Here is a 144,179-nt window from a genome sequence, read left to right as displayed (position 1 = left end):
AAATATAATTTAGTAAAAAAAAATGGAAATCCTAAAATTTAGTCTTACAATAGTGCCCCTAGAGACAACCTTTCACGGAGACGTCAAAAATAATAACATGTCAACATACAGAATAGTCTCTGTCGGGGCCAAGATAAAACAAGATATATAGTTAAAATGACTTGATAGGTCACCAGGTCATTAATATCAAATGTTTAAAAACAGAACTGTGAACACCTTTTGATGAATAAAAGCATATTCGGTAATTTGCATTTTTCATTTATTGTTTAATTTATATTTCGCCGAAAAGTTGTGTTCTGTGTATCATTACATATTATCAAAGGTGGTTTAGTTTGTACGTCAATTGTAAAAAACAAGTTCTACGTCTTGTATCAGAAAACTCATTAAACTCCTAAACCTCATTCCAAATTGCATTTTTCGCCACGGGGGGTAATGAGGGGCTAGGTGTCAGAAAAATACTTGCCCGAATACTACATAGCAGAAGTATCAATTACTCTCAGGAAATGTATTCGCAAAAAATGGCACACAAAAAAAAATCATTTGATTTTAAACTTGTGTACCTATCATAACCTACATTAGCACATTATAGAGCATAGTCGTCATGGGTGATGGGGTTACGTTCAAGCGAGAAAAATCGCACTTTATTATTAATGTAAAGAAAATACACTAGACAAGGGGCGGAGGTTTGGTTACAAAGCATATTACAACAACCTTAAAATATAACAAAGAATTTTAAATAATGTATAAACAAAGGAATGTTTATGAAAATATTTGCATTATTGCAAGTTAACTGAAGTATTCGCAGATTATTTTGAAGTGTTTTATACAAAGAAAAAACCACTTCCTGAAGCAACTGCACTAGTCCTAAATGCTGAACGTAGTATTGAGCATGTATTGCATTTACCATGCAATCTTACCATTATCAAATCTTCTGCTATAATCCAGTTTCGTCTTACAAAATGAAAATAAATGTTTTCTGCATGAGATGAAAGTAACAAGGAATCAAGTGATATATATTTCCCTTCAACTGGATTTTAGTTTTTTTAGGTTATATGATTATGCTTCATATACGCCATGTTTAAGTTGGAGAGGTCTTTACCACAGAATTTCCAGCTTTGGGAATACAAAGATTGTCCTTTATGTCATATACTTTGACTGTTCGTGGTTATATCATAGAAGTTTTAAAAAATTTGTTTACACGCAGTCATTGTTCCGTTTTTTACATACTTCGTTAAAAATTTTGAGCACGAAACCTAAAAAGGGCTGTTTAAACCAAGCTGTGTGAGTAGTAAAATTAGTGTACACATGAAATATTATATTAAGTAAATATTAACATCTGCAAATATGGCGTCTCCCGTAGAAAACACCCCCTTCTTCTCCTTGACAATTTAGTGTAAATATTTGAAGTTATGGGGGAGGAAGTTTGGTTACAAAGCATTTTAATAATCTTAAAATAATCAAAATGTGATGACAAAATAATGAAAACACATGTATATTATAAAATATGTTGCATTGTTGCAAAAATTAATGGAAGTATTCCTAGATTGATTATTTTGAAATGTTTTAGACTAAAAAAACACATATTCCCAGTAGCAACTGCACTAAAATCCTCAATGCTGAAGTAGTATTGAAGCATGAATTGTATTTACTATGAAATCCTAAAAAATTTTATCAAATATTCTACATTTCAATTAAAAATCTAAACGACTTTAGTGCAATAAATTGTTACTGAAGATAGCTTGGCACAGAACAATAATAATACTATAAAAGAACAACTCAAGACAGTGGTATGATTACCTTATTTTTAATAATAACAAAGTATTATGGCAATTAATATCTAATTTCGTTTAGATTAAAGTTTGGCAGAAATTGGTCACTGCTTCACATAAATGTCAATATACAAATACATATGATATAAAGTATATAGTTAAAAATGCAGATGTCGAGGCCCTGGGAACACAGTCCTAATACAGTATGTTGAAACAAACAGAATTCTTCTTACAAAAAGTTAAGATATACTGGTGGAGGCTGACCTAACCGCCGCACCTGGGATCAGAATTCAACGGTGATCAGGAACATAAGAAAACAGACATACGTAAAAAGTAACAAATTTCAACGTTCATATATTTTACCATTTCACAGTTCAGGAAATCAAGCACTGTCCATTAATAAACATGTGAAAACTCTCAATATTTCTCCATATACTGTCAATATTGCATGTGAAGCTGCAACGTCTGAAGGCAAGAAAGTGGGTAGGCCGAACTTGAACACATAAGATGTATCTGAAACTATAAAGCAAAAGGAAAACACGGAGAGCATCTAACAAGCAAAATAAAGGGTTTGAGAGTGGGATATTAAACATCAGCAAGTATAAACAATCGAGGATTCCTTCGATTAGAAATAAAGAACAACTCTTGACATTTATTTGGAAACGACCTTCTTCCGCATGCAGAACTAAAAGGAACCAAAATTAGTTTAAATTACAACAAGTATATTACTATACCAACAAGACATTAGCTAAAGACATTCCACAACAGGTTCGGAGCTCCTTCAGTAACTGATTTTGAATGGTTAACATTAAAAACACATTACTGAAGACAGCTTGGCAAAGACCAATAATAATACTATAAAAGAACAACTCAAGACAGTGGTATGATTACATTATTTTTACTATTAACAAATTACTATGGCAATGTATATCTAATTTCGTTCAGATTAAAGTTTGGCAGAAATTGGTCACGTCGAGGCCCTGGAAACAGAGGCCTAATACAATATACTTGAATCAAACAAAATTATTATTACACAAAGTTAAGATATGCTGGTGGAGGCTGACCTAACCGCTACATGTCGAGAATTTGTAACAACGTGGAAAATTCTTGACAACCGTCACCCGTCTCCACAAAGGATCGGGGTTCCTCCAGTAACCGGTTTTGAATGGTTAACATTAAAAACAGATTTCATCTAAAAACAAAAAAAAAATAATGTGCACACCCTTTCAAAATTATTTGTTTAGTCAAGAAACAAATTAGTGAATCTATGTTAAAATAATCCATATATTAGGTGACCTCTCTAAGCAATGAGATTATTAAAGCAAAGAGAATTAATTATCCTTAAATTTGCATTTTACTGGGGTGAACTATATTGATTTGCATCATGCATGCAGTAAATAGTCGAAATTAATGTTCAATAAAGATTTTAATCTCCCCGCTTGTGGCAGTGTTGTTACATTTATTGGTTCTTTGGGATCATGAAGTCCATCCAATACATCAGATAAGGGATATGAGAGGTGTTACACATTAAATATCTCTCACGAACAGGTTTACCACAGCGTAAGAGTATCAACATTAATTTCGAAAGGTTTTCTATGCAGGGCAATTACTCTGTTATTTTAATACAGAAATGTCAATACAAGTCCGTATCCTCTGATTACAATTCGTGACGACTGATTACTTTTTCGAAATTGACAACTGGTTGGCTTAAATCTGAATATACTTTTACACTGTACGACTTTGATTTTATATATGCCATCTACATTTATTTAAAATGTTTTTGTCCTTAAACGAAAATGCTATGTATACTTTATGCGCAGAAATAGTTGTGGGATTCTAATTTCACTCTATTCGCAGACATTGGGTGGCATTTCATTATTCCACATTTATTTGTACCATGACTGAGTTTAGTTTTATGTCTGTATGTAAGCGTCAATCCACTCATCTGTTTTATGATACAACATAATGGTAAAGTACATGTACATAAGACTATTATAATAAATTAGTAATACGTGAATTTGCGTACAACGTACAATTCCATACAAATTATCTTGATGTAATAAAACCTTTATATCATGCGTTAAGTTTGTTGTCTGTGGTAGATATTTTGAAAGATTTACCCCAGATACATGTGGAGTGCTACAATGCAAAGAATGTGAAACAACTTCGAACACATAGGCAGTCACCCTGTACTGTTTACCTTGTAAATTGGTAATACAGCACTTACTATATATCGTAATATATGTTTGCAATTTAGAGAAATATTTATTATAAATAGTTATCGTATATGCCAAAATAATTTAAATTTCTAGCTAACAATATGTTTTGAACTTTTATCAGTTAGTGATCATTTCCATTTGCAGTGACAGCCTCCTCCCTCTGTTTCAGCTCATAAGTGAATAATGCGTTTTCCAAGAAACCTAAGTGTACAAAAGTACGTCACAAATAAGCATAATATGTTCGCATTTTCGATAGAAGTTTCCTGTTCAAAGGAAGTACTATTCCGCGTCTTGGAAAGAGAAAATATAATTTCCTTACAATCTTGTAGCTAATTCATGTCATCTTAAGGACATTGCGGCACCTTAATAACAATCCACTCTCGCCCACAGACCGAATGGTTTCCCCTTCACTATGAGGAAAAGTCAAAGCAATGTTCAAATGTCTTGAGAGTGTTTAAAATGCTATTGATATGTCACTAGGTTAATTTGAAGGCACATCAAAAACCCACGACTTAAATGTATATGATGATATAAAGACAGGTCAAAAGGACTGTATGTCTTCTCAATTATTGAAAAGTTTGTTTGATACGTTTGTAGATTTACTGCATTAATATATTTTCCCATTTATTTGTATATAATTTACAATTGAATATATTTGTCTTTCGACTGTCATTAGTAGTTGGTTGCCGATATCTATTTCTAAATTTATTGCCATGGATGCCCTATTTTTTTTATTTTTTCATACCAGTCCACATCTATCACATACCCATCGATTTCTTTATTGCAATAATGTTAAACATTTATCTGCATTAGGGAACGTAATAAAGAACATGAATTTTAATAATATGAGAAAATTCTCACGTGTGTAGGAGATGCTGGAGGAAAGAACACTGTAATTATTATACACTTTATACCATATAGATATACTTCCAACTTCATTTGTCACAATCTAAATGGAATGTATGACCCGAGTTTATACTTCAGTAATGCCAGTGATAAACATTTTTATACGATTCTTAACAACTCCATTACGTATTAATTGCAATATTACTTGCTTAGGAACAAAAGAAATGTAATTAAATTAACCTTCAAAACAAACTTTTTCGTCGCGATCATTATGGAACAGACAGCAATAAGATGACGAAAATGACAATAGGTCCTTGTTTCTGGACACAAATTATTCTTGTGAGTTCACATTTACTTTGTTAAAATCATGTCATATACAGTGGTAACATTCTTGTCTAGTAATTCGAAAATATTTTGCAGTCAAAACAATTTAAAAAATGTAAAATTCCTCTTGCATTTATTGACAATATGAGGATTAATTTTTGCGTTTTCCGGGTTTTATACAAATTAAAAATGTGCACTTGATTTTGCAAATGTTATACATATATTACATTCAGGACAAGGAAGCAGAAGTCATTCCTATAATAAATTATTTACACACAGGGACCGGCATTCGATAATATTAGCCTCAAATTAGTAAATGCATGTAAGATTTCCGAAAAGAAAAAAAAAAAAACTTTAAGGTGGAATTGTTATTTGGGGCCCGATTACGAATGTAGACTTTTTTGTCCAAAAACAAATAATTTTTTAAGCAAAGGAGATTCAAAAATTCCAAATTTTTTAAGTAACTGCAAGAAAACAAGACAAAAAAAAAGAAAAAACAATGAAAAGGGCGCTTTGGAAAAAAAATGGCAACCCACCCATAAAAAAAAAATAATCCGTTTGGTTACATTGTTTTTTATTTCCCCTTTCCAACGGAGCTTAAATGGTTTTCTAATCCACCCCTAAGGCAGGAGACGGGTTTTTTTTTTCGCAACCGCAAGCCTTTCCGCCGGAACGTCTTTCCTTCTTTGATAATTTGAAAACAAACTTTTTTGACAGTTGTGACTTCAAAACGAAATACCCCCTGCGAAAAAAAGGTTAATAACGGGGGTGTACGGGATCCCGTATATTACCCATACCGGGAAGAAATACGGGAAGACTAAAAATCGGACGTGTACGGGGCTTGTATATTTAATAGTCATCATACTAATAAAATTACGGATTTTCGTATACTATGAACATACGGAATTCTTAGTATACGATACCCCCGTATATTATGAAATTCGGGAAATTCTACAAACGGGTTATTCTGAATCGTCTTACAACACCGTTATATTCCCGTATTGTTGGTGTACGGGAATACATAAATTCCGTATATTACGAAAATACCGGGACGTATATTTCCCGTATATGTTATATACAAAACCCGTATATTTCACGTATATTCTGGATATACGGGACTATGTATAGTCTGTAGATTTTCGAAAAATACAGGGATTAAAATTTCCCGTATATTCTTCGTATACTACAACTCCGTATATTTCCCGTATATGCCGGAAATACGGGAATTTAAATTAATTTGCATATTTCGGAAAATCGGCACGTATATGTCCCGTCTATGCTTGGTGTTTCAACTCCGTATATTTCCGTCTATGCAGAAAATACGGGATTAAATAATTTGTTTATTTTTAAAATACGGGACTTTATTTCAGTATATTCTTTGTATACAACTCCGTATAGTTACGTATATTATGGATATACGGGCGGTATGTATAGTTTTGTATATTTTGAAATACAGGGATTAAATTTCCCGTATATGCTTGGGTATACAATCCGTATATTTACCGTTTATGCCGGAAATTACGGGGTTTTAAATAACTTATATATTTCAAAAATACGGGATGCAATCAATATGTGTAGTGAAAATGATATCTCCGGCCATTTCAAAGGTCAAACGTTTTGGATGTTTTCGACTTGTACGTGTATGTAGAATTGAATGCCAATATTGAAAGAAAGGAAATGTTTTAATACTAATATGACCATGACTGAAAAAAGCCCCTTGCCGGCCCCAAACAGGAATTAAATTTAAATCAAACATGAATGAATCCATCATTTCATCTAGCGCGTTCCCGATTTATTTTTAACATTTAATCTAAATAGCCGATTGAGGAACAGAAGGGATTAATCAAATCATCCCTATTTATTTGTATCTAGTGATCAATACATCCGTTGTCATCGCATTGTAAAAATCTAATGCAAGCATAAATTAACTGTTTTTTATGCCACATTTTCCAACGCCTTGTGCCATACAATGCAAAATATTTATAGAAAAAAAGAGGAACTAATCCATTTATATTTTTGTACTTGGAAAAGTATATAAGACATGTATTGATACTTTACTTATGAAATCAATTCTAATATTTTTACAGACTAAAAATAAACGATATAATTGTGGTCTGCGTCCAAAGATTTATCTGATGTAATGCTGCTAGTGACCATGATGATGATGATGATGATGATGATGATGATGGAAAAATGAAGATGATGATGAGGTACAGATAGAGAAAGATGATTATGATGTTGATGATGATGGTATTGATGACGATGATGGTGCTGATGATGATGATGGTATTGAAGATTATGGTGTTGTTGATGATGATGGTGTTGATGATGATTGTGGTCTTGATGAAGAAGAGGAGAAGGATTGATGACGATGATGGTGCTGATGATGATGATGGTATTGAAGATGATTATGGTGTTGTTGATGATGATGGTGTTGATGATGATTGTGGTCTTGATGAAGAAGAGGAGGAGAAGGAAGAGGAGGATACCAATTCTGCACATGAAGTCAGCAGTGGAAACGACAATAATGAAAAAGACAATAATATTGTAAAATAGATACACTGAGAAATGTTTTAGCTTGAGAAATATGTGAACTTAAAGAATAGTTATGAATCAAAAGCTGACCTCATAATGCTATAATTATGGTTTATTTATTTTATGCTAACTAATGAAATACTGTATTCTATCAGTTAAATATATTCATATTTCATCACTCACACTGTGAAAATATGAAATCTATATTTTCACACTGTGAGAGATATAGCTCCGCCCCCTCATTACATTGCGTATGAATTTTAAATTATTTGCTTAAAACAGGATGAAAATTGTAGCCGCACTTTGTTCTTTATAGTATATTTCTCGATTCAAATTATTTTACTTAAAGAGAATTTCATACCATTATGCAGCAGAAAATAAAACAAAATGGAACTTTATGTTGCATGCGTCTTTATAACGTCACAGCACGTCTGACGTCATGTCTGTTTACGTGCGTCTGTTTCCCGCGCTGAGATTAAAATAGTTGCGAAATGCACATCTCAATGTAATTGGGCATAAAATAAAAAGAAAATTTGTTTGTTTTTCGTGAATATAGAATATATCTCACCTCGAAGTGAGAAAATTTTCACATTTTCACTCGCGCTACACGCTCGTGAAAATATTTGAAATTTTCTCACTTCTCAGTGAGATATATTCCATATTCACTCAAAACAAACAAATATCCCCTATCTATTAATGACAATGCAGTTTCAAACTGACCATAGCACAATGAATTATGACATAAGCACTTGTTGATTAATCAGCTTTATCAGATAAAATATTTCATAACATGATAAAATGAATGCATTCATAGTAATCATTGCTTTTTTAACAAATTTTCGGGTTAATCAGTGGACTGTCAACATGTTAAAACAAATAGTGATCAACCAGATAATATTGTTTCACAAATCCAGATTTTTAAAGGAGATAATGTTAAAGACTCATTGTTCAGGCCATGGTGTGACAAGTTTTGTATGGCTGAAAACACCTTAACATGTGAACAGCAATATTATTATATTTGTGAACTCTATTTTTTCATAGCAGAAATTTTATTTTCATGTGCTTTTATTGTGTTTATCACAATGTTTGACATCATAGGAGTGAAATAAAGCCATTACATAAATTTTTTGACGTCGTTTTATTTACATTAAAGAGACGTTGAGCAAATTTTAACTTTGTCTATAAAAGGTAAAGAAAGAAGAAATTTTGACTTTTCAACAGGAAAAGCTTACATGTGATAAAAAGAATATTATATTTGTATCTTTCCACACTCCTTGAATAAAACTGATAAAATGCTATTCAACTTGTTTAATATTTAAAATTAAATTCTACTCATGTAATATCCTATTTAAGGACTTTTTTATATTTAATAGGTTGATCCTTTGTTGAAGCTGCATCCATTTTTCTAGACACAATTAGGAGACAATTTTCTTTTGAGATTTCAACTTAATCGAAAAACGAGAGAAATTTTGATAATTATCAATTAAAACCTCAGTACATAAATAGATATTAAAGGCTTTTGTCAATTACGAAATTCATCAATCAATGAGTATCTTCACAAATTTGGATAAATCTATACTGACAGACTTAAATTCAGTCAATTAATGCAGTTCCCTGTAGATTTATATGCTTTTATCTAAAAACAGTGTTCCATAAAAATCTGAATATATAACAATTCTTAGTGTATTTTTCTATTCTATGTAGGGAATTAGTTCAGTCATGCGTGGGTAGCCGGGTCAAACCAATAACCTTCTGCAAGCAAGTATAGCGGCTTTCTCACATGAAAAATTCTGAGCAAAACTTGAACCCGAACTGGTAAAGGGTAACAACACAGTCAACAACCATTTCAATTCAACCAATGAGTGTCAAAATTTTCCTCTCTGTTTTTATTGGTGGTTACAGGGTAGGGGGTAGGGGGTCATTTAATTTGCCAATATACAGCCTTATTAGGCTTATACTGTAAAATTTTATTGAAGCATGTTTAAACAGCCGTCTTTAATCTGATAACCTAACATAAACAGTCAACTAATCCTATTTGTAAAAATACACAACTGGTCTTTATAATTCTTCATAAGTCGCTAAATTATTTGACTTAATCATAAAATCCCCCCAAAAATTATGTAAAAGAAACATTGATTATAAATAATATTTAAAAAATAATAATAATCATAAAAATGTAATAGTTTAATAATATAATAATAAACAGAGAATAAGAGTATTATAAATGTATATTTTCATCCCTTGTGTAAAATTAATAGAATTAAGACCTCAAGAGCTCCGACAGCTTAATCTTCCCTGAAAAATCAACTAATGCATTTATAGTTTAATTGAATTTTGGGAGTTGTTACAAAATTAAGTGGGTGCACTGGTCCAAAAAAAAAAAGAATAGAAGAAAGTTATGGTCTGAAAGTCATCGATCATTAAGTTTTAAACAACAGATCATATTTCAATAACTTGGTTTTATCTTTAAAAATAGGGCCAGCCTTTTGTCAATCAATATCAACATTATAATATTATGAATATAAATATATATCAAAATTATTTACAGCTTTACTTTCAATTTTCTTTTTAATGACCATGTGATGTCAAGGATAATAATTTTATATCATTTTCTCTTTGATCATTTCTATAATTTATGGAGAGATAGTCCACATTTGTAATACACTGATTTAAAAATGATTTAGAAAATAATGAATAGGATACTTATACTTTATGTCACTGCACTTTGTGAATTTAATTTTATACTTTGATTTAAAGCTTTTAACTCTGATCTATCATTAAAAGATAGAGCTGAATAGGGGTCAAGGGGATTGGGGAGAAAAGGGGTAAAAGGAAGGGTACAAGCGGGTTATATGGGATACTAAGAAACAATAGTGATAACAAAAAAAATTTTTTTTATCGCCCTGGACCGACCTTTGTGATCCCTAAACCAAAAGCTGTCTATATACCTCCATATCAGGTCTAATATTGGCAGTGTTTAAGAAGGTACAGTGAAACTGAGGAACATAACAGTCAAATGTTTGATATAAATTGGGGCAGATCTATGTAAATAGATACAGCTAACTAGTGAGAATTGTTCCAAAGAACTTTAACCTGAAAGTAACAGCACTGTCACACAAAGCAAGTACAACAGGCTAGCCCTCCTTATTCTCGGAATAACCAAGACAACAAAACAAGAATCAGTGACTGGCGGTACAAGTATTGCAAAAACATCATAAAAATTCACTCTCAAATTAGAAACTAACATTGTGTTAAATTAGAAATTTAATGTAAAACTACCAAAGGAAGACACTCTAACATTATTCAGTGCCTTTGTGAACCATGTAATATGCTTGATATCTTCTCGCTTAATTTCCAGTCACTGCATCCGTCCCTGATTACTTTAGCAGAATTTTGCACTATAGGACATGTCATTCTATGCTGGTGTTTTAACATGGAGAAATGGAAAAATGGAAGAAAAAAAATGAAATTCCTGCCAAACAATTATCGTAAGAATATCAATGACACAAACTCTGCTGGCTTAGAATAATTTGTAATGTTAGCACAGGTAAATTACCAAAGCAATTACCCCCAAGGCTTGCAATACATTTAATCAGTTTCACAGAATTTTTTTCCCCATAACAGATTATTTTCATAATCTAATCAGAATTTTTCTTTATCTTTATCTAATTGTTGTTTCAGCATGATGGATTTCTCTCAGATTCAGAAACTGTAGTAATATCAAATACCCTTATAATTTATATACATTAACTTTTTACTTCTAAATTATTTGATCAAAAATGCATGCTTTGATTCGACCTGTATTAATTTCAGATATTGACTATTAAAATCAGATTCTGTGAATTTTTATAATGGAAGAAACTGTCTTAAGTTTTAGAAATAGTGTGAACAAGGTAACTACATTTTGTAGTTCAAATACACGATTTAAAATGCAACTGAAGCAGTCAGTGACACACTCTTCACACAATTTCAATGGTCTTAAAATGTTTGATATACATGTAATAAGTTTCAGCAACTTTTTGACATGGTTCTATTATATGTATCTTTTTTTACTACATTTGTATTGCCATAAACTCGCCATAACTTTATTTCACTCTGAAAAGATATAGTGAATTTTGCCAAAAAATAAACTGTTCAATTATGTCTTGAAAGACAATGATTAAGAAGTAATCTGACTGGGCATACTTGCTGGCAGGTAAATTATGCTGTTAATTTAAATACAAAGTGCTACAAGATTACAGGAGATTCCACTGAACTGAATGGAATGGGTTTTTTTTATCTTTTCTATCCTGAGACATCCATTTATTGATCTAAATCATAATTCCCAAGATCATTTGGTCTTTTCTGTTTTTACCTATACAGTTTCATGAAACAAATTACTAAAATGTTAAAAGTTTGAGCAAATTTCAGTTTTTGGTTTATGGGGGAATTTAATTTGGAAGAATATTAAGCTATAGGTTATAATTACTGGAAAGTTGTATGCAATGAAATACTGTATTGATCAGGGACAAGATTAATTTCTTGAAAGTTTCTGGACTTTTCAATGCTGATTTTTTGCTAAAATAACATATTTAAAAGTACAACTTAATTTTAACACAGATTTTTCATCAGCATTTCATATATTACCATGATATAATATCTGAAAGGTTTCTTAAGAGGTAGTGGAGGGGAGGGCTACATAAAGATACTGATGTGCTGTTTTACATTCAAGAAAACTATTGATACTTAACTTAAACATGTTTTCATATTTTATAATCAAAATTTCGATTAAGCCTGTACATAGTGAAAGCCTAAGTAAAAAAAGAACTAGCCTTGAAAAATTTTATCTACAATTTCTTTCCATCATTAATATAATATTAATATCTATACATATATGATAATGAACTTGGTAATTTCTCCTCAAACCCACAACTGTAGTTCTGTAGAAACTAGGCACCATCGATGGAAAAAAGTGTCTCAGTAAAAAAAAGGGAAATGTATCAAAATCGAACATGTAATAACTCACCTATTGTTTTCCCTAGTCCAATTAAAGTACGTGACAGGTATACTACTAGCCTTGCCCATACCCGGGGTGACCATGGAGGCCCCCAGACACATAAGCATCAGCTTGTAAACATAATCCAACCATGTACACCTGGACATCGCAAAAATACTCATCCACTATTACACTATATAAACTGAAACTAAAAATGCACGGAAATTTTGTTCTTCTATCAATTTTATATCCAGAACACAATTAACTCTCCGTGGAAGTTATATTATCATGTAATCATGCTTTAATTCCTCATGTTTCTGTCGTTATTTCCACCGATTCTCATTCTTTTTTTAATTATTTTAGAACTTCTGCTCTTTGCCGCGACATTTTGACAACTGACTGCTTGATTGGTAAATATAGGCAGACATGTACATTGGTCACGTGAATATTGTTACCTGTATAATAATTCAAGGGAGACAAATCTTACAAACTTTATACAGGCATTATTTAGGTTCTTGAGTTTTCTCCAGTATTTATCAATCTTTTAAGTATTGATACAGTTAAATGGGAACTTTGTTTTTTATTTCTTTTCATACAGTTTAATCTGTCATCCCTTCCTTCTTCCTTTTCAGATTTTTCTGTCTTCCCACTTTAATCTTTCCCCCATAAAACAGAAGATTATGGTAGAAGTAATGAAACCACTATAACTCTTGTTTTTACATAATTCTTCCTTTCTTCCTTTACTCTTATTCCTCCTTTCATGTACATTAACTCTGTCAGTGTTAAATAACTATACCTTATATGGGTATGTTAAGACAAGAATGGAATCTAGGGTCAGCCTAGGCATAAGCTGAACTAGGACAGAGCCCTGGTAGGGGGTCAAGGAGGATAAATCTGGACCCTTAATCCCTTAAAAAAATGATTTTAGGAAATCAGAATACGAATTTTAAGCTGGTACAAGTCTACCAAAAACAACACCAAAAACTTAATGAATTCTTAAGATTTTAAGATGCATATAAATCTTTTTAATTAATAAAAAAAAAATATGTATCTCTGGAAATTAATGTGGATTCACCAGTCCTGTGAACTTGCATAAAATTATACTTGTATCTTCTGGACCAGGCAATAAGTCGGCACTTCCTGTTTTGGAAACATTTCATAATAATCCTTCATGTTAATTTTATAAAAAAACTTTAAATGCTCAGCTTCCAGAGATACATTTTTGAATAAATGAGAAAGACTGGCAGAATATTTGTCATAATTTACCGGCAGTCTTTACATCGTTTCCAGAATAAGTAAGGAGGGGAAGTTATGTATGCCGCACTGAGTTTCAATACAAACATACTCTGCAATCCAATTACCGATAATGTAGCTTTTCAACTGCCGGCGATCCATAACAAATTAAGCTGAAACCGACTGAATGACGACCGTGTTCCACGGCTGTATAGGACATGGACTTTCTTTTATCATTTAAGTGATGAAAATGATTTGTACCCGTATCGATTAAGTGTCATATTTTCAATGTTTTTAACGTCAATCAGTTGAAATTAATCATATTAATATATTCATCAGTAGCATTAAGTGGTCGTCATTTTTTGCATAATGAATGTCATATTGAAAATGTAAATAGCACCAAAACGCATGGTAATTGTCAGTGATTTTATGTACTCGATCTATATGTTCCATTGTCTACTTTATTGCATTATTATGTTCCTTTTGATTCAGTCTCTAAGCCTGTAAGATTTGTAATTCATGATAGGTAGGTCAATGTTTGAATTTTCACATTTCATTTTATTTGTAACCAGTTTACATATTTTTTATGAGCATATTTTAATATTTTTTAAAGTTGATGAGTTTGTTAACTTTCATATATAGTATATGCATAAAAGTACTAGCATCTCACAACCATAGTGCAGTGATTTTCAATAGGTAGCGGGTACAAATCTTTATAGTGAAAACTGACAGAAGACAATACAACAAAGATCACTAATTCTCCACCTCTTATTCATGTAAGGAAATTGTCATTTACTTAAGGATAAGAGGAAAATACTGGTAAGGGATCTTTGGTCAGGTTAACTGACACTGTATATCTCTGAAATACTGATGAAACAAAAGCTGTATGTAAAACACAGTGCCCCCATGTTGATCTGTTGGAGGCCTGTGCTCTTGACCTTCTAGGTACAGACCCCTCCCCCACCCCACAAAAAACAACGAAAAAAACAAGAGGGCCTTCAGGGCCCTGTATTGCTCACCTGAAGGAAGTAGGTCAGTTCGTCACATTCATGGTCACTGAAGTCAGTTTTAAGATCAGTGTGCAAAACTGTACATGTCATCCAAATTTCAAGACTGTATCTTAAAAAACAAAAAAGTAAGTCAGTAGGTCACATTCAACATGACCCAAAATCAAACTGACCTAAAGATCACCAAGGTTAACATTCTGACCAATTTTCATGAAGATACAGTCATACATGTGACCTCTAGAGTGTTAAAAAGCTTTTCCTTTGATTTTACCTGGTGACCTACTTTTTGACCCACCTGACCCAGATTTGAACTTGACCTAAAGATCATCAAGATTAACATTCTGACCAAGTTTCATTAAGGTATGGTCCTAAATGTGGCCACTAGAGTGTTAACAAGCTTTTCCTTTGATTTGACCAGGTGACCTAGTTTCTGATTCCACTTGACCTAGATTTTATCTTGACCTAAAGATCATCAAGATAAACATTCTGACCATGTTTCATAGAGATATTGTTATAAATGTGGCCTCTAGAGTGTTAACAAGCTTTACATTTGATTTGACCTGGTGACCTAGTTTTTGAACCCACCTGATCCAGATTTAAACTTGACATAAAGATCATCAAGATTAACATTCTGACCAAGTTTCATGAAGATACAATCATAAATGTGGCCTCAAAAGTGTTAACAAGCTTTACATTTGATTTTACCTGGTGACCTAGTTTTTGAACCCACCTGATCCAGATTTAAACTTGACATAAAAATCATCAAGATTAACATTCTGACCAAGTTTCATGAAGATACAATCATAAATGTGGCCTCAAGAGGGTTAAGTAGTTTTTCCTTTGATTTGACCTGGTGACCTAGTTTCTGACTCCACTTGACCTAGATTTGAAGCTGACCTAAAGATCATCAAGATTAACATTCTGACCAAGTTTCATAGAGATATTATCATAAATGTGGCCTCTAGAGTTTTAATAAGCTTTACATTTGATTTGACCTAGTGACCTAGTTTTTGACCCCTCCTGACCCAGATTTAAACTTGACCTAAAGATCATCAAGAATAACATTCTGACCAAGCTTCATTATGGTATGTTCATAAATGTGGCCTCTAGAGTGTTAACAAGCCTTACCTTTGATTTAACCTGGTGACCTAGTTTCTGATTCCAGTTGATCTAGATTTTAACTTGACCTAAAGATCATCAAGATTAACATTCTGACCAAGTCTCATGAAGATACAGTCATAAATGTGGCCTCTAGAGTGTTAACAAGCTTTTCCTTTTAACTTGACCTGGTGACCTAGCTTTTGAACCCACCTAACCCAGAATCAAACTTGACCTAAAGATCATCAAGATTAACATTCTGACAAAGTTTCATGAAGATACAGTCATAAATGTGGCCTCTAGAGTGTTAACAACTTTTCCTTTGATTTGACCTGGTGACCTAGTTTTTGACCTCAGATAACCCAATATCAAACTCGTCCAAGAATTTATTGAGAGTAACATTCTGACCAAGTTTCATTAAGATTGGGTCAAAATTGTGACCTCTAGAGTGTTAACAGTCAAATTGTTGACGACGGACGAATGACAGACGGACGACGGACACAGGGCGATTACAAAAGTTCACTTTTGAGCACTTTGTGCTCAGGTGAGCTAAAAAAAAATAGGGGTCAGATCCTGACCACAAGGTCAAAAGTGCTCAAGATATTGACTTGAAAGAGTTTCAGTTTCAAGGTCACTGTGACCTTGACCTATTGACCCTAGAAACATTAGGGGTCATCTTTTGACCTCTGGCAATAATTCTATAAAGTTAAAAAAAAGCAGGACACACAAGCATTCTTTAGTTATTAAGCAGAACCTGTTTTTAGTCTTGAGGTCAACATGACCTTGATCTTTTACCACAGACAATCATCTTGTGAAGTTTGAAGGTAGTATATGAAAGGTTTCTTTATATATTAAGTGGAAACCTGTTTCTGTCTCAAGGTCACTGTGTCCTGGACCTTTGACCTACTGACTCTCGAATTAATAGGGGTCATCATCTACTGACCACAGATAAACATCCTGTGGAGTTTGACAATTGTATGCCATATAATTCTTTAGTTTTTGAGGAGACATAATTTTCAATTTCAAGGTCACTCTGACCTTGACCTTTGGGACACTGACCCCTAAAACTTTTGGGGTCATTTGCTGACTATATGCAATTATCCTATGATGTTTGACTAAGCATTCTATAGTTATTGATTGAAAACCTTATGGTGTTCCAAGAGAGACAGACAGACACATAAAACCCACTCTTTTTCAAAGTGTGCATAATTATATTTTCTGGATAAAACAAAAATACTGTTGTGGTCCTCACAAGCTTTCATACTTTTGCCTGAAATTGCTGTAACACCACAAAATGTAGAAAAGTTGTGCAGCTGTAGACACAGGCAAAAAATGCATGTAATTACATTAGTTGTCTTTCAAAAGGGTCCATTTTTAAATTCTATGTACTCCCACACTGATGAAGTCAATAAGTGAGAAATACAGACATATTCTCTGTCTCTCTATGTATTGTGATATATACTGCATAAAAAGTGCTTCAAACAAAACAATTTATTTTCAAAATGATGCATTATTTAATTATCAACAAAACTAGAGCCAGAGGTTTGTTTACCAACTTTTATTAATTTGAGTAATTGTAATGAACAATGATGACAACTGCTACAAGGAGTATAAATTTGGCAAGGAATTAGAATAATTATATTTTGTAAAGCTCAGAGACTTAAAGTGTCTTTAATGATATACAACTTTATGATCAGACTGAAAGGTAAAGTGCTTGAATTTCATAGTATTTAAAAATAGAACTTTTTTTTTTTTAAGTTACTCAGTAATTCAAGTGTCAGAAAAAAATCTATAGATTTATACTCTATGTTTTAATTTTCTCTAATGGCCAAAAATGTACCACTGGCACCAATCTAAAAACATGGTCAACCATCAAAAACTGTGGTGACCATGGTCAACCACGGTCATCATTTCACCTGGGCACTGGCACCAATCTAATAATAGATCAACCAGCACCAAACTGGCACCAATCTAATAATAGATCAACCGGAACCAGGAGTATCCAATCTAGCCAATCAAAAGCCAAGAACTAGCTTCAAACTGGCTCTGGCACCGGCACCAGTACTAACCAGCACCAGAGAGTATATATAAGCAATATGCAGGAATATGCACATATACAAACCAAACTTGCCCTATCTCTACGGTCAAGTCCCCTGAAGAGTTCTCAACTGCTGAACAAAACCTGTCAGGAAAGGTGTCATTTCGAGAACAGAGCACATCCTCCACGGCTCACACCCAGCCAAATCACACTAGTGTGAGAAAAAAGTCATGAAAAAGACTCTTGGTGTAGCTATGGGGACTGGGTGGGGCAGGTACAAATTATGGGACAAATTAACTAGTTGATGTACTTGCATGATATACTGTCTTTCACTTAATAAATCAAGAAAATTCTAAATACACCCGTTTCTTTGTTGAATTACATTTTTTTTCAAAATTCATGGAAGGAATGTTAAAAAAAACATATGTCTTGTAGCTTTTTGGAAAATCATTTCTTTATGGTAGATAGCATCTTAATTAAGTTTGCTATTATATTGCACAAAACACATTTTACCAGTTGAAAAGGAGATCCTTAGCTTACATCAATAGATGGGTGTTTATATACTTTTTTTTCAAGAGACTCAAATAAAAGCAATGAGTCTTTCATAGGAAGCTTTGTAAATAAGTCTTTTCATGTGGTTGTGCAGTTTGTTAAATAACGCACTTGATGTTATGACCTTATTTGAAACGTTTGTCAATATGTGATCGCAGTAATATAATCCCTTCTTTAGCAACTTGAAAAACTAATTTTATGCCAGTTTAAATATTATGAATATTAAACAGATGTGATAAATGAAACATTTATTTCATAGACAAAGGTAAAGGTAAAGTACTTTAAATATTTAAATAGTTTTATATTCACATATTCCTGATCTGACCAAAAAAAAAATCAGCTGGCATTCTTCATATGTAATCATTCTAACATAAAACTGCTGTTATTGTCATTTTTTTTAGAGTTGTTTTAAGGTAGTTCTACACATTTGATAAAGTGCACGTTATGGTGTAACATCATTTTTACATATCCGGAAAATGTAGAATAAAGCTTGACTCGGAACACAGAAATGAAAATCGTTTTTAAGAATAAATGGCAATCTGTGAGTAAATTTATTAACATTCCAATTTTACTATCTTTCTACAGATAAAATATGATATTCAAATGTTTGGTATGTTAAAAGTAAGAAATAATGTCTTAAAATCAGCGTTGAATGTGAGGATCACTTTAATCATTGGCAAATATCTCAAAAACAAGCATACTGGCCTATACATTTTTTTCACCACATTATAGACCAAATCTTTACTTACAACTGTGAAATGTTTTATTAAAATTAAGCTTGTCAAAATATTTCTATTAATGAAAATGTCGTCAAAATCTGTGATTTTTCAGTAGATACCTGTCATGAAAACTCAGGCAAGGCCCAATTTTTTCAAACTAGTCTAGCAAAAAAAATCAAACACATGAACCTATCTTTTTTATTTGCCAAATTTTCTAGGTATATTCTGAAGTTTAAAAAAATCAGAGTTTAATGACATTATACATTGTAGAAAAAAAATTGATCGGAACATGCACTACTACCTTAAAATGAGATTAAATGTGTGTTAACATCGAAATTACATGCTGTTAACACACTCTTTATATATGTGTAATCTATAGCAAATTGCACACATATTTTGGCCTATAATACATAATTACAACAAGTTTGAGATGAAATAAACACTTATCCACAAAACACTTATTTGATTAGCATTTGATCGCATTCTGTTAGAGTCATTGTGCTATCAATGTCACATAAAGTACATTGTGATGCTACAATAGTACAGTGGCATGATGGTGATGAGATGACAGTACTATATCATGATGTTTATAACATGACAATAAGATAACATAATGGTTATGACTTGACAATAAGATAACATGATGGTTATGTTATAACAATGAAATAACATGGTGGTTATGTCATGACAATAAGATAACATGATGGTTATGTTATAACAATAAGATAACATGGTGGTTATGTCATGACAATAAGATAACATGATGGTTATGATGTGACAATAAGATAACATGATGGTTACGGCATGGCAATAAGATAACATAATGGTTATGACATGGCAATAAGATAACATGATGGTTATGACATGGCAATAAGATAACATGATGGTCATAACATGGCAATTTAATACACGAGTGTGATGGAGTGCAGATTTGCTGACAAAGAAACAATACCAGGATGGCACGGATGGTAATTTAATGATGCTAAGACAGCACAATTGAAGACAGGGTATTACTTCCTGTCTACATCATTCTTTTGCTCGATAAAAATCCTACAATTACTTAGACCCGGCTGTACATATTCCAGAGCGACTGTGGTTAAACTGTGGACAAATGCAAAACTTCCATGGAAAGTAGGTACTTTCCATGGAATAGTATGGAAAAGTCACCTGTTATATAACATGTCAAGAGTGATTGCAAATATTTTCCACAGGACATCTCTGGAAATTACTCTGGACATCTTTCAAAATGTTCATGGAATGTTCACGGACACTGCGGAAATGTAGTACTTAGAAAAAATTCTGGTGGAAAATAACTCTGTCATTTTCTAAGGGATTTTAAACACATCAGAAAACAATTAGCATCAGACTGGGAATACCATGTGATCAAGTTCAGCCAATTAGATCAACTGATCTTACAGAGGAATTTTCAAAATGTATAACTGGAAGTCTGATGTTAACAAGTTGTGTAGAAATTAGTGAAACTTTATTATGTGAGGTAATTCAGTTCAAAGTTAATACTGAGGATTCTAGAAATTGCAGAAGTAAGTTTGTTACATAATTGACCAATGAAACAATACTTACATTTGTAATTATGCTAATTAACACATGCATGTATCTTTGTATATCAGTCATTGCATAGAATAAAGCAATGAATGCTAAAGGAACCAAAGGCTTCACAAAGATTTTATAAATAATACGCATATTGAAAACAGATGACTTTAGGTACTTTCTTTGAATGATTTCATCATTATTTAAGTGTAACTAATCTTTGTTCACAAGTATGTATATGCTTAAAAGATATTCTAAGCAGTCACTTTTAACTGGCAAAGATTAATTTTCCTTGTTCATATAATTTATATCATATAGTGTTTGATCACATACAATAAAATCATATTGCTTGTACTGAAGTGTTATTGCTCACTATACATGTACTACAAAAAAGTCTAATAAATCACATTTATTGCTATTGAATAATATTGGACGTCTGCTGAATAAATCCGGAAAATTGTTCATGGACGTCCGTGGAATCACTCCGGAAAATTGTCCATGGAAAGTACTCTGGAAATCCCTGGACATTTTTCCACAGTTTTCCACAGTATTCCATATCCAGCTCCGGAAAGTTTGTCTGAATACTCTGGAGTCCGGACTTCCATGGAAATTCACAGACCATGTGACCCCCAGGGTGGGGCCATACTTGATCCTAGTGACATAATTTGAACAATCTTGGTAGTGGCCCACTGGATGATGCCTCATACCAAATATGAAAGCCATAGGCCATGTGGTTTTGGACAAGAAGATTTTCAAAGTTTTTCCCTATATAAGTCTATATACATCATGTGACCCCCAAGGACGGGGCCATATTTGATCCTAGGGAGATAATTTGAACAATCTTGGTAGAGGACCATTAGTTGATGCTACAAACTAGATATCAAAGCCCTAGGACCAGTGGTTTTGAGACCAAAATTTTTAATGAAACTGTTTCATTTTTGGTTGCCATGGGAACCAGCGTTCTGTACGGAATTCAATTCTTTGAACAATTTTTAAAGAAGTTCACACAAGAAACATCCCTGTGAAGTTTCATAAAAATTGGCCTGGTGGTTTATAGGAGGAGATGTTGTTGAAGGAAAATGTTGACGGACAACACACGATGGACAATGGACAATCACTAACCACAATAGCTCACCCTTGAGCAAGTGAGCTAAATACAACCCAAAACAATTTCAGTAATTTATAAGGAATTGAAATGAAGTAATTCAGCCAGACGCCCACCACTTTTTTTTCTGATAAATATTTGATTTTTGTTACCTATGCCCATAAAAGGTAGAGTAGGTAGTATATCAAAACAGATCAGACAAGGCCATGATGAAACATTTTCTATTGGATGTTTTTTATCTGGCAACCAGACACTTTATTATGAATTTTAATTGAAATTTCACAAAAGATAAAATCTACAGCACTAAACTTTTTTGTAATAAAATACAGTTAACTTCCTATTTAATCTTTAGGGAAGACTAAATGATCATAAATTATTCTTCTCTCTTTGAAGGAAAAAAAAATCCACTTTTGAATTGTCAGACAAGTTTTTGTAGATTAAGAGTAACATTTTGTGATAGTTTACATTAAATATATTCTATTAAGTATCTCAATGAGTGATAGCCCTCATAAATCTTTCATAATCACTAAAAAGACTAATCTTTCAAATTAGATAAGGTAAAAGAAATTTCAGAAATGTAAAAAGAACCATAATAAATTTCACAATCTTTGGAAAAAGTTGTATTTGTAGCCTGATTCTGTCAAGTTAGCTGCAGGAACCTTATAATAAATATTTAATATGTAACAGAAGTCGATAAGCTAATTGAATCAACCTCAGAATTATTATTTGATTAACTTCATTCCCAACAGAATTTTCTGAGATTTCTGTTTAATTTTTGATAACCTTATCAGACTCATTTATCAGTATTTTAAATTGAAAAATTTTAAAGATTTTTCTTGCAAATGAAGTTTTAAGCTTCATTATAAAAAACAACAACAGCTATTACAAGAGACTTCATACAGGATGGGGTGGGGGGAGTAAAAAGAGGACATAGCATATGAAAAATTAAGAAAATTCAGTTTTCTGTCTATAATCTTAAGTAATATAAAGCAGGAAAGTATTAAAAACCTATGGCCTTTCAATTTAATGTGTAAAATGGTGTGTCTGTGTGGGCATGTGGGGTGTGGGGAGCGGGTTGTGGAGGGTTTACACTTGTGCAGTCCTGGTGCCAGAATTATGGAAATTGTCATATATGTGAGTAGTGATGAGAAACAATAACTTCATTTTTTTTATCAAATTTAAATGATATCCATCAAATAATAACAGTTATGATATTTTTTTGGTTGGGTTTATTATTTAACAACAATTATAGATCATAGAGCATAAGGTCACTTTCCAGCTATTGGTGGTAGAGAAAAACTCCAGATGCCCCTCGAGGCATTACTGTAAGCATGTTTGGGCACCTGGGCAGAACCACCAACCTTCCATAAGCCTTCTCCATGAAAGAATTCAACACCTCAAAAAAGGTTACACAGTGAGGGGTAAGTTATTCAGTCAGTGACCTTTACCTCTTAGCCTTTAGGATAAAACTGTGCAGAAACAGTAACTTTTATGTTAAAAAGGGAGCATAATTCATGTGATATTGGTTTCAAAGTTATGGACCTTGTAATACAATGAGGGTAGTAAATTCTGTAGTATTAAATAAAAGCATATAAAATTACTTGTAATTGTAAGTAAAAAGGGGGCAATATTCATGAAATAATGGTGCTAGAGTTATTAACCTAAGCTACTGTTTGAAGCAAATATATTTGAGCCGTGCCATGAGAAAACCAACATAGTGGGTTTGCGACCAGCATGGATCCAGACCAGCCTGCGCATCTGCGCAGTCTGGTCAGGATCCATGCTGGTCGCTTTTAAAGCCTATTGAAATTGGAGAAACTGTTAGCGAACAGCATGGATCCTGACCAGACTGCGCAGATGCGCAGGCTGGTCTGGATCCATGCTGGTCGCAAAGCCACTATGTTGGTTTTCTCATGGTGTGGCTCATTTAGTAATTACAGAGATAGAGTAGAAATAATCAGACATCTAGATATATAGGCAGACACTGGTGTGAGAAGAAGATAATTTTTTCATATACTTTGTATAGTCAATATGTAAAGGTTGCTGATTTAAAGCTGCTGTCAAAGTTATCTCACATGCCACTTTTAAAAATGCAGTGAGAAAAAAAAATGTTTTTGACAACTCAATGTACCATAAAAATGCAAGCAAGATACTAAATTAGATGCATCATATTCATAATTCATACTTCTTTTAAATGGGCAGAGGCATAGCGCTTCCTAAAGTTATGTGATTGCACAATTCAATTTTGCTGTAATTTTCACATACTATTAACGATAGACTTTTTCAACCCTTCAAAATTCATAAAGAATTCAATGTGTAATTTAAAATATATTGCCAAAAAACTGAGTGTTGCACTTGAAGATTTGTTAAGTGTATATCGTCTTTCAAAACAGAGAAAAAGATGCAAAACCTAAAGAAATCATTCTTTTTTAGTAGCGCTTTCTTGAGGGGGTTGTAGATAGGAGAGAGGGAGGGGTGGGGATGGGGAATACTTAATAGGGAATTTAAATATTCTTATATTTTATTCTATCAAAAGGATATTCACGTATATTTGAATTCAAGTGCTGAGAATCAGCAGAACTTTTTGTATTAACTAATCAGTATAAAAAATGCCTGAGTATTGAGTTTACATGAAGGTGTGGAAGTTGCAGTCAAAATAAGCTGAAACAGGCAATAATGTAATATTATATTCCTGTTATTTTGAATAGAATGTCCAATTTCTGTCACTCAGTTCTGCCAACTGTAGCAGTCTTAAGAAATACATCTATGCTTTTCATATACATGTAGTGTATTTTTGAAGATGATTTCTGGTTATTCTAATGCATATTCTTTCAGCATGTAATATTTGCACTCTGAATTTATCAGGTATTTTCTTCTCCAACCGCTTAATAAACAACATAAAAGCTTGTTGTAAATCCTTTCAGGTGACAGGATACATTCTCTTCTTTTCTTGAATAATGGAGGAGATATATTGTTTAAAAATTATGAATTAGTGTAACATGATTGTTCCTGTCCATATATTGTAAATTTTATGTTACCAAATTCTTCAGAAATGTTTTTTTTTTTCTATAAAAAGTTGAAATTATTTTATTTATGTACAGTTTCTACACAAGTGTGCAAGAATTTGAAATGTCAACAAATGACATAAATTTGTTTGTGTTTTTCCTTCATCAATGGAATGCTCTGTTTGAAAAGTTTGATACATGATATGAATTAGTTGTTTTCCAGACCTACAGCAGTATCAACCTTTTAAAGTGGTATTGTCTTCTTTATGCCAAAATTTTTCAAAAATTTCTCGATAATTGGAATTTCTAAGAGATTCAATGTTTCTTAGACATTACTATATGTTCTATAATATTTGTGTGGGACTAATTTTCATGGTCAAACATCTAAATTAAATCACTTTACAAAATCACAATTCCCATTCATTTTATCTTTAAAAAGTAAAGCATCCATGAATTTATAACTAAAACATTTATGAATTAACATCCACATGAAAAATTATTGTTCCAACCAAAACCAAGAAATTTCATGCCTACAAAATGAGCTATTTTCACATTAGTCATTAAAAAATAGTAGACTGTAAAAATTGAAGATTAGGTACTGGTAAACTACTGTGTTAATCACAATGTAAAAATTGATTGTAAATTTGAAGAACTTCATCTGTAGTAGACATCTACCACATGAAATACCAATCTAAATAAGACAGAGAAACACTTCAGCATCAATGACTTGAGCATCAGGACTGATTCAAGCAATCCATGTAGTCCCCAGCCATTGTCCTTATACAGTCGAACTATGTTTTGCTCAAAATCGGATAATTTGAACACCGTTCTTTGCGAAAACTCATCATCAGGTCCCGGCAAATTCCCATTATAAAGTATATTGATGGCTCAAACTACTGATTACTCAAACAAATTTTGCCGGTCCTATCTAGTTTGAGCGAATGAAGTTTGGCTGTATTTTCTGTCAAAAATCTGGATACTTGCTAAATATCCCCTTGCATCTTTGAGCTATTGCTGTTTTACAGTATACCGGTATATTATAAATATTGATATTTTATTTTGTTATGTAATTCATGTTGCTATATATACCCATTTTAAAAATGCTTAACATTGTGATGTGCCATACACCTGGGGCATGTCTGTTTAACATAATATTTTTATTTTATTTTACGTTATTAATGTTGCTATATAAACCCATTTTAAAAATGCTTAACATTGCAATGTGCCATACACCTGTGGCATGCCCCTTTAATTTGTGTATATCAAATAATTAAAAATATACAGATACTGTTGAGTGTTATAATTATCTTTATTTCATATAATGTCATTAACAATATTCTTTAGATATCACAGACTTGAAAAATTTGACCGAACTATTTCTGTAAATAAACTCAAGCATTCATAGAAAAAAAATGAAAATAAAAAAACCCCTAAACTTAACAGATATTCTTAAACAAAAGTTAAAATACACAAGACATGTAAAATCAATTAAACAAGAGGCAGTACTTTTAAAAGGCTGTCAGAATGAATCTTCATTATAACAACATACAAAGTTTCTCTTGTACTCAAACATAAAACACAAACAATTTCAAAAATAATTCTCCTGTAGATTTTATAGACTTAAAATTTGAATATAAACCTAAACAGTCTTGAAAATGTAAAGTGTTTCTGTTTTTAAGGATGAAACAATCTTTCAGCATTTAATGTATCGCAATAATGTTTTACCGTACATATAAAAATGGACAGAGACATTTTGAACAACAACAATTAATGTGTTACAATTTACCACTGTTAACAAAACTTTTATCAGGCAAAAAGCTCAGTTTAAACTTCTCACACATTTTAACAGCTGGTAAAAAAATCTTGTTCATTCCTTGAAAAGTGTCATCTGGTTTTATAAACTGAAGTAATTGATATAGGGCTTTTCACAAGTGAACGAAAATTAAAATTTTGCAACTTTCATTTAACATACTCATGAGGAATTATGTTATAACTGGATAAAAAACTTTCTCCACAGTCTGAATATCATAAAAAGTTCAATTTTATGTCCATGATTATGAGGTGTGTACAAATGAATGAAGAAAAATGTTGTGAGATATGCCGGCGGTTTATGGTTTCCATTCGATGACTCTCACCGCGATCTCTGCAGCACGTGCAACAGCTGGAATCTCATCTTTGCAGCGGTTCTTGATCTGAAAATAGTAATGCATGTTTATTTACTATGACAGATAAAATAATACATGTATACTTATATAAATAATACCTATAGTTATGAATAACTATGGTACACCTATTTAAATTCATTCATATCAATGTTTTTTTGTGTTTACATGTAAAACATAAAAAGCTATTAAAGTTTACCTGCACCATCTTGCAGACATAAACAAAGCTGAATTTGACGTATGGTCAAAGGTTTAATATTCTTTCATGCATATGCTAGTTTTCTTTTGTCTTAGGAGTTTTTTTGTTTTTTTTTTGATAATTTATTGTGAAAATCTTTATTTCAGAAAACATAAATTCTGTTCCCTCTGAAATTTGTAAATGTTTTCATAAAAATGTTTGTTATTAAAAGTACAAAGAGACTTTTTATAGTTTAAAGTAAGATTCAACTTTTTTCCATTTAAAATGGAGAAAAGTTGAATCTAATCAGACTTTAGATATATTAACTAATAAGAAAAAAATCCAGGTTTAAGAAATTCTTTTATTTAAATATAACAGGTCATTGTCCTGACAATCTTGCCTCATCTAACCTAACATATTTCTTCTAAAAGGGAAATAAGTTATAAATGGTGCAGTATTTTACAAATTGTGAAAACTGGTATCATATTAGATATGTACAATGACCAGAAGCAGCCCTAATACTCTTAAGGTAGTTCTGCACGTTTGGATCAAAATTATTTCTACAATGTAGAATTTGATTAAACACTGAGTTTTCAAAACTTCAGAATATACCTAGAAAATTAAGGAAATAAAAAAGATAGGGTCGTGTGCTTGATTTTTTGCTAGACTGATTTGAAAAATAGGGTCCTCACGCAATATTTCATAATGGGAGTCTATCGGAAAATCATAACTTTCATAACATTTTCGCGAATAAAAATTTTTCTACACTGTAGATTTTGATGAAACTTCTCACAGTTGTAAATAAAGACATGGCCTATAATTTGATGAAATAAAATATATAGGTCCGTGTTCTAATTTTTGAGATATTTGACCATGATTAAAGTAAACCGGACATTTCACGCTAATTTTAAGACGTTATTTTGAATTATTTAACGAGTGATATGTTTTAATATCATATTTTGACTTTACAATATAGCAACAGTGCCATTGTAATAAATTTACTCACATGTTGCAATTAATTCATAAAATGATTTTCTGTTCCGTACGCCGAATCCAGTCTTTATTCTACGTTTTCCTGAAAAATGGCGTTACGCCATCACTTCCGGTTTATCAAACGTGCAGAACTACCTTAAATCTATTTTCTATTTAATAATGATTTCAGAAATTTCTCATTCAATTTTGCCTCCTAACATCTTTAAACAATCAGGGAAACCTAGTTTTGGATAATTAAACAGGTGAGCTAATTCCTTGTTGGTGACAAAATATTGACTGATCCCATAAATTAACTGGCTATGGAAATTAAAGAAACTGTGAAAGTTAATTGAAAACTAATGATGTTGACATTTACAATAATATTTTGTATTGACAGTTTCAGTATAACTCATATATTTTAATTAATTCAAACTGATAAATGAAAATCTATGACATTTCCTTGTGACTGAAAGCATTTGTGTATGTCATGCTGACTACAAATAAATCTTATCTTCACTTAAGACATTTTTACAATCCAGTTTAAAGGTCTGTCTTACATGTTGAGAACATGTCAATAAGGATGACAGAAACTCAAAAATGTTTCCATTGACTGAAAAGTTTCATGACCTATGGGAAAAAAAACATACAGTACAGCAAGTGAGGTAGACTGGCATCAGTCGTTAGAGTCATTAAATGTAAAAGACTTTGTAAGTCTACAAGTGAAGCGTAACACTGTGAACACATGATTGTGGCACTTTCCTACAACAACCTAGCACGGCCACAGTTGCACTGTCAGTTTTAACTATGCATGCTATGAGTATCACCTCTGTATGCTACAAGGCCCATTCTCTCTTCTGAGATGTCCACACAATATGTTACCAGTGGGTAACACATTTGAATATATTATCTAAAAGTCCTTTCTTGTCAACCCATTCTAGTGGGTAACACACTGTGTACATTTACTATTTTACCTAAGCCTTACTTTGTCAATGTTCCTGTGGGTAACATGCTATTGTATAATGCCTTACCTTGTCAATCTGTTCTAGTAGTATATCTTTCCAGCAGGTAACACTCTTTTGTATATTTTCTAACTTATGTCTTTTCTAGTGGGTATCACACTTGTGTATATTATCTAACCTATGTCTTACCTTGTCAGTGTTCTAGTACAATTTCTAACCTTGTCAACATGCAGGTAACACACTTATACAGCAGGTAACACACTTATACAGATTATCTAACCTATGTCTTACCTTGTCAACATGCTCCAGAAGGTAACACACTTACACAGATTATCTAACCTATGTCTTACCTTGTCAACATGCTCCAGAAGGTAACACACTTATACAGATTATCTAACCTATATCTTACCTTGTCAACATGCTCCAGAAGGTAACACACTTATACAGATTATCTAACCTATGTCTTACCTTGTCAACATGCTCCAGAAGGTAACACACTTATACAGATTATCTAACCTATGTCTTACCTTGTCAACAGGCTCCAGCAGGTAACACACTTATACAGATTATCTAACCTATGTCTTACCTTGTCAACATGCTCCAGCAGGTAACACACTTATACAGATTATCTAACCTATGTCTTACCTTGTCAACAGGCTCCAGCAGGTAACACACTTATACAGATTATCTAACCTATGTCTTACCTTGTCAACAGGCTCCAGCAGGTAACACACTTATACAGATTATCTAACCTATGTCTTACCTTGTCAACAGGCTCCAGCAGGTAACACACTTATACAGATTATCTAACCTATGTCTTACCTTGTCAACAGGCTCCAGCAGGTAACACACTTATACAGATTATCTAACCTATGTCTTACCTTGTCAACAGGCTCCAGAAGGTAACACACTTATACAGATTATCTAACCTATGTCTTACCTTGTCAACAGGCTCCAGCAGGTAACACACTTATACAGATTATCTAACCTATGTCTTACCTTGTCAACATGCTCCAGCAGGTAACACACTTATACAGATTATCTAACCTATGTCTTACCTTGTCAACATGCTCCAGAAGGTAACACACTTATACAGTTTATCTAACCAAAAACTTACCTTGCAACTGCTACGAAGGGTAACCACTTATACAGATTACAAACCATTTTTACCTTTCAACATGCTCCAAAAGGGTAACACACTTAAAAATTTACTAACCATGTCTTACCTTGTAAACAGGCTCCCAGGTAACACTTTTAACAGATTATCTAACCTATATCTTACCTTGTCAACATGCTCCAGCAATGTTCTTCTGCCTTCTGGAGCCTCTGACAAGCATGTCAAAGCCTGAAAATAAAAATTATTGAATGAAAATAATCCTTCTTAAAACAACAAACAAAAATGGGAAACTTCTAAAAAAAACAAATTAACTTAAATGTCACTATAAAGTGCACCAAAATTTTTACAACCACTAAGTATTCATCAAGTACCAACAGAAACAAGCCACAAATACTTTTGAGCCATCAAACTTCAATCCGGGTTTCCTGCAAAAACTTTCTAAAGTGGTTTTAAAAAATAAATTGAAATTGTGAACATTATATATTTAGAAAAGGACTGTTATTGATATGTCGCACAAATAAAAAGTAAATGCTAGTCCCAACAGTCATTTTCAGTACATGCGTATTTTTATTTTCCAAGTGGAATAAGAATTTACAAAAAAAAAAAGGGGGTAAACACCCAAAAATAATTTCTGAACACACTGAAGGGAGATAACATATCATTTTGTGTTTCAATTGAAAATAAAGGGAAAAATATAACGCTACAGAAAGGCTAAAGGAAAAAAACCCCCTTTTTACAGAAGCAAGCCTCTGTGGCGTACATCCCTTTTTTTTCTGTGATAGCCGCAAACACAGTATACCCCAAGGAGTACTTTTCATACACCGCACCCCACGACAGCGCATTTTTTCGAGGGTAACAGCATGTAGAGGGGGTCCTAACACTTAAATACGCAGCACAGACTCAAAATTTAAGGATACCTGCATTCCAGGGGGACTTGTACAAAAAAAATATACACTGCATGTACACCGCAAACTTTGAAATTTATAAAATTATATTTATTGCATTAAAGTCTTTCCCCCCCTTTCATTACGCCATTTTCTTCCAGATTTTACCAAATTACTGCACAAAAATTGATTTATTTCATTGAAAATGGAGAAGAAAATCAACAATTTTTTTTTGATAAAAACAATTTCATTATTTTGGAAAGGGGTAAATACTATTGATGCATGTCCTTATCTTTTTTTTTTTTTTTTTTTCTGCCCAAAATGACAGCCATTTGCATAAGAAATTTTGGTGGGAAAGGGAAATTTTAAACATTTCACGCAGTTTCGCCACAAGAGTACACACATGTATGCAGCGGGATACACAGCTGTCGGGGGCAGGACTCGGGCCAGGAGTACACGAATGTCGCCGAGGGTACACGCATTACCCCAGGGGTAGTACCCGAGGCTCTTTGCATGTGAAAAGTTAGGGCCGCTACATTGCGTCTATTTCCCCGCATACTAAATTCCCCACTACATCCGTGTACTTTTAGCCCACAGCATGTCGCAGCAAGTAAACGCGGCAGAGCTCACTTGCATGTCAAAAGTGTACACAAACGACATCGGTGAGTGCGGTGTATACCTGCGTACTATTTAAAGGCCCTTGATGTCAGTACACATCATGAACCCCCATATACGCGTATTACAACACAAGATACGCACAGGCTTTTTCTTCTGTAAGGACCATAAAGAAAACAACATTCAGTTAGTCGAATGGCAGGTTAAAATGTGGCAGGAAAAGTATCGCTGATGCAGGTCTTAAGACAACAACTTTCAGTCACATTTTGAAAATCAAAAAGGTTCCTTGATACGGCTCATTACATCACAGCTCAATGGCACATTTCATCAAAACTACAGAAATATTACACAGACAGTTCTTAGTTTTCAACAGGAATGTGTAGAAAAATTGATTTGATTACACGAAACACTGAATCACTGGTAATTGTGAATGGTTTTAATTAATTTTGTTTGATGGGACAGCAACATTATGACACTTGGCCACTTTACTGGTAGTGGTGTTGCTTTAGAAACAATAAATTATTAACAAATTAACAACCATGTTCTAAAATTTGAAATTTATGTCCTTATTATATTTAACCCTTAGCCTGCTAAATTTCTAAAATGGACTGGTCCATCATTCAATGGGCAATACCATTATTATTCAAAGGGGGTGGTTCACTGAAAAAATTTACTGACTGAAATGCAACAGTGCAGACCATGATCAGACTGCACGGATGTGCAGGCTGATCTTGGTCTGCACTGGTCGCAAAGGCAGATACAATTGCCGCCAGCAGGCTAAAGGTTAAGAATGTCAGGAAAATGGAACTAGAATAAAGATTATAGAGCACTTTTCTGGGTACTATTTTGATATTCCTTGTAGTTTTTATCCCACTCACAAAATGAAGGTGTTCAAAGTAAATTAAATACTCAATGTCATTTGAGTGAAAAGAAGTTCACAGACAACTGATGTGGATAAATGTCTTGCAACTGCTTTAAAATACTACACATTCTAGCAATGTTTGTTTGCATAGATACCAACTCAGTTGCATATTACAGACAGCTTCTAAGAATTCCTATCAATAAAATTAATGTTCATATTCAAAATAAATAGGAAAATCTATGACATATATGTTTTGCAGCCAAACTACACTCTTGACATGAACGTACTCATAAATGTATACTTTATGACACACCAAATGACTATCTATATCTTTAGCTTTATTCATGGGCAATAAAACTTCGATATAAAATTGAAATTTGACATTTCGTTTGTAGCTGTGTCTAGGTTATAAAAGTTGAATAATAATAAAACTTTATATTAAGTAAGTAAGTAGAGAAGGATGTTATGCTACGGTTATTTCATGCATGAACTTTACCTGATATAGGCAAAACTTTATTAATAAAGTGATAAAAATTTGTTGTCAGTGATGTAGAAAGTTTATAAAAAGAAGCTGGATGCAGTTTTAAGATTATGTTAGATTTGAGAACTAGACTAAAATAGATTTCATATTTATTTATCAAATAATTAAGGCCTTCCAGTGGTTTGTCCCCTGATTTATCACTGTTCAGATGTGCAGGAATTGAACCAGGATGGGTGTTATTAAACAATAAATCACAAGAAGACCTTGATTGTTTTCATTCTTACATGCTCATTGAAATATTTTGATAAAAATTATGCTGGTCTTCATTTATGCGGGTAGTAGTGAACCGGTCGTCATGCGACAATTTGACGTCATAATGCTCTCTTACTGGTCGTCGTGTCAACTATAGTTTGTTGCAGAATATACAGATCTTGACCTTCTTCTTTGTTTGACTGGCAATCAATTCCAGCTATGTTAGAATGCTATTTTATATTATGTTACAGTCATCATTATGGACACTGGTCTGAACAATAGGAAACAACTACCAGGTAATAAAACCATACATGGCCGAACTTAGATGGATCATTTAAGAATGTACTTCACTTTTAACACTGTGCATGTAACACTAATGGTTAAATGATGTAAAAAGAATGCACAAATAGTTCTCCCACTTAATTCATACTGAAAGGCTAAATTTTGGGCTAAAAGCATTTATCTGTATTAGTAAATTCTCAGTTAAAAGAAAGATAATTGACATAGAACAGTGTAGAAATATACAATAAGAAGTACACACAATAGATTAAAGTTCTATAAAGTATTACCTTTAGTGCATTTGCTCGAACTTCACTGGTAGCATCATCAACAAGGGAGACAAGTGGTGGTATTGCTTTCGCTTCTAATGCTGTGTACTTTCCCTTTGTTGTAATTGTGATTCTACAATATACAAAAAATTATTTCTTTTCCTGCAGGATAGTGGGTTAGGCAAGCATGTACCTCATAAAAGCTTAAAATGAAAAAACTTAGATCAAAGCATTACAAAAAGCCCCAAACCTCTGTACAAAGTCGACTCCACAAAAAAAAGAACCTTAACAAAATTATCAACGAGACAATAGGTTCCAGAAGAGTGTAAGCAGACATTCCCTTTGATTTTTTTCACAATAATGCAGTAAAACACAGCTTGTTCAAGTGCACCAGGGCTGACTGGAGCAATACATGTGATCCCTTGCTGTTTTTCCTATATTTTCTATGTTATTGCTTTAAACCTTAGATAACTAGAGGTTTTTGCTCATCCCCTTGCCACTTTGAGAGATCTGTGTTTACCAATAACTTACATCATGAGAGCACCTGCTGCATTAGCTTTAACATCAGGTGACTGGTCTTCCAGTAGTCCAACCAGTGCCGGCACTGCATTCACTTCTACAGCTTTGTTCTTGCCATCTAATGGTGCACTAAGAATTAGAGGAAAGGACTTCAATGGTAGATGTGGAATAAAAAGAAATGTGTACAACAGAAACCAATCTTTTTGACATAGAAACAATGACACACATACATGATGATTTTAACGAGTTTGTCTTGTGTCCAATACTCATTTCTTGCATAAAACTTTGATGTGATAACTATGAAGCACATGTACAAGGGAGTCAGAACTTGTTTAAAATATTACCGTACATCTTACTTTTTAAAGTGTATGCTGGTGGCATGTCCAATCCAATCTAGTGAATCCTTGTTGAAAAATAACAAATACAATACTAACAAAGAAGATGTCATATCACAGAACAGTCATGTCACATAAACCAAACCTGGTGGCCAAAACCTTGAAGAAACAAATGATATGATTTTACAATATGATTAGTTAGCACTCGAATCCTGACCTACATGATTCAACAAAAAACTGCAAAATGAATTATTTACCTGAGGTCCATGATATCTCGTGCAGCTCTTGCTCTGATGACAGGATCTTTGTGTGAGAGAAGTGAGGTAAATACTTGCATTGCATCAGCTTTCAGGGCCTTCTCTGTGTCCACACGCATACAAAAATGTAATGTATCCAATATAAGTGTCTGAAAATACAAATAAAGTTAATATCGTTAACACAAAACAATGACTGGAATGGAATGAGCAAAGGCAGTGCATTTCCAGTGTACAGACTGGTCTGGTTTGTACAACATTATTTCACCCATGTTTCATTAAATGCTAATGTTATTTTTCCTCTTATGCCACCAGTATTTTTTCCAATAACAAGAAACTAAAGCTGTTTATCTGTCAGAAAAAAGATCTGCTTTTCCAGAGGCTTTGACAGAATCCTACAAAATTATCAAATTATATAAAAATTCTTTTCTCAGAGACAACAGGATATTAATCTTCATTAGTTAAAACTTAATTATTTGACAATGATTGTAGAACAAAGTTCTACCAATTTATGTTAAGTGGCCTCCATGGCCAAGTGGTTAAGATTGCTGACTTCGAATCACTTGACATTCTGAAACCTTGTTCGGTGTGTCCAATTCTTGCATGTGTGGAAGCCATCCAGCTGGCTCACAGAAGTTCAGTGTTTCTACCCAGGAGCTCACCCATGCCTGAAATAATGCCTGTGGGACACCTTGGATCTTCCTCCACTATCAAAAGCTGGAAAGTCGCCATATGATCTACAATTGTGTCATTGTGATGATAATCCCAATAAACTCAACTTATGTTTACCATGCCAAATGGGGTGCTTCCACACTTCTAACAACAAGGGACTGGACTGACTCGTCCAGTACTTAGACTTCACCCCTCAGGCCAATAACGTAAGCTTATAGTATGTTACTGCAGAAAAAATCTTTCTTTTAAGCGATAAAATATACCCTTTAATTTCATCCACTTCACTTTTCAATTTCAATGACTAAAGTTCTATCAGATCTGCTGTCACAATACCTCAGCACCTGAAGAAATCAAAAAATGACATTTATAAATTTTAAATTTTTTCAATTCTGCTAAATTCCAAATTTTCAGTGTGGCAAAAACTATTACAGACAAATAAAGTAAAATGTTGTCAGTAAACACTCTGTTACGTATATTCCACTGCAATTTCAAACCACGAAATGACCAGACATGTAGAAAAGACTTTTGTCTTAATATGAACTCAATGTGGAGGTGTATGCCTAAAAACTTGTATTTATATCAAGTCCAAATATAAAGAAAATTTGAATTTTTTTGTACAAAACGACTTTTAAATACAGGTTATATTTTTTTATCATTTAAAGGACACATTTTCAAACTTCACTTCAAAGTTTCAGACAGAATACTAAGAAAAATCACTAGACTTAAAATATAACTGATCTGTGCATTAATTTTACAAAATACTCTAAATTACAAACTTATACTGCAAAATTTCTTAACTTCTTTGTCATAAAATTTCCTGGTTTCAGTAAAATACCCACTAGTATTCTACAAGGAATTCAATTATTTAAAATAGAACATAATGGAAAATTAAAAAAACATTGAAGAAATAAAAAAATACGTTCAGGGAATATTTAAATCTCATTATAACATGGTTTGAATTGTTTGTAAGTTTTAAAAAGAAAAGGAGATCAAATGGTTGTATATTTTATGAGAAATGATGGCTTTGATGAGGAACAGATGAAAAAAATTATGATGTCAATTTTGATGTCAAACTGTCACATGACGAATCTTCATTATATCTTGGTGGGAAAATAGTTCAGTACAATTTTTATGAGCATGTTAAAATGAATATTCAAGGCTGATGGTCTGATACATTGCCATGCAACATTCAGATGCTTGGATATATAACCACTCAGACTTTTCTCCCCCATGGGTTTAAAATTTCCCGGGCACCTGAACTCTGACCTGTGGTAAATCGGATGATAAACCACACAAAGGCATTTATTATTTAATAAATATACTTACCTAATGGTGTTTCTGAGATCATTTCTATTGCTTTATGAGCATTTTTTCCTTTTCAATGTCAACTTTATCATCAAACAGTTTAGACACTGGTGGAAGATATTTTGTTCAAGAAATGCATCTCGTCCAATAGCAGACCTGAAATGCATTGATCAGTTACATTTATTTGAAAGTGTAGTTTAAAATCAAATAAAGTAACAAATAAAGCAAATTCAGCTTTTGTGCCACTGGACCTTATTTAAAAAACCGTGGCAATATGAATGATCCTGGCCCCTTAAGTCTGAACCCACAACCTGCTGGTTGAGTTACGACACCTTATTCTCTAGACATATAAGAGCTTGAAGCGTGAGTTACATCCATGAATATTAGCATTGGTTCAAGTTTGCCTGGGATGCATGCTGTCGAAGAACTTTATTCATAACATCTTTTTGAATTGTGTCTCCAATTCACACTTACTTCTACAAGTTTTTATCAGTTAAAAACCTACTTTTTATTATTCAAATACAATTAACACTTGAAACTTTTCTGAATTTTTTTTTTTGATCTAGCAGGAGCAGAAATCATTATTAGTTGCTTAAATAGTGTTACTTTAACATACAGCATTAAAATGGGGGCTGCCTACCGTAACAAGAGCACAACTTGTGGTTGCTAGTGCTTTACAAAAGGGAGTAAAATAAGAAAAAGAGTTATTGTTTCTTGGCTCTCATGTCTTACACATCTACCTATAGTTCTTATAGCATTCCAAAAAAGTGTGCCTAAATGAATAAAAAAACCAAGAAATACCAATTTTTTTATGTTGAAATAGATCTAAAGCTTATAATATTAAGGAGAGAGTTATGGCTCTTGACTCTTCCATCTTATGATATACAAGGTGTACAAATTCCAAAAACGCCTAACTAATAAAAAACCCCAAGAAAAAAACTAAAAGGGCCAGAGTTGAATTTGAAAGTGTTTCAGACTGAAATGCAGTAAATGTTTTCTTAAAACCTTTAGTCTGCGGGCAATTTGCAACCAAGTTTGCCTGCACATCCGTGCAGGCTAACATGTCTCACTTCCGCATTCAGCAGTAAATTTTCAGTGAACACCCCTTCAAATATAAAAGGGACTGCCTAAACTGAATGATGGACCATCCATTTTAGGAATTTAGCAGGCTAAAGGGTTTAAAAAAGATAGGGTGTCTAAGTAAGGGGAACACTGTCTACTTGTACTTACATCCTATAACAAAAAAAGCACTCTGTAGATTTTTTGTCTGACTGTTGTATCAGCATCTGATAGCAATTTCTTCAAACTCTCTGCTATACCTATAAAACATATTTAGAAACCAAATTTAATTTCCTAATCCTACTTAGCTCTTAAAGAGACATGTACTCTCATATTTTTACGTTTTTTTTTTTAAAATTTTTTCTGTCTGAAATGTAGGAAGTGCCTTCAAGTAATAAAGTAGATAAAAACCAGAAATAAGTATTCAGAGAGTTCTGGGCAGTATGATTTTTGTAGTCTTTTAAAATTTTGTTACTGTAGAACAACTCTTGATGTTAAGTCCACAAAAGAAATATAATTAAAGTAAAAGAAATTTTGCTGTTCTTACATTTAAATATATAAACTATTTTAGATACATTGCTATTTGTGTGACAGCCTGACAGGGGGAGAAAAAGTGTTAAGTCAGTCCCACACTGCACCCCTTGCTTACAAGACGTGTACCTACCGACTGAGCTAACCAGCTGCACACTGTACCCCTTGCTTACATGACGTGTGCTCTACCCACTGGCTGGGCCAGCTGCACACTGTACCCCTTGCTTACAGGACGTGTCTCTATCGACTGAGCTAGCCCGCTGCACACTGTACCCCTTGCTTACAGGACGTTGCTCTACCGACTGAGCTAGCCAGCTGCACACTGTAACCCCTTGCTTACAGGACGTGTGCTCTACCCACTGAGCTAGTCAGCTGCACACTGTACCCCTTGCTTACAGGACGTGTGCTCTACCGACTGAGCTAACAAACTGCACACTGTACCTTGCTTACAGGACAGTGCTCTACCGACGAGCTACCAGCTGCACACTGTACCCCTTGCTTACAGGAGGGGTGCTCTACCGACTGAGCTAACCAGCTGCACACTGTACCCCTTGCTTACGTCCTCTACCGACGAGCTTGCCACTGCACACTGTACCCCTTGCTTACGTCTCTACCGACTGAGCAGCCAGCTGCACACTGTACCCCTTGCTTACAGGACTGTGCTCTACCGACGAGCTAGCCAGCCTGCAACTGTAACCCCTGCTTACAGGACGTGTGCTCTACCGACTGAGCTACCAGCTGCACACTGTACCCCTTGCTTACAGGGCGTGTGCCTACCGACCCGAGCCAACCAGCTGCACACTGTACCCCTTGCTTACAGGACGTGTGCTCTACCGACCGAGCCAACCAGCTGCACACTGTACCCCTTGCTTACAGGACGTGTGCTCTACCGACCGAGCCAACCAGCTGCACACTGTACCCCTTGCTTACAGGACGTGTGCTCTACCGACCGAGCCAACCAGCTGCACACTGTACCCCTTGCTTACAGTACGCAGGGGTGGCTCTGGATATTTCTAAGCTGTCGCCAACACTTTCGCCATTTGGCAAAAGTTGGAGCCAAAGAGGAGCCACAGGAGCCAACATTGGTGCCAGTGCCAAGAGATTTTACCTGAATTATAAACTACAAGAACGAAAACAAATACTAAAATTCAACTTCATTTATTTCAGTTCAATTTCAAAACTACAAAAGTAACAAAACAAATAGAATAAAAAGCAAAGTTTAAAGAACATTTTAGTAAAACGAGTGTCTTACAAATTTTTTTAATCATTTCTAAATAAAGTACAAACTGCGCTATAAAAAAAAGTCCCCTTTAAATTTTCATCCGAAATTTTCGCGTCCGAAACTCGTAAATTGATCAGGTGTACGATCGAACGCCGTGGAAGTTTTCGTGCATGTTTCGATTCTTTTGCTTTAAAAATAACCGATTCTTGCATCAACTTGTTCAGATTTATAGTTTGACTCGATTTATTTATTAATTTTTCGAAAACAAAAACAAAACCAAATTTCTCGATATTTTTACAAATTACATGTATTTATACGGCTGTTAGACGTCCGCGGAATTGGTTCCCGGCCAATTCATTTATAGAAATTGGCCGTGATTGAAATAAATTTGGAGGCAATTTTATAATAAAATAAAGAAATAACGTAAGACTGATACATTAAGATCATGCTGAAGAAGGTTTTAGTCTGCACTCGATAAAATTATCGGCTTTTCACGCCGATTGAAAATTTTGAAAATGGCGGCGGCTTGCAATATTGATAAATAACGCTACGATTGGTTGAAGTTTGACAGGCAAGTAGGCGGAGTTAACCAGGGATTTATCGATAATTGACATCGGTTTTACAACATTAATAGATTACAAACAGATTACAACTCGGCGATTCGGATACGCCCGCAGGCGATAATTAACTTCACAGCGACTAGGTAGGATGATCCTTGGTGTCATTAAAAAAATGTCTCGGCCCGATCTTTGCTTTGTTGTCGCCAGAAACTTTCGCCAACTGATCCAAATTAGCGCCAGAATTTGTAAATCGGCGCATTTGGCGCCATTGGCGACCGACAGCGCGACCCCTGCGTGTGCTCTACCGACTGAGCTAGCCAGCTGCCTACACATATTCTTCCCTTTTTAGTAATGAAGTCCTATGATTCCTATATTGTGACATTTCTTTTAAGAAATATTGTATGTTTATATAGAGGCAACTCTGAAAGCATCATCAAAGATCACACAAACACAACAGTTTCTGATATGTGAAGATTTGTAATAACAAAAAAAAAGTTGTGTTCTGTTACAAAACAGAAGTTGAACAAATAAAATGAGACTACATAATATATCTTAAAGCCTTCTGCCTGGACCCTGTATAGCCCCTTATGATTTACAGGTTTGCAGTTTATCATACAAACATAACTCTTATACAGAAAAAAATATAGTCAAATAAAACAATAGGCAAATATAAAAATTTAATGATATTTGGATATGATTATACTTTGCAGTCCATTTTTCTTAGAGGTCCAGTCCAAAATAAATATATCATAAAACTTGATCTGTAAGAACTGTAATGAACTACTATGCACGGAAGTATACATTAAGTGAAATAACTCTTTTAGCTAGAGAAAATATAAACTTGTTCAAGAAACTTCTTACCAACTTTCAATGCTTCTGCAATATGTTCTGGGTCATGTAAGTGATCACAAAGGGACATAACAGCCCTCTGACGTGTCATCAGATTTTCATCATTCAGTTCTCTATTCTGAAAGGAGGCAACATTACAAATTGGAAATTAATTTGATTTTAAGCCTTATAAAGCTTAACAGCTAACATGTATATATATATATAACATTTTGATCAGAAGCCTATGCAGCCTGACATCAATTGTATTTTAATCTGTAGTTCCTTGCAGATCAGAGCCCACTCTTTCACTACATGTTTTCACCTTCTATACCATGTTACTTTGATGATAAACAAGGGTTTTTGTTATTTTTCTATCTATGATTGATTATATGTCAAAAGTAAATCTATACATATACAGTAAACCTCACTTATAAGGAACTCGGATATAAGGAACACTCGGTTATAAGGAACAGTTTTCAATTCTCCGATCTAATTCCTTCTTTATTCAATGTAAAAATCCTCGGTTATAGGGAACTCGGTTATAAGGAACACTCGGTTATAAGGAACACTTTTTCTAGTCCCAAAGTACGAAATTCAATGGAAAACCCCTCGGTTATAGCGAACAGACATAAAGAATAAAAATTATTGAAAACTGGAAATAAACAAGAGAATCGCTGATGACGTCAGAGTAACGTCGGCACTTTCATGCGCTTTTATGCATATGAATAAACACATATTATTTCATTTCTCTGATCTTTAATTTGTTATTTCACGGATATGATAAAAAGAAAATAAATAATATCATCATTTACTTATAGTTACTCGAGATTATGTTTGAGAGCTACATGTATTAGGTATTTCATGTTAACAATACCCTTACAGAAGCAAGCCTCTGTGGCGTACATGCTGTGTATTTGCTGTGTATATGCCGCGAACACAGTAGTACGCTAGAGGAGTACATTTTACATACACCGCATGCCGCGTACATGCCGTGTACTATTTCGACAAGTACACAGCATGTACGCAGGAGGTCACTAGTACACTTCAAGTACGCCGCACAGACTCTGAAAATTTAAGGAGTACACTGCATGTACGCAGGAGGGACTTGTACGAGAAAATAGTACACTGCATGTACACAGCAGATACTTTGAAATTTGTGCAGTACACTTCATATACGCGGGAAAGACTTGTACAATTTCTTTTGGCATTTATACTTAGTTTTTTTTTTATAAGTTAAAGTCTGAAGTAAACTTCATATACGCGGGAGGGACTTCATGCAGGAAAGATTTGTACATTTTTTTTTTTTTGGAAGCAAGAACTTGATTTCCGAGTAACTTTTATCTTAATAGCATAGAATAGCTCAGATTACCGGTATTCTGAACAATAAAAATTCGCCAAACTATTTGCAATGTTCATTTGTGAAGCTTACATCTTATTGATTTCTGAGCTGCACCTTGCATGCAGTGTAAAAATATATTCTTTTTCATTTTGAATTAATCCTGGAGCTTTCTAACTTGGATAATTGAAAAGCCTTATTTGAACTTCGTTGCATTACATTTTGTAATACATGAAATAATTACCAAGATAATGCCTCAACAGCGCCTGAATGAGAAGAATTAATAGCTCTCACTGTTATTTGAATACTCTTAAGCAAAACACCACTCTATCATGTTTTATAAAGGCTTTAATGCTCATTATGTTAACTCATTAAGGCCTCACCAAATTAAAAAGTTGTTCATCGGATTTGCCGCTCGTATATTTTCAGAACGTTTTTGGCTAATTGCGCTTGCCCCATTGGAAAAAATCAATCCAAAATTTTTTGGTGCGCTACTTTTTACAGACGTAAAAGTGTATAAATGCTTATATAATTCCAGTCTTAGATTGTTCTCAGATGGATTTTAATCAAAATAAATACATACTACGCACACATCGTCTATAATAAATCATAACACTTATATTTAGTTGCATTAAAGTTGTTTCCCCTTGATGCAGTTACGCCATTTTCTTCAAATGTTTACCAAATTACATGCTACAAAAATTGATTTATTTCATTGAAAAGTGGATGGAGAAAAGCATACTAATTTATTTGATAACATCAATCTACATTATATTGGTAAGGGTAAATACTTATTGATGCATGTCACTTATCTTTTTTCTGTTTTTTTCTGTCCAAATGATCAGCATTTGCATACGAAAGTTGGTGGGGTAAGGAATTTACATTATCACAGCAGTTTCGCCACAAGAGTACACAGCATGTATGCAGCAGGAGTACACAGCATGTACGCCGCAGGACTCGGGCCAGGAGTACACAGCATGTACGCCGCAGGAGTACACAGCATGTACGCCGCAGGAGTACACAGCATGTACGCCGCAGGGGTAGTACACCGCAGGCTCATTTGCATGTGAAAAGTGTATGTGCCGCGTACATGCTGCGTACTATTCCTCGCATACTAAATTCCTCCAGCGTACATCCCGTGTACTATGTAGTCCACAGCATGTACGCAGCAAGTAGTACGCGGCAGAGCTCATTTGCATGTCAAAAGTGTACTACAAACGTACTATCGGTGTATGTGCGGTGTATATCCTGCGTACTATTGATTTCAGTACACATCATGTACGCATCATATACGCTGTATGTACACAGCAAGAGTACGCAGCAGGCCTTTTTCTTCTGTAAGGGATAGTGAACGAAAATCAGTCGCGGACAGGCTCATGTCATACTATCCTAAATAAATGTGTTAATTACGCGTGATTAACAATGGCAAACAGTCCAGTTTACCAAATTTTTAATTGTAAAAATTATAGCAGGTGCTAAAATGGACACTAGCAAAACTATAGGTATAATTTACACTTTAGTCCGTATGTATGGCGCCGTTGTCTAGTCGTAATGCACTGTATGTCATAAACATCCTACTTTTAAATTTTAATTGGTAGTCTAATTTAACATTTTTGTATTAATTATTTGAACATTTATTTTATATTAGTAACGATGCCTATTCACATAACATGCTGTCGAGCAAGGTAAGGGCTGCAACATATCTTATAATCATAGTGTAGTGCTCTCTAAAAAGAAGATAGAAATAGCCGACAAAAATAAACACAAATCACGTCATTCTTACCGACGTACATTTTGGCTTAGTTTAGGTTTAAACGCCGTGTTTCAACATTATTTCAGTCATATACACGCATTCAGTTTACCTTACCATCTCTCTAGGAAAGGACCGGTACTAGACTCACAACTTTCTCACATTAAGATTCATGGTCGACCCAGAGCCCTTTTCAAACGTCAGTCAAATCGTTATACAAACCTCGGTTACAAGGAATTAGTTTGCTATACGGATATAAGGAACCTCGGTTATAAGGAACAATTTTTAGAGGTCCCAAGCTGTTCCTTATAAGCGAGGTTTACTGTATACCATTGACTTGTGGTTTTTCTTTACTTTAAGCACCATTTTGTTAATGTTTAATGCTTTTTATTTCCAGTATCTTTGCAGTGAAAAGCAAGACAATTTATCAAATGGACATTTTTTATTTTATCTCATTAAAATCCTATAATGCAGGTTTCCAGTTAATCAAAAAAAAAAAAAAAAAAAAAAAAAAAGGAAAAAAACTTTATTACAAAGGAGCATTTAAGAAAGGCAATGGAAAAACTGATCAACATGAGGAAGACAAAACAAGAGTTACTGATACCATGCTCATTGAAAATACTGGAAAGGATCCTCTTATGAAAATAGTATTGATACAGCCATGCCATTCATTCACAGAAAGAACTTGAAAATAATAATTCTACCAGTGCAAATCTTCCATTTCAAATTAAATTGCAACAATAATCTTTTAAATAAACATTAAAAAGGCAGGAGCCTAGGGATGGTTGCCACTGTAAGAATGAAGACTGAGTATTGATTGAAATTGTGAACAGGTAAAGAGCACTTGCTCTAGAAATGAAAGGATCATTTCCGCAAAAAAAAAAAAGGAAACTGACCCCACATGATTGGGGTTTCCCACTGGATCTAGGCAGTCCCTATTCTAATATAGCCCGCCTGCTTAGCTCAATAGGCAGAGAGCAGATCTACAGATTGCGGGTCATGAGTTTGATCCTCGGGCGAGGCATATATGTTCTCCATGACGATTTGATAAAAGAAATTTTGTCTGAAATCATTTGTCTCCCACCTCTGATTCATGTGGGTAGTTGGCAGCTACTCGCGGAGAACAGGTTTGTACTGGTACAGAATCCAGGAACACTGGTTAGATTAACTGCCTGCGGTTACATAACTGAAATACTGTTGAAAAATGGTGTTAAACCCGAAACAAACAAATATTCTTATACTGTTGGCAATACAATAGGTTTTTCTGTCTTTAGTTAATGTACAACTGTATAGGACAAAGTATACAATATACCATTCAACATGCGAATATATTTCTACCTAAGCACTGTTTATAGTTTTTCAACCCATACTCCTCTTCTCTCAACACTGCTATTTTGCTGTAAATAATTTTCAGGATGACACTGGATAAATCTTCCCCTAACAAAATCCTACAAGACTGATTTCCTATTAAATGAAATGGTCATGTTCTCTTTAAAATAAATTTTGAATGAAAATTGCAGTCTGCCAATATCAGTGAACATCATGCGACATCGTGATGATGAACTGATATCATGAAGTTGCTTTAAAATTATGAGGGTGAAATGAGAGTTTTTTGTTCATTTGTTAAACCATTGAAAAGACATGAAATAAAAGGAAACTGTTATTCGTCACCGCAACGCAAGAAATGGATAACTGCATTGACTTAAAGGACTTATCCACTTTTTGCACTAAGGTGACGTATTGTTTTACACACAATATCAAAATAATCTTTTATTCCTGAATTTGCATCATTAATTTGGTGTCACTGAGTGAAAGATATTATTAATCAGTAATGCTTGAACAGTTAAAAATAATGTTTATGTTTAAATTCATTTAATTCAGATACATTTTTGAAAGTCTTAAATCTATTTAAATACAATGCTTAGTATTAGACCAAGCCAACGACAATAAAGTCACAAGTACTGAAAATATCAAAAAGAACCATTTATTTATCCCTTTTCAAAAGAAACAATCAAAATAAGATTAAGGTTTAGGAGTATATCACCAAAACACAGAAATATTTTATAAACGAATAACATCGTTACCAATATTTTACTTAACCATTACATGTTCTGCCATACTGTCCCGTACTGAAAATATTCTGAAAAAGTTGTCCCCCTTTGAAAATGAATGCCATTTGTAAAGAAATAAAAATAAACAATTGCTGAAAACTGTGTTCCACTTAATTATGTGAAATTTCAACACTCGCATGCGATTGCAAATGAATCAAAACTAACATGTGTAACAGTTCTTTGAAAATGGTGACTTTTTGAAGGCGTTTGACTGTCCGAAAGTGGGTCCCATTTAGGCAGTCTTTTTTTCGGAATTCAATGTTTATATTAGTATACTGACACTTGTTTTGTTGTTTTTGTAATGATAGCGTGTATATTACTTATATTACTCTACAAAACAAGTGTCAGTATACTGATATAAGCATTGAATTCCGAAAAAAGAACTGTTTAAACAGGCCCCACTTCCAGACAGTCAAGCGCTTTTAAAATCTCACCATTTTCAAGGAACTGTTTTGATGCATTTGTAATAGCATGCGAGTGTTGAAATTTCACATAACTAGGCGGAACACAGTTTTCAGCGATTGTTTATTTTTATTTCTTTACAAATGGCATTCATTTTCAAAGGGGGACAACTTTTTCAGAATATTTTCAGTACGGGACAGTACGGCAGAACATGTAATGGTCATGTAAAATATTGGTAACGATGTTGTTCGTTTATAAAATATTTCTGTGTTTTGGTGATATACTCCTAAACCTTAATAATAAGTTTCAAGTTTTAAGATGGCAACTATGTGACTACGCCAAAAGACAGATAACATCTGTCGGGCAGAATGCACTTTAGCAGTCCCCAGAAGTTTACAATGCGCCAACATTTGTGCCAAGTAAGGTTAATCATAGAACAGGCTGTAGAAGCGACCATACAGTATCAACGCTCTTTGCATGCAGCAGGATAAGGTGTGAATAATACTGACATCCTTTATAGTTACATTGTAAATAAGTAAGAAGATGAAATTTAGGGAATACCCGGTATGCTTAGCTGATTCTGGGTATTGCATACGGTGCTCTAGGGTGTAGCAGATTTTAGGGTATAGAGGATAGGCTGATTTTTTTGCACTTAGATACAGATTATTGTATAAATTTCCATCTCATTCTTTTACTGACTTGCAGACAGGAAAACTGACATACATTTCAAATGTTAACAGCACATTTAACAACTTGCAACATGTCCAGAACACAACAGCTCGTGTTATCACTAAGACACCCTGTCTCAATAATATAACACCGGTTCTGCAGGAGCTCTGTTGGTTGCCAGTGAAATACAGGGTACAGTACAAGGTTCTGACCCACACCTTCAATGCTCTGCACAATCAGTCCCCTGCCTATATTAAGGGATATGATAGAAGTGTATAAACCGGTCAGAAACTGAAGATCACAAGACAAGCTGTCACTGGTTAAGCCAAACACTAAAACCGTGATGTATGGCAATCCCAGCTTTTCGTTCACTGCTCTCAAGCTTTGGAACTCCCTTCCCAGCTCACTAGCTGGCTGCTTTCAAAAACCTGCTAAAAACCCCCTTTTTGTACAACATTTCGTTAACTGACTAATACATTTTGATCTTTTCATTACACAGCTTAAACAGTATTTTATCCTAGGGTCACTTAAATACTTTTAAATATGTATCTGACATGCATTTTTTGTTTTTGTTGAATGTGTAATTGACTAATTGTGTGTATTGGTTGCAATTCATTCTGTAAAGCACTTTTGAACGTATACATGTGCATGAAATGACTGCTATATAAATGTGGTATATAATATATATAATAAATGTTTGCTTGTCGTGTTATTTTTCACAGGTCATCATACGAAAATCTAAGCTATCCGTTAGATACAAGAAACAAATTTTATTTAAAATCGGTGTTACATATAATTATAGACAACATTTAATAGCTATGTTTAGCTATTGACCGACATAAGTAACAAAAGTATATTTCATAACATAATAAAAGTGTACCTATTAAAAACAGATTAACAACATTAGCACATCACAGTCAATGAGTTATACATTTATAATTTATACATACAAATTTGGTTAAACCTGAAATACATCTGTTAATCTTGGCCTATGCCTAAAAACTAGTTAAAGCATTTTATAGAGGTTAAAACACTGACTTGAAAAAGAACACAATTAAATGCATTTTTAGAAAATGGTTTAAGACATCTACCACATCAAATCAGATTTGTTATGGACTGATTAACAGCTGCATTTCAGAAGTCAATAAAGAACTACTTAAAAGCAAACAAATCATACTAAAAGGTACTTGTTACAAACTATAAAACAAATCAATGAGCAACTAAAACATGCATCTACTGAGTAATATGATTGTTCGAAGAAGTGAAAATGGCTGCACTGACTGCATACCCAGGGGTCGTCAATAGAAATAGCTATAAAACCAATAATAATTGTTCAATATATTTCAATATCAAATATAAAACAGTAACTGTTATTATTATTAATATAATTATTATTATTATACCTGATTTATATAGCGCCCTTTTCATGATAAACACGTTCAAAGGCGCTTTACATATAGCAACTGCAGCTACATGGCGCGAAATTCTTCCTCTACTAATACAGACACAGAGCCATCTGACCAGAGGGACAGAGTGAGATAAAGCCCCCAGAACAGATTTGAGAGAAATCCTTTTTAGATACAGGCTTGTCTGGCTAACTTAGCCTAGTTCTTTGCGAATAGACAGTCTGGTACTTTAACGTGCCCGGTGTATAGCACAAATACATGTGAAGCTGTCTTTCCAGAGAGAATCAGTACAAGCCTCTTAGTTAGGTGGGAGACACTCAAGAGCATCTCGGAAATTTCAAGTGCTTGGACTGGGATTAAAATTTCCCATCCAAATGGTTTATGACACAAAAGACAATCACACAGAATGGTAGTCTTACTCATTTGGCTTATCGGGATGACTTATTTTATGATCTGATATTTTATAGTTGTTATCCTTCTATTAAAGCCTTACCCGTAACTGCATTTTACTGTTGGGAAAACAAAGATTTTTAAAAATGAAAAAAGTCATAAAATACTGTCAAAACTTACTTACTCTAATAAATTAAACATTAAAATTCATGTAGAAACTTTAAATGGGATGAATTTAACTCACAATTTTTAATAAAAGTCTTAAATCTTCGCAAATATGGTGTGAACAGGTACGAGGAGATATCTACCATGACACTGGTTTCAATACACAGCAGACCGCCGTTCACACTAAATTACAGAAACAAAACACAAAATATACATTCAAAAAATGTCAGAGAGGCAATTTTATGCTTTAATGTCAACACCCTTACAGAAGCAAGCCTCTGTGGCGTACATGCTGCGTACTTGCTGTGTATATGCCGCAAACACAGTAATACGCCAGAGGAGTACATTTTACATACACCGCATGCCGCGTACATGCCGCGTACTATTTCGAAGAGTACACAGCATGTACGCAGGAGGTCACTAGTACACTTCAAGTACGCAGCACAGACTCTGAAAATTTTAGGAGTACACTGCATGTACGCAGGAGGGACTTGTACAAGAAGATAGTACACTGCATGTACACCGCAGATACTTTGAAATTTGTGCAGTACACTTCATATACACGGGAAAGACTTGTACAATTTCTTTTGGCATTTATACTTAGTTTTTTTTATAAGTTAAAGTCTGAAGTAAACTTCATATACGCGGGAGGGACTTGTTCATTTTCTTTTGGTGTTTATACTTTGAATTTTTTTAGGTAAAAGTCTGAAGTACACTTCATGTAGGAAGGATTTGTACATTTTTTTTTTTTGGAAGCAAGAACTTGATTTCCGAGTAACTTTTATCTTAATAGCATAGAATAGTTCAGATTATTCTGAACAATGAAAATTTGCCAAACTATTGTATGGTGTAAGGTTATGCATTGTTGTTTATTACATATTTTCTAACAGCATTTTCAAAAGCATGCATTATTTGATTACAGTGTACTGTAGGACAATGCTATTACTTTTTTCACGAGTTCGCTATATATTTCTTCGCTCTTTGCTCTCTCCTGATTTTCTCAAAAACCTAAAAAAAATATTTAAATTATTTTTTCGCTCGCCGCCTCAATTTTTTCAGAAAAAAATCTGATGAACAACTTATCAATTTGGTGTGGCCTAATGTTAACATTTGTACATATAATCACACATTCTATTGTTTCTATAAAAACAAACAAACAACAAGAAATGTCACAGTAGATGACAAATGCCCTCGAATAAGTTATTGAGTGGAACAGGAATTTTTGTCAAATTCTGAATTTTGTTTGATTTAGAAAAGGCTGCACATGCACAGTAAAACCTGTACACAGCAGTTTCGCGACAAGAGTACACAGCATGTACGCCGCAGGAGTACACAGCATGTACGCTGCAGGAGTACACAGCATGTACGCCGCAGGAGTACACAGCATGTACGCCGCAGGGGTAGTACACCGCAGGCTCATTTGCATGTGAAAAGTGTATGTGCCACGTACATGCTGCGTACTATTTCTCTGCCTACTAGATTCCTCCAGCGTACATCCTGTGTACTATGTAGTCCACAGCATGTACGCAGCAAGTAGTACACGGCAGAGCTCATTTGCATGTCAAAAGTGTACTACAAACGTACTATCTGTGTATGTGCGGTGTATATCCTGCATACTATTTAAAGCCCTTGATTTCAGTACACATCATGTACGCGTCAAATACGCTGTATGTACACAGCAAGAGTACGCGGCAGGCCATTTTCTTCTGTAAGGGCATAAATGTGATCATTACAAATACATTGTACATGTACCTGAAAATGTTCCCAATAAATTTCATTGGGGATTTCCTAGTAGAAATATGTAGAATAAGTTTGGACTTGACGGGACAGCCAAAAGTTTGTCAAAATAATGGGACGTTTCGGAACAGCATGATAACTTTTGACTGTCGCTGTCTCCATCACATCCAAACTTATTCCGCATATTTCTGTTAGGAAATTCCCAATGAAATCCGTTGGCAACGTTTTCTGGTACATGTACAATGTATTTGTAATGATCACATCTCTGACAATGAATTTATGTTGACATTAAAGCATAAAATTACCCCGCTGACAATATTTGAATGTATATTTTGTGTTTTGTTTTTGCAATCTAGTGACATCGGCAGTCTGCTGTTTATTGAAACCGGTGTCAGGGTAGATATCTCCTCGCACCTGTCACATCATATTTCCTAAGATTTAAGTCTCTTATTAAAAATTATGAATAAATTAAACCCATTTCAAGTTTCTACATGAATATTAATGTTTAATTTAATAAAGCAAGTATGTTTGACCAGTACATTATGACTTTTTTGGATTTTTTAATGTCTTCATTTTCCTAACAGTAAAATTCAGATAAGGGTAAGGCTTAGAGGGATGACAACTATAAAATATCAGATCATAAAATAAATCATCCAGATAAGCCAAATGAGTAAGGCTAGTCAAAAGTTATCATGCTTACAGTCCCAAAAGGTTTCAATACACAAAAGCGAATTTCTGTGATAAGTCATTATAAAATTTGTCTTATGCAATGCATGCTTCAATGATTTATTGTAAATTCTAACATGGCTCGATTTCATTTCAAGTTAAACAAAGAAGGAAATCAAGCTCTGTATATTCTGCGATAAACAATGGTTGACATGCGGACTGGTAAGAGAGCATTATGACATCAAATTGCTGCATGACGTCTGATACTTTACTCCTCGGGTAAATGAAATCCAGCATAATATTTATTAAAATATGCCAATGAGCATGTTAGAACGAAAACAATCAATGCCTTTTTGTGATTTGTCGTCTAATATACCACCCGAGTGCTGAAGCATCTGAAAGATGTACCATGGTAAATTAGACAATAAACCACTCGAAGGTCTTGATTATTTGTTAAATATTGCTGAATTTATTAAAAATGTGACTGCAAAGATCTTGTTTTCTGTTATTGTCTTTCATCTTATAAACCCTTGGGATGTGATTATGACCATTTTGCTGTAGCGGTTCTCATATCGGGTGGCCTCGGTAGCTCAATTGGTAGAGCGTTGGCACGGTAAGCCAAAGGTCCAAGGTCTGAATCCCGGTCCAGGCTGCACATTTTTCCTGAGACTGTTACATTTGGGGGCTCGTCCGGGATGCTCACCCTTTGAGCCCATGCGGGGCGAAGCAGTTTGGCTGAGGTGTGCATCTGAATTCGGTTAACAGTCTGCAGCAGACATTGGCCAGGAGTGCCAATGTCTCGCAATAAGAGGGAAGGTGTTTAGCGGTTCTCGTATCGGGTGGCCTCGGTAGCTCAATTGGTAGAGCGTTGGCACGGTAGGCCAAATGTTCGAGGTTCGAGTCCTGGTCGAGGCTGCACATTTTTCCTGAGACTGTTACATTGCATCTGATTTTGACATAATGTTATGTAAGTTATAGATAATTCTAGCTGTATATAGCTAGATTTAGCTATATAGCTAATTTGTGACTTTTCTGGGACCTGATTATCATGATTATTATTCTGATAAGATAAAAATAAAACAAAAACATGAAAAATACATACAAGTCTTGGTAAAGCCCTATCACCATATGCAAGAGGTGTCTTTGTTGGATCAATGTGTGGAGGGTATTTCGCGGAAATCACCGTGAGTGCCATATTTCACACCAATTGTTTTTAAGTTTATAACAGTTTGTTTGGTACAGATTGAAAACTACAGGCACACCGCTTCCTGTTTACCCAACATTTCCATAGCGATATTACGCGCACCTGATACAGAGCTAACTTTACAGTAAATTCGATTTTTTAAATCATCTTAAAATGAAATTCCTTACTGATATAATTTCGACACTTTTTAGACACACTCACTCAACTAAATTTCTAAAGAATGAAACAATATATCCTGCGAAAAACTCGAGCTGTTAGATTCGAATGAATCGCAAGGAAAATAGAACGATACAGACGAATTTTGTTTACCATAACACAGCTATGAATACTGCTAATTAGAAACAGTCCTTCTAAGGTTCAACCAGTAAAAGTAATAGACTGCTTCCTTATCTTCATGTCTATACTATTTTTTCAAAATATCATACTCTTTTAACGCAAATTTTAATGATGAAATTTACGGCCGTTTCGGCCCCAATGTTGTTCGACCCATAGGCACTGGTCTAGTGTAAATTGTTTCAAAAATCTATTTTTCACTCATATGCATTGTTTATATGTTAGTCAAATGAAAAACAAAATCGATGACCAAAGATCTGGTCACAGAACAATATACATTGACAAAGTATTCACAAGAGTAAAACTAAATTGTCCACATTGCTGCATTGATCAGGTCGGATATCCGGGCACTTCAGCGTATCGCGTTGCGTAGCAACAAGCGGAGGTGACAGCAAACGCTAAATTGTAATTGAAAAGCGTTTCATGTTTCACTAGTGCTGGTTGTTTTTCTTTGCTTAAAGTAAAATTTTGGGCAATATTAATAAGTCAGTGAATTTAAAATGTAGCATGATGTTCCAGAAATCACTCCCGAGAAAGAAACCTTTCTTTTTTAGGTTTCAGACGTGATATTCATCATTGATCCGTGTAAGTTGCAAGGTCTCATATTTGTGACGGACTGGATGAAAATTATAATTTAAAAAATCGGAGGTCTTTTTAAAGTAAATAAAACAGAAAATATATTTCATCTAATTAGGTTTCTCCATTCGTTTCACTTTTCTCGTTCTATTTAGTAGCCTGCCATTAAAATAGTTCTGAAAGCCAGTTAGCTTATACCGTGGTGTCAAAAGTGATTCAGTCACTCCAAATTTAATCAAATCAACACCTCTTACCTAAATTCTCATTCGTATGAAATTTAATGATAGGTGTCATAATTTAAAGCTTAATAGCACATTATGCGTAAATACTGGAGAAGGGATTTTTTTCTCCCTCGAAGGGTATCAGGATCACAATAGCATTTATAACACAAAGCGGTTTTTTATATGTTACAATTGTTTTAAATGTAATATGACATCTAGAGCTACTGTGTTACACGCGGAGATAAAAAAGATATATATAATAACTGCATGCTAGTTTCTTTTTTACGAAAAGCCAGGACGTATCAATAAATTGATGACTTCCAATTACGAAAATACTAAAAAAATACTGATCTCTGTTTTGTCAATTATTTAAAACTGAGAACGATAATTTGCACGCTTTGTCTAGAATAATGTTCGTCATATCTTGTAGTTTTCAATATCCATTTTTTTTTGTTAATTGTTAGACTGTCACAATTGACTGCTTCCACATACCACAAAATTAAAGCATTCATTCCAGTCATAAATCACTATGGAAACCAATCAGTATGTGGTATATTGATGAAAATCAGTTTTGACCAGTTCCTAATGACTATCACTTTTTAATAGATTGATTTCCTGTTTGTTTTATCCCTCTGATGTACCCCTTTGGGGCCTTATGGTAATTTCCTGTCTTATCCGTTTGATGTATGCCTTCAGGGTCTTATGATATTTGGAAGATGCACATTATTGTTATTTGCGTGTCAATTGACAAAGGGATTAATAGAGCTACTACATTAAAAAACTTTAACCAATACACAAGCCCGAACATTTAGTTCATTTGAAACTTTAAAATTAATTCACCAAACTATTTTTTGGCTGGAAGGACATTTCTTAAAAAAAAAATGTCTGCAATAAGATTACATATAGAATAAAGTATAAGTTTTCAACTTTATTTAAATGACTTTCATACTTAATGTACTTCGACATTATAGCATTTTACATTAACTAAATAAAATATATCGCACAAAGTACATTTCAGAAAATGGCAACAATATAATTATTTCAGAGCATTAAAACATTTAGAAAATCAGCTTATTTAAAAAAGACATAAAAATATCAGAAAATTAATTTACTATTTATTTGATCTGTTCTTTCTTAAAAAGAAAAAAAAAATTCAAGACACTTGAAAGAGATGAAAGAAACAACTGCTACGATTTCAAGCAAAGAAGTTGAATAAAAAAATGTTTTGTTCTCAGATATTTAGTTTAGATTAATATATATATATAGCAAACTGAGAAAATGTTGAATAAGCTTGGGAATTTGTTTTAATTAAGTTTAGTTTATTTTTTTTTTTTCAAGTTTATTTACAAATAAGCAGGAGTCCCACTTTATGTGGGCAGCATCAGCATATACATTTCTATAATACATACATTCAGTAATATATCACATGACAAAAAGGAAAACGGCTACAAATTGTTCATATATAGGGCTATATACAATGATTGATTTCTTATATATATACACAATAATATACTTTACAGTAAAATATCTTCTTTGCTCTATGATATCTGATTCGTAGCGCCGAAGAGCAGACAATACATAATCTGTCACTTTTTCCAGACCGTTTTAAAATGCAACAAAATCAATTATCACAAAAACCCTACTTTTTTTGAAAAATATATAGATTGTACCATAGCGTAAGGACTGCAGATGATAAAAAAGATGACTCTTAATTTGTTTTATTTGAGAATTAAAACATCACAACCCACACCGCTAGTTAATTCGCTACGAATTGCGAGGTCCTGCTTTCACCTCCAAGGTAATTTGCATAATCGATTGCTCCGGATGTGACGTCACGCCGACCTGATCAATAGAAGAAATCGCATGGACCTAATACAAGTTTTCAAAATCATAGAAAATATTGATGACATTCCTATGGATGGTATGTTTGAATTTGCAGACAATCAAACCCAAGGTCATAACAAAAAGTTGATAAAACCCAGAATTCTAAAGCATTAACCCCTTGTGAAAATATAATGCATGTGGCGTTCACTGTTGATATATAATTGTAATATTATATTTTGAGGTTACACTGAAACAAGCAAACTCTTTTTGCATATTCATTTATATAAAAATATAAACAAACAAAAACGGGAACAATGTTTATTTTGTTTGATCGGGAGTAACACCGAAATAACACAATGAACTTTTCCTAGGTTTTGTTGGTGGGGAAAGGCTCCAGGTGCTCCTCCAGACATTTTTTGGGGCTCAGTATAGTACCTAGATCGAGACACTAACCTCAGTTGGATGTCTTCCTCACGTGAAAAGTTTTACACCTCAAGTGAGTTTTTGATCCCACGTCCCATTACTTAAAAGATGTTGTAATGGCATGCAATATGTTTTGTGAAAAATGTCTCTAGGTGGGGGACGTTGGTAACTCTTACAAATTCTTTTTAAGTGAAACGAAATCCCTAAAAGGAATTTTGGATCATTTCTAAATTTTAAAAATATCTTGTCCACACCTTGCACTACTTCTGTGTATGCTGAAAATGGCAACATGTATTTTCTTTTAAATAAATGCAGTGGTTAGATTTGAAAACAGATTTTGATATAAGTTTAGTTCAAATCGGTAAGATAATTGTCTGTTTCATTAATCAAAACTTTGAACTTACTTTTGCCATTTATGAATATCTAAACAAGAGCTCGTAGAACATGAAACCACCTTGATGCATTCAGTAAGGAACATAAATTATTTGTTCACTGTGCTCTGGACGTTTGTCAAATGTGATTTTAGACCAAAGCATTCTCTAGTTATCTGGCAAAAAAGTTCTACTGTTCTGGGTCAATGTGACCTTGACCTTCGACCTACTGACCTCAAAATTAATAGGGGTCATCTGCTGGTTATGATCTACTTCTCTTTTAAGTTTCGTGATCCTAGGCCCAAGCGTTCTGAAGTTATCGTCTGTAAATGGTTTAACTGTTCCAGGTCACTGTGACCTTGACCTTTGGCATAATGACCTCAAATCAATAGGAGTTATTTGCTGGTCACTATCAACCTCCCTATTAAGTTTCATGATCCTAGGCCCAAGTGTTCTGAAGTTATCGTACAAAAACGGTTTCACTGTTCCGGGTCACTGTGACCTTGACCCACATACCTCAAAATCAATAGGTTCATTTGCTTGTCATGATTAACCTCCCTATTAAGTTTTGTGATCCTAGGCCCAAGCATTTTCAAGTTATTGTCAGGAAACTGTTTAACTGTTCCGGACCACTGTGACCTTGACTTTCGGCCTACTGACCTCAAAATCAATAGTGGTCATTTGCTGGTCATAACCAACCTCCCTATCAACTTTTAGGATTCATGATCCTAGGCCCAAGCCTTTTTGAGTTATCATCCGGAAGCGAATTGGTCTATGGACCGTCCGACATAATGACCGACCAACATTTGCAAAACAATATACCACTCATTGTACCCCTCGCAATATACCCCTCCCTCTGACAATCGGTCAGTCGGTTGGTCTCATCTGTTTCAGAACTAGATTCATTTTCACTGATGGTTTCAGAGCCATTGTTATTTTTGGATATTTCGTGTCTACAGTTGTTCTTTTGAATTCAGTTGTTTCTGACATACTACAATGAAAGAGTTTCTTTTATGACAGTAGTTGCATTTTTCGCCAAGGGCTGGACATTTTCTCGCATGTGGATGTTCCTCCGCAGTTTCTACACTTCCGTTTTTCTTTCTAACACGCAGGATTTTCTAGTTTTCGTCGCTGGGAATGATGTCTCTTAATTTTGTTTACAGGAAGACTTTCAAGTTTGTCCATTGTGTGTGCTTGCTTTTCCACCATTTCGATACTCCTTGCTAAAATTAATATACATGTATAACTTTCAATTCCTTTTCTTCTTCTAAGCACTTTATTCTAATATTTTTGATACGCATCCTTGTATTTATATGGCTTTTGATTTCACTATCCTTGTCACTGAATTCACAATGTTCCGCCTTCAGTCGTAATTTAGTAACATATATATCTATTATTTTGCCTTTATTTTGTTTTAGATTTCTGAACCCAAATCGTTCAAATTCTTTATTCTTGTTCGGCATGAAATAGTCATGAAGCACAGATGTTGTTTCTGAATAATTGTCGTCAGTATTTCCAAGGTCAGTTCTCTAGTTTCGCGACATATTTGTCCCATCTAACACATGCAGACTGTTCATCATCATCATCATCATCATAAAAATTTTAATGATTGCATATTTTACAGTGGCCCCTGAGATTATGATCAATGGGTAGAAGTTGCCGAGAGAGAAGAAAGTTAACTGGTGTGTCTGAAGAAAAAGAGCAAAAAAAGATACGGGATAAGATTTTGAAAGGTAAAGTCACTCTGCTATCAGTATGGGAAACTTCCCTTTAAGGAAATCAAGTGTAGGTATTGCCCTACTACTGGAATGGGAAAGTTGTTTTTTTAGCATAAGGTATCATTAAATAAAATACATAATTTTAAACCCAGAAAGAGTTGTCTTAGAAGTTTCTACCTGTGATAGCCACCTTGTTATGTGTATAAACTTTGTCCTGTTTATTTAGAATGTGTGTTTTTTTTCAGCTGTTTTGTTTTCATGCTACATATAATTGAGACAGTGCATCTTGACTAATTTTTAAGGACTCATCTTCAGTGCATCCTGACTAATTTTTTGATGTTATATGTTCAAGGACAAGGTCACAGAGCTTATAAGTCCTGATTACGTCTTTGAGTATTTCAGCATTTATGACTTTCATACTAAACACAAGTGTTACTGTGTCCTACATTTCACGGTCAAATACTGAAGGTCATGTGAGGGACCTAGGGTCATCATTGCCCTTTTGCTTTCATTTACCTTCTATGAATATGTCAATCTGACTAAAGTTCTTGATCTTCTAAACGAAGATCTGAGAATGACCCATTCACATTCGTCTTCTGTATATTTTGGATTTCCAATATTACTTTTTTTTATTTTCGCAAATCTGTTTTTATTTGAACCAATCAGACGACTTGTTTCAACAAGCATTTGGCTGAACCATCAAAATAGCTTCAAATGTCAAAGAGTAAGAAAAATGTGCAGTCAGTCCGGGGCTCGAACCCGGGACCCCTCGCTTACATGGCAAGTGCCCTACCGACTGAGCTAACTGGCTATCTGGCTCCTTACGTGACCAAGTCCGTACCATGACATATGATTTCTCTCAAAACACAAGGGCGTAGTCGCAATGTGGTTGTCGTAAAAATTGTTAATATGAAAAACCCAGACTAAATATAGATCTTACAAAATGTTGTAAGTAAGCCTTCTGATTGGCTAGCGGAAGGGTCATCAGAACGAGGCTATCAATAGCTCGTCTTCAGATCCTAAGCGTAGCGTAGTAGGAGATGTACTTTAGTCAGATTGTGAATATGTTTAGAGATATATATATGTTCACAGCTGTGTGCTACATTGGATCAAATATAAGTGTACATGTCATGCATACCCATTGGTCCATCTGTTTGTGTGTCAGTCTGTCATGTCTGCTTCATATCTTCTAACTTTATTGTCTAAAACAGCTTTAAAATTTCATTTTCATAAAACTTGCATCAGTTGTTTACTTCATCAAGATTACATGCAGAGGACTTCCTTTACAGAAGAAAATGGCCTGCCGCGTACTCTTGCTGTGTACATACAGCGTATTTGACGCGTACATGATGTGTACTGAAATCAAGGGCTTTAAATAGTACGCAGGATATACACCGCACATACACAGATAGTACGTTTGTAGTACACTTTTGACATGCAAATGAGCTCTGCCGCGTACTACTTGCTGCGTACATGCTGTGGACTACATAGTACACAGGATGTACGCTGGAGGAATCTAGTAGGCAGAGAAATAGTACGCAGCATGTACGCGGCACATACACTTTTCACATGCAAATGAGCCTGCGGTGTACTACCCCTGCGGTGTACATGCTGTGTACTCCTGCGGCGTACATGCTGTGTACTCCTGCGGCGTACATGCTGTGTACTCTTGTCGCGAAACTGCTGTGTACAGGTTTTACTGTGCATGTGCAGCCTTTTCTAAATCAAACAAAATTCAGAATTTGACAAAAATTCCTGTTCCACTCAATAACTTATTCGAGGGCATTTGTCATCTACTGTGACATTTCTTGTTGTTTGTTTGTTTTTATAGAAACAATAGAAAGTGTGATTATATGAACAAATGTTAACATTAGGCCACACCAAATTGATAAGTTGTTCATCAGATTTTTTTCTGAAAAAATTGAGGCGGCGAGCGAAAAAATAATTTAAATATTTTTTTAGGTTTTTGAGAAAATCAGGAGAGAGCAAAGAGCGAAGAAATATATAGCGAACTCGTGAAAAAAGTAATAGCATTGTCCTACAGTACACTGTAATCAAATAATGCATGCTTTTGAAAATGCTGTTAGAAAATATGTAATAAACAACAATGCATAACCTTACACCATACAATAGTTTGGCAAATTTTCATTGTTCAGAATAATCTGAACTATTCTATGCTATTAAGATAAAAGTTACTCGGAAATCAAGTTCTTGCTTCCAAAAAAAAAAAAAAATGTACAAATCCTTCCTACATGAAGTGTACTTCAGACTTTTACCTAAAAAAATTTAAAGTATAAACACCAAAAGAAAATGAACAAGTCCCTCCCGCGTATATGAAGTTTACTTCAGACTTTAACTTATAAAAAAAACTAAGTATAAATGCCAAAAGAAATTGTACAAGTCTTTCCCGTGTATATGAAGTGTACTGCACAAATTTCAAAGTATCTGCGGTGTACATGCAGTGTACTATCTTCTTGTACAAGTCCCTCCTGCGTACATGCAGTGTACTCCTTAAATTTTCAGAGTCTGTGCTGCGTACTTGAAGTGTACTAGTGACCTCCTGCGTACATGCTGTGTACTCTTCGAAATAGTACGCGGCATGTACGCGGCATGCGGTGTATGTAAAATGTACTCCTCTGGCGTATTACTGTGTTCGCGGCATATACACAGCAAGTACGCAGCATGTACGCCACAGAGGCTTGCTTCTGTAAGGGTTGACACAGAGTGACAGGAAGTATACCCCCACTTCCCTTGAAAATCTTCCTAACAAATCTCAACCCCACCCCCCTCACCCAGTAAATTTATCTCTCCTTTACAATGCATTTGTCGGTATGTCTGTCTTTGACCCCTAGTGTGACCTTGACCTTTTAGAGTCATGACCTGGGTCTTGCAAGAGACATGCTATCTCATTGAAAATGCTTCTTGCTTCTCATTAACAAATGGGACAAGATTTCATGGATGCACAAATATGTTATTACATCAGTGCTCGTACACATGCACCCACACACGTCAAACAGCCATTCTGACAACTGTGTCAAATTCAGTGCAATTGGGCTCAACAATAGGTAGTGGGACAATATGTTCAGGGAGCCGGATGTGATTATTTTCTAGAAAATCTGCACCTAGGAGGGGATTTTCAGGATGGGGGGAGGGGAATTTATTGTAACATTGGGTCATTAAGTTCAAGGTCAATGTCACATTAGGAAGGGCCGAGTGAACAACCTAGGTCATAGTCCAATGAGAAGCTTTTGTTAAAACTAGCACCAGTTATTTACCTCGTCAAGACAACATGCAAAGTGCACAACTCCATCACTAGGACTAAGGTCAAGGTCACACTTGGAGGTGGGATGTTAAACAGCTTTCGTCTAAACTGCTCCAAAGATTTTCATACAACTAGCATCGATTGTTTACCTCATCAAGATGATGCGCAAAACTCATTACCCAGGTCATTATGTTCAAGGTCAAGGTCACACTTAGAGGTCAAAGATGAAAAAGTTTAAATATTTGTCAGCTCCCTATCTTTAAAGTTTAAAGGTCAAAGTCACTCTTCAAGTCAAAGGTCATGATCCTAACATTTACCTTCTCTGTATCAAAGCAGCCTCTTAGTGTATTAATTGTCTATAGTGATAGCTGTAGTCTCTATGAGAATATTTTGTTTATTGCCATGTTTCCAGTATTCCAAGCTCGGTTGTCATCTCCAGGTCAAGGTGGGGCATTATTTGTTGCTGAACCAAGAAAAACTGATAAACAGAGGCATACAAAGAAGAGCAGGAGTAAACACTGTGGTAAATTATAATACATGTACATTTCTTTAATTTAAAACTGCATTTTTGTTGATTACATGTGATTTTTTTCTCTTAGGAATTAAACTATGAATTGAAGTTTTTATGTAGAAACAGGTTGGTTAATCAGAAAGCACATCAGGTTAAAATTTGAGGCAATGGAAAACAGAATGAAAATAAAAGAATTACATTACTTACAGGTGTTTGGAATTTCAATCAAAAGAGTTTCATTTATTAAATTTTCAATGCAATTTGTACAGAATGTTACAATTTAATGCCTTGTTTAATCTTTTCAGTGTTGCCGCATTCTCATTTTCATAGAAATATAAGCTAGGTAGTTTCTCTGTGATCCCTATAAGAAGTTAGGTAGAAGTTTTTGGTTTCAGTGGTATTAGAGAATACAAGTACAGATGATTCTTCTTGTGGGAGTATGAGTGGGAGGGGAAGAAAAAGGACAAAGTCAGAGTCTTTATCTAGGAGGAAATCCAGAAAGTCAACTAAAAATAAAAAAGAGGTATTACAGTTATGAAGGAACTGAAGTATTATAATCTGTGCTTTGCCTGAACTAAATACAAGTAATTGATATCTTTTCTTATGAAATAATAGGCAGGCAATGAATTTCAACACATTTATATTGAAAAGAATTGATCCATTTGCTAAAGATACTGCATAATTTTCTGTTCACCCCTTACAAGAAAATATTTATCCTGATGATATTTAATGTGTATGCCTATGTGATCTATGTCAAAACTTGATCTTACCATTATGAGTAATGTTACTCAGGTGAGCAATATAGGGCCATCATGGCCCTCTTGTTTAAGATACAGCTTTGAAATTTGGATGACATGTATAGTTTTGCATGCAAGTCTTTAAACAGACTTTCAGTGACCATCAGTGTGACCTACTGACCTACTTTCTTGTTTTCTAAGCTACAGCAAAAGGATTTGGACCACCTGTAATATTTTTTAACAGGTATCAAAAGTAATCTTGCATAATCTTTACCTTGACCCACTCTTCTAATTTTCTTGTTTTTAAAGCTTAGCTAAGAAATTTGTTCTTGCAAGCAACTATGCTCAGGTGAGCAATATAGGGCCATCATGGCCCGCTTGTATTTTGTGGATTGATGTAAAAAGGAAATCCATGAATTAAGTTCCCCCTGAATATTAATGATGTCACAGTAGTCCTTTTAGATCTGATATAAGTGCAGCTTATTTCACAACATATTATATTATATTCAGGGCCTTAAGTAATTAAACAGGCTTCTGGAAGTTGAAAACTAGGTTATTAGATTTGCAATAATGTTTGATGGATGGGCAGATGGATGGATGGGTGACTCAAGATTTTCATTTCCTTTCAGTTACTCTAGTTTTTGGTAGAGATACTGAAATGGTTCTTGGCCTACAGGTAGTTTATAGTAAAACCAAGGTTTGTATTGCATATGGGGTCAGTGGGGTCAAGTTCAAGGTCAACATAACTGAATTAATCTGGTACTTCTAAAATTCCTCTATGGGGCATTGGTCAAAGGCATTGGTCTGATTTATCTTTTCTGAATTTAGAAATTTTGGAGGGCAGATGGGTAGTAGTTCTAATCCCATACTGAGTTTTCTGTTTTTCTTTTTAGCTCACCTGAGCACAAAGTGCTCAAGGGTGAGCTTTTGTGGTCAGTGATTGTCCGGCATCCGTCAACATCCCCCAGCCTAAACCACCAGTCCAACTTTGATGAAACTTCACAGGAATGTTCCTTGCATGATCCTCAGTAAAAATTAGTCAAAGAAATGAATTCTGTACAGAACTCTGGTTGCCATGGCAACCGAAAGGAAAAACTTTAAAAGTCTTCTTGTCCAAAACCACAATAGCTAGGGCTCTATCAAGTTTGTTCAAATTATCCCCCTAGGGTCAGATATGCCCCCCTCCCAGGGGTGGGGGGGGGGGTCACATGGTTTGCATAGATTTATATAGGGAAAAATTTGAAAATCTTCTTGTCCAAAACCACAGGGCCTAGGGCTTTGATATTTGGTATGTAGCATCATCTAGTGGTCCTCTACAAAGATTGTTCAGATTTTTCCCTAGGGTCAAATATGGCCCCGCCCCGGGGGTCACATGGTTTATATAGACTTATATAGGAAAACAAATTTGAAAATCTTCTTGTCTGAATGTTCAAGGTCTAGTCCTTTGATAGTTGGTATGTATCATTGCCAAGTTGATCTCTAAAAAGATTGTTCGAATTATGCCCCAGGGGTGTAATGAGGCCCCGCCCTGGGGGTCACTTGTTATATGTATAATTCATAAGTTATTTAGGGAAAAAATATTAAAAATTATGAGATCATATTTCCTAGACTGTTTAATTATAATTACCTGATGATCCCAAGTGATTTAGAGGTTGCTTGACCTTGACCTACTTTCTTATTTTTAGCTCACCTGAAAATGCTCAAAGGTGAGCTTTAGTGATCGCCCTGTGTCCGTCGTCCGTCAGCGTCCGTCGTCCGTCCGTCATCAATCGTCCGTTGTCAACAATTTGACTGTTAACACCCTAGAGGTCACAATTTTGGCCCAAACTTAATGCAACTTAGAATGTTACCCTCAATAAAATCTTGGACAAGTTTGATACTGGGTCATCTGGGGTCAAAACCTAGGTCACCAGGTCAGATCGAAGGAAAAGCTTGTTAAGCTCTAGAGGTCACAATTTTAGCCAAATCTGAATGAAACTTGGTCAGAATGTTACCCTTAATAAAATCTTGGACGAGTTTGATATTGGGTCATCCAGGGTCAAAAACTAGGTCACCAGGTCAAATCGATGGAAAAGCTTGTTAACATTCTAGAGGTCATATTTTTGGCCCAATCTTAATGAAACTTGGTCAGAATGTTACTTTCAATAAAATCTTGGACGAGTTTGATATTGGGTCATCTTGGGTCAAAAACCAGGTCACCAGGTCAAATCAAAGGAAAAGCTTGTTAACACTCTAGAGGTCACAATTTGGGCCCAATCTTAATGAAACTTGGTCAGAATGTTACACTCAATGAAGTCTTGGACGATTTTGACATTGGGTCATCCAGGGTCAGAAACTAGGTCACCAGGTCAAATCAAAGGAAAAGCTTGTTAACACTGCAGAAGCCAGATTTTTGACTGTATCTTCATGAAACTTGGTCAGAATGTTAATCTTGATGATCTCAAGGTCCAGTTTGAATCTAGGTCATGTAGGATCAAAAACTAGGTCATCAGGTCAAATCAAAGGAAAAGCTAGTTTACACTGTAGAGGCCACATTTACGACCATATCATAATGAAACTTGGTCAGAATGTTAATCTTGATGATCTATAAGTCAGATTCAAATCTGGGTCAGGTGGGTTCAAAAAGTAGGTCACTAGGTCAAATCAAAGGAAAAGCTTGTTAACACTTTAGAGGTCACATTTATGCCTGTATCCTCACGAAACTTAGTCAGAATGTTAATCTTGGTGATCTTTAGGTCAAATTTGAATCTGGGTCATGTCTGGTCAAAAACTAGGTCACTGGGTCAAATCGAAGGAAAAGCTAGTTAATACTTTAGAGGCCACATTTATGACCATATCTTAATGAAACTTGGTCAGGATGTTAATCTTGATGATCTTTAGGTCAATAGATCAGGTGAGCGATACAGGGCCTTCATGGCCCTCTTGTTTAAGATACAGCCTTGAAATTTGGATGACATGTTCAGTTTTGCACACTGATCATGAAACTGACTTTAGGTGACCATGAATGTGTCTTACTAACCTACTTTCTTGTGTGTTTTTTTAAGATACAGCCTTGAAATTTGGGTGACATGTACAGTTTTGCACACTGATCTTAAAAGTGACTTTCAGTGACCATGACTTTGACCTACTGACCTACTGACCTACTTTCTTAATATTTTAGCATCAGTTTGACATTTGAAACATGTAGCTCATATAACTCAGGTGAGCGATCCAGGGTCATCATGACCCTCTTGTTTGGTTATTGATGACATAGGGTCAAGGTCATGGTTACTTAAATTAATTTTATCTTACTTTGTAGGTAGAAAAAGATACAGCTGTTTCAAAGCATCTGAGAGTTGCACATGGAATAACTGGTGTAAGTAACAGCCTTTGTTTAACCCTTAGCCTGCTGCAGGCGAATTTAACAGCCTTTGCAAACAGCTTGGAACCAGATCAGACGCCGATTAAATCGGCGTCTGATCAGGTTCCAAGCTGTTTGCTACTCTGACAATATTTCTTCCAATTTTGGAGCAAATTGAATGAACTTAACAATTTTAGCAGACGACATGACGACAATTTACCTAGCATGCTAAAGGTTAATTTTAGAATCTACAGATTTAGTTTCATTATTATTGAGTTTGGTAAAGACATTGTTTAACTTTTGTCAAAACATTTAATGATAGTGATGCATAGTATTCACCACATACCATTTGTTGGTTGATTGTGGAATTTACCATAACATGATAGGTATTTTCGGATATCACCTAGAGATGGTACCTACCCAAGAAGATCTATGGGGAACGACTCTGAATTGACCAGTAAACTAACATAAAAACAGTGGTCAAAAATCAAAGAAAAACTAAATAGGTCCTTTTCCCATCAACTTACCAGGCAGACAAAATATGATCTGCACTTGTTCAAAACTCTTTGTATTCGATATACAACATGCACACTTCTCTCATGGTTTACCCTGACAGTATTTATACCCCCAGCTAGTATCTAGGGGCTATACTGGATTCCGTTCTGTCCGTCAGTCCATCTGTACATCTGTAGAGAGAATTTGTTCGGGCTATTTTTTGCCTGATTTCCATCAAACCTTGTAATCATTATTAGTACCAAGCCTAGTTGTGCATGTGTGAAGCAGGTTCCATTCTGATTTTTTATCCCCCCACCAAAGGTGAAGGGGATATTAGAAATGCTCTCCGTCCGTGCGTCCGTCTGTCCGTCCGTCCGTGCGTCCGCAACGATATTTGTCCGGAGCATAACTCCAAAAGTACTTGAGGGATTTTCTTCAAACTTCATACACTGATAGAACACATTGGGAGGAAGTGCAGTGTGCAAGAACAATAACTCTACCTTGCCTATTTTTTGAGTTATTCCCCTTTATCTTATTTTCTTAAAAAAATTTGTCCGGAGATAACTCCAAAAGTACTGGAGGGATTTTCTTCAAACTTCATTACACTGATAGAACACATTGGGAGGAAGTGCAGTGTGCAAGAACAATAACTCTACCTTGCCTATTTTTTGAGTTTATTCCCTTTATCATATTTTCTTAAAAACATTTTGTCCGGAGCATAACCCAAAAGTACTGGAGGGATTTTCTTCAAACTTCATACACTGATAGAAACATTGGGAGGAAAGTGCAGTGTGCAAGAACAATAACTCTACCTTGCCTATTTTTTGAGTTATTCCCCTTTATCATATTTTCTTAAAGAACTTTGTCCGGAGCATATCTTCTTCATGCATGGAGGGATTTTGATATATCTTGGCACAAATGTTTACCACCACGATGCGGAGTGTCTTACGCAAGAACTAGGTCCCTAGGTCTAAGGTCAAGGTCACACTTAGAGGTCAAAGGATACAAGAATAAAAACCTTGTCGGAGCATTTCTTCTTCATGCATTGAGGGATTTTGATATAACTTGGCACAAATGTTTACCACCACGAGACGGAGTGTCATGCGCAAGATCCAGGTCACTAGGCCTAAGGTCAAGGTCACACTTAGAGGCCAAAGGTCAGATACAAGAATGACTTTGTCCGAAGCATTTCTTCTTCATGCATGGAGGGATTTTGATGTAACTTTGCACAATTATACACCATCATGAGACGAAGTGTCATGCGCAGTTCCCTTCTTTAGAATTACTTCCCTTTGTTGTTACTTTAAATAGCTTTTATTGTAACTTTTTCATTACTAGTCGTAGGGAAAAATCGAGACCACTTTTCTGTAGTACAACAAACATGCTAAATCCAATTTTGAGGTGTATTTTGACCAGTCTTTCCTGATAAAGATTTTTGTGTGGACTTGCAATTTTTTTTTTTTTTTTTTTTTTTTTTTTTTTTATAAAGATTAACTTCCCTTAGTTGTTACTATAAATAACTTATATTGTAACATTTTTATAATTGACCTAGGGAAAAAACAAGACCACTTTTCTGTGGTACAGCATAGATGTTACTCTCCAGTTTTAGGTGTATTTTATTAATTTTATTATTATAAGGTATCTCTACCTAGTAAGGAGTTTTTTGTGGACTTTAAAAAACAAAAGACTTACAATGATTACTAAACAACCACAAAATTAACATTCCATTTGCAAATACAGCTGCTAGAGTAAAGAAATTTGCTTTGACGGGCATATATTGTGACATTCTGGCACTCTTGTTTCCTGTTAGCTTTCCATTCCTTCTTTTTACAGTAGCCATATAGAAAAACATCATAGTTATACTCTTCATGAAAATTAATAGAATTTAGCAGTAAACCACCTCACTACTGACTTTATTCTTTCTTCCACATCTTAAAACCCCTGATGCGGGACCACATCCTTCAATTATGATATGCCCGGTGGGGGGATTAGCCATGTCTGACATGGCTCTTGTTCACTTAGTTATGGCCCTTTATAATTTTTTCTTTATATGTATATGAAAAAAAATTGTCCGCACTATTTCTCATATCAGCAATAATTTGCCAGATTTCCATCAAACTTTGTAATCATTATCAGTACCAAGCCTAGTTGTGCATGTACGAAGCGGGATGATTTTTCACTTAGTTAAGGCCCTTTATTAATATTGTTCTACCTTTATCTTGCAATACAATACCTTATATCTTTTCAAAAATCATCATTGTAAACCAGTCAAATATGTAGCCATTTTGTCTGAAGATACTTGTAAATTTTTTTTTTAATTGTTTCTAAAATCTTACATTGAAAGTTGCACGGAGGGGCACCTGGGGTCTTCCCACCATTAAAGCTGGAAAGTCACCATATGACCTAAAATTGTGTCGGTGCGACGTTAAGCCAACGAAATAAATAATAAATACATTGAAAGTTAAATAACTCTTATAAATCATGCAGTTCTATCATATTTTTCAGTATAATGCAAGTACTTTGCTGCAAAAAGTGTAACACAAAGGGTCACTGTCATCAAATGTAATTTTATTAGTCCCCTACTGGTTGAAAACCAGTTTCGGGGACTATAGGAATGCACTTTTCCGTCATTCTGTCCGTCCGTCCGTCTGTCCGTCCGAGCTCACATGTGCATACTTAGGTGGCTATAGGAACAATAGATAACTGTACTTTTTTATACGCCTGTTTGAAAAACGGGACGTATTATGGGAACGCCCCAGGCCTTGTCCGGAGCATATCTTCTACATGCATGGAGGGATTTTGATGAAACTTGGCACAGTTGTTCACCATCATGAGACGGAGTGTCATGCGCAAGAACCAGGTCCCTAGGTCTAAGGTCAAGGTCACAGAGGTCAAAGGTCAAATTCAAGTAGGACTTTGTCCGGATCATATCTTCTTCATGCATAGAGGGATTTTAATGAAAGTTGGCACAATTGTTTATCATCATGAGACGGAGTTGTCATGCGCAAGAACCAGGTCCCTAGGTCTAGGTCAAGGTCACACTTAGAGGTCAAAGGATACAAGAATGAAAACTTTGTCCGGAGCATATCTTCTTCATGCATAGAGGGATTTTGATGAAAGTTGGCACAATTGTTTATCATCATGAGACGGAGTGTCATGCGCAAGAACCAGGTCCCTAGGTCTAAGGTCAAGGTCACACTTAGAGGTCAAAGGATACAAGAATGAAAACTTTGTCCGGAGCATTTCTTCTTCATGCATGGAGGAATTTTGATATAACTTGGCACAAATGTTCACCACCACAAGACGGAGTGTCATGCGCAAGAACCAGGTCCCTAGGTCTAAGGTCAAGGTCACACTTAGAGGCCAAAGGTCAGATACAAGAATGACTGTCCGGAGCATTTCTTCTTCATGCATAGAGGGATTTTGATGTAACTTGGCACAATTATACACCATCATGAGACGAAGTGTCATGCGCAGTTCCCTTCTTTAGAATTACTTCCCTTTGTTGTTACTATAAATAGCTTATATTGTAACTTTTTCATTACTAGATGTAGGGAAAAATCGAGACCACTTTTCTGTAGTACAACATGCATGTTACATCCAATTTTGAGGTGTATTTTGGCCAATCTCTACCTGGTAAAGAGTTTCTTGTGGACTTATATTATATAAATTTTTTTTTTTTTTTTTTAGAGATTAATTTCCCTTTGTTGTTACTATAAATAACTTACATGATAATATTTTTATAATCAGCCAAAAAAATTCAATATGAAAACAACTGTGGGTTTTTATATATGCACATTTTAATCCAAGTGTGTTGTTATAACATATTGTATATGTAGTACAATATTGTTTATACATCATTGACAGATATCAGTTCATTATGTTATACTGCAGTAGAGAAAATTAGGTGCCTTCCAGTAGGGGACTTTGTATTGCATGGCAATACTTCATTCACTTGTAATTTTATGCTAGTCGATCCGTTCCTGCAATTTCCATGTGATTATTTGTAAGCAGTACGTCATTCTTTGGATGTAACTATAGCTTAACACAATCATTGCTTTTCATAAAAAAAAAAAAAATGAAAAATGCTGAAATTGCATACAGAAAATATGTAATCTGCAGATTTTCATTACAGGTCCACCACCTTAAACAGATCATAAATGTTTTATTCATTGTTGTAAATGATGTAAATGGGTGAATAAAGAAATTCACATCACAGGGTTTCTAAAATCTGCAAATTTATTGGTAGCCCTTATTTTGTCTGGTAGCCCAAACATTTTGGTTTATTTTGGTAATGACAGTTTTGGTTTATTTGCTAAGTGTTTGTATACTACAGTTGGACGGAATGCTTAAATTAATATAGGGTTTCATAAATTTATCCATACACATATATGTTGTTATAGATAACTCTTGGTGGACCCATTTTTAGCTCACCTATCACAAAGTGACAAGGTGAGCTTTTGTGATCGTGAGGCGTCCGTCGTCCGTCCGTGCGTCCGTAAACTTTTGCTTGTGACCACTCTAGAGGTCACATTTTTTGTGGGATCTTTATGAAAGTTGGTCAGAATGTTCATCTTGATGATATCTAGGTCAAGTTCGAAACTGGGTCACGTGCCTTCATTGTGATCTCTCTAGAGGCCATATATTTCACAAGATCTTAATGAAAATTGGTCAAAATGTTCATCTTGATGATATCTAGGTAAAGTTCGAAACTGGGCCTTCAAAACTCCGACCGTGCGTCCGTCTGTCCGTCCGTCCGTCCATCCGTGCGTCCGCAACGATATTTGTCCGGAGCATAACTCCAAAAGTACTTGAGGGATTTTCTTCAAACTTCATACACTGATAGAACACATTGGGAGGAAGTGCAGTGTGCAAGAACAATAACTCTACCTTGCCTATTTTTTGAGTTATTCCCCTTTATCTTATTTTCTTAAAAAAATTTGTCCGGAGCATAACTCCAAAAGTACTGGAGGGATTTTCTTCAAACTTCATACACTGATAGAACACATTGGGAGGAAGTGCAGTGTGCAAGAACAATAACTCTACCTTGCCTATTTTTTGAGTTATTCCCCTTTATCATATTTTCTTAAAACATTTTGTCCGGAGCATAACCCCAAAAGTACTGGAGGGATTTTCTTCAAACTTCATACACTGATAGAACACTTTGGGGAGGAAGTGCAGTGTGCAAGAACAATAACTCTACCTTGCCTATTTTTTGAGTTATTCCCCTTTATCATATTTTCTTAAAGAACTTTGTCCGAGCATATCTTCTTCATGCATGGAGGGATTTTGATATATCTTGGCACAAATGTTTACCACCACGATGCGGAGTGTCTTACGCAAGAACTAGGTCCCTAGGTCTAAGGTCAAGGTCACACTTAGAGGTCAAAGGATACAAGAATAAAAACCTTGTCCGGAGCATTTCTTCTTCATGCATTGAGGGATTTTGATATAACTTGGCACAAATGTTTACCACCACGAGACGGAGTGTCATGCGCAAGATCCAGGTCACTAGGCCTAAGGTCAAGGTCACACTTAGAGGCCAAAGGTCAGATACAAGAATGACTTTGTCCGAAGCATTCTTCTTCATGCATGGAGGGATTTTGATGTAACTTTGCACAATTATACACCATCATGAGACGAAGTGTCATGCGCAGTTCCTTTCTTTAGAATTACTTCCCTTTGTTGTTACTTTAAATAGCTTTTATTGTAACTTTTCATTACTAGTCGTAGGGAAAAATCGAGACCACTTTTCTGTAGTACAACAAACATGCTAAATCCAATTTGAGGTGTATTTTGACCAGTCTCTTCCTGATAAAGATTTTTGTGTGGACTTGCAATTTTTTTTTTTTTTTTTTTTTTTTTTTTTTTTTTTTTATAAAGATTAACTTCCCTTAGTTGTTACTATAAATAACTTATATTGTAACATTTTTATAATTGACCCTAGGGAAAAAACAAGACCACTTTTCTGTGGTACAGCATAGATGTTACTCTCCAGTTTTAGGTGTATTTTATTAATTTTATTATATATAAGGTATCTCTACCTAGTAAGGAGTTTTTTTGTGGACTTTAAAAAACAAAAGACTTACAATGATTACTAAACAACCACAAAATTAACATTCCATTTGCAAATACAGCTGCTAGAGTAAAGAAATTTGCTTTGACGGGCATATATTGTGACATTCTGGCACTCTTGTTTCCTGTTAGCTTTCCATTCCTTCTTTTTACAGTAGCCATATAGAAAAACATCATAGTTATACTCTTCATGAAAATTAATAGAATTTAGCAGTAAACCACCTCACTACTGACTTATTCTTTCTTCCACATCTTAAAACCCCTGATGCGGACCACATCCTTCAATTATGATATGCCCGGTGGGGGGATTAGCCATGTCTGACATGGCTCTTGTTCACTTAGTTATGGCCCTTTATTAATTTTTTCTTTATATGTATATGAAAAAAAATTGTCCGCACTATTTCTCATATCAGCAATAATTTGCCAGATTTCCATCAAACTTTGTAATCATTATCAGTACCAAGCCTAGTTGTGCATGTACGAAGCGGGATGATTTTTCACTTAGTTAAGGCCCTTTATTAATATTGTTCTACCTTTATCTTGCAATACAATACCTTATATCTTTTCAAAAATCATCATTGTAAACCAGTCAAATATGTAGCCATTTTGTCTGAAGATACTTGTAAATTTTTTTTTAATTGTTTCTAAAAATCTTACATTGAAAGTTGCACGGAGGGGCACCTGGGGTCTTCCTCCACCATTAAAGCTGGAAAGTCACCATATGACCTAAAATTGTGTCGGTGCGACGTTAAGCCCAACAAAATAAATAAATAAATACATTGAAAGTTAAATAACTCTTATAAATCATGCAGTTCTATCATATTTTTCAGTATAATGCAAGTACTTTGCTGCAAAAAGTGTAACACAAAGGGTCACTGTCATCAAATGTAATTTTATTAGTCCCCTACTGGTTGAAAACCAGTTTCGGGGACTATAGGAATGCACTTTTCCGTCATTCTGTCCGTCCGTCCGTCTGTCCGTCCGAGCTCACATGTGCATACTTAGGTGGCTATAGGAACAATAGATAACTGTACTTTTTTATACGCCTGTTTGAAAAACGGGACGTATTATGGGAACGCCCCTGGCCTTGTCCGGAGCATATCTTCTACATGCATGGAGGGATTTTGATGAAACTTGGCACAGTTGTTCACCATCATGAGACGGAGTGTCATGCGCAAGAACCAGGTCCCTAGGTCTAAGGTCAAGGTCACAGAGGTCAAATTCAAGTAGGACTTTGTCCGGATCATATCTTCTTCATGCATAGAGGGATTTTAATGAAAGTTGGCACAATTGTTTATCATCATGAGACGGAGTGTCATGCGCAAGAACCAGGTCCCTAGGTCTAAGGTCAAGGTCACACTTAGAGGTCAAAGGATACAAGAATGAAAACTTTGTCCGGAGCATATCTTCTTCATGCATAGAGGGATTTTGATGAAAGTTGGCACAATTGTTTATCATCATGAGACGGAGTGTCATGCGCAAGAACCAGGTCCCTAGGTCTAAGGTCAAGGTCACACTTAGAGGTCAAAGGATACAAGAATGAAAACTTTGTCCGGAGCATTTCTTCTTCATGCATGGAGGAATTTTGATATAACTTGGCACAAATGTTCACCACCACAAGACGGAGTGTCATGCGCAAGAACCAGGTCCCTAGGTCTAAGGTCAAGGTCACACTTAGAGGCCAAAGGTCAGATACAAGAATGACTGTCCGGAGCATTTCTTCTTCATGCATAGAGGGATTTTGATGTAACTTGGCACAATTATACACCATCATGAGACGAAGTGTCATGCGCAGTTCCCTTCTTTAGAATTACTTCCCTTTGTTGTTACTATAAATAGCTTATATTGTAACTTTTTCATTACTAGATGTAGGGAAAAATCGAGACCCTTTTCTGTAGTACAACATGCATGTTACATCCAATTTTGAGGTGTATTTTGGCCAATCTCTACCTGGTAAAGAGTTTCTTGTGGACTTATATTATATAAATTTTTTTTTTTTTTTTTAGAGATTAATTTCCCTTTGTTGTTACTATAAATAACTTACATGATAATATTTTTATAATCAGCCAAAAAAATTCAATATGAAAACAACTGTGGGTTTTTATATATGCACATTTTAATCCAAGTGTGTTGTTATAACATATTGTATATGTAGTACAATATTGTTTATACATCATTGACAGATATCAGTTCATTATGTTATACTGCAGTAAGAAAATTAGGTGCCTTCCAGTAGGGGACTTTGTATTGCATGGCAATACTTCATTCACTTGTAATTTTATGCTAGTCGATCCGTTCCTGCAATTTCCATGTGATTATTTGTAAGCAGTACGTCATTCTTTGGATGTAACTATAGCTTAACACAATCATTGCTTTTCATAAAAAAAAAAAATGAAAAATGCTGAAATTGCATACAGAAAATATGTAATCTGCAGATTTTCATTACAGGTCCACCACCTTAAACAGATCATAAATGTTTTATTCATTGTTGTAAATGATGTAAATGGGTGAATAAAGAACTTCACATCACAGGGTTTCTAAAATCTGCAAATTTATTGGTAGCCCTTATTTTGTCTGGTAGCCCAAACATTTTGGTTTATTTTGGTAATGACAGTTTTGGTTTATTTGCTAAGTGCTTGTATACTACAGTTGGACGGAATGCTTAAATTAATATAGGGTTTCATAAATTTATCCATACACATATATGTTGTTATAGATAACTCTTGGTGGACCCATTTTTAGCTCACCTATCACAAAGTGACAAGGTGAGCTTTTGTGATCGTGAGGCGTCCGTCGTCCGTCCGTGCGTCCGTAAACTTTTGCTTGTGACCACTCTAGAGGTCACATTTTTTGTGGGATCTTTATGAAAGTTGGTCAGAATGTTCATCTTGATGATATCTAGGTCAAGTTCGAAACTGGGTCACGTGCCTTCAAAAACTAGGTCAGTAGGTCTAAAAATAGAAAAACCTTGTGATCTCTCTAGAGGCCATATATTTCACAAGATCTTAATGAAAATTGGTCAAAATGTTCATCTTGATGATATCTAGGTAAAGTTCGAAACTGGGCCTTCAAAAACTAGGTCAGTAGGTCAAATAATAGAAAAACCTTGTGACCTCTCTAAAGGCCATATTTTTCATGGGATTTGTATGAAAGTTGGTCTGAATGTTCATCTTGATGATATCAAGGTCAAGTTCGAAACTGGGTCATGTGCCATCAAAAACTAGGTCAGTAGGTCAAATAATAGAAACACCTTGGGACCTCTCTAAAGGCCATATTTTTCATGGGATCTGTATGAAAGTTGGTCTGATTGTTCATCTTGATGATATCTAGGTCAAGTTCGAAACAGGGTCATGTGCGGTCAAAAACTAGGTCAGTAGGTCTAAAAATAGAAAAACCTTGTGACCTCTCTAGATGCCATACTTGTGAATGGATCTCCATAAAAATTAGTAAGAATGTTCATCTTGATGATATCTAGGTCAAGTTCGAAAGTGGGTCACGTACCCTCAAAAAGTAGGTCAGAAGTTCAAACAATGAAAAAACGTTGTGACCTCTCTGGAGGCCATATTTTTCATGGGATCTGTATGAAAGTTGGTCTGAATGTTTATCTTGATGATATATAGGTCAAGTTTGAAACTGGGTCAACTGCGATCAAAAACTAGGTCAGTAGGTCTTGAAATAGAAAAACCTTGTGACCTCTCTAGAGGCCATACCCTTGAATGGATCTTCATGAAAATTGGTCAGCATGTTCACCTTGATGATATCTAGGTCAAGTTTGAAACTGGACTAGGTCACTATGTCATATAATAGAAAAAAACAACATCATACTCAAAACTGGGTCATGTGGGAAGAGGTGAGCGATTCAAGACCATCATGGTCCTCTTGTTTAATTATCTCCCTTTTTGTAAGAAAGCTTGTCTGGAGCCTAAGTCCAAAACTATGAAAGGGATTGACTTGATGCTTTACATATTGATAGAGCTCTCGTTATGGGGAAAAAGTTTGTCAGGAGCATAATTTGAAAACTATAAGAAGGAATTACTTGATACTTCACACAAATATAGAGGTTATTGAAAGGATGTGCAATAACCAGGACCTATAACATCTAGCCTTCCACATTTTGTCGAGCCCGCTTGCGGAAGCGAAGACATAGTGGTCCAAATGGCTGTTCGGTGTATGTGCGTGCATCTGTCCAGATTTGTTTGTCCGGACCATAACTTTGACCTGCATGAAGCAATCTTGTTTATATTTGGCATGAATGTTAACCTCAGTGAGACAGAGTGTCATGCGCAGACCCCAGGTTCCTGTCTCAAAGGTCAAGGTCACACTTACAGGTCAAAGGTCAAATTCAAAAATGACTTTGTCTGGAGCATTTCTTCTTCATGCATGGAGGGATTTTTATGTAACTTGGCACAGTTGTTCACCATCATGAGACGGAGTGTCATGCGCAAGAACCAGGTCCCATGACTTTGTCTGGAGCATTTCTTTTTGATGCATAGATGGATTTTGATGTAACTTGGCACAATTGTTCATCATCATGAGACAGAGTGTCATGCGCAAGATCCTAGAATTACTTCCTTTTGTTGTTACTATAAATAGCTTATTTTCGTAACTTTTTTATTACTGGTCGTAGGGAAAAATCAAGACCACTTTTCTGTAGTACAACATGCATGTTACATCCAATTTTCAGGTGTATTTTGACCTATCTCTACTGTTGTTTTTTTTTAAGATTTACGTCCCTTTGTTGTTACTTTTAATAACTTTTATTGTAACTTTTTCAATCTCATTTTTATTTGGCATAAATGTTTGCCTCAATGAGACAAGGAGTGTCATGTGCAACTCCCAGTCCTTTTGACAGCTGGTGGGCTGGACATGTTGCCCGTGGGCATCTAGTTTGAATTATCTGCCTTTATGTAAAAAGCTCTTCCTGAGCCTAAGTCCAAAACTATTGAAGGGATTGACTTGATACTGTAGATATAGATAGAGGTCATTAGAGGATGCGCTGTTTCAAAGAACCATAACTCAAGCTGATCCCATTTCTGAATTATCTTCTCTTATGTTCCAGAGCATAACTTGAAATTATATGAGATATTAACTTTATACTTTACAGATTGATAGAAATCAGTGAGTGGAGTGCATTTTCAAAGAATAATAACTCTAGCTCACCTTGTTTTTGAATTGTCTCCCTTTATGTATTAAAACTTTTCCTGTGTATTACTTGAAAAGTATATAAATGATTAGATTGACTCAATACTTAACACATTTATAGAGGTCATTGAGAGGAATTGCAGTAAGTAAGAATCATAACTCTAGCTGGCCTTATTTTTAATTACCTCCCTTTGTGTTAAAACTTTGTCCAGACCATATGAGATACTTTATCTAAACTTTAAATTCTTATAGAACACATTGAGGTGGAGTGCAATAACTAAGAACAATAGCTTATAATGTCCCCCTTTTGCTTCGGGGAGCATCCATCGGTGTTACCTCATCATATGACACAAGGTCCATAACCTGGTGCAGATATTTCATAAATAATGTCCCCTTTATGCTTAGAATTTTAGTTTAATTTTAATGTTCTTCATCATATCTCTGTTGTTACTTAATGTATTTGATTCAAACTTAAAATGGTTGTTCCACATCATCACCCACATCCTATGACAGAAGGTCCATAATGATGGCACCAATATGTATTGAGATATGGCCCCTTTTTACTTAGTATTTCAGGTTCAATTTGTGATGGCACTTCCGCTCTGTCTCAGTTATTACTACTTAGATTCGATTCAAGTTCTTCCACAGCTCCAGCTTCCTCAGATGTGCCCAAGTCTACTATCCAGCATTGAAATATTCGAACGCACTGTCTCCTGTGACAGCTCATGTTAACAAGTTATATATTTTATTATTTTTTAGCAGCAGCAAGCAGGTATGAAGAATGATGTAAGAAGTAAACCAAAGATGTACTCTCACTCCAGGATAACAGTAAGTATGAAGGATAGTTTTCATTTGGAGAAGTGTAATCCATAGAGGTCACGTTCAGAATGTTTGGTATTCGTGTACCTTGTTATATGGTAATGACTCTCTTACACTGCGCATACATACAAGCTGTCTTAATATACCAGGTCTTTTTTTCTGGAATCTTTTTGTGTATTTTTTCCCCCAGCTTTCAGCTATTGGTTTAATTTTTTTAACTTGATCATATTTGTAGCCTTCTTTTAAACATTGTAGTTTTGTCAGTGACCTTACCATTTTCTTTAGATATTTTCCTTCACTTTTCTCATAGCTTTCCTCATCAGTTTTTGAATGTATTACATTCTTTTTGAGTATTGATGGTAAATCAGGATTTGTAAGAAAGTTTAACACTTCTAGAACACAAGGTCCTATTCCAGCAGATACTTCTTTAGAACAGGCATAGTGGTGATAGATCACTGCTGTCTTTATCTTGTATGATGACAGCTTAAACTTATATTCATGATAATGACCCATGTTCTTTCTGTTCACAATACTGTCAGTGCTTACATGTCCATTGATAAGATATTTTAATATCCTGTATACTTTAAAATGTTCTGGTGACAATACATTTTTAATGAAATGAACCTCAGTCTCAGTTACAGAAATTTTGTAGTTTACACTTAAGTAGCTTCCAGTTGAAATAATCTCAGTATAAAATGGTTCCAGCTCGCAAATGTTACCTGCAAATTCTAGATGATTGTTTACCATTTTTAATGCCCCCACGAGGTCTACATGAATGAAAAATTCTTCACCTGTTTCTCTTCTGTAATTAAATAAAAGTCTTATTGCAGGGCCCCATTCCTCTAAACATTTAACAAAATGTATTTTTCCATAAGTTGGTGACTGGTGGCAGTATGAGAGGATTTCTTTATTTCTGGTATTTAAGATATGCATGATTTCTTTGTTTATATCTGTCTCATATGCAAACATTAACTGGCCTGACCAGTGCAGTGCGTGGTTTCTTCTGAATATGCAGACTGGAAAAATGAAGTCAAACTCATCTGGAAAACCATTTTTTGTTCCGTCATAAAAACTTCCAACTTTCAGCGGTGTCTCGCCCTCTACAAGTTGCAAGTCATCGTTTTCATTCTCCTGATTCTCCTGGATCGTGTCCTTTAATTTATATTTCAATACTATATCAACTATATTTTGCACAAGATCTTCAATTCCAGTTTGAATAAAGCTGACCGCACTTGGTTTAATTGTAAATTCACATTCTTGTTTATATACATCAGACAAATACTTTTCAAGATAATTTTGTCCTTTGTCCAAATCCTTATTGTCAGACTTAAGGTGTTCTTGATTTGGTCTTGATTTACTCATTGCCATTGTTTCATTTTTACAAATACCTCTTTGTTCATGCACATACTTGTAAGAGAATCAACACTCTTCCAAGGATTCACAGGTTTCTTTGATGACAAAATATTGAGAATGTTTTTCAGTTATAATTCTTAATATCTAGTCATGCATTAAACAGTTAAACATACTTGAAACATGATATTCTCCTCTTAATAGGTTATTCATCTGTTAATCCTTTCTCATTCTGTTTTTAATATGACTTTGTTGAAGCTTAAAACATTATCCTTTCCTCATTTTACACTCAGTTTGCATGTTATAAACTTCTGACCACCAAGCATATTCTGACCACCTCTGCCTCACAAAATCATGGCATATACTAAAACCTGGAGTGGAGTAGCATGCTGGAGTTTAGGTGCGTTGTTACTTGGGGTGAAAATTTTAGAATGTTGGTCAGAAAGACAGCCAATAATTTACCACTAGGATGAAACAGAATCAACTTGGATTAATATTTTTGTAGTAAAGCAAAAATACTGTATGGGTAAATAAAAGCAAAACTACATTGTATATATCAATGATTAAAGATACATAAAGATAGTATGGCAAAACATGCAGCTCCAAATGCCAAATATTAACTGAGCTAAACATATGTGATACACTTTTTGAAAAATAAGAGATCTGAAATACTGTATTTATGGCAGATTTCTTATAAGACCTTGACCCTAAAATCAGTAGTTTCTTTTAAGACCCGTTTATAATACTGGTAATATTTTTTCCAGCAGGAAGTTTGGTGAAATTTACATAAAATTATTTTCATCTCGTGCTAAACTTTATCTGAAAATACAATAAAGGCATGACTATCTCAGTACTTAAATCTGGTATTGGTCAGATTGTCACCTGTAGGTTAATTTTTTTCTCAACTGGAATTTCACTAAAACCATAAAAAATATTGCCTATCTCACACAAAATTTTACAGGAAAATTCCAGTATTGGCATGCCAAACACAATAGTTAACTCTGCATTAAGAATTTATTCATATAGAAAAATTAAATAATCTTTGTTTTTTAAATATCTGTTTCATATTTTATTGACTTACCACAGCTGTGTACAGATATAATATAATACTAACTATACTAACTAGTGGTAGTTCACTATCAAGCTATTGGGGTGATTTTCAAGTCTTTTTTTTTTTTTTTTTTTTTTTTTTTTTTTTTTTTTTTTTTTTTTGTTTTTAGCTCACTTGCTTGAGTTATTGTGATCGCTCGGTGTGTGGCGTCTGTCGTCCGTCATCTGTCAACATTTAGCTGGTGTATGCGATAGAGGCGGTATTTTTCAACTGATCTTCATGAAATTTGGTCAGAATGAGAACCTTGATGAAATCTAGGCCAAGTTTGAAAATCGGTTGTCTGGGGTCAAAAACTAGGTCACTAGGTCAAATCAAAGAAAAAGCTTGCGTATTTGATAGAGGCTTCACTTGATCTTCATAAATTTTAAGTCAGAATGATTACCTTGATAAAATCTAGGCCATGTTTGAAAATGGGTCATCTAGGGTCAAAAATTAGGTCACTAAGTCAAATCAAAGAAAAACCTTGTGTATGCGATAGAGGCTGTATTTTTCAACTGATCTTCATGAAATTTTGTCAGAATAATTGCCTTGATATAATCTAAATAAAGTTCGAATATGGGTCATTTGGGGTAAAAAACTACGTCACTAGGTCAAATCAAAGAAAAACCTTGTGTATGCGATAGAGGCTGTATTTTTCACTTGATCTTCATAAATTTTAAGTCAGAATGATTACCTTGATAAAATCTAGGCCATGTTTGAAAATGGGTCATCTAGGGTCAAAAATTAGGTCACTAGGTCAAATCAAAGAAAAGCCTTGTGTATACGATAGAGGCTGTATTTTTCAACTGATCTTCATGAAATTTTGTCAGAATAATTGCCTTGATGAAATCTAAATAAAGTTCGAATATGGGTCATTTGGGGTAAAAAACTACGTCACTAGGTCAAATCAAAGAAAAACCTTGTGTATGCGATAGAGGCTGTATTTTTCACTTGATCTTCATAAATTTTAAGTCAGAATGATTACCTTGATAAAATCTAGGCCATGTTTGAAAATGGGTCATCTAGGGTCAAAAATTAGGTCACTAGGCCAAATCAAAGAAAAACCTTGTGTATGCGATAGAGGCTGTATTTTTCAACTGATCTTCATGAAATTTTGTCAGAATAATTGCCTTGATGAAATCTAAAAAAAGTTTGAATATGGGTCATCTGGGGTCAAAAACTAGGTCACTAGGTCTAATCAAAGAAAAACCTTGTGTATGCGATAAAGGCTGTATTTTTTAACTGATCTTCAAGAAATTTTGTCAGAATGTTTACCTTGATAAAATCTAGGCCATGTTTTAAAATGGGTCATCTAGGGTCAAAAAGTAGGTCATAGGTCAAATCAAAGAAAAACCTTGTGTGTGCGATAGAGGATGTATTTTTCAATTGATCTTCATGAAATTTGGTCAGAATGATTGCCTTGATGAAATCTAGGTCATTTCCAAATATGGGTCATCTGGGATCAAAAACTAGGTCACTAGGTCATATCAAGTAAAATACTTGTTTAGAGACCACATTTTTGGTCCAATCCTAATGAAAATTGGCCAGAATATTTGTTTTCATGAAATAACTAAGTCAAACATGTTTACACTGTTATGGTGTGTTTCTCAGGTGAGCGACCTAGGGCCATCTTGGCCCTCTTGTTTAATTTAGATATATTCGACAATTCCGTTATTCCATTCCCGGCCTGTTTCACTTTAATTGAACTGTTCCAGTGCATCAAGTAAATTCTACAACTTTCTGCTCATTTACAAGAAATTTTTAACACAAGTTTTTTGTTTTTCTTGTACTAAATGTAAGTTTAAATGTTTAAGTAATGTTACTATTAATTACTATTACTTATTACTATTCTTAATGCATTAATAAACAGACAAGGGTTTCTGCATTTTGAAAATTTCAAGCATTTGTAACAAATGTAACAAAATAACATTTTTTTATATGATTATATGGTCCAAGGTTTAAATGTAAAAGTCATTAGACTTCATTTCAAACTCCACCAATTCACTCCAGATTTTAGTATATACCCAAAAGAAAGTAATATCATTAGGTCACCCTAAATACATGTATTATGTTTGTCTGCTAGTCAGCACTTGTTGGTAGGCAACTATTTTTTTCCAGAATAAGTGAATCATTATCAGCCTTCTGGCTTTCTTCATTAAATGTTTTATGGCAGTGGATGTCCACCAGCTTCACAGTTTACATATCATTATTGACTTTGGCCATGTAATGGAAGAATTTGACTAAAAATAAATATCCAGACTTGAAATTCAACTGGAAGATAGGAGACAAAAAGAATTTTTATGTGTCAGAAATATTTCTTACTGGCGGAAGTTGGCTTGGTCATGCAGAAATGGCAAGCAAACAATTTTTTTATTTAGGCCTGATATATTAAAGTTAGATAAATACCCAGCATTTGAGTTTAATTGAAGCAAAATTTTCAATTGAAAATCCACAATACTGTTTTATTGCATTGCTGAAAGAATGTTGAGTATAATTTCAATAGATATTTTTAGGAAACTTTACAATCAGTATTGATTTCTTAACTGATCTAGTCACATCAAATTGATCTTCTGCTCTGCTGATTTTTGTTTCAGAATATATGTATTTTTTATATTCGAGTTTTTGAAGCCAGCAAAAAATAAATGTAAAAATGTTACATTATATATAAATAACCTGAAAAACAACTGGACTAGGTAACAATAAGAATGTATCTTGCACATATCAAAGTCAAAATGTATTTTCTTTTTAATTAAAGGCACAGTGATTGTTTAGGTCACGAGAAGTTCATATTTTCCCCTTCAAAATCTGCTTAAATATTTACATGGACATGCTGTTTCTGCAGTCTGATATCTTAAACTATTAGAATCCAAGATCAAATTTATTAATAAATCTGTAAAAAGATCCCCTAAAAGCACTGAACCCACTTAAACAAGCAAATTCGATGAATTGGTATCCCCCGCCGAAAGGGTTTGTGGTGAGGAATGGCAAAAAGATATATCCGGCAAAAAGTTAAGGATGTTAATAAGAAGCAAATAATTTCATTAGTCAAAATCAATTTAACAGAAAACAAATGTTTAATTAAAGAGTACATAATAAATGTATGATACTTTGATCCTGACTAAAGAATTTATTTTGAATGGGATATGCTTACTGTAATAAGCTTAGCTTTTAAAATTAAATGCAGTTACCTTATTTTCCCGAATTAAGGCCCCCCCCCCCCCTCTAATTAACGCCCCCCACCCATTTTGGAGGGGAAAAAAGTCAACAAGAACGGGAAAAAATCACCTACCTCATTTTTATATGTCCACATAATAAGTAATTTACAGTACTAAAGTCCAATGTATTAAAAATTAAACACACTTTTAAACAGTCCATGTACCGTAAGTCCAAAACATTTGTACTAAGTACGGTACGTAACAGAAAATTAAACGGTAAATACATTTTTGATTTGTTTTTACACCACTCGCTCACACGCTTCCTGCCGACTTTAAACAAACTTGCAGCAATGTGTTTACGATATACCCTTTTCTTCGGCAGTTTTAAGAACTTTTAATTTAAAAGCAGACACAGCAGTGTGTCAAACCATTGACATTGTGTATTGCGCTATTAGCTACCCGCATGTACTAAGGAAAATGTTATCGGAGTACACAGCTGTTTGGGTCATGATGTAATGTGTAGTGTCGCGAGCCTGTCAAAAAGCCAGACATGGAATACACGAGGTACCGTATTTAAATGCATAAAAGACACACTGCATTAAATTGGATGCCAAATAATTACGTTTTGGGGGGATTAAACAACACAGAAACACTTTACAGCTAGTTTGAACGATGTTTTTAAGTTTTGTAAAAATTTTCATTTTTTATTTTTTTACCTCAAATAAACGCCCCCTCTTTGAAAAATGTAATGCCCCCGGGGGCGTTAATACAGGAAAATACGGTAATTGAAATGTGAGCTTGAAGTTTAACTGGAACGAAATATTGTCTTTGAGTGGTTTGGCACCAGGTGTTGCTGTTTAACATGTACATTTGAACTTAGAAGAACAGATGTCCTTAAGAGAACACAGGTAAGATATCTTGAACATGGCTGAGGGCAAGGTTTGTGCAGTCACAACTTAACATGTTGAAGGTTTGAACATTTAAAAAAAAAAAAAAAAAAGGAATGGAAATATAATATTATATATGTATATATTTATTTTTTAGGGGGGTGGGGGTGCAGGGGAATGGGAGAGGAAACAAAATTTCACACGTTGATTATAAATATTGATTGAAAATTAAAAATGAAAAAAAAAAAAAAAAAAAAAAAGGGTAAAAGGGTGAAAAGTTTGGGGGTGGGGGCAGAGGATGTATGATCAGTGGTGGGCATGACTGGGTGGAGAAGTTAGGTTGGGGAATGGTACAACTTGGAAGGTTTGAAAAAAATCTAAAATAAGAAATGAAAAAAAAAATATTTTTTTTTATTTTTGGTGGTGGGGGGTAGGGGGGTTGGAAGGGGGAGGGGTGTGACCAAGGCAAGTGGGTGACCAGGTGTGGGTGCGCAACTTCACATGTTTATAATAAATGTTCACAGAAAAGAATGAAAGAAATTTAATGAAATTCTGCCAAATGGTAAGTTTGTTATGTACAAATATGTGGATTTTTAGACAATTAAAGGGCAATAACTGTGAAGTTACAAAAGAAATCTGTACAAAATTGTCTGTGCACAACCACATTATAGTGCTCTAAATTTTGTTAAAGTTTCATAGTTCTAGGTCAAATATATCAAAAGTTATGATGCAGAAATGGCCATATCTATAGATCTATAGTACCCTATATAGTTAACACTAGAAACTTCTAAGGGCCATAACTCTGGTGTTACTTGGGCAATCTGTCTGAAACTTGATGGGCCCCATAACCTCATAGTGTTGAACATGTATATGAAGTTTGTTTGAAAAAAAAAATCTAAAATAAGGAATGATTTTTTTTTGGGGGGGGGGGGGGGGGGGGGGGGGGGGGGGGGGGGGGGGAGGTGTGTGATCAAGGTAAGGGGGTGACCAGGTGTGGGTACACAACTTCACATGTTTATAATAAATGTTCACAGAAAAGAATGAAAGAAATTTAATGAAATTCTGCCAAATGGTAAGTTTGTTATGTACAAATATGTGGATTTTTAGACAATTAAAGGGCAATAACTCTGAAGTTACAAAAGAAATCCGTACAAAATTGTCTGTGCACAACCACATTATGGTGATCTAAATTCTGTTTAAGTTTCATAGTTCTAGGTCAAATATATCAAAAGTTATGATGCAGAAATTGCCATATTTATAGTACCCTATATAGTTAACACTAGAAACTTCTAAGGGCCATAACTCTGGTGTTATATGGGCAATCTGATTGAAACTTGACGGGCCGCAAGAACTCATAGTGGTGAACATGTATATGAAGTTTTAAATAAATACTCCCAACCATTTCCTAGATATGGCTCCGGACGGACAGAAGGACGGAAAGACGGACGGACAACGCCAAAACTATATCCCTCTGACTTTCGTCGGGGGATAATAAAGTAGACTGGGTTTGAATGAGCCTGTTCAAGAGAGGTATGTAACATGCATCACCAACCAATTCCCTTAGCAAAGACCAGAAAATATAATGGCACTAAATCTAAGTATGGGGAGATGTTTTACTGCTGAAAATATAATGACACTAAATCTATGTATGGGAAGATGTTTTACTGCTGAAAATATAATAACACTAAATCTAAATATGGGAAGATGTTTTTCTGCTGAAAATATAATAACACTAAATCTAAGTATGGGGAGATGTTTTACAGCTGAAAAAAAATAATAACACTAAATCTGAGTTTGGGAAGATGTTTTACTGCTGAAAATATAATAACACTAAATCTAAGTATGGGGAGATGTTTTACTGCTGAAAATATAATAACACTAAATCTAAGTATGGGGAGATGTTTTACTGCTGAAAATAATTATAATAACACTAAAGCTATGTATGAGGAGATGTTTTCCTGCTGATGTGATAGTTTATAAAATGACATTTGGAATTATAGATACAAAGAATATTACTGATTTACAATGAAAGGCATGTCTGTTATACCTTATATACAGTAGATGAGTTACACAAAGATAACTAGTAAAGCACTTTAACATTGACAAAACTGTATTTCCTGATACTTCAACAGTTGTTTTTGACAAATATCACTGAACTTTAATCAAGTTTATATTCTTATTAATAAGCAGTTTTTAGCAGTGTTGAAGGTGAACTATTGTGATGGCTTTGTACCATGAACAATTGTGAATAATTTTATTGTGAACACTCTGTAGATCACTAAATCTTTCTCTTAAAAACCAAAAAGACATTGGAGTCTTGGTTATCTTTGGTCAGAAACTATCTTACTAGGTAATATAATTTTTTTTAAAAGTGTTGAGACTCTAAAGGCCATGTTTTCTTCCTGATCTTCAAAAAAAATATGTCAAAATTTTTGTCTATGAAAGCTACCACAAGTTTGAAACTTGGTTATTTATCCCCCCGCCAAAGGCGAAGGGGATATTAGAAATGCTCTCCGTCCGTCCGTCCGCAACGATCTTTGTCCGGAGCATAACTCCAAAAGTATTGGAGGGATTTTCTTCAAACTTCCTAAACTGATAGAACACATTGGGAGGCAGTGCAGTGTGCAAGAACAATAACTCTACCTTGCCTATTTTTTGAGTTATTCCCCTTTATCATATTTTCTTAAAAAAATTTGTCCGGAGCATATCTTCTTCATGCATGGAGGGATTTTGATATATCTTGGCACAAATGTTTACCACCACGAGGCGGAGTTTTGGGGGGGGATATTAGAAATGCTCTCCGTCTGTGCGTCCGCATCGATCTTTGTCCGGAGCATAACTCCAAAAGTACTGGAGGGATTTTCTTCAAACTTCATACACTGATAGAACACATTAGGAGGAAGTGCAGTATGCAAGAACAATAACTCTACCTTGCCTATTTTTTGAGTTATTCCCCTTTATCATATTTTCTTAAAAAAATTTGTCAGGAGTATAACTCCAAAAGTACTGGAGGGATTTTCTTCTAACTTCATACACTGATAGAACACATTGGGAAAAAGGGCAGTTTGCAAGAACAATAACTCTACCTTGCCTGTTTTTTGAGTTATTCCCCTTTATCATATTTTCTTTAAAAAATTTGTCTGGAGCATACCTTCTTCATGCATGGAGGGATTTTGATATATCTTGGCACAAATGTTTACCACCACGAGGCGGAGTGTCTTGCGCAAGAACCAGGTCCCTAGGTCTAAGATCAAGGTCATACTTAGAGGTCAAAGGATACAAGAATAAAAACCTTGTCCGGAGCATTTCTTCTTCATGCATAGAGGGATTTTGATATAACTTGACACAAATGTTCACCACCACGAGACGGAGTGTCGTGCGCAAGATCCAAGTCACTAGGCCTAAGGTCAAGGTCACACTTAGAGGCCAAAGGTCAGATACAAGAATGACTTTGTCCGAAGCATTTCTTCTTCATGCATGGAGGGATTTTGATGTAACTTGGCACAATTATACACCATCATGAGACGAAGTATCATGCGCAGTTCCCTTCTTTAGAATTACTTCCCTTTGTTGTTACTTTAAATAGCTTTTATTGTAACTTTTTCATTACTAGTCGTAGGGAAAGATCAAGACCACTTTTCTGTAGTACAACAAGCATGCTAAATCCAATTTTGAGGTGTATTTTGACCGTCTCTACCTGATAAAGATTTTTGTGTGGACTTGCAATTTTTTTTTTTATGCCCCCGAAGGGAGGCATATAGTTTTTGAACCGTCTGTCGGTCTGTCAGTCGGTCTGTCAGTCTGTCCGCAATTTTCGTGTCCGGTCCATATCTTTGTCATCGATGGATGGATTTTCAAATAACTTGGCATGAATGTGTACCACAGTAAGACGACGTATCGCGTGCAAGACCCAGGTCCGTAGCTCAAAGGTCAAGGTCAAACTTAGACGTTAAAGGTCATTTTTCATGATAGTGCATTCGTGTCCGGTCCATATCTTTGTCTTCCATGGATGGATTTTCAAATAACTTGGCATGAATGTGTACCACAGTAAGATGACGTGTCGCGCGCAAGACCCAGGTCCGTAGCTCAAAGGTCAAGGTCACACTTAGACATTAAAGGTCATTTTTCATGATAGTGCATTCGTGTCCGATCCATATCTTTGTCATCCATGGATGGATTTTCAGATAACTTGGCATGAATGTGTACCACAGTAAGACGACGTGTCATGCGCAAGACCCAGGTCCGTAGCTCAAAGGTCAAGATCACACTTAGATGTTAAAGGTCATATTTCATGGTAGTGCATTGATGGGCGTGTCCGGTCCATATCTTTGTCATTAATGCATGGATTTTAAAATTATTGGGCATGAATGTGTACCACAGTAAGACGACGTGTCGCACGCAAGACCCAGGTCCGTAGGTCAAAGGTCCTAAACTCTAACATCGGCCATAACTATTCATTCAAAGTGCCATCGGGGGCATGTGTCATCCTATGGAGACAGCTCTTGTTTTTTTTTTTTTAAAGATTAACTTCCCTTAGTTGTTACTATAAATAACTTATATTGTAACATTTTTATAATTGACCCTAGGGAAAAAACAAGACCACTTTTCTGTGGTACAACATAGATGTTACTCTCCAGTTTTAGGTGTATTTTATTATATATAAGGTATCTCTACCTGGTAAGGAGTTTTTTTGTGGACTTTAAAAACAAAAGACTTACAATGATTACTAAACAACCACAAAATTAACATTCCATTTACAATACAGCTGCTAGAGTAAAGAAATTTGCTTTGACGGGCATATTTTTGTGACATTCTGGCACTCTTGTTCCCTGTTAGCTTTCCATTCCTTCTTTTTACAGTAGCCATATAGAAAAACATCATAGCTATACTGTTCATGAAAATTAATAAAATTTAGCAGTAAACCACCTCACTACTGACTTATTCTTTCTTCCACATCTTAAAACCCCTGATGCGGACCACATCCTTCAGTTATAATATGCCCGGCGGGGGGATTAGCCACGTGTAACATGGCTCTTGTTTAAGGTTAGGCGTAGAAAAAAAATTGTTTGTTTCCGGTATTCCAACCTACCCTAAATTTTTGGCCCGACCCTAATGTTTTATGGCCTTGGAGAACATTTTTTTCAACTTTTTAACAAAAAGTTGCAAAACTGCACTTTTTATGCTTAAACATGGCCAGTGATGTTAGAAGTCAACTTACTGATGCTCTAAAGGCATAACTCCCTTATTTGTATTCATTATTTGACTCAAAAATAATTTCCGAAAAGTCTCCCTTGATAAAAAAAAAATCCCCCCCCACTCCCCACCCCCCCAAAAAATTTTTTCAAACCTACCGTCAATCTACAAATATAAGACACACATTTTTTTTACAGAGATTCTGGTCTCGAGGACTGGTGCGTCCTATATAATATGGGGATAGAAAAAGAGCACATATTTCCCCTGACTCAAAAATTAAGAAAATCGATCTTTGTTTACACCGCATACCTTTATATTGAAGAGAATTCAAGGGGAGTAAATACCAATGACTCGGGCATAGCAAATAGCCGGTATCGGGACCCGGCATCTTAAATTACTTCTGCATAAAATGTAAAATTTAGAGCTCACGTAAAATCTTAAGATAAATAAATGCTGTTTTTCATTAAAATATATTTTACAACGCATTTCTGTAACTTAAACAATTAAATTTTTAACAAACCTGTGTAAAACTTTCTCAGTGTATGTTTTCACACATTTTGCATAAAAAGCTTGAAACTCCATATTAGGTAGCCTGGAAATCAATTATCTAGTCTTCAAACATAATTTTGATAGTTGTCTATAATCCTCTTGTTCATCGAGAAATTCACGCCCGAAGCATTACTTATTTTACACCTACTGTCACAATCGGCAAACAATTAACCATTTAATCATACCCGGAGGCAAAATTTTGTAATGAGATTTTAGACTGATCCAGTAACATGATCATAGTTGCTGATCCGTAATGTTCAAAACAATTTGCAAACCATGCAGTCTTAAAATTACGTCATTTTACCGCCATGTGCCAAAGTGTACTTTCGTTTTCGCTGGCGTCAATATTCGTGGAGTGATCAGAGGATGCGTCAGTTCAGTGCTTACACAAGAGTTTATGCTTTTCAGTTTAAATACTTGCACAACATGCAAAAACATCAACAGCGATTTAGCAGAAACCGGCAAGTTCGTAGAAACAATAGTGAATTTCGGACAAACATAAATTCGGATAAGTGATAAGTGGGTATAAGCATTTTTCCAGAATTCTGCTCATATTTTTTCACTGCGTCCTATACACGAGTGCGACCTATATTCGGCCGATTATGGTACCTATACCCTAATTTTTTTTAGCATGTTACCTGAAACAAAGAATTTTTTTAGGCCTTAAAAACAGTTTACTGGGCCAGATAAAAGACAAACCTTTTAAACAATCTAGAAGCTACCAGGTACATTTTCTACTTGATCATCATAAAACTTTGTCAGAATATTTGTCTTTATGAAATCTAAGTCAGCTTTTAAACCAGGTTATAAGAGGTTGAAAACTAGGTCACTACGACAAAGTATAGAATAATCTTGTTAATCCTGTAGAGGCCACATTTTCTACCTGTCAGAGTTTATAAAACTTTGTCAGTGTTTATCTTCATAAAATCTAGGTCAAATTTGAAACTGGTTAAAACTAGGTTACTAGGTCAAATCATAGAAATAACATTTTAGCTCACCTGTCACATAGTGACAAGGTGAGCTTTTGTGATCACCCTTCGTCCGCCATCTGCATCCGTCCGTCAACAATTTCTTGTCTGCACGATAGTGGTTTCATTTATGATTTTATTTAAACCAAACTTGCACACAACTTGTATCACCTCTGTTCCTTTCTTGAACTGGCCAGATCCCATTATGGGTTCCAGAGTTATGGTCCCTGAAAGGGCCAAAATTAGCTATTTTGACCTTGTCGATCTGCACAATAGCAGCTGTATTTATGATTTGATTTTTACCAAACTTGCACACAACTAGTATCACCATAACGATGGGTTAGTGCAACATGGTCGTAACTTGATTTTTTTACCAAATACACTTTTTTACATAATTTGCCTTATTTAACATAAATACATCACTTGTTAATATATCTAAATCACATTCCTAAAATTAAAGTGAAAAAAGTAAAATTGTCAAAAGGTTGTATCTCAGGAAGACACTTTCAGTCAGTGCAACATGGTCGTAACTCAACATATGTCTTTGTTGCACAGAGTTAGTATGCCATTTCACTTTGAAATTTCTGTGCAACATGGTTGTAACTCACATTAAAGTGAACAATATTAAAATTTTTTTAAAATTTTTAAATAAGGATGTTTTTTTGCTTTTAAAAATTTTAGAAAAGGGTATAATACTAAAAAAACTAATATTTTTACATAGGGGTTGTTAAGAATTTTTTGGGCCCCATATTTAGGATTTTTCCGGGAACCCTTTAAATTCGTTAGAAAATTACTGTTTTTAACTATTTCTCAGCAAAATTTCTTCCAAACTAAAGTTTTTTTTTAGCACCCAGAAGCCCTTTTTCCATAATGCCCTGATTTTAAATTTTTAAAGGGGAAAAAATGCCCCTTTTTTATACTTGAATTACAACTTTTTGGAAAAAAAAATTTTTTTCCCCTAAATATAGACCCAAAACTGCCCCAAGGCCACCATTTCATGCCTGGGTTATAAATTTCAAAAAATTTCCGGGAGGGGAGAGGGCCCCTGAGCCCATAACAGGGGGGAAGCCCTCCAACCCCACAGTGTGGTGGGGCAGACATATTATTTCCAGGGCTGTCCGTCTGTCAAAAATCTTGTCGGCCACTTTTTAATTTTGGGAACATTTCTAAATCCAATCTTCACCAAACTTGAAAAAAAGGGAATTGCCAATAAGTCCTTGGCCGGGTTTAAATAACTACCAAAATTTGGCCCAGGAAATTTTAAAAATTTAAAGGCCCTTGAAACATTGTTTTTTTTTAATCAAAGCACGAAAGCCCGTTTGGGGTTGGGATCAAACAGGGATAAAATTTTAACAACATTTTCTCCACTGAAATTAGCTAGGGGCCTTTTTTGTTAAACTAGCAAAAATTTGAAAATTTTACCAGCTAAAGTTAAACAATAATTTTTTAAATTTACTTTTTTTTATTTTTTTGGGCCAAAACTTACTAACGGTTTAACCCTCTTTAAGTACCCCAGTACAAAAAAAAAATATTTTCTATTAGCTTAAAAATCTAGTGGTTTTTTTCCCCTTTAAACCAGCTATAGTCAGTGCCTTCCAAGTTAATTTAAATGCAAGCTACAAGGCATGGGGTTTTTTGAACAATTAAATACATTTTTTTTCCATTTAAAAAACATAAAATGAAAAACCATGGGGCCCTTTCATAAAGAAAAATGTGTACCTGCAAAAAAAACAAATTAAAGCCCTGAGAAAATTTGTTTTGGTAAAATTAAAAATTTTACTAAACACTAAAATTAGCTGGGGACTTTCCCAAAGCCCCTACCCATTTTAAAATTTTACTAGCTTTTAGTTTTAAACTTGTCAAAATTTTTAACCCTGTCAAAGCACTGAAAGCGTTTGGGGTTGTTTTTGAAAATCAAAGCACGAAAGTCTGTTTTGGTTTTTACAATATCAAGGGAGAAAGGTTTAAAGGGCTCGAAAAATTTTCTCGTGCTACTTAGGCTACTTATTCAGATGATTAGGCAGTTGGGGAACATTTGTTTTTCTCAAGAGCACCCCTATTTTCATACCAAAATTTAAAAAAAAATTCCGGGGAAGACCCTCCCCCCCTGACCTCCCTCCCCAAAATCAGAAGGGGGTTTCCCGGGGGCAGTACTTCAAAATTTAGACCCAAAAAATCCACAAAAGGGCAACCCATTTCAAAATTTTAAATTTTCGAAATTTTCCTGAGGAAAACCCTCCCACTCACTTGATTTCCCATTTCAGGGGGAGGTCTACCCTTTGTACCCCCCAAAAATTTAAAACCAAAAAAATGCACCAGAAACCATTTTTTTTATACCTATATTTACGGGTATAAGATAATATTTTTTAAAAATTTTTCCCAAAGGGGAAACCCTCAAACCCTTTCTCTATTTTAAAACCCTTTTTTTTCCTCCCTTTACATTTAAACCAAATTTTGCACCAAAAAAAAAAGGCCCCCTTTTCATCCCTTTTTTTAAAAAAAAACCCGGGGGGGAGACCCCCATCATGAAACCTCAAAGTTCTGCCCAAAAAAATGGCCCCAAAGGGGCCCTTTTCCATTTTATACCTAAATTTCAAAAATGCCCCGGAGGGAGACTTCCCTGATCCACCTAACGGGAAGGGGGGGATGCTCTCAATACCTGACAATTGAACAAAAAATGCACCAGAGGCCCCTTTTTCCCTAGAAATTATATATATTTAAAAATTTTTCCCCGGGAACAGACCAACGGGGTATTCGATTTCACATCAGGTGTGGGGCATCATTTTTTTTTTGGTTTGGGGTTTTAACGTCGCACCAAAAACCTTTTAAGGGCATATGGCGACTTTCCAGCTTTGATGGGGTGGAGGAAGACCCCACATTGGGCCCCTCCTTGCATTTTTCATCACGGCGGGCACCTGGGGGAAAAACCACTGACCTTCCAAAGGGCCAAACTTGATGGGTTTCCCACATAAAGAAATTTTAACCCCCCATGGGGGCTCGAACCCCCTTTGATGAGGGGGGTAAATTTGGGGAATCAGCGACCTTTAAAAACCCCCGGGCCCCGGGGGGGGGGGCCCCCCCCCCCTTTATTTTTGATGTTAGTTTCCCTGTGACACTGGGGGTTTGTGGGTTTATCATGTTTTTTTAATTTTGAAAATTTTTTAGTTTTTCACCAAGCTAAAAAGCAAATTTAAAACCATTGGGTAAATTTTTTTGGCATAGATTTTTTTTGTAATAAAAAAAAACTTTCCCGACTTTTATTGAGAAGCATGCACAATTTTCTTTTTGCAGAATAGGAAAGGGGCTCCAGGGGGAAGCATTATTTTTTGCCCGCAGAACCCGTGCAATTGCTTGAGAAAACAATTCCCTAGAAATATTTAAATACCCTTGACCTGAAAAGGGCCCCCAAAGGGCCCTTTTTCTATAAAATATGCAAAAATCTTGTTTCTTTAAAGGGACCATGGGCTACAAATGTAAAATATTTTAGTACCTTGACCATTTTAAACCTTATTGCTATTTACGGGAAAATCCGAAAAAACTTTTGTCCAAAGGCTCTCACCTTTACTTTGGAAAAAATGCAAATATCGGACCCGTCAAGCTCTTATTGTCTTTTTTTTGTAAAATTTCTGAAATAATTTTTTTCCACAAAAGGGTCTCATGCCAACCCGGGAAAATATGCAAATACTTTTGGGCCAGTCAAGCTCTTATTTTCTTACTGTAAAATACTGAAAAAAAAATTTTTACCTCGGAGGCTCTCCGTGGGCCCATACTCCCGTAAAAAACAAATACCTTTGGGCCAGTTTTAGCTCTTTTTTTCTATTTACGTAAAATACTGAAATAACTTTGAAAATTAAAAGCTTCCCCGGGGCCTGGGACTCTTTTTAAAAAGCAAAAACCTTGGGCCCAAAGGAGAAAATTTTTTTTCCCATTTACTGTAAAATACTGAAATAACTTTGAAAAAATAAAGGGCTCTCAGTGCCTATATTTAGTAAAATATGCAAAATTTTTCTTTGGGCCAGTCCCAAACTCTTACCATTTTTTTCTGTAAAATAAATTTTAAATAATTTTAAAAAGTGTTTTTGGGAGTGGGGACATTTTTTTTTCTACATTTTTATAGGATTTTTTGCATTTTTTTTCGACTAAAAAAAGTTTAAAAGAAAATACAGAAAAAGATAAATGGATAGGGTTAAAAATATTGAATAAAAAAGTCTTTTGAATAAACATCTCTGTTGAATTAACTCCCCAAAAATTTATTTGGTTTTGGGTTTTAGTTACGACCCTTTTTTGCACCCAAGTTTTTTTTCCCAAAATTTTCCCCACATTTTAGCGCAAAATTTGGCGAACTGGAAAACTTTCAATAAAATTTCCCCAGTGAAAATTTTTTTGACAAATTTTTTTTACAGTATTTTATTTTTACTGTTATTTGATTTAAAAAAATTAAAATTTATTGTTTTTTCATTACATCATTTAAAAACAAAAAGGTTTTTTTTCTCTTGTAAAGTTTTCAAAAAGTGAGTTCGTCCTGTTGCACAACCCATCGATTAAAAGCTTTGGGTTCCCCTTTTTTGAACGGCCAGATTCCATTTGGATTTCCCGAGTTATGGCCCCTGAAAGGGCCAGAATTAGCTATCTTGACCTTGGGCTGCACCAAAAAAAACTTCAGTTATGAATTTTTTTTTTAAACCAAAATTGCACACCCCTTGTATCCTTTTAAGGGCTTGGTTCCTTTCTTGAAGTGGCCAAAATTCCCTTTTGGGGTTTCCAGAGTTATGGGGGCCCCCGAAAGGGGCAGAATTAGCCAGAAAACCCAAAGAAGAACCCGATTTGAAATGCCCAAAGAAGATACTGATTTGAAAAGGCTTTTGGGGGCCCCAGTGGGCTCGGACAAAACCCGGGTAAAAACTTTTTAAAGGGAAATTTTTGGAAAAAATCACCCCTTTTTTTCCCCTTTTTTTTATGGGAAACCCAATTTTACTCAGCAGCATCTAATGTGATTGGTTTTTTAAAAATTTTTTTAAGTCTTCCAGGGGAAGGAATGGGCTTTTTGGTTTCAAAAAAGCCGCGTTTGGGGCCAAGGACCCTCAAAATTTGGGATTAAATTGGCCCGACAAGGGCCCCAAAAGGGGTGGTTTTCAAGAAAATGTTTCTCCCTGATGATTTTTTAATGTTTTATGGGCCCATGTGCTCTTGTCCCCCACTTTATCATTTATTTTGGGGCATTGGGAAACAGGGAGCGATACAGGGCCCTTTAAAGGGCCCCTTGTTTAAATTCTAGAGGCCCCATTTTTTTTCCTATCATCTGAGACATGGGCAGAATATTTAGCAACCTATGAATTTTATTTGTAACTGGGCCCTGGTAGGCTGGGAAAATAGAGCAATTAAAAAATCTAGGCCCCCACATTTTTTTTACCTAAGCTTAGCAAATTAGTCCCGAATAATGTTGTTTTTTTTATGCCCCCGAAGGGGGGCTTTTTAGTTTTTAAATGTCCCCCTTTGTTCCGGGGTTCCCTTTTGTCACAAAAGTTAACTTTTTGCATGAAGGCACTTTACTTGCAAACCCTACACCCAGGGCCTTTAACTTCCCCCTGCTTTAAATACTCATTGAGTACACGACCCCCAAATGACTTTTTGGGGCACCAGGTCAAAGGGCAAGGGGACGGGGCCCGTTTAAATTTTTTTCATGAAGGCACTTTACCGTGAACCCCGCACCCAGGACCTTCAAAATTCCCCTTTTTATAGTACTCAAAACCAGTACACGACCCCTACTGACTTTTTGGGGTCACCAGGGCAAAGGTCAAGGTCACGGGGCACTTTTTCCCCGTGAAAACCCTGCACCCCGGACCCTAAAATTCCAACCCGGCTGATAGTACCATTTATACACGACCCCCACGAAATTTTGGGGGCCCAAAGGGCAAGGCCCCAGGGGGCCAAAATTAACTTTTGAAAGAAGCACTTTTAAATCGCAACCACGCCCCCCAGGGCCTTTAACTTCACATGCGGGTGTACCCTCGAGTATACTGACCCTTTTTTTCCCCCGGTCAAAATCCCGGTCAAAAGGGGCACTTTTACTCATGAAAAACCCCTGGGACCCCGACCTTCAGACTTCACATGCAGAAAGTACTCATTGAGTACACATCCCTAAATGACTTTTGGGGTCTCCAGGGCCAAAAGGGCCCAAAGGGCACAGGGGCCAAATTAACTTATTCCCTGAAGGCACTTTAAACCCCCGAAACCCCTGCACCCAGGGCCTTCAAACTTTTACATGCATAGGAAAGCATCGAAACAGAAACCCCCACTGACTTTTAGGGTCCCCCAAGTCAAAGGGGGGCAAAGGGGCACAGGGGGCCCAAAGTTAACTTTTTTCTTTAAAGGGACTTTACTCGCGAAACCCAAAGCACCCAAAGGGCCTTCAAAAATTCCGTGCGGGTAGTACCATCGAGTACACGACCCCCCAAAAGACCTTTTGGGGCCCAAAAGGGCAAGGTCACAGGGGCCAGTGTTAAATTTTTTTCATAAGGGACTTTAAATCGCCAACCACCCGCACCCAGGACCTTCAAACCAAAAGTGATAGTACCATTGGTTTCATGACCCCTTTGACTTTGGGTCACCAGGTTTAAAGGTCAAAGGGCACAGGAGCCCTGTTAACTTTTTTTCAAGAAGGCCCCTTTTCTTGCAAAACCCCGCAAACCCCGGACCTTCAAACTTTCCCCATCTGTATCAGGGCTTTGGAAATTTTCCGGTTTTTTCCCTTTTTTGGCCGATTTTTGACTTTTCAACCGTTTCATTAAGTGAAAAAATGAAAAAAAAACTGTCCCGAAAAAAGAAGAAAAGTATAAATTTCGGTCCCGAAACTCAAACTGCCCTTACAGAAGAAAAAGGGCCCGCGCGCTCTTTCGGGGGTCAACAACGAAAAATGATCTTTCAGGGGTTTAATGAAATCAAGGGGTTTAAAAAAGTAAGCAGGATTTTACCCCGCACATTTCACTGATAGTACGGTTTTTTAGTACACTTTTGACATGCAAATGGACTCCCCGGGCCCCGGACTACTTGCTGCGGACAAAGCGGGGAACCACTTTGTACACGGGATGTTCGTTGGGGGAATTTGGGATCGGGGAAAAAAATAAAAGCAGCATGTAAAGCGGCAAAATAACCCCTTTTCCATTTCAAATGGGGCCGCGGTGTTTCTACCCCGGGGGCGTACATGCTGTTTTTTCTCCTGCGGCATTCCCTGCTGTGTAAATCCCGGCCCGAGTCCGTGGGGGACAACCCGTGTATTCCGCTGCATACATCTGTGTACTCTTGTGGGGAAACGGGTGGATAAAGTAAATTCCTTACCCCAAACCCCTTTCGTATTTCCCAAAAGCTGACTTTGGGGAAAAGGAAAAAAAAAAGAAAAAAATAAGTGACATGCAAACAATAAGTATTTACCCTTACCAAAATAATGGGAATTGATGTTAAACAAATAAATTAGTAACTTTTCTTCAAACCACTTTTTTAAAGAAAAAATCAATTTTGTAGCACGTAAATTTGGGAAACATTTTTAAGAAAATGGGGTAACTTTTATCAAGGGGAAACAACTTTAAAGCAACTAAAAAAAGTGGGTTATGATTTATTATAGCGGGGTGGGGGTATGTATTTTTTTGATTAAAAACCCTCTGAGAACAATCTAGGACGGAAAAAATATAAGCATTTATACACTTTTAAATTTTATAAAAAGTAGCGCACCTTTTTTTTTGGGTTTATTTTTTTTCCCAAAGGGGCGAGCGCATTAGCCCAAAAAAGGTTTTGAAAAAAATTCAAGGGGGCAAATCGATTAACAACTTTTAATTTGGGGGAGGCCTTATAGTTTAAAATAATGAGGCCCTTAAAGCCTTTTAAAAAAACATGATAGAATGGTGTTTTGCTTAAGAGTATTCAAATAACAGTGAAGCTATTAATTCTTTTCATTCCCGGGGGCTGTTGAGGCATTTCTTGGTAAATTTTTTCATGAAAATTTCAAAATGTAATGCCGAAGTTCAAAAAAAGGTTTTCCCAAATTTTTCCAAATTAGAAAGCTCCAGGGTTTAAATTTAAAATGAAAAAAGAATATTTTTTTTCACTGCCCTCAAGGTGCCGCTCAAAATCACTAAGATGTAAGCTTCACCCAAAAGAACATTGCAAATAGTTTGGCAAATTTTTATTGGGTTTAGAAAACCGTTAAACGGGAAATATTTTATGCTATTAAAAATAAAAGTTACTCAAATAAGGTTTTTGGGGCCAAAAAAAAAAAAAAAAAAAGTACAAAAACCTTCTTTTCAAAGAAATGTAAATTCAACTTTTAAACCCAAAAAAATTTAAAGGAATAAACCCAAAAGAAAATGAACAAGTCCCCCCCGTAAAGAATTTATTTTAGACTTTAACTTTAAAAAAAAAAAAATAAGTATTAAAAGCCAAAAAAAAAATGTACAAGTCTTTTTTCCCCCGGGAAATTTAAGTTTACTGCCCTTTTTTTTAAAGTATCTGCCGGGGGTACATGCAGGGGACTATTTTCTTGTAAGTTCCCCCTTTCCCGCGTACATGCAGTGTAAACCCCCTTTAAAATTTTTAAGTCCCGTCTGCGTAATTGAAGTGGGCTAGTGGCCTCCTGCGTACATGCGGGGTTCTGGTCGAAAAAGTACGCGGCATGCGGGGATGTAAAATGACCCTTGGCGTACTACTGTGTTCCGGCATAAAAAACAGCAAATACGCACATGTACCCAAAGAGGGAGCTTTTTTAAGGGTATGGGCCGCAGCATAAACTGTTGGGGGCAAAACCCCAAAAATCAATAACTGTCCCAAAAGGGTTAATTGTCACCTTGAAAAATAGGGCCCTAATTTGCACGTGCCAATCATGGGCCCCCCACATCCTTTTTTTGTTGCAGACACCGACTGTGATTTATTAAACATTTTTTACGGTTTTCCAAGTTTTCTGACTGATCCAAATGCTTTTGACGGGGATCCACTTTTTATTTAGAATCCGACAGATTGTTATATTATTCAAAAGGCTATGTTTGCACGGGGAAAAAACAAAGGGGGCACGCATTTTAAGAACATCCCAACGGGAAACCGATATAAAAAAATTTTACTTGATTTTTTTTAAAAAACAGATTCATTTTTTGGGGGCTCCAGTTGAAACAATACAGAAATCGTTTTGCAACCCCACTGTACCCAAAAAAAAAAAAAAGAGAAAAAAAAATGGACTGAGAAAACAAATGAAAAGAAAACCAGAGTGGCCGTTTTTTTCAAGTCGCTTTTTAAAAACTTTCAAAAGAAAATTTTTTTACATCAGAAAAAGAACTTTAAAAATGTATTGCTTTTTAAGTCAACGCCAGCGTAATGAAAAACTTTGGGGGCCCAAACCCCCTAACCCTTTTGGACTATACAGCGGAAATTCGACTCATGTTTACAAACTCCACATTCGTCGCGGCAGTATTTTTAAAATACAATTGTTTTTCAAGAATATGTGTCGAGTAAATCACTTTGACGCATTGTATTTTATAAAATTCTGTCAAAGAATGAGGAAATATCAACAAGTACTGCCGTGTATATGGTACCGAAATCACATGCGTTGACTTTTAGACTAGTCAAGTACACGGTGTCAATGCCTTGGCAATTTTATCCTTGCAAGTATTTTCTCGGAAAAACATTGAATTTTAAACAAGGTAACGATCACATATAACACTGAATAATGTCTTCATTGTATGGTAACTCGCGGTGACCGGTAAAGTAATAGCAAGAGCATTGAAACTCGAGGGTAAACGATTTGTACGAGGGGGCATAGCCCCCGAGTATAAATCGTTTACCCTCGAGTTTTAATGTTCTTTCTGTTTTTAGCTCACCTGTCACATAGTGACAAGGTGAGCTTTTGTGATCGCGTGGCGTCAGTCGTCCATCCGTGCGTCCGTCTGTCCGTAAACTTTTGCTTATGACCACTCTAAAGGTCACATTTTTCATGAGATCTGTATGAAAGTTGGTCAGAATGTTTATCTTGATGATATCTAGGTCAAGTTCGAAACTGGGTCATGTGCGATCGAAAACTAGGTCAGTAGGTCTAAAAGTAGAAAAACCTTGTGACCTCTCTAGAGGCCATACTTTTCAATGGATCTTCATGAAAATTGGTCGGAATGTTTACCTTGATGACATCTAGGTCAAGTTCGAAACTGGGTCATGTGCCGTCAAAAACTAGGTCAGTAGGTCAAATAATAGAAAAACCTTGTGATCTCTCTAGAGGCCATATTTTTCACAGGATCTGTATGAAAGTTGGTTTGAATGTCCATCTTAATGATATCTAAATTAAATTCGAAACTGGGTCACGTGCGGTCAAAAACTAGGTCAGTAGTTCTAAAAATAGAAAAACCTTGTGACCTCTCTAGAGGCCATACTTTTCAATGGATCTTCATGAAAATTGGTCAGAATGTTCACCTTGATGATGTCTAGATCAAGTTTGAAACTGGGTCACGTTCCTTCAAAAACTAGGTCAGTAGGTCAAATAATAGAAAAACCTTGTGACCTCTCTAGAGGCCATATTTTTCATGGGATCTGTATGAAAGTTGATCTGAATGTTCATCTTGATAATATCTAGGTCAAGTTCAAAAATGGGTCAACTGCGGTCAAAAACTAGGTCAGTAGGTCTAAAAGTAGAAAAACCTTGTGACCTCTCTAGAGGCCATACTTTTCAATGGATTTTCATGAAAATTTGTCAGAATGTTCACCTTGATGATATCTAGGTCAAGTTTGAAACTGGGTCACGTGCCATCAAAAACTAGGTCAGTAGGTCAAATAATAAAAAAAACTTTGTGACCTCTCTAGAGGCCATATTTTTCATGGGATATGTATGAAAGTTGGTGTGAATGTTTATCTTGATGATATCTAGGTCAAGTTCGAAACTGAGTCAACTGCGGTCAAAAACTAGGTCAGTAGATCTAAAAATAGAAAAACCTTTTGACCACTGTAGAGGCCATATTTTTCAATGGATCTTCATGAAACTTTGTCTGAATGTTCACCTTGATGATATCTAGATAAAGTTTGAAACTCGGTCACGTGTGGTCAGAACTAGGTCAGTAGGTATAAAAATAGAAAAACCTTGTGACCTCTCTAGAGGCCATACTCTTCATGAAATCTTCATGAAAATTGTTGAGAATGTTCACCTTGATAATATCAAGGTCAAATAATAGAAAAACCTTGTGACCTCTCTGGAAGCCATATTTTTCAATGGATCTTCATGAAAATTGGGTCATGTGGAGACAGGTAAGCGATTCAGGACCATCATGGTCCTCTTATGTATCATAGCCATCCATATATGGTGGTTGTAGGCGTTCCACATTGCCATATACAGCAGTTCAGTGAGTACTTAAAATCCTTGCTTTACAAATGTGTAAAGCCCAGGTAAAATAAACCAATGCTAGAGCAAAAAATCAATAAAGTACACTTCGTTGTCTACTGTTCCAGACATGCTGGCATACTTCCCTATCCAACAGTGCGGTAACTAGCGTGCGGGTATTAAATACCTGCACACTTTTAGTTACCGCACGTACCTGTACTCAGTGTATACAAATTACCTGCACCAAATTTGTTAAGAAAAAACACCGAGCTATGATAAAGTAATAGAAAGAGCATTGAAACTCGAGGGTAAACGATTTGTACGAGGGGGCATAGCCCCCGAGTATAAATTGTTTACCCGAAAGTTTTAATGTTCTTTCTGTTTTGTATCATAGCCATCCATATATGGTAGTTGTAGGTGTTCCACATTGCCATATACAGCAGTTCAGTGGGTAAAGCCCAGGTAAAATAAACCAATGCGAGAGCAGAAAGTCAATAAGTAATAGAAAGAGCATTGAAACTCGAGGGTAAACGATTTGTACAAGGGGGCGTAGCCCCCGAGTATAAATCGTTTACCCGAGAGTTTTAATGTTCTTTCTGTTTTGTATCATAGCCATCCATATATGGTAGTTGTAGGCGGTCCACATTGCCATATACAGCAGTTCAGTGAGTACTTAAAATCCTTGCTTTACAAATGTGTAAAGCCCAGGTAAAATAAACCAATGCTAGAGCAGAAAATCAATAAAATACACTTGTATCATAGCTCGGTGTTTTTTCTTAACAAATTTGGTGCAGGTAAATCGTATACACTGAGCGCAGGGTGCGGTAACTAAAAGTGTGCAGGTATTAAATACCCGCACGCTAGTTACCGCACTGTTAGATAGGAAAGTATGCCAGCGTGTATGGGCGTGTCTCTAACAGCAGACAGCGAAGTGCATTTTATTGATTTTCTGCGCTGGCATTGGTTTATTTTACCTGAGCTTTACACATTTGTAAAGCAAGGATTTTAAGTACTCACTGAACTGCTGTATATGGCAATGTGGAACGCCTACTGAACTACCATATATGGATGGCTATGATACAATACAGAAAGAACATTAAAACTCTCGGGTAAACGATTTATACTCGGGGGCTACGCCCCCTCGTACAAACCATTTACCCTTGAGTTTCAATGCTCTTGCTATTACTTGTTTTCTACTGTTCCAGACAGCTGGCATACTTTCCTATCTAACAGTGCGGTAACTAGCGTGCGGGTATTAAATACCTGCACACTTTTAGTTACCGCACCCTGTACTTGGAGTATACGAATTACCTGCACCAAATTTGTTAAGAAAAAACACCGAGCTATGATACAAAATACACTTTGCGGTCTACTAATCCAGACACGCTGGCATACTTTCCTATCCAACAGTGCGGTAACTAGCGTGCGGGTATTAAATACCTGCACACTTTTAGTTACCGCACCATGTACTCGGTGTATGCGATTTACCTGAACCAAATTTGTTAAGAAAAAACGCCGAGCTATGATACAATCATTTTTAGTGCATGACATGCTTATTTCTTCATCTATCACGTTTTACAAATATGGTATATATTGGTAATGCGGTGGGTGGGGTAGCGCTGTTGTCATGATTTTCGTTTCGGACCGATTGAGTTCTCAAAATTTCCGGAGCCCTGCTGGTAGTACTTATTGAGTACACAACCCCTACTGACTTTGGGGTCACCAGGTCAAAGGTCAAGGTCACAGGGGCCAATGTTAACTTTTTGCATGAAGGCACTTTACTCACGAACCACTGCACCCAGGACCTTCAAACTTCACATGCTGGTAGTACTTATTGAGTACACAACCCCTACTGACTTTGGGGTCACCAGGTCAAAGGTCAAGGTCACAGGGGCCAATGTTAACTTTCTGCATGAAGGCACTTTACTCGCGAACCACTGCACCCAGGACCTTCAAACTTCACATGCTGGTAGTACTTATTGAGTACACAACCCCTACTGACTTTGGGGTCACCAGGTCAAAGGTCAAGGTCAAAGGGGGCAATGTTAACTTTTTGCGTAAAGGCTCTTTACTGGCGAACCACTGCACCCAGGACCTTCAAACTTCACTTGCTGATAGTACTTATTGAGTACATGGCCCCTATAGACTTTGGGGTCACCAGGTCAAAGGTCAAGGTCACAGGGGCCAACGTTAACTTTGAGCATGAAGGCACTTTACTCGCGAACCACTGCACCCAGGACCTTCAAACTTCACATGCTGGTAGTACTTATTGAGAACACGACCCCTACTGACTTTGGGGTCACCAGGTAAAAGGTCAAGGTCACAGGGGCCAATGTTAACTTCTTGCATGAAGGCTCTTTACTCGCAAACCACTGCACCCAGGACCTTCAAACTTCACATGCTGATAGTACTTATTGAGTACACGACCCCTACTGACTTTGCGGTCACCAGGTCAAAGGTCAGGGTCACAGGGGCCAATGTTAACTTTTTGTATGAAGGCTCTTTACTCGCAAACCACTGCACCCAGGACCTTCAAACTTCACTTGCTGGTAGTACTTATTGAGTACATGACCCCTACTGACTTTGGGGTCACCAGATCAAAGGTCAAGGTCACACTGGCCAATGTTAACTTTTTGCATGAAGGCACTTCTGTCTGTCTGTCCGTCTGTCTGTCCGTAGACACAATCTTGTGCGCTTCATCTCTCCTCATCCCCTTGACACAATTTAATGAAACTTCACACAAGTGATCAGTAACAACAGTAGTTATGCATCGGGCATGTTAGGTTCTTTCAGAATAAAAAATTGCAGAGTTACGGGACTTTGTTTTTTGTTATTATACTATATACATAGACACAATCTTGTGCGCTCCATCTCTCCTCATCCCCTTGACACAATTTAATGAAACTTCACACAAGTGATCAGTAACAACAGTAGTTGTGCATCGGGCATGTTAGGTTCTTTCAGAAAAAAAATTGCAGAGTTACGGGACTGTTTTTTGTTACTATACTATATACATAGACACAATCTTGTGTGCACCATCTCTTCTTATCCCCTTGACACAATTTAATGAAACTTCACACAAGTGATCAGTAACAACAGTAGTTGTGCATAGGGCATGTTAGGTTCTTTCAACAACAAAAATTGCAGAGTTATGGGACTTTGTTTCTTGTTAAAATACATGTACATACAGTCTGCATATGCAATCTTGTGCGCACCTAATCTTCCGAACCCTTGCACATAATTTAATGAAACTACACAAGTGATCAGTACCAACCCTAGTTGTGCATGGTGCATGTTACGTTCCTTTAGATAAATATTCTGCATAGTTATGGGACTTTGTTTTTTGTTACTATACTGTATACATACAGTCTGTATACATACAGTCCACATAATAATGCAATCTTGTGTGTGTCAAATTGCAATGTACTGTGTCAGTGCATGAGGGGGGTACATTCATCACCTTTAGTGATAGCTCTAGTTTTTTGTTGTTGTTTTTTTTCAGCAAAAAGTTGGGTTGATCAGTACAGGGACTAAAGGCGCAGCAGTCAGTAGAGGTAACATATATATGTGTTACCTTCAAGGATACCTCATACAAAATATTTACTGATATTCTACATAAAATGTCAAAATATTTTGAAATGATCTCTTGAATTTCGATTGGTAAATGTTTTTTTGTATTAATTTTCTTACTAGATACCTAACAACTTTTATAACTCCACGCTTGAGATTTTGTTGTTTTCACTGTTCTATATTGACCACGGTGGCGATACCCTGGGTATGCAGGGGTGCAAAATGGCGGCGGAATCTCTCGATTCAGGTAACATTTTTCATTATTACTGTCTTAATACTTAACCAATTTTAACGAAATAAAGACGAGTGCCCGCTCATAAGAATACTACACCCTCGGCTATAAAGCTTGGGCTCCTGAGTTTCGTAGCTTTTGTGAAAAGTACAACGGCACATTCTGACGGGAAAAAATGCAACTGCTGTGTAGGGGGGCATTTTTATGAAAATGACTAAACCAACTATCCCTGTGTGTTTCGAAAAACGGCTTGTAGGGCGGAACCGGGCTTGACATGTCAAACATGACCCCCACTTTTCTTTTGATTTTTAGTTAGCACTGACAATATTCTTCAAGAAAATGTGTTACAAACATTTAAAATGGGTCCTGATGTGTGCTACGGTCATTGGAAATAGGCCAATTTTATATAGGATAAAGAACAACAACTATTTAGTGTGTTAAAACCTTTACCGTTATTTGACTTTTCGTCTTTACTTTTAGAAGTCGGAACATAGTCATTTTGATGTCCATCTGATATTTGACATCTACTGTTTAAACGCTAAAAGCAGTTAGTTTGCTGTAATATTTTTTATTACTTCACACATTTGACTCATATTCACAAATACCAATTCTTGTGACAAGATGTTCACTTTGATGTATTTAAGTATGACAGTGTCCTTCATTTTACTTTGATCTTTGCGTTAAAAAATCAGAAATAATTAAATTCCCCATAGCCTTCGTCAACTTGGCTGTAATGTAAACTGAACAATCCATGCGACAAAAAAGCGGCGTATGTTAACATTCATAAAAACTCTTTTAAAGAAATTGGAAAAAAAATATTAAAGGTGGCATTAGAAGTTGTATTGTACTGAAATATAGTCATGACAGTTGAAACTTGAAACATTTTATGGTTCTAAGTGGTAAAGCAGTTATCATTAATTAGCATTAATTTGATAAATAGGAAAATTGCCAAGTGTCTTACCGTGAAAAAGTTATCATGAAGGTTATCATTAATGGTAACACGTCTATATATCAATGTAAAGGTAATATGTCAAAGAGTAAAGTATGTGAGTTTCAAAGACATCAATTAAGAAATTAAATATTTCTATGATATGTTTACGTTTTGTGTGTGTGAGAGAGAGGCCAACAAAGATATTGCCCCCAAATTAACGGATATGGGGATAAAAAACACAGGGAATATTATCAAAATACAAGTACGAATCTGAGCGGACGGAGTTGACAATATGTTCCAGAGATATGTACCCAAATGTGTCCGTAGAAGGCATTCATATGTTTACTTCACATCCACCTTCAAAATGAAAAATTCTTGAAAAGATTTTTTCCACTGGGATAATTTCTATCCATATTATATATGTACTTCATATATCAAATGATCATATCACTCCGTGCCTCTAGCAGCCTAGCAGCCAGTTAAGTCACCCTCACATGTCAAAAGCACCCCCACATAACATAACGACCCCCCCCCCCCTCCCCACATAGCATTTCCTTTCATTCGCCCGGAAATGCCGAAAACTGGCGATTTCACTTGCTGAAGTTCTACAACACCTTTGGAACATGTCAAGCCCGGTTCCGCCCTACAAGCCGTTTTTCGAAACACACGTGGATAGTTGGTTTAGTCATTTTTATAAAAATGCCCCCCTACATAGCAGTTGCATTTTTTTCCGTCAGAATGCGCCGTTGCACTTTTCACAAAAATTACGAAAATCAGAAGCCCAAGCTTTATAGCCGAGGGTGTAGTATTCTTATGAGCGGGCACTCGTCTTTATTTCGTTAAAATTGGTTAAGTATTAAGACAGTAATAATGAAAAATATTACCCGAATCGAGAGATTCTGCCGCCATTTTGCACCCCTGCATACCCAGGGTATCGCCACCGTGTTGACACATTTCAATGAAAATTTGACACACTATTAATTAATCATTTTTTCAGATACACAGTTTTAGCTAGACTATTCATAGAATAAGGAAGGCTATTGTACTTGTCCTGGCATCATCATCACTGTTGCATTCAGGTTAAAGTTCTATGTCAAGCTACATATGGGTTGGTCTTGGTAATGGGTAGACATCTGATTATACTTATGGTCAAGGTCACTGGGCTTCAATATATAAATAGTGCTGGTTTAAGGTATTGGACCCGTAATAGAGTACCTCCTTTTTGAAGAGTATTCAATTCCTACCATAAACATACTTTGACTGCAATTTTCAAGGGGGCGTAGGTTCAAGCCCCACTGGGACCAATTTTTTTTTTTTTCTCAACATTTTCCCTTTTTATACGCCCGTTTGAAAAACGGGACGTATTATGGGAACGCCCCTGGCGGGCGGGTGGGCGGGCGGGCGGCGTCCACAGACCTTGTCCGGAGCATATCTTCTACATGCATGAAGGGATTTTGATGAAACTTGGCACAGTTGTTCACCATCATGAGACGGAGTGTCATGCGCAAGAACCAGGTCCCTAGGTCTAAGGTCAAGGTCACACTTGGAGGTCAAAGGTCAAACTCAAGAATGACTTTGTCCGGAGCATATCTTCTTCATGCATAGAGGGATTTTGATGAAAGTTGGCACAATTGTTCATCATCATGAGAAGGAGTGTCATGCGCAAGAACCAGGTCCCTAGGTCTAAGGTCAAGGTCACACTTAGAGGTCAAAGGATACAAGAATGAAAACTTTGTCCGGAGCATTTCTTCTTCATGCATAGAGGGATTTGATATAACTTGGCACAAATGTTCACCACCATGAGGCGGAGTGTCATGCGCAAGAACCAGTCTCTAGGTCTAAGGTCAAGGTCACACTTAGAGGTCAAAGGATACAAGAATGAAAACCTTGTCCGGAGCATTTCTTCTTCATGCATAGAGGGATTTTGATATAACTTGGCACAAATGTTCACCACCACAAGACGTAGTGTCATGCGCAAGAACCAGGTCCTAGGTCTAAGGTCAAGGTCACACTTAGAGGCCAAAGGTCAGATACAAGAATGACTTTGTCCGAAGCATTTCTTCTTCATGCATGGAGGGATTTTGATGTAACTTGACACAATTATACACCATCATGAGACGAAGTGTCATGCGCAGTTCCCTTCTTTAGAATTACTTCCCTTTGTTGTTACTATAAATAGCTTATATTGTAACTTTTTCATTACTAGTCGTAGGGAAAAATCGAGACCACTTTTCTGTAGTACAACAGCATGCTACATCCAATTTTGAGGTGTATTTTGACCAGTCTCTACCTGGTAAAGATTTTGTGTGGACTTACAATTTTTTTTTTGATTTTTTTTTTTTTTTTTTTTTTTTTTTTTTTTAAGATTAACTTCCCTTAGTTGTTACTATAAATAACTTATATTGTAACTCTTTTATAATTGACCGTAGGGAAAAACCAAGACCACTTTTCTGTGGTACAACATAGATGTTACTTTCCAATTTTAGGTGTATTTTAAGGTATCTCTACCTGGTAAGGAGTTTTTTTTGTGGACTTAGAAAAACAAAACACTTAGTTATTACTAAACAACCACAAAATTAAAATTCCATTTGCAAATACAGGTGCTAGAGTAAAGAAATTTGCTGTGACGGGCGTATATTGTGACATTCTTGCACTCTTGTTTCTAATAGGTTTTTACTTCTTTAAAGACTTATTAATCCCCCGCCACAAGTGGTGGGGAGATATAGGAATGGTCTCCGTCCGTCCTTCCATTCATCCGTCCGTCTGTCCGTAACACTTTTGTGTCCGCTCCATATCTCCTAAACCCCTTGAAAGATTTTCATGAAACTTGGGTCAAATGATCACCTCATCAAGACGATGTGCAGAATCCATGATTCAGCCATGCTGGCTCAAGGTCAAGGTCACAGCTGAAGGTCAAAGGTTTGAGCCTTCCATTTTGTGTCCGCTCTAGATCTCCTAAACCCCTTGAAGGAATTTTATAAAACTTGGGTCAAATGATCACCTCATCATGATGATGTGCAGAACCCATGAGTCAGCCATGCCGGCTCAAGGTCAAGGTCACAACTGAAGGTCAAAGTTTGAGCCTTCCATTTTGTGTCCGCTCTAGATCTCCTAAACCCCTTGAAGGATTTTCATTAGACTTGGGTCAAATGATCACCTCATCAAGACAATGTGCAGAACCCATGAGTCGGCCATGCCGGCTCAAGGTCAAGGTCACAACTGAGGGTCAAAGGTTTGAGCCTTCCATTTTGTGTCCGCTCTATATCTCCTAAACCCCTTGATGGATTTTCATTAAACTTTGGTCAAATGATCACCTCATCAAGACGATGTGCAGAACCTATGAGTCAGCCATGCCGGCTCAAGGTCAAGGTCACAACTGAGGGTCAAAGGTTTTAGCCTTCCATTTTGTGTCCGCTCTATATCTCCTAAACCCCTTGAAGGATTTTCATCAAACCTATGAGTCAGCCATGCCGGCTCAAGGTCAAGGTCACAACTGAGGGTCAAAGGTTTGAGCCTTCCATTTTGTGTCCGCTCTATATCTCCTAAACCCCTTGAAGGATTTTCATCAAACTTGGGTCAAATGAACACCTCATCAAGGCAGAACTCATGAGCCAGTCATGCCGGCTCAAGGTCAAGGTCACAACTCAAGGTCGAAGGTTTTAGCCTTCCATTTTGTTTCCGCCCTATATCGCCTAAACCCCTTGAAGGATTTTCATCAAACTTGGGTCAAATGATCACCTCATCAAGACGATATGCAGAACCCATGAGTCAGCCATGCCGGCTTAAGGTCGAGGTCACAACTGAGGGTCAAAGGTTTGAGCCTTCCATTTTGTGTCCGCTCTATATCTCCTAAACCCCTTTAAGGATTTTCATCAAACTTGGGTCAAATGATCCCCTCATCAAGGCAATGTGCAGAACTCATGAGCCAGTCATGCCGGCTCAAGGTCAAGGTCACAACTCAAGGTCAAAGGTTTTAGCCTTCCATTTTGTGTCTGCCCTATATCTCCTAAACCCCTTGAATGATTTTCATCAAACTTGGGTCAAATGATCACCTCATCAAGACGATGTGCAGAACCCATGAGTCAGCCATGCCGGCTCAAGGTCAAGGTCACAACTGAGGGTCAAAGGTTTGAGCCTTCCATTTTGTGTCCGCTCTATATCTCCTAAACCCCTTGAAGGATTTTCATCAAACTTGGGTCAAATGATCACCTCATCAAGGCGATGTGCAGAACTCATGAGCCAGTCATACCGGCTCAAGGTCAAGGTCACAACTCAAGGTCAAAGGTTTTAGCCTTCCATTTCGTGTCCGCTCTATATCTCCTAAACCCCTTCAAGGAATTTTATAAAACTTTGGTCAAATGATCACCTTATCAAATTGATGTGCAGAACTTATGAGTCAGCCATGCTGGCTCAAGGTCAAGGTCACAGCTTAGGGTCAAAGGTTTGAGCCTTCCATTTTGTTTCCACCCTGTATCTCCTAGACCACTCGAAGGATTTTCATCAAACTTGGGTCAAATGATCACCTCATCAAGAGCTCATGAGTCAGCCATGTCAACTCAAGGTCAAGGTCACAACTCAAGGTCAAAGGTTTTAGCTCTGTATCTCCTAAACCCCTTGAAGGATTTTCATAAAACTTCGGTCAAAAGATCACCTCATCAAGACGTTGTGCAGAATTCATGAGTCAGCCATATCAGTTCAAGGTCAAGGTCACAGCTAAAGGTCAAAGGTTTACCCTTTCACTATCCATAACAGTGGTGGGGGATTTAGCTGTCTTTCAGACTGCCTTGTTATGGATGTATTGTACAAAAGTGGAAAATTTTCATTTTATAAGCGATTTCTTGCTGTTCAAAGTGAATTTACCTCTGAATAAGGAGGGGTAGAGTTAGATATCTTTAAAAATACTGAGTTACGTGCAGTAAATGTTCTCTATTTTGCCTTCGTTCTTTAGATTACATATTGTGGAAGAAATGTAGGTAGGTTTTACTTCTGCTGCAAGGTTATTTTTGAATGAAGTGAGCAAAATTCAAAACACACCCACAGGATTCAACCTTAATTTTTCATTGTTAAGAGTTAGAATTCTGTCTCATTAAATCTGTTTACTTGAGGCACCCTAGAAAAAGTGATATTTACAGTTTTATTTTGTGTTTTATAATTGTTTAACAATAGTTTGATGTTTCTTTTATCAAAATTAATGCTGTAATGAATTCTCTGCAAACGTTTTAGATAGTGGCCATCAGATTGAAATTTGTCTCAACTTGAGCTTGAGGAAATACCATGTATTATACAAAATTACAAAAAACGGCATGGTAAAAGTTGTTTAAAATTTGCAACACTGCAAAACATGGTCATCTTTAACAGGGGTGGTATAGTACGTCATCAACAGGTGCGCGCAACACTTCCCGATGCAGCTTTTTTATGTCAAAACACCTCGATTCGGTGAGTAAACATGCGATTATTTCATTGGTAACGAATAGATTTGGAAATGACATATAGTCTAAAGTACCCGCATGTGTCTCTAGTTTATCACTGACGTTTGCATTTTGCAAGGAAGTCTTACGTTTAAGAGAACATTCGAGCACAATGCTCTTCATGGAAACACTTCCCCATTCACCACACCATATTATATCTCATAAAAACAGTTTTCATGCATTTCTAATGACTAAATGCCTTGACGGGTGTTCTTTTATGACAAACAGAGGTCAGTGATACCTTAATTAATTATTGGAATCTATAGTTTCAAAGAAATCAGTAATATAAAATATCGCCTTCCCGGTTCAACAGGTAAAACGATGCACTTCCCGGCTCACCGCCCGTGTGGCATCGTGTTTGACTTAATTATATGTAGCCTTTCAATTTATTTTGACGCATGGTACTTCGGTTGCCATACCAGTAAAACTAGTATTTAGCAATGAACGTTTATGTCAGTAAAACAGTGCTTAATTTACTCTCAAGGGCTATATTATGACAGATTTACTCTTTCTTTTTCAGATCACAACAGAAACACCTGAGATATTCTGTTTATCAGAATTAAATTATGAAGCTAAACACTTGGGGTTCAGCAGTATGATATCCGTAGACAGATGAACATAAACTGTACATTTCTCGGGAATAAAATGACACGTCAAAACATCAGAATTGTAGAAAGAACAATACCCGCTTGTTGTGGATGTTTGTGAAAAAGTCAGAAATGAAGACCACAAAACTAGTCGTTGTTTGAGGTTCACTCACTGGCAATATGTGCAGACACCGTTTAAAACAGCTCATTGTTACGTGTGACCACTACCGTACAATATTTAGCCATAAACAGCTTTTGTAGACGGAATTTAATGTGATTTTGCGTGACTTCAAACAATTGTGATCTTTTTATTGAAACATGTTTTGTTTTGTCTGTCTGTGTTGAAGTCACAGAGTCTTGTCAGTGCCTCTCATTTCTTCTTAATAACATTTGGCAGATTTTGGTGAAAGGCAACATCAGTATTAAACTTTGTATGAAATGTAGTCGACACTAATGCTCATAACGGGTAAATCACAACAATGTAAATATTCTTGTTATCTCTATGTTTCTGTCAATAAATGTTTACAGATTTTACTACATTGCCACTTTATCAATTTTTGTGCGTTTTAATGAAATTTCTGGTGTCAAGAATTATTACATTCTGATTTTTGTTGATTTTGAAGTTTAGGCAGTGCATCTCCACTTCATGTCTTTCTGTCGTGTCTGAATATTTCCAGTTGTTGAGAATATGTGACATAGAGATGCACACTACTTCTTGATCGAAGAAAATTAAAGCATACAATTTGGAAAGAATTTGTCAGATATGCGATCTTAATGAAACTTGAGGTGAATTTCATTTTGTTTAAATGTTGAGTTATAAAGAATTACGTCCAAAGTTAATGAAACGTTATCCTTGTACCTGTATAAGTGTGTATAAAATTTAAAATTGCTACAATCAAGTAATAAATCTACTTTTGTTGATTTGTGTAAATATATAACATTAGCTGATAAAAAGAAAGATGTTGCTATGTCTTGAAAGTGCATGTGCGTATGTTTATGTCACAACGGCTTCCACTGTGTAAGGGTTTAAATAAAAATCAGTAAAATTTCTTATTTTAAATAATATTTTATACAACAACATTTTCAACAACTAAACAGTTTAAGAAAAGCAAAATAATTTACATTGCAAGTAAAACTGTTCTACCACTGTTCAAGCTCACTAAGAGTTTTAACATGTAATCGGGTGCACTAAGATTTGCAAGCAAAATCTGAACATTAGTCAAATGTTAAATCCTGAACCGCTTTCTAGTGTAGATTCAATCGATGTCACATTCTACTATGTTGTGATTATAATTCGGTTGCAGTCACTCTTGGTCTTTCCCTGCGCACATCTAAAACTCCTTAATAAAAACATTTCGTTGGCGCGATACAGTAATTTCTCATTTTTCCCGAGCAACTGTGATGATCACGTGGCCCTGAAACGTTAAACAAAATTAAGTAGTATCATATCATTAAAAACTAAACTGCACTGGTGCGACTTTATACCTTTAAAATATATTAAAAGGTTGCTCCTTTAAAAAACGGCACATGATAATAATTTAACTATATGATTTTGCTTTACTTAGCATATTATCAATGCATATTCTTATTTGTCTCATCAAGTCTTGCCTTGAACTCAAGTTCAGAATCAAAGCCATCATACTCGACTATTTTCGACGACACGCCATATATAGTTACCATGAAAAAAATAATTAGAGTAACAAGTTAACTAATTGTTTCCAAAATACTTTCTATTTATATTATCATGTGTCGAAGTGCTATCTAACTATACCCCTTATTAAAGTTTAACTACTGTAACATTATTGAAATTAAATCAGTTATTTATATCCATACCTTCAAACAGCAACCGACATAGTCGTGACAAAGTTTGGTACGGAGACCTAGTTGAGCGTTGAAATCCTTGTCTGGGGTAATTCCGTTAGAGGATGTTCTCCACTTCTAAAATATTATGTCGTACAGCTTTTGGAAAATATAATACGTCAATTATGTCTTGCATGCCGATCACTCAGCAATCCTTTTTAACATATATTGACAATTCCATTGATGCAGACTAGAAGATATGTTCCTTTTTTCATCTTTCGTGTACCTAAAATAACAAATATAAGGACATGATAGAACATAATTATATCATACATATGCACGTTTATAGTATACAACATATGTTCAAGATATGTCTCGTTCTTTCAATATAATCTTCAAATGCTCAAATAAAGTTTACGGACCATCTAGTGCAAGCACTCTAACAATTAGTTATTCGAATTAACAGAACTTATAGGCAAGCGTGATCACATTTGCATGAGCACCAGCCCGATGTTAGTCATGCTGGAAATTGGTGAGCCGGGAAGGACATCAATTCAGCTGGTGAACCGGGAAGGCGAAATTTTAGTTTACTGATTTTTCGGAAAGTTTAGATTCCAATGACTAATCAAGGTATCACTGACATCTGTTTACCATAAAAGAACACCCGTTAATGCTTGGATTTATCAGAAATGCATGTAAACTCTTGTTATGCGACATTATATGGTGTGGTGAATAGGGAAGTGTTTCCATGAAGTGCATTGTGCACGAATGTTCTCTTAAACGGAAGGCTTTCTTGAAAAATGCAAACGTAAATAATAAACTAGACGCATGTGCGGGTACTTTCGACTTTATGTCATTTCCGAATCTATTAGTTATCAATATAATAATCGCAAGTTTACTCACCGAATCGAGATGTTTTGACACAAAAAAGCCGCATCGGGAAGTGTTGCGCGCACCTGTTGATGACGTACTATACCACCCCTGTTAAGATAATACCAAGCAAATGCTATTTTTTAAACATAACTATTAGGGGTCCAATACCTTAAGTTTTATGGCAAGCCTCTGGTTTTCTCTATTCCTTCTTAACAACATCCCTGAATTATAATCAAACTTCACATGAAAGGTAGGCAGAGGCAGAATCTTCTTATTAAGGTCAATTACCAACCTCACTAGGTCAAGTCCCATAACTCTGACATGTAATTTGGCCAAATTATGCCTCTTTTTGGACTTAGAAAATCCTGGTTAAAGTTTTACATGCAAGTTAAAAGTTTTGTGTGCAAGTACATATAGCTATTACTTAAAGGCATATAGCTTTGAAACTTTTTTGCTCTTGTCCGTCCGTCCTTCCGTCCGTCCTTCCGAAAATGTTGTGTCGCGCGTAGCTCTGAAAGTATTTGACGTAGAGTCACAAAACTTTACAGGAATGTTGGTCAGCATGTGTAGTTGTGCACCTGGGGTTTCGCATCCGGATCCATTCAGTCATGTAGAAGTTATGGCCCCTGACTTTGTAAAAATTGGTCATTTTAATGTTGTGTCGTGCCTAGCTCCAAAAGTATATGACCTAGAGTCACAAAACTTTACAGGCGTGTTGGTCAGCATGTGCAGTTGTGCACCTGGGGTTTCGCGTCCGGATTCATCCAGACATGTAGGAGTTATGGCCCCTGACTTAGTAAAAAATTGGTCATTTTAATGTTGTGTCGCACATAGCTCCAAAAGTATTTGACCTAGAATCACCAAAGTTTACAGGAATGTTGGTCAGCATGAGTAGTTGTGCACCTGGGGTTTCGCGTCCGGATTCATTCAGTCATGTAGAAGTTATGGCCCCTGACTTTGTAAAAATTGGTCATTTTAATGTTGTGTCGTGCCTAGCTCCAAAAGTATATGACCTAGAGTCACAAAACTTTACAGGCATGTTGGTCAGCATGTGTAGTTGTGCACCTGGGGTTTCGCGTCCAGATTCATCCAGTCATGTAGGAGTTATGGCCCCTGACTTCGTAAAAAATTGGTCATTTTAATGTTGTGTCGTGCATAGCCCCAAAAGTATTTGACCTAGAATCACCAAAGTTTACAGGAATGTTGGTCAGCATGTGTAGTTGTGCACCTAGGGTTTCGCATCCGGATTCATTCAGTATTGTAAGAGTTCTGGCCCCTGACTAATGTCATGTAGTGGGGGCATCTGTGTCCCATGGACACATTTCTAGTTTTTTTTCTAGGTCAATTACCAACCTCACTGGGTCAAGTCCCATAACTCTGACATGAATTTTGGCCAAATTGTGCCCCCTTTCTGGACTTAGAAAATCCTGGTTAAACTTTTGCATGCAAGCTGCTATCTCAAAAACTAATGCAAATATTGAATTGAAACTTCACATTTATCTTTGGGGTTATAAAACTAGGTGATAGCATAACTCTGACATGCATTTTGGTCAAATTATGCCTTCACACATTTCTTCGTGTTTATAAAACTTGGTTATAGCATCAAGACCCAATACTCTGACATGTATTATGTAAAATTATGTCCCCTTTTGAACTTAAAACTTCTGGTTAAAGTTTTGCATGCAAATTACTATCTCCATCACCCCCACCCATCTCACCCCATTAAGAAATAATTGACCCTGCCTCTTCCTTCTCTGACTGACATCCCCAACCTAAAGAAATATGAAAGTTAACTTAGTCTTGCGTTTTCAGCTAGTAACATATGACTATATGGTGACAGAAAGCTAGACCGCCAGTGTCCAATGATGCATCTAGTTATTGTTATGTTTTTTTTTCAAGGTAAAATGATCATTTAACAAAGTATCTAGTTTTCAATGAAATATGTTAACATTTGCCAGAGATAAAAACAGAAAATCAAGTGTGGAGTTAGAATATTTGTTAAGTATAAATTGCATATTGCCCTTTTAGCTTTCAAAAGAGATTATACATATATAGTACTGATTTGTAGTTTTTTGGTTACCTCATTTAATACACATATCTGAGAATTAATTGTTTACATGGTTTTGTAGAAAAAGTCTTGAACAATTTGAAATGCTTTATAGTAGAATACTATCATGTTAATACAAAGACAAGACTAGTATTAGTTTAGATACATCAGTTATTATGCACTTGTTTGGACATCTTATTCAATTTTCTTATACCTAACTCATTTCAGTGTTGCAGTACATATATGTATATATAATTATATATAGAGAGAGGGTAAAAAAGGGCACTGCTTCTAAGTTTTTAAACAACTTGTAGTTTTTACATGTGAACATTAATGGTCCAGGTGAAGAGGCTGTTCATAAAAAGTCTTCTACTTGTTGCTAAGTAACACACCCATTTCCTTTCATTCTTTAGTAGTCAGAAAATGTTTATAACTTTGTCCCAATAGTGTATTTAAAGTTCATAGTAAGATATGTATTAAACAGGTATAGCAGTACCAGAACATATATCAAAGCAGACAGAGGAAGAGATAAGGAAGATGAGTGAGGAAGCTGAAGCTGATGTACATATGACTGGAGATATTGATGCTGCTGAAAAGTATACCTTCCAGTTTTTTGAATAGGAGTTTTCAGTAATTTTGTTTTTATATACAGATGAAACTTAATGATGTAATCGCCTGCTGTACTGAGTTAGAATGGCAATCAGATCATTCAGACAAGCTCAACTTTACATATGTAACTTTTTAGGTCATAAAATGTGTTAGTAAAATTGCTCTTGCTTATATTCAAGAAAGTACTGGTCTCCATGTCTACTTTTTAGCTCGCCTGTCACATAGTGACAGGGTGAGCTTTTGTGATCCCCCTTAGTCCTTCATCCGTCCGTTCACAATTTTCTTGTGAAAACGATAGAGACCACATTTTGTATTTGATTTTAATCAAACTTGCACTCAACTTGAATGGGCATAAAATCTCGATTCCTTTCGAAAACTGGCCAGATCCCATCATGGTTTCCAGAGTTATGGCCCCTTCAAGGGCCAAAATTTGCTATTTTTGGCTTGTGAACACGATAGAGACAACATTGTGCAACCAACTTTAATCAAACTTGCACACAACTTGTATTGGCATAATATCTCGGTTCCTTTTGAAAACTGGCAAAAATCCCATCATGAGTTCCAGAGTTATGGCCCCTTAAAGGGCCAAAATTTGCCATTTTTTGCTTGTGAACATGATACAGACCACATTTTGCAATCAGCTTTAATAAAACTTGCTCACAACTTGTATTGGCATAATATCTTGGTTCCTTTCGAAAACTGGCCAGATCCCATCATGGGTTCCAGAGTTATGGCCCCTTAAAGGGCCAAAATTTGCTACTTTTGGCTTGTGAACACGATAGATACAACATTTTGCAATCAACTTTAATCAAACTTGCACACAACTTGTATTGGCATAATATCTTGGTTCATTTCGAAAACTGGCCAGATCCCATCATGGGTTTCAGAGTTATGGCCCCTAAAGGGCCAAAATTTGCTATTTTTTGCTTGTGAACACGATGTGATCTATGTCAAAACTTGATCTTATCATTTAGAGCAATGGTACTCAGGTGAGCGATATAGGGCCATCAAAGCCCACTTGTGACTTTTTGACAGTATAATTCATTCCAATTTTCAGTGAAATCATTGTCAAATAATCAAAAACAGATACAAACAGAAAAAGGGTGTTGAAATATGTATAATCAAACCGAAGTAATTTCCACCTTACTTTTAAGGTTAAGTTGAAATTCAGAGGTATAACAGAAATATACATTATGACAGGTTGGTGTTGAGTAGAGTTGGTATGAGTAGTGCTGCAAAGAAGCCACAGACACCAGCTTCAGTAGAAATGAGACCCCAGATCTCTGCAAGGTATGTGTAGCCATAGTAATATCCTAAATATAAAACTCTGAAGGGAGAGCACAGATGTAAGTCCCACTGTCAAGTGGCTTGAGTTTCACAGGTTGTCCATTCATGGCTCCCTGTTTCATGTGATTTTTTGTTAAATAAATTTCATGGGAATTAATATGCACTTGTAGTCTGGTAGATTGCCTTGTTTTTCTTTTTTCTTTTCAAATGGAATATGTGCAGATCTTATTTATAAGTTTCAATTTTAAAATGTTGGTGAATATTGTCCTGTTGTGTTATAAAATATTTCATACAGATTTGTTTTATTTCAGTAACAGTTCAGAGTGTATGAGAGGCAGACAGAGTCCATATGGTGTTGATAATGGAAACTTTCCTGAGGTAGATAAAAATATATATAAAATACCAATATGATGACCTTAATTGTGCTAATATTTTTTTCATTAAAAGTGCTTAGATTTCTTTTGAAGTTGACAGCTTTTTCCTGATATTGCAAAAGGTAGAAAAACAAAATTGATCGCAGTTATGGAGCAGCATTGATAAATCTCTGTGAAATGATTGGTTGGGAGATTGATGTTTTTGGGGTATGGTAGTGAAGGCTGCTGAGTGAGTCGGGCATCACTGACCACTTTTTATTACCAGTGGTCAGATTCTGTCATATGATAATGCCACCACACTTGGGGGCATCTGGTCTTCCTCTAACATTATAACTTAAAAGCTTCTGTATGAGGCCTTTAACCCTTACCCTGCTAAATTTCTATAATGAACTGGTCCATCATTAAATTTGAGCAGTACCATTTATTATTCAAATGGGTGTTTGCTTAAGATTTACCTACTGAATAGCGAACAGTGCAGACCATGATTAGCCTGCACAGAGGTGCAGGCTGATCTTGATCTGCACTGGGCGCAAAGGCAAAATCACTTGCCACCAGCAGGCTAAAGGTTAAACACTTGGCAGTTCATCTTAATTATGAATAAGAAAATGAAAATAACTGAATGGAAAGTTATAGGTACTACTGTTTAAAAGAAAGAAAAAAGAAATAATTTATTATACAGAAGATATTGCAGATGCTTCTCTTTAGGTTCTTAAAATGTATGGTAACATTTTGTTCATAAAAACATCATACAATATTGTTTTATACAAAAATATGTTGAAGTAATTAAACGTACTGTTTATGCAAAGAAATATTAAATGTACAGTTTACGGAAATTAAGTTATACCGTTACGTAAAATTATTGAAAGTGCTGTTTATGAAAAAAAATACTAAAAGTGCAAATAATGAGAAGTAAAAAAAAAACACCGAAAGTATAATTTATGAAAAAAAGATAAACATGCAGTTTATGAAAAAAAATAATGAAAGTGAAATGTATGAAGAAATACTGAAAGAGTAATTTATGAGAAAAATAATAAAAGTGCATTTTATGAAAAAATTGCTGAAAGTGTAATTTATGGAAAAAATATTAAAAGTGTAATTTATGGAAAAAATGCTGAAAGAGCATTTTATGAAAAAATATTAAAAGTGCAATTTATGGAAAAAATGCTGAAGGTACATTTTATGAAAAAAATACTGAAAGTGTAATATATGGGGAAAAATACTGAAAGTGTAATTTATAAAAAAAAATGATACTGAAAGTGTAATTTATGGGGAAAAAATACTGAAAGTGCAGTTTATGAAAAAAGAAAAGTGAATTCATGTAAAAAAATATATGGAAAAACTACCGAAAGTGCAATTAATGAAAAAACTACTACTATGGGGAAAAAAATGAAAGTGCTTTTCATGAAAAAAAAACAAAGTATAATTTACGGAAAAAAATACTAGAAGTGGAATTAAAGAAAATACAGACAAAGCAGTTCATGAAAGAAATGCTGAAAATACAGTTTATGAAAAAAATACTGAATGTGCAATCTTGAAAAAATATGTAATGTTCATGGGAAAAATACTGAGCATTATAATTAGTACTCATACTATATAATTCTCATACAAGTATAGAAATGACAACCTCTAAAGTGAACACTATTATACCAGATATATTTGTTATGGCTGATTTGCTTTCAGATGTTGCCTGTGAAAGAAACAGTGAACACTATTATACCAGATATATTTGTTATGGCTGATTTGCTTTCAGATGTTGCCTGTGAAAGAAACAGTGAACACTATTATACCAGATATATTTGTTATGGCTGATTTGCTTTCAGATGTTGCCTGTGAAAGAAACAGTGAACACTATTATACCAGATATATTTGTTATGGCTGATTTGCTTTCAGATGTTGCCTGTGAAAGAAACAGTGAACACTATTATACCAGATATATTTGTTGTGGCTGATTGTTATGGCTGATTTGCTTTCAGATGTTGCCTGTGAAAGAAACAGTGAACACTATTATACCAGATATATTTGTTATGGCTGATTTGCTTTCAGATGTTGCCTGTGAAAGAAACAGTGAACACTATTATACCAGATATATTTGTTATGGCTGATTTGCTTTCAGATGTTGCCTGTGAAAGAAACAGTGAACACTATTATACCAGATATATTTGTTATGGCTGATTTGCTTTCAGATGTTGCCTGTGAAAGAAACAGTGAACACTATTATACCAGATATATTTACTTCAGTTGTTTTGCTTTCAGATGTTGCCTGTGAAAGAAACAGTGAACACTATTATACCAGATATATTTGCTTCAGTTGTTTTTGCTTTCAGATGTTGCCTATGAAAGAAACAGTGAAAGAGTTTGTTTTCTTTTATGGCTGTAGAAATTTGGAAAAATATACCTTACTCAATAAGAAATGCTAGCTCAGTAAATTCATTTAAATATTTACTTAGAAACTTTATTTTAATCAATACAGTGTAGAGTTATGTTATGTGACTGTTAACATGTGTTTTTCTTCTTTACAAGTCTGCTCTATGGAATGACTGTGACATTTTCATTTGTATGAGTAAATGGTTTTGTGTTTGTTAGAGGGCCTCATTGAAAATAAGAATTGTATGTTATGTATGAAACTTAATGAGTCTTACCCTCTTTAAATAAAGAATTTATTATTATATTATTATTATTATAATATTATACTAGATATATTTTCAACAGTTGTTTTGTTTTCAGGTGTTGCCTGTGAACAAAACAGTGGCTAGTTTGATGTCGTCCCTCAAATATCAAACAAAGACACTCTACCCAGGAAGAGGTAATAGTTAACTATTGTATAAAACTATTAAATGCAGATATGTAACTACCCTAGATTTAGAGTGGTAAATTTTATTATTTTATTACTCAAAATAAAAACCAATTATCTCATACAACACTCTTTATTCATCAAGAATATGCATTGATACTTACAATGATAGTTAAACAAATGCATGATACATTTTGTAATAATTTAATTAAATTCAGTAAAAGTATATTGACAATATTGGGAGTTGATCGGCCGCTCATGACTCAACAAGGGTCTCACCGTGTAGAGTCGTTAAAAGCACAGCAAAATCCGTTGACCGAGAGGAGAACAGACGCACCAACCCAAGGCTTGCAAAAACAACGCATCTGCGCAATCCATCGAACTTCGAATTGTGAATCCAACCCAGCCCGGGTGTCACCAGGATGCGGTCAAATGCACAACCTGAGCCAATGTAAAGCGAGGCAATATAACACAATGGACCACAAGGCAAAGCAATGCAAGACACTTTGTACTTTGTAACAGGTATCACTCAAACAACGCAAAGTAACGCAAGACACTTTGTACTTTGTAACAGGTGTCACTCAAAGGCAAAGCAACACAAGACACTTTGTACTTTATAACAGGTATCACTCAAATGCAAGCACACAACAATTTCAATTGAACGTCGAGCTACCATTCCACCCATTTCGGGTTTCACCGAGAATGAGCGAAACCGCAACACGAGTCAATGAAAGGCAAGGCAAGGCAAGGCAAAGTGACACCACTGAGAGCAACGCAACACACGCAACACTAGGAATTGCCAAGTACTAGGGCAAAACCTTTTACTATCCAGTTAACACAAACTGGTAAACATATGATACCCCAAAGTATGCAACTTGAATGCAAACATACAGACACCGATCCGCTCACCTCACAGCCGACAGAATTTTACCGCCACAATAAATTTATAATTTATCCGCCAAAATTCTATGGCCTTTCAAACTCTTCTTTAAAAAATCGCATCTTTTATGTAATCACCAAAAAACTGTAGTCCTACTTTCTTATACTGTATTCCATCTGACCGAAACAAAATGTGGCATAGCATCAATATCGAGCCTAATTATAATGAATTTGCCACCTGAATAAGCTAACTTGCGGTAGGCCATATATTACTAAATCTAATCTTACCACTTCAAAAGCTGTGAGTTTGATATAACTTGCATCAACAATTAGACAGTACAAGCTCCCCTTTTAAAGATTTGGCTGAAACGGCAGAAAAAAGAAAAAACTGACGTTTTACTCCAGATTAACGAGTAGAAGTCCTGAACTTACGATTATTTCTCTATTAATTGAGATAATTAATGCACATACAGAAGACATTTTGTCTGCGCCTATAGAAAAATTTATGTGACCCGATTTCTACTCCTTAATTCTGAAATAACGGGGTTTGATAGATACATATTTCATTGTTTTGAATTTTTATATACGCATATTTGTTCTCAACTACGGACAAGTCTGAAACTTGAACAATTCGTATGTTAATCGTTTGCTCACATAAACAAACCAAAGTATGATACAATAAACAAAGTCTAACATATTTTCAACTCGTATTCCTCGTATATCGTGCATGGGAAGCAGTCGCATTTGACCTTTATTAAAAACTTTGTCGATAGAGCCCGCTTGTCTCGGTAGCACAATTATTTCGACAGCCGTCTAACAGCTTATTTATGCTGAAACCCGTATGCAAATGAAAAACCCGTGCAGTTTGTGAAATTAATTTAAAGCCCTGTTCCCGTCCTACATTTTAACCTTGAATTGTAACTGAAAAAGCATGAAAATCCCGACTATGAACAGTGACACCTATCAATATAGTCTATTTTATATATAATTCTATATGAAATACCATTGGTTTTGCGTGCAACAGTGTGGTATGTGCCTATTATAATCATGGTTGCATACACACAAAAGAATTAATTGAATAGCAGCGGGGTAGGATTTTAAGCCTGTAATATAAGTTAAATTCGTCTTTCACAAAACAACATACACTATAAGACAATAATGTGATGGGTTGACATCGGTCATTGTTAAGGTAAACGGTACGTGATTTTTTTTATTTATTTTTTTATACGCCCGTTTGAAAAACGGGACGTATTATGGGAACGCCCCTGGCGGGCGGGCGGGCGGGCGGCGTCCACAGACCTTGTCCGGAGCATATCTTCTACATGCATGAAGGGATTTTGATGAAACTTGGCACAGTTGTTCACCATCATGAGACGGAGTGTCATGCGCAAGAACCAGGTCCCTAGGTCTAAGGTCAAGGTCACACTTAGAGGTCAAAGGTCAAATTCAAGAATGACTTTGTCCGGACCATATCTTCTTCATGCATAGAGGGATTTTGATGAAAGTTGGCACAATTGTTCATCATCATGAGAAGGAGTGTCATGCGCAAGAACCAGATCCCTAGGTCTAAGGTCAAGGTCACACTTAGAGGTCAAAGGATACAAGAATGAAAACTTTGTCCGGAGCATTTCTTCTTCATGCATAGAGGGATTTTGATATAACTTGGCACAAATGTTCACCACCATGAGGCGGAGTGTCATGTGCAAGAACCAGGTCTCTAGGTCTAAGGTCAAGGTCACACTTAGAGGTCAAAGGATACAAGAATGAAAACCTTGTCCGGAGCATTTCTTCTTCATGCATAGAGCGATTTTGATATAACTTGGCACAAATGTTCACCACCACGAGACGTAGTGTCATGCGCAAGAACCAGGTCCCTAGGTCTAAGGTCAAGGTCACACTTAGAGGCCAAAGGTCAGATACAAGAATGACTTTGTCCGGAGCATTTCTTCTTCATGCATGGAGGAATTTTGATGTAACTTGACACAATTATACACCATCATGAGACGAAGTGTCATGCGCAGTTCCCTTCTTTCGAATTACTTCCCTTTGTTGTTACTATAAGTAGCTTATATTGTAACTTTTTCATTACTAGTCGTAGGGAAAAATCGAGACCACTTTTCTTTAGTACAACATGCATGCTACATCCAATTTTGAGGTGTATTTTGACCAGTCTCTACCTGGTAAAGATTTTTGTGAGGACTTACAATTTTTTTTTTTGATTTTTTTTTTTTTAAGATTAACTTCCCTTAGTTGTTACTATAAATAACTTATATTGTAACTTTTTTATAATTGACCGTAGGGAAAAACCAAGACCACTTTTCTGTGGTACAACATAGATGTTACTTTCCAATTTTAGGTGTATTTTAAGGTATCTCTACCTGGTAAGGAGTTTTTTTGTGGACTTAGAAAAACAAAACACTTAGTTATTACTAAACAACCACAAAATTAAAATTCCATTTGCAAATACAGGTGCTAGAGTAAAGAAATTTGCTGTGACGGGCGTATATTGTGACATTCTTGCACTCTTGTTTTTAATGATTTAATAGCTGTATTGTATGTAACCGAGGTATAAGTGCTACTTTTATTTAAGATTGTAACAATGTTCGAACTCTATGGATCTACATCAGGAGCTGCTTATCTGAATCTGAATAACTTAAACCAAAACAATGTATCAAAAATGTCATCGTGACGACCTGGTACTTATCAGCGTTAATAGGAAAGCAATAAAAATCTGATAACTACATGATAGTTCGTACAAGATACTTATAACTGCCCTATTGAGACAAGTGAGCTTTTAGATTTATTACTTATTATTCAGTAGTTGTTTAATAAGTTTGATCCCCAAACCACAACCGCCGCTAAGATTGGAAACAATTCCGTCAATGTTATGTTTGCTGTAAATCCAAGTCTGTACCATAAATCAAGTCATCAGTGACGGTGAAAATAAATACCAAAATCGGAATATTCACCCGGGTACTATCAAGAGACAAAATTATAAATCTTAGTTTGTAACAGAAAAAACTGAAATCCAACTGATTTATTTTTGTAAAAATCATAACATTGTTAAATATCCTAATTCTTGTATGATTATATAGTTTTGTCAGACCAAAAACGGCGAGTAAAGATTGACCGGTAAAAATTGTCATCATGACGAACCAGTACAATCTTAGAAATGTAACAATTTATTAGTGTTCAATTTTGATTTATGCAGATTCTAAAATCTAGCAAACTATTCAAATGTTATGTACCTGGTTAAGTTACAAATGAAAGCGACTTTAATTGATATGTCAACGTCCTCGTGTATTAGATCTACAAATAAGTTTTAATTTGTGTTCACCTGTGAATTTAATGTTTTGACATACTTCTATGCTACATAACGTAAACTATTTATAAATGGTTAAATTGAACCTGCTGCGCATGAATGACGTAAACTGAGATCCGAAGTGACCTAATTATTGAACCCATTTATATTAACCGTTAATAAAATCGTTCATTGTATGATAAATGGTGAGTTCCTCTATATTCACCTGAAATATTTTTGTGAAATGAAACATTTTACTGAAATCTTGAAATTTAGCAGTGGGGCCGGCTACTCGGTCAGTTTCAATATTATTTTCAATTTGCGTATTGATTATTCTGAATTCAGTGAAACGTATTTAATTATTACTCTTAAAGTGAACATAGCAATTCAATGAAATTAGAAGACAGTTTGTGTAAGAGATAAGATGTTCCAATTGTTATGTTTCCTAAACTGACGGAATCTGAGAAGTGATCCTTTATGAAAGGAAGCTCGAACAAAAAGACGAACACTTTTGATTACTTAAAGACTTTAAATTATGCGCGTTGAAATTTGTACACTTTACAACGTAAGAAAATTTGCGAATAAACCACGTACGATTACAGAAATTACAGTCATAATACATATGCATAAAAACTGATGTTAACTGGTTTAACCTGCATGTAATGGCCCATAAATTATTATGGAGCTGAAGTGCTTTGACGTAAAAGAAATTGATCGTCATAACTCGTGAATGAGTAAGTTCTTCTAACGCAATGCGCGATCTCTGAAGTTATACATATAATGCAATATCTCATCAATTTTGTAAGAATACCTGGTATACTGAAACGTAAGTGATTAATTCATTAGTAGATTTCTCAAAAAACTTAATATTTTTCTGTACATTCAATGCGCTAGTAACTATTCAGATTAACTACCAAACCCTTGCAAACTGTGCATTTCGATTGTAATACCTAATTTATCTACTCGCCTTAACATTCAATTAAAGCTCACACTGAATCGCTAAGTAAACATCTGTCGAGCGTAAAGTTTGTAAAGAAATGTCAAATACAGTTCAATTACTAGGTCATTCATACCACAAGTTTTCAAAACAAATATTTCTCTACATGCAAAATAACCTTTCTAATATTTGTTTATACATGTATTTTGTTTTAGCTTGAACTCATGTTTTTCTTATAAATATTAAAATATGAAAATCGTAGCTAGGATACAAAAACTAAATCTAATTTTTACAAACATGATGTTTACAAAAACGAACTGCTCCAGTTCTACCTTATAACCTTAAATTGACACTGAAAAAGCATGGAAATCATGACTATGAACAGAGACGCCTGTCAAAATAGCGACTATTAAATGAAATTATACATTTGTGTATACAAAACACCTTTGATTTTGCGAGCTAAGTGTAGTACATGTTGCCTAATGTCATCAAAAGTTATATACACATTAAAATTTGAATAACTGTGGAGCCGAGTTTACTGATATTGTATGCCAAAATAGAGTCAAAAGGATAGCCTGTAGACACGTGCGTAGCTATATATTTGCGTCGCCACACCCCATTCGTGAGTATTATGAAAAAACCTAAGGATCTATGTTTGAACAACAAACAATCTACTTAAATCTGTGATATTATTTTTCGACATACCGGCAGAAGATTGGTAACACCGTCAACAACATTCTCTTCTAAAGCATCTTCACCTAGCATCCCTCTTAACATTGTCCTGAGGAGCATACTGCAGAATATTTCTGTTGCAAGGATTCCTCCGAAATATCAATTCCCGCCTTTGACCATGAGGCATTGCAATGATAAATCAAAACATGTAAATAGTTTTGACGTTACCGACGGTGTAGCTAGCAAAATATGAGAGAACTGCACGAGATTATTGGTATTTATATTATATCGACTGGGTACCAGTATCAGTAGGAACCAGTTCAGATCAGCCAAGTGTAACAATAACAATGACACGTTTATCTACGAAAACAGACGACAATTTAATAAACTAGCAGACGGTAATTAACGAGCAACAATTTGAGAAAAAATAAATTAAATTATTTTAATTCTAAAATAATTTCCATTATTGCTTATGTTACTAAATATAGTAACAAATTTGCACTAAATTTAAACGTATATGAGCAGTGTGAGGCCGATTAGTTTTCGTGTGAGCTGGTGTGCCTGATATCAGTATGTGGGACACTTCCGGCAATATCAGGCACACTTCAGCTGTGCAAAACATACAGAATTTACAAAAGAAGGCATTGTAAATTATCATAATTTTGCTACCTTCCTCTTCTAGCCTGGTTGAACAATGCTGACACAAGAAACTACAGCCATAGAATGCATAAATTTATAACAGATGTTTAAAAGGAAATGCCGTCAGCGTCATCAGACAAAATTGACATTCCCGCGCATTACATGAGCATTCAATGATGCTGTGTTGTGCAACATGAAATTATTTTAATTCCGTTTTCACTTAACAGTAGAGTGGAACATATGCAATAAAAAGGTTATAAAACAGCCCTTACAGAAGAAAAAGGCCTTCTGCGTACTCTTGCTGTGTACATACAGCGTATATGATGCGTACATGATGAGTACTGAAATCCAGGGCTTTAAATAGTACGCAGGATATACACCGCACATACACCGATAGTACGTTTGTAGTACACTTTTAACATGCAAATGAGCTCTGCCGCATCAACTTGCTGCGTACATGCTGTGGACTACACAGCTGAGCCTGCGGTGTACTACCCCTGTGGCGTACATGCTGTGTACTCCTGCGGCGTACATGCTGTGTACTCCTGGCCTGAGTCCTGCAACGTACATACTGTGTACTCCTGGCCCGAGTCCTGTGGTGTACATGCTGTGTACTCCTGCTGCATACATGCTGTGTACTCTTGTGGCGAAACTGCTGTGATAATGTAAATTCCTTACCCCACCAACTTTCGTATGCAAATGCTGATCATTGGACAGAAAAAAACAGAAAAAAGATAAGTGACATGCATCAATAAGTATTTACCCTTACCAAAATAATGTATATTGATGTTATCAAATAAATTAGTATGCTTTTCTTCATCCACTTTTCAATGAAATAAATAAATTTTTGTAGCATGTAATTTGGTAAACATTTGAAGAAAATGGCGTAACTGCATCAAGGGGAAACAACTTTAATGCAACTAAATATAAGTGTTATGATTTATTATAGACGATGTGTGCGTAGTATGTATTTATTTTGATTAAAATCCATCTGAGAACAATCAAGGACTGGAATTATATAAGCATTTATACACTTTTATGTCCGTAAAAGGTAGTGCGCCAAAAAATTTTGGATTGATTTTTACCAATGGGGCGAGCGCAATTAGCCAAAAACGTTCTGAAAATATACGAGCAGCAAATCAGATGAACAACTTTTTAATTTGGTGAGGCCTTAATGAGTTAACATAATGAGCATTAAAGCCTTTGTAAAACATGATAGAATGGTGTTTTGCTTAAGAGTATTCAAATAACAGTGAGAGCTATTAATTCTTCTCATTCGGGCGCTGTTGAGGCATTATCTTGGTAATTATTTCATGTATTGCAAAATGTAATGCAATGAAGTTCTCCTGCATACATGCTGTGTACTTGTCGAAATAGTATGCGGCATGTACGCGGCATGCGGTGTATGTAAAATGTACTCCTCTGGCGTACTACTGTGTTCGCGGTATATACACAGTAAATACGCAGCATGTACACCACAGAGGCATGCTTCTGTAAGGGAGGGCTGGTGTGCCTTAAGGCGATATTGGCCAAAACCTCTCCTAGTATGCCAATATCGCCTTAAGGCACACCAGCCCTGTATAATAACCTCTATAAGAATGTTAACACCACTGAAAATTTGCTTGATGATACAAATCAAAATAATTTGCTTAACATAATACGCTGTTTGGTAAACTGTGACAAGCAGTTTATAGTAGTGATATAGTAGTCAACAGAATAGTTTAAAATGCATGTGTCCACTATATTATTTGGATATTCTAGCATAAAATTGCTGCTTTGTTTTCAGGTCTGAGTGAATGTTAATAGAGAATTTCTCGTGCTTACACCTTGTTAATACATAATACCTTTTAACATATGCATAGTCCATGACCAAGCATAAATTTATTACAGCCCAGTGATTGATAATTCAAAAAGAATTGACATCAACTGATCAAACATTGCTTATGTTCTGGCGCATTTCATGAAATTTAATGATGTTGGTAGACAGTATATTCATTTTGTTTAGCCTTTTACATGTTTTAAGCTCACCTGTCACAAAGTGACAAGGTGAGCTTTTGTGATCGTGCGGTGTCCGTCGTCCGTCCGTCCGTCCGTGCGTCCGTCCGTCCGTAAACTTTTGCTTGTGACCACTCTAGAGGTCACATTTTTCATTGGATCTTTATGAAAGTTGGTCAGAATGTTCATCTTGATGATTTCTAGGTCAAGTTCGAAACTGGGTCACGTGCCTTCAAAAACTAGGTCAGTAGGTCTAAAAATAGAAAAACCTTGTGACCTCTCTAGAGGCCATATATTTCACAAGATCTTCATGAAAATTGGTCAGAATGTTCACCTTGATGATATCTAGGTCAAGTTCGAAACTGGGTCACGTGCCATCAAAAAACTAGGTCAGTAGGTCTAAAAATAGAAAAACCTTGTGACCTCTCTAGAGGCCATATATTTCACAAGATCTTCATGAAAATTGGTCAGAACGTTCAACTTGATGATTTCTAGGTCAAGTTCGAAACTGGGTCACGTGCCGTCAAAAACTAGGTCAGTAGGTCAAATAATAGAAAAACCTTGTGACCTCTCTAAAGGCCATATTTTTCATGGGATCTGTATGAAAGTTGGTCTGAATGTTCATCTTGATGATATCTAGGTCAAGTTCGAAACTGGGTCACGTGCCATCAAAAACTAGGTCAGTAGGTCTAAAAATAGAAAAACCTTGTGACCTCTCTAGAGGCCATATATTTCACAAGATCTTCATGAAAATTGGTCAGAACGTTCAACTTGATGATTTCTAGGTCAAGTTCGAAACTGGGTCACGTGCCATCAAAAACTAGGTCAGTAGGTCAAATAATAGAAAAACCTTGTGACCTCTCTAAAGGCCATATTTTTCATGGGATTTGTATGAAAGTTGGTCTGAATGTTCATCTTGATGATATCTAGGTCAAGTTTGAAACTGGGTCACGTGCCTTTAAAAACTAGGTCAGTAGGTCTAAAAATAGAAAAACCTTGTGACCTCTCTAGAGGCCATATATTTCATGAGATCTTCATGAAAATTGGTCAGAATGTTCATCTTGATGATATCTAGGTCAAGTTCGAAAGTGGGTCACGTGCCTTCAAAAACTAGGTCAGTAGGTCAAATAATAGAAAAACCTTGTGACCTCTCTAGAGGCCATATTTTTCATGGGATCTGTATGAAAGTTGGTCTGAATGTTCATCTTGATGATATCTAGGTCAAGTTCGAAAGTGGATCACGTGCCATCAAAAACTAGGTCAGTAGGTCAAATAATAGAAAAACCTTGTGACCTCTCTAAAGGCCATATTTTTCATGGGATCTGTATGAAAATTGGGCCGAATGTTCATCTTGATGATATCTAGGTCAAGCTCGAAACAGGGTCATGTGCGGACAAAAACTAGGTCAGCAGGTCTAAAAATAGAAAAACCTTGTGACCTCTCTAGAGGCCATACTTGTGAATGGATCTCCATTAAAATTGGTCAGAATGTTCACCTTGATGATATCTAGTTAAAGTTTGAAACTGGGTCACGTGCCTTAAAAAACTAGGTCAGTAGGTCAAATAATAAAAAAACCTTGTGACGTCTCTAGAGGCCATACTTTTCATGGGATCTGTATGAAAGTTGGTCTGAATGTTCATCTTGATGATATCTAGGTCAACTGGGTCAACTGCGGTCAAAAACTAGGTCAGTAGGTCTAAAATTATTAAAATCTTTTGACCTCTCTAGAGGCCATATTTTTCAATGGATCTTCATGAAAATTGATCTGAATTTTCACCTTGATGATATCTAGGTCATTTTCGAAACTGGGTCACGTGCGGTCAAAAACTAGGCCAGTAGGTATAAAAATAGAAAAACCTTGGTGACCTCTCTAGAGGCCATTATTTTTCATGAGATCTTCATAAAATTAGTGAGAATGTTCCCCTTGATGATATCTAAGTAAAATTCAAAAACAGGGTCATGTACCTTCGAAAACTAGGTCAAATAGATCAAATAATTGGAAAGACATTGTGGACCTCTCTAGAGACATGTTTTCAATGGAATCTTATGCAAATTGGTCTGATTTTTGATCTTGATAATATTAGGTCAAGTTCAAAAACTGGGTCACATGAGCTCCATAACTAGGTCACTATGTCAATTAATGTCGTCATACTCAAAAACTGGGTATGTGGGAAGAGTGTGAACGATCAGGAACATCCATGTCCTCTTGTTATATTATCTATGATCAGACTCAACATTTTCAGTGGATTCTGCAGATGTTACAACAGAAAAAATATGCGTTATTACTACATTAAGATTTTTGCAAGATATATCCCTAAATTATTAACACAATATTTCAGTGTGACTAAACAGTCTAAGATGCTTTTGAAATCAAAACAAAATCAGTATTCCTTCTGGGTATTTACTTACGTGTAGTACTGATTTACACCTGTATTGTTCTTTCTCAATGTCACATGTACAATTTAACTTTGGAAATGAAAAAAATAAGAAAATTGATTTCAGCTGTAAATGATAAACTTTAAACTATGAAGTTGTTCTCCCTTTGTCATCTGTGAGAGGCAAAGTGGTGCACAATTAGAGTGTTGGACTCTGTTCCAGAGGTTAAGGGTTTAATATGCAGTAGAGCTGTATTTAACAATCCTTCTACAAAGGCATTAGTATTTGTTTTTAAGCCAGGGGTTTCGTGCCTGATGAGAGACAGGATTTGACAGTGGTTTCCACAGTCCTTTACAAGGCATTGCGTATTGTACTTGTTTTAAAGTCAGGGATTCTATGCCTGCTGAGAGCAGATTTGACCATGGTCTTCCATAAAAGGCCTAAGTACTTTGTTAGAAGCCAAGGGTTCTATGCTGTGACAAATGGTCTCCAACTCCGTACCAAAAAATACAAGTACTTCTAGAACAAGGGCTTCTATGCCTGATGAGAGCAGAATTTGAGAAGTGGCCTTCACAATCCCTTACAAAGGCATTAGTACTTGTAAGAAGCCAAGGGATCTATGACTAGTGGGGGAAGAATTTGAAAATGGTCTCCACAGTCCCTTTACAAAGGCATTAATTACTTGTTAGAGACAGGGGTTTATACATGGTTGAGCGTGGGAATTTGACAATGGTTTACACAATCCCCCACCAAAACACAAGTACTTATTAGAAGCCAGGGGTTCTATACTTGGTGAGAGTGGAATTTGACAATGGTTTCCACAATCCCCCACCAAAACACAAGTACTTGTTAGAAGCCCAGCATTTCTATGCTTATTTTTCTGAGAGCAGCATTTGGACAATGTCTCAAAATCCTTACAAAACACCAAAGTCATTGTTAGAAGCCAGCATTCTATGCCTATTGAGAGCAGCATTTGGCCAATGGTCTCCAATATCCCTTATCAGAACAACAAGTACTTTTAGAAGACAGGGTTATATACTTGGTGAGAGTGGAATTTTGACAATGGTTTTCTACAATCCCCCCCCACACAAGTACTTGTTAGGAAGCCAGCATTCTTTGGCCTCACTGAGAGCAGCATTTGACAATGTCTCCAAATCCCTTAACAAAAACACAGTACTTATTAGATGACAGGGGTTCTATGCCTGATGAGAGCTGCATTTGACAATGGTACTCCTCAGTCCCTTTACAAAGGCCAATTATACTTGCTAAAACAGAGATTCTGTGGCCTGATGAGATTGGGAATTGGACAATGGAGGATCTACAGTACCTTTCTGAGGCATATAGTCATGGTTATGTTGCTTGCCGAGAGTAGAATTCGACCAATGGTTCTCCTCCTTTACCCAAAACACCAGTACTTGTTAGAAGCCAGGGGCTCTATGCCGCTGAGAGGGGAATTTGACAATGGTCTCCACAAAACCTACCAAGGCATTATAAGTTTTTTAACGTGAATAAGAGGTTTACTAATGCTTAAAGGGACTGGCCTCCAGTTCGTTCACAACAAGAAAAAACCAACTTTTTTTTAGCACGACTATTCGAATCTACTCACCCTGGCATCGGCGTCGGCGTCGGCATCACACCCTTGGTTTAAGTTTTTTTGCATGCAGTACCATACAGCCATCAGTTAAAGGCTCTTGCTTTGAAAACTTATTTTTTCTTTATCTAGGTCAATTACCATCTCACTGGGTCAAGTCCCATAACTCTGACATGTATTTGAGCAAATAATGCCCTTTTGGGACTTAGAAAATTTGCTTTTACGTTTAACATGATGTTACTATCTCCAAAACTAAATGCAGATATTGGAATTGAAACTTCACATGGTGTCTTCAGGGTTATAATACTAGTTGATCGCAGAAGTCATAACTCTGACTTCATTTTGGGCCAATTTATGCCGCCTTCTGGACTTTGAATTTCTGGTTTTGTTAAAGTTTTGCGTGCAATGTACAAACAGCTATTTCTAAAAGGCATATAGATTTGAAACTTTATTTTTTCTTTTTTCTAGATCAAAGTACCAACCTCCTGGGTCAGTCCCCTAACTTGACATGTATTTTGAGCAAAATTATTCCCTTTTTGGACTTAGGATAAATTCCTGGTTTTAAATTTTTTTATGCAAGGTAATTAGCTATTTACTAAAGGCATTTAAATTTGAAACTTATTTTTTCTTTTTCTAGATCAATTACCAAACCTCACTGGGTCAAGTCCCTTATCTGACCATGTATTTTGGGCAAATTATGCCCCATTTGGGACTTTAGAACATTCTGAAGATATCATTAAAGTTTTACATGCAAGTTTCTATCTCCAAAACTAATGCAGATATTGAATTGAAAACTCTCACAATGTGCCTTCGGGTTTTATAAAACTAGTTGATTAGGAGCAAGTCCCATTAACTTGATATGCATTTTGGTCAAACTGTGTCCCCTTTTGAACTTAAAACTCTTTTGGATTATTTAACTTTTTGTGGTAATATTTCCTGCTCTGGGACAATATTTTCGAATAGTTGAGCTTGGCTGTCTTACGGACAGCTTTGTTTAGAAATGCTAGAATTAAATGCTATATTTCTTAGAAGGCTTTAAAACTTAATTACTGACGGATCCTGTATGTTATGGAACACATGGAATTTGATGTTTTTATTACTTTTTACGATTTTCGGATGAAAATTGACAAAGAATTTGTACGTTTTACTCAGTAGAACTGTCTCCATTATTAATATCTATATTTTGAAGTCTTAATTCACTAATTCTGCTATAGTGCTATTTTTTACGACGATGGAAAAATGTCCGGGGTTCGATTCCCAACGCGGTCATCTCCTTTTTTTTCTTGATTTCAAAATTTTTTAAATATTTAAAAAACAAAACTCATTTTCTATAAGTTCATAATTATGACCAAACTTCAATTTGAAAGAAAGATTATTTTTAGCCAAATCTGGAGGGTCAGTGCCTTTTAACTCTCACTGTACAATCTTTTCTGTTGCTTTGAATTGTCATTCCAATAAAAAACAGCCAAAGATTAATGGCATTCTCGTTTAGTTTCAGACTATTTGAGGGAAGACACATGTGAATTGCTGGATGCTTGTCATGCAAAAAGTAAATCTTTCTCTTTAATTTTTGTGCTCTTTGTAGAGAAATGTGATAAATTTAGGCACTCAAGGATTAAAGTGAAGTTGGACCAGCTAAAAGTTCTGGCTTAAAATGATATGTTTTGGTGCTAGCAGACTATTTTGCTTTACACTTAAGAGTACTTAGTCACATTTAAGTGGTCTGAAACAGTGGCTACATTTTCTGTTGCAAATAAAGTTCAAACTAGGGAAAAGAAATATGAACGAATATGAATTAGTTTAAAGACAGCCTTGGCATTGTTTTTCAGTTTTCCACTTGAATTATTATTGCATAAGACCTCTTGCCAGAGTTATATTTTAGTGCAATGTCTAAACTCAGTATGATTTTACTTTTTTTAATTGTAAAATTTTCTACTTAAAAATGTGCATTGAGAAAAATCACCGTTTACTCATAAATAAAATGATAATACTAAAATTTTAAGAAAACTCACAGGAGGGCTATTTTTTACCCTTAGCAAACTGCTAAATATTAATTTAGGCTGGTGGCAATGGGCCATTCACACCTGCTAGGTGAGGACCCGAAGACCCACCTCTACTTCACAACTTCCATTTTCTAATTCAGTAAGAACTGAAACCCCTGTACATTTATGGTATGGTGTCTTAATATATATTTCAGTGCCCCAAGATCTGCAACTCCTACAAGACTGCCTGTGTTCAGCACAATCACTAGATCAGGGTCTGTGCGGAGACCCCTGGTGGAATCTTTCACAAGTGAAGATTCGGACCATCATTCCTCCTGTGGTAATAGTTATAGTTAGAACATGAATGAATGATACTTCATATATTTGTTTGCTTCAAAACACATTTCTATTTTTCTTCAGAACTCATCCATTCTAGCTAAACCTTTACTATGATAATGTATTTAAAATGTTACCATAAATTTGATATTGACTTATTAGCCCCTTACTGTTTGAAAACCAGTTTCTGGGACTATAAGAATGTGCTTTTCTGTCTGTCCGTCCATTAGCAATTTCGTGTCCGCTCTGTAACTCTTGAACCCCTTGAAGGATTTCAAAGAAACTTGACACAAATGTTCACCACATCGAGACAACATGCAGAGCGCATGTTTCGGTTGGTTCACTTCAAGGTCAAGGTCTCATTTAGGGTCAAAGGTCATATGAGTTTGTTTTGTGTCTGCTCTGCAACTCCTGAACTGCTTAAGGATTTTAAAGAAACTTGACACAAAGTTCACAACATCCAGACGACGTGCAGAGTGCATGTTTTGGAAGGCTTGGTCCAAGGTCAGGGTAACACTTAGGGGTCAAAGGTCATACCTTCGGGCTTATATTGCTCCGCATTGCAGTGCTTTTGTTACTAAAATAAATTTGACACAGACAAACTATTTTCCAATATCTTCATCCACATTGGAGTTATTAAACAGTCCAGTAACAGCTCAAGTTTCCTCAGATGTACATAATTCCACTATCCAGCATCAATATAGTAGAGTGAGCTGTCTCTTGAGACAGCTGTTGTTATTATTTCATTTTATCTTTAAAATGATAGTGGACCAGACTGTGCGGATGCGCAGGCTGGTCTGGATCCATGCTGGTCGCAAAGCCACTATGTTGGTTTTCTCATGGCACGGCTCATATTTTCTTTTCTTCTTTATTCAGATAACAGAAGGAATGTAGTTGAAGTAGTGGATAGAGGCATAAAAGGTGAACACAAACTAAACTTGCACAATGAGCATGCATATTCATTTAATGACCACATCTCTTTAGTGCCAAAGATAAACTTTACAGACATTAACCCATTTCAAGCTTTAAATGGGGAAAGTGGAATACCAGAAAATAGGAATTTACCTTCCGGGGGTCTTAGTAGCATCAAAAGAACTAGAGATCGGCCATACAGAAAGATTGACCATAACAATGTGCAGAAAGAAAATGAAAAACCTGAAGAAATTGAAAGTTTACACCATTTGTATAACAATTCCAGACTACTGGAACATAGAAGAAAAAAAGTTCAGAATGAGATTAGAACATATATTGATGCGCAGAAACGTGATCGTAACCATGACATACATAATGGTGATCTAGGGATTAAAGATAAGTTTAGTGATTTAAATCACTTCTTTGCTAGAAGGAAATTGGAAGAGGAGGAATATTTCTTCTTCACTGGAAATGGACAACATGTTTCCAAAATGCCCAAATCTCCTCTGCTAAAAGCTCAGGAAAAGCTGATAATGCCAGTATCTCCTGTGCTGAGTTGGGAGGCTACAAGTCTGTTACAGGCCAATGAAGAGAGTAGTTGTAACAGGGAGATATTTGAACCAATGGACATAGATACAAAAGGAGCAGAAGCAGTGAATCTGCTGCAGCAGAATGATCTAATAAAGGACAGATCTGTGCAACAGACATATGTTCATCCTGATGGACAGGAAACAGATTATGACACAACTTTAGGTTAGTCGATTTTTATGTAAGATGTAACTTTTTTTTCTTGTTATATAACATGAGAAATATAAGCAAAAATTGCATTTTTCTCCACACTTGTAAAAGTTCTTTGATAAAATCTTTGATGACTTGACTGGATAATGGGAAAAAATCATGCCAGACTGGATGTTAGCAAGTTTGTTTTCAGCTGGAATTACAACATTCAGTATTCAGGAAGTTGATAGTTATTGAAACTTTTATAATTAAAAAAAAACGAAGGAAAAAATTATGTCCAGGGTGTACTCAGCTCCTACAGATTTCATCCAATTCAAATGAAAGGTTGTATACATCAACAACATGAAGCAGACATGCATATATTATCAGAACTTTCATGTCTGATTATAACTTTTAAGTTATGCCCCTTATTTGGACTTTTTATGGACTTAACCATATTATTGTTACATCTCTACTTAGTTTAATAAACTCCTACAGTTTCCATCCAGTTCAAATGAAACTTGGTCACCGTGAAGTAAATATGTAATAATTGTCAAGATTTTCATGTATGATTAACACTGAGTTATGCCCCTTTTTGAGCCATACCACAATTACATCTGTATCTTGTGTACCCAATTCCTATAGCTTCCATTCCATTCTAATGAAACTTGGTGCACGTCATCAACATGAAGTGGACATGTATATATCATTAGGAGTTTTATTTGCTATCAATATTTTTGAGTTATGCTGGCGCTCATCCACTAGGCTTCCATGGCAGTTTTTAAATGTATGTGATCAAAGGAAATTTCTCAGTAAAGTTTATTTGTTTGACATTTTACTAGACTGGTTTAACAGACAGAGTAGAAGCAACAGTCAGTGTTCACATTGTTCTCAAGGTTCTGCAGACACTATCTCCCATGTTCAGGTAATATTTCCTCTTTACACGACTACATTTACCAACACCAATTAATAGATCAATAATCTCCGGAAACTGGAGATGAGAAATCAGAGAGATTGGTGGTGTAGTAGTTCATTAAATCATGTGTTTGAGACCCAGCGGTATCAAAGTTGCTTCGTAGTTGATACCAGTACTGTTTCCAGGAAGCAGATTTAGGTGTGATTCAGATATATTAAAATTTCCTGTTTCAAGTTGATATAAATATTTATAAACTAAACTTAGTAAATATATATCCATACACTATTTTGTGGGTGTTCATATTGTTCATAATATACACCTTTTTTAGAAGTTAAGTTTTTAGCTCGACTATTCGAAGAATAGTCTAGCTATTCTACTCACCCTGGCGTCGGCGTCGACGTCGACGTCGGCGTCACACCTTGGTTAAGTTTTTGCATGCAAGTACATACAGCCATCAATTAAAGGCATATAGCTTTGAAACTTATTTTTTCTTTTTCTAGGTCAATTAACAACCTCTCTGGGTCAAGTCCCATAACTCTGACATGTATTTTGAGCAAATTATGCCCCCTTTTGGACTTAGAAAATTTTGGTTAAAGTTTTACATGCAAGTTACTATCTCCAAAACTAATGCAGATATTGATTTGAAACTTCACTTGTGTCTTCGGGGTTATAAAACTAGTTGATAGCAGCAAGTCCCATAACTCTGACTTTCATTTTGGCCAAATTATGCCCCCTTTTGGACTTAGAAAATTCTGGTTAAAGTTTTGCATGCAAGTACATACAGCTATTTCTAAAAGGCATATAGATTTGAAACTTATTTTTTTTTTTTTCTAGATCAATTACCTAACTCACTGGCCCAAAAACCCAAAACCCCCCTGACATGCCCTTTTGAGCAAATTTTCCCCTTTTTTTAAAATTTGGGAAAATTTTGGTTAAATTTTTACATGAAATTTTTGTGACGGGAAAAGGGCCCAAAACCCGGCGACAGTAACCACAAACAAATAAACCACCCTTTACAATATTTTAAAAATTTTTTTTACAAAAGATGATTTTTAAAACAATGAATAGATATGAAAAAAAAAAAAAAAAATGATTAAAGAAAAAAAAAAAAAAAGAAATTTTTCAGTATTCTTTTAGATACAAAAGTTTTTAAAATTTTCCCATTCTAATCTGACCTTTACACAGTTTTTTTAAATTAAATTTGGTAATTTTAAAGGGTAGCACAAAAAAAAACAAATCTCAAAATCCATTTTTTTAAAAAACCGGAATACGTTGTTTCCGTGTTGGCTCCCTATGGGGGTAGGTGATTGCACCCCCTGAGTTTGTTTCCCAGGGGAAAACCAAAAATCACGTCTTTGGGGGTTTTTCCCCCGGCACAACCATGGGACGAAAGCTCGCGCGGGGAATATCCTCCGGAGTAAGCCCAATTTAACCTCGGAAATTGGGTATTTCCGGGTTTGAAAAATCACCAGGAAAAAATCGTCTGGGGGAAAGAAAGCTAAAATATATAACATTGGAAAGCACCATGGGAAAAAAACAAAAAAGTCGGGCAAAAAACTGCCCCTTTTGGGGTACACCATCCTCCGAAAGGCTCCCAAAAAATAAACTTTCTACTTATCAAAATAAAAGGGCAAACTAATTTAAAAAACGTAAACGGGATTAAAAATTAACTTCAACTTTTTACTTCCCATTATTCCAAAGATTACTTACAAAAAACCCCCAAAATTTAAAAAGTATGAAATGTTTAAAAAAAAGTATATAAAATTAAACTTAAAAGGGGTACGGATAGAAAAACGCAGCAATTATTTACAACTACAAATTAAAAAAATTCTTTTAAAAACAAACTTAAATGAGGGGTTGGGCATCCATAAAATACTTGCCAAAAACCTAAAAACGGCCACAAATTAGAGTGCTAAAACGGGCCCACCAAAAAAAATTTAAAAATAAATAAAAAACATGGCCTAAAATTTGCCAAAAAAATTTTTATACATAAAAATCCCTTTCAGTAAGGGCCCTTTCCATAATTAACAAAATTTTAAACATTTTTTTTTGAAAAAAATACTTTAAAAATTTCCATTTTTAAAAATTTTCCCAAGTAAAAATTTTTAACATCTTATTTTAAACGAAACATTTTAGATTCCCTTTCGAAAAAATTTACAAAATTCTGAAAAATTTAATAAATCATCCGACAAAACCGAAACAAACAAAAATCATGTCCCAAAAAAAGTAAATGTTAAAAAGAATTCTGTAGAATGAACAAAAATTTACCAAATAAAAATCGTAATGCAAAAATCAAAACAAAACTAAAAAATAAATTTCTTACCCCCTCGATCAAAAGCAAAATTTTCCCTAGAAAGAAAATAATTCAGCCCATAATTCTCTAAAAAGTCGTAAGGTGGGTCCCAAAAGCTATCTGTCCAGTCTATTTAAAGGATAAGCCCCCAAAAAACCCTAAAATTTTAAATGGTTTCACGGCTAACCCGGGGACTCTTACTATTTCTTTTCAAACGGATTCACGATAAAAACCCGGGGGAATCTAATTTTTTTTGGGCGCAAATTTAAAATGAAAATTTGAGGCCCTTTAAATTTTGGTTTTTGGGTATAAAAACATAGATTCCTGAAGTTTAAAAAATATCAATTTTCTTTTTAAACTGAACAGAATTCAAAAATTTTTTAAAGGGAAAATTAAATTTTATGAAATCCGAAAAACATGAGAGGTATTTCATGCGTAAAATCTGACTTTTTACCTCAAAAACCTAAAAAAATTTACAAAAAATGGCAATCCCCTCATTTACAATACAGAAAAAAAAGGCCCGATGCCCTTTTGTGACAAAACCCCCCCCCCTTAAAAAGAAA

At 35.5% G+C, this 144,179-nt stretch overlaps 1 protein-coding gene and 1 pseudogene across 1 annotated transcript; one reads left to right on the top strand and one right to left on the bottom strand.

The window, feature by feature from the left end:
• Nucleotides 1–26,263: 26,263 nt before the first annotated feature.
• Nucleotides 26,264–53,200, bottom strand: LOC123536277 (radial spoke head 14 homolog; annotated as a pseudogene).
• Nucleotides 53,201–53,323: 123 nt separating this feature from the next.
• On the top strand, nt 53,324–141,392 carry LOC123536276 (uncharacterized). Its single transcript, XM_053527806.1, has 15 exons — nt 53,324–53,494; nt 58,497–58,605; nt 62,265–62,375; nt 62,759–62,886; nt 66,399–66,455; nt 78,912–78,980; nt 107,004–107,055; nt 119,494–119,605; nt 120,819–120,908; nt 121,217–121,283; nt 124,004–124,082; nt 136,108–136,237; nt 138,658–138,782; nt 139,655–140,443; nt 141,250–141,392. The coding sequence occupies exons 2-15, from the start codon at nt 58,518–58,520 to the stop codon at nt 141,375–141,377; spliced, it is 2,025 nt and encodes a 674-aa protein (XP_053383781.1). The 5' UTR covers nt 53,324–53,494; nt 58,497–58,517; the 3' UTR covers nt 141,378–141,392.
• Nucleotides 141,393–144,179: the final 2,787 nt, after the last annotated feature.

This window comes from Mercenaria mercenaria, chromosome 17, assembly GCF_021730395.1.
Source record: "Mercenaria mercenaria strain notata chromosome 17, MADL_Memer_1, whole genome shotgun sequence".
NCBI classification, from domain to species: Eukaryota; Metazoa; Mollusca; class Bivalvia; order Venerida; family Veneridae; genus Mercenaria; species Mercenaria mercenaria.
This window is presented reverse-complemented; position numbering and strand designations above follow the sequence as displayed.

Bases quoted from the DNA above. Each gene is read 5' to 3' on its own strand.
- LOC123536276 (XM_053527806.1), top strand. From the start codon at position 58,518: ATGGGTAGAAGTTGCCGAGAGAGAAGAAAGTTAACTGGTGTGTCTGAA. The intron at 66,456-78,911 runs GTAAGTAACAGC...ATTATTTTTTAG, and splicing joins TTGCACATGGAATAACTGGT to CAGCAGCAAGCAGGTATGAA. The intron at 107,056-119,493 runs GTAACATATATA...TGTATTAAACAG, and splicing joins AGGCGCAGCAGTCAGTAGAG to GTATAGCAGTACCAGAACAT.